The 144,179-nt window shown below is 39.3% G+C and overlaps 1 protein-coding gene across 1 annotated transcript; it reads right to left on the reverse strand.

Annotated features, from left to right (window-relative positions):
* Positions 1-43,221: 43,221 nt before the first annotated feature.
* Positions 43,222-96,996, reverse strand: LOC148023435 (DNA-directed RNA polymerase 2, chloroplastic/mitochondrial-like). The gene is made up of 19 exons (XM_087696403.1): positions 95,837-96,996; positions 85,927-86,118; positions 85,663-85,799; positions 63,353-63,419; positions 57,215-57,273; positions 54,814-54,931; positions 54,522-54,635; positions 53,760-53,891; positions 53,259-53,675; positions 50,984-51,034; positions 50,797-50,867; positions 50,115-50,199; positions 49,783-49,935; positions 48,403-48,477; positions 48,221-48,310; positions 45,115-45,165; positions 44,870-44,984; positions 44,686-44,789; positions 43,222-43,713 (listed from the first exon to the last, which is right to left on the reverse strand). The coding sequence occupies exons 1-19, from the start codon at positions 96,857-96,859 to the stop codon at positions 43,603-43,605; spliced, it is 3,165 nt and encodes a 1,054-aa protein (XP_087552529.1). The 5' UTR covers positions 96,860-96,996; the 3' UTR covers positions 43,222-43,602.
* Between the last annotated feature and the right edge of the window lie 47,183 nt (positions 96,997-144,179).

Consider the following 144,179-nt stretch of genomic DNA (forward strand, 5'->3'; position numbering starts at 1 on the left):
ACTTCAAGTACACTAGTGGTAATACTCCCTAGGAGTAGCTATAAAAGTTCATCCAGTAGTGTAGCTTGTAGGGAGTTCTTGCACAGTTTTATAGTAGCTCAATCTTCATATTCCACCCATTTATTCTTGACAAAGCTACCAAAACTTAGATTAGCACATTCAACCTTAGGCACTTGAAGGTAATTTGGGATTATAATAAGCCATTTATCCTACAATTTTGGCTTCCATTCAAGTCTAAACGTGGTTCTACTACTAATTGGTTGCAATTGTGATTGATAAGCACTGCCTTGATAACTATTGAGGGCTACCTTGTGGATATTGTTGTTGCACTAGTTGTGATGGTAATGGCAATTCTATTTGTATAGTAATGTGTGGGAATCTAGGATAAGCTAGTATTGTGGCTACAAGTAGCTTAGAGGAACTTGATATTGTCGATTAAGCTCATAGCCTAGATTGATATTACCAAGCATTTCACCATCTTCATTTATCCTAATCATAAAAGGCCATGCGAGAAGTTACAACTAGGAACAGTTCAAACTACTAGCACATTCTTTATACACGGGGCATTTCATGGCATGCTCACTCTTATCATAGCAATAGTAGCTAGCAATAATAGCAAATTAAGCAGTAGTAGGGGTAGTGGTAGTTGTAGCTCTAAGAGTTCCATGAGACATCCTTATTTTCATAATCTCAATTTTTAGGACAAAGTTTGTTTGGGAAAGGATGGATTGTAAAAGAAAATTTAGCACATCTTTTTGGATCATCCATTTGTAACTCCAATCTTGGAGTCTGGGGGTTTCCACCCTCCCACCTTGCATGGAGGTGCATATCCATGTCCACCTTTTATGGATATGTGTTTCCATGACCAATTTGGCATGAGGTGAGTATCATGCCTAGAGCAGGCCTCTATAAGAACCACCATCTATTTCCCATTTGATCTATGGCCATGGATTCATCATGCCATGTGTTTCATGCTTTCTTTTGTCTTTTAGCAATGCATTATTAATCAATGGTTTCTTGGCATTATTGCTTGGATTCATGGTTTATTTCCAATTGGACATGGTTTTTGCTAGAGATATTTCCCCCTTTCTTAAAAGGTGGAATTCTCCTCCTCCAAATATGATTTTCTTTCCACCTCCTCTACCAACACTTTTTCTTATGCTAGAGATTATATTTGTATTGCTTTACTTCTTTTTCTTACTTAAGCACTTTTTGTTGATTATGTAATGCTTTCTGAAATTCATTCAAAGAATATCGCGAATGCAATAAAGATTGATGAGCGTTACATAACATTGATTGATGGTATTGATGCATGTGAACACTGTCGCCTAAACATTTGCAATAACCTAATAGATCTTGTTTTCCATTCCCAATTAAGTGAGCAATGAAGAAACAAAATTAAAGGTGGATTTAGGCTAATACTAGGGTCATTCAGATATAAGGAACCATCAACCCCAAGATTTTGATAAGTTTTATATGAATATCTATTCTTCTTTACTTCATTCTTTATTTCACATATTCTATTGCTTTCTCTTTCTCACTACTCTTTCAATCCACCTCATGGATAGCACCAAGAAAACTATGCAAAATTATTCATTACCAGGCCAAGAATTCTCTAACACATCATGAAAAAGCAAGGATATCCCCAATTTCTTCCAGGTCATAGGCTCCAACTACACTTTCCTATTTAGTACTTCTACCTCATCTCATTGATCCAAAGGTCAGAAGACTTCTTCTAGCCCATAGGCTCCAACTCCACTTTCCCATTTAGTACGCCTACCTCCTCTCATTGATCCAAGGTTCAAAATAGTCTCACTCAATTAGCCTTGGAGACTTTGAAAAGAGCTTGCAAATAAGAAGACTCTCTTGAAGATAGACAAAAAAGCTAAGAAGAGTAAAGTGTCAAACAACAACTACGAGCATATGGATGAGAACAACACCTTTACCAATAACAAAGGTGATGATACTAGCGAGGAGGGTACCAATGGTGGTGACAACAATGATGGTGGTGAAGGTGAAGATTTGGAGGAAGGGGACCACCACATTGACATGCTTGAAAGCGAGATAGATAGGTTTGAGATAAGTACAACCATCAGTGAGGAACACTCAATGGGTTAGCAAGGGACCCATGAGCATAATAAGGCCCCACAGTAAGAGCGCCGAGGGAAAGGATAGAGAGGAGAAAGATTTATCATTTGATAGCCCTCGAGGAAAGATGCAAGTACTAGAAGATCACACTGTTTTGATACGAAAAGTACCCTTTGCTTCTATAGTGAAGGAAATTACTTGATCTTATGGCTACCAATTTTGCATGCAAGGATTAGCATTAGAGGCTATACATGCGGGTATAAAAAAGATTTATGAGGGGAAAAGAGGTTATGGAGAGCTTGATAGGAGTTGAGAAAGACTTCAGTATAAAAAATGTCGAGACAACTCATGGGTTTTGTTGGGAAAGGTGTTCTAGGGGCTCTTGGGGCTAAATTCTTTTACATCTCTTCATACTGAAGCCTTTTAGGGAGTCTTAACACATGAATTTGATTAAAGTTTCAACAATTTTGTAAAAGAAGTATCTTCATCAATAATATCATTATTACACTTAAATAAATATTGTTGGGATTTTCAAAAACTTTGATATTATACTCACTTTTCGTATATAAGTATGCAAATTATTTGCAAAAAGTGGAGAGAGATTGCATGAGTTTTTTTCCATAGCACAATACGCTATTACTTATAGAAGTTTTGTTTCATTTTGAAACACTTGAATCCATCATGGGCTTGCTTGTGGCACTTCTTAAACTCAAGTAGTATGGCACTAAGCTCCATGGTATTAGGCTAAAGGCGAATGGTCAATATAGTTTCCCTTGTGTACACACTACACAGTTGTATATAAGTAAAGATAAAAAAACAATAAGGGTATTTTTCATTTTATACCTAGATAACTCTTCTCTCTCTCTCTCTCTCTCTCTCTCTCTCTCTCTCTCTCTCTCTCTCTCAACCTCTTGCACTCCATAGCTTCTACCTCGCATTCCACCATTTCTTCCCTCTCAATTGGTATCAGAGTGGCCATGGGAGCTTTTTCTTGGAGCAAGGATTACAAGGAGTGGAGATTTGTCTCATGAAGGTCAAGGATTCAAGCTTCTTCTTCGACATTGATGCTTTCTTCATGCACTCTAGAGGTGCTATTTTCACTGAGATCTTGATCTAACTCAAACAAGTGGTTGCACCATTAAGGCTCTATTTGGGGTAGTAATAGTCCATTTTGGCATTATTTTGGCCTCAATTAGTGACTGAGATTGAAGCAAAGAAGCTTGGCTTTAGTTGCTCAAGGAGAGATCAATATGGTGCTGATTTATGTAAGCATAAGGTCTGCTTAAGTAGAGGGTGTGTGTTTTTCAAAAATAACGGGTCTAAGCAAGGGACCTACTTGTTGGATCTAGAAAAAAACTTGCTTAAGCACAAGATCTACTTGTTTTAAAGCAAGGAATATGCTAATGTCTATAATAAAGAAAAAGAAAGAGAGAGAGACTTGATGATTTGCTAAGATTGCAATGTCTATGGACCATGCTACTTATTCAATGCTCTTAGAGGTTATTTATGCAAAAAAATCAATTTTGCTTATGCATTTTGGAGAGTTGGGCTTCTCACACCATTTTTCCATTTTTTTCGTGTTTTGGAAGCTACTTGGCATGTATTTTACCTCAAAATCCCTATTCTATAACCGTTGGATTAAAGTCAATTGAGCTAGGATCCGTTTTACACTACTATACAAACTAGATACATGTGTTTTGGAGGTTGTTTACCTTATATTAGTATCTAGGAAATTCCAAAAAGAATTGCAAAAGGATTGGTATGCAAGAAAGACTGCAAGGCTATTGTAATGGTACCTTTGCAATTATGGGTAAATACTTGGTTCCATAATTTTGTTCTTCTAAATGGCTGTATCTTGGTTGCTTGGTGTATATTTATCTTAATTTTAAGCTACTTCAGCTATTTAGCCATTATATGACTTTGTGGAACACTCATATTGTAGAAAGTTGGTCTCTTTTGAGCTTGTACTTGAGCATACCTTGGATATTTGGTATGTAGGTTATATTGTTATCATTATGGCTTTTTCATTGACTTCAAAAAATGAATTGTTCAATATTGAAAAGTGTGATGGAAAACTTCTCACACTAGAAAGAGGAAATCTACAATGTATTTGTTTAGAAGAAGCACACAAAGCTATTCAAATGTAATGCGGGATTAAGCATGTAGACATGGATCTAGATGTGTGAGAGAAATTGGATGAGCTAGTATGCTCCACTATTATGCTGACATTCTCAAAGTCCAACATTGCAAGTTTTTTTAAAATGAGAGAACTCATTGATCTCTACATGGAGGAGGTAGCTTTGATGTCTAATCACCTCAGTGGGTTCAATACTTTTTGTAGTTGATTGACATCTAAGAAGATTATTTGTGATTCAACGAAGGCCATGTTCTTGTTAGTCACCTTGTACAAGAGTTGGGACACTTTCAAAACTCCACACCACCAAGTGATCTTACAAGTTCTAATATTGCAAGAAGGTTGATCACTAAGGAATTGAATAGAAAGAATAATGTAGGGTCAAATGGCTTCAATGCAATTGCGATGGATGGTGAGAGAAAGATTAAATGCAAGGGAGAACTCTCACAAGAGAGGCAAGTTAAGGAGCAATTCCCATAGCAAAAGGATATAGAGTTCTCCATTTGTAACAAGAAGGGATACACAAAAAAGGATCACTACAAGTGGAAGAATTAGGAAAATGGTAAAAGGGCAAATGAGGATAATGAAACAAAGAAAGGTTTATTGTAGTAAGCAAGGAGTAGCTGGTGTGTAAGTTACATAAGAGGTTATATTATTTGAAAGGTTTATTGCAGTAAGCAAGGAGTATTTGGTGTGTAAGTTGCATAAGAGCTTATATGATTTAAAACATGCTCTTAGAAAATGGTATCATAAGTTCAATGCCTTTATGTAGTCTTAAGGCTACACTTGAAGTGAGAATGATTACTACCTATATACTAAGAAGGTTGGGGATGGCCGTAGCCGTATGATCTTGATCCTTTATGTGGATGACATACTTGTTGGGAAGTTTGTTATGGATGTGGATGCTTTAAAGAAAAGGTTGCATGAAACCTTTCACATGAAGAACTTGGAAATGCTGGTCACATTCTTAGTGTGCGCATTATGTGAGATTCAATCAAAAAGATATTATATTTGTCTTAGAAATATATTGAGAATGTATTGGATCATTTCAATATTGAGAGAGGAAAGAGAACAACCCCAAGTTAGATTAGCAAAAGGATGAAATGGCCAAGGTTTCTTATGCATCTATAGTGGGTAACTTGATGTATTCAATGGTTGCTACACATGTAACATTGCCTATGCAATGGAGAGTATTAGTAGGTACATGGGGAACCCTAGCAAGAAGCATTGTGAGGTAGTAACAAGTATCATGCCATACTTAAAAGGCACTACATCTATCTTTATATGCTTTGGAATAAAGAATGCATTTTTTCTTGGATATGTATTTTGGAGGGTGTTTAGACTTTGGGATGTCTACTATAAGTTGTGTCTTTACTTTCATAGGTGGTGGAGTCTCTTATGTCTCTCAGTTGTAGCCATATAGCTTTACTTACCATCGAGGATGATTATGTTGCAGCCATTGAAGCTTGAAAGGAAGCTAGATGGTTTACTCATTTAGTAGGAGACTAGGCATTGCACTAACAGGTGCTTACATTGTAGTGTGATAGTTAGAGTGCCATTTAGTTGGCAAGAAACCCTGTCCTTCATGCAAGGCAAAGCGTATTGAGATGAAGTACTACTTCACCAAGGATTCTTTTGGAATAAAAATTTATGCTTTTTTGAACCATTTGTACTTTTTTTCATGCTAAAATTATGTGAATGAATGTGTTCTAAGATGTATAATGAAGAAAGCTATTTGTATATGCCAAACTACCATGACAGGTAACTGGGAAGTGGGAGGGTGAACCCTCAATGGATTTATTGTATAATACGGTGGTCTCAATTATCTAAAAGGTTTCTCATAGGAGCGTTAGACTAGGAAATTCTAGGAAGAGCTAAATGTTTGATTATCTTAGAATGTCATCCAAGATCCTGATGTAGTATCATTCTATGGGACTGGAGTGAGATTTTACCTATGGGTAGAGGGGTTGATGTGTCTAGCTCCCCATTGATTTGCTTTGATTTGGATGGTCTTCCATAAGCAATTACCCACATTCAATGCTAAAAACTTTGTTTTAGGAGACCGTAGAGTCAATTATGATCCTTTTCCAGGTTGATCATTGTGGGAATGAGATAGAGCTTCCCCTATAAGGGTAAACTCAAGTGATCCTAAGCCATGAAGTTTGGATATTTTATGGAACTTTTGGATGAGTTGCCTAGATACATTCCTTGATGGACTACCAAAAATCGTGCTATCAAGTATTCGTCAAGGTAGGCACATTTGTACCAAAGTGAAAAGAATTGTAGTCATAAACCTTGAAAGAACTATTTGTTAAGCTTGTACAAAGTTATGGTTAAGTTAACAACTTCCTTTTGAATTGTCTCAACCACTAATGAACGTTGGATTTTTCTAGATTGATGAAGCTTGGTAACACTTCTTAGTATTTTGGGCTTTGTTCACCTCAGGAATGCACACTTGGGATTTTAATTGTAGAGATAAATTCATGTTTATTGTAGATTAAATTTATAATCTATCTCCAATGTATCATGAAAGGCATTGGACACGAAAGATGTACTTCATTAAGGTTGATCACCTTATTTATATTTGAACTAATTTGAAGAGAATTCAATGGATGGAAAATGTTAAAGTTGTTAAGCTATTCATCTTTTAAGAATCTAGATTAAAACCTACCCTCCACATATGTGGCCAATGGTTTAGATAGAACTGCTAGATCTATAAGCAATATTTAATTTTAGTCTACTCTTGCCACCATAACTATTTTAATTAAGGTTACCTAGGCCTTCCTTCTAAGTACAAAGCCCTACATATTTGTGTTGAGCCTCTAGTTTACAAAACTATTGATGTATCCAATTTTTGTAGATAAACTTTGTAAAAGAATCATTACTATTATATAACGCCTCTTTGGCTATTGGAAATATAAGTAAAATATATATTTTCCTTTCACTTGTGCAAAGATCAACATTTTTAAAACATTTATGTTGAGAATGAGCAAAGGTTTATATGAAATCTTAATAGCATATATTAAAGTAATTCCATGTGTTGTAATCTAGGGTGTCACACTTGCCATTAGCTCTATCTACAAAAACTCAAGAGAAGAAATTTCTCCTTAATCAAGTCAAGCCACCTAATTTTGATGGCAAGGTTAAAGATATCAAAATTGATGTTGAGCTATGGATTAAAATGATGGAAAGTTACTTCTTCATTATACCAATTGGGACTAGTACTCCAAATCACTTCATAGCCGAGCTAAAACTAATAGGAGAAGGGTGCTATGATGGAAATAGTGGTATGGAGTCAATGGAACCTCAAAATTGGCCACCACTTGGGAACAATTGAAGGAAGCTATGTATGGAAGGTATCTCCCACCATGGCATGAACATGAATGAGTTCTTTGCCTTACACCAGATGGGGATGAGTTTGGAAGCTTATTATCCTAATTTGTATCACTCCAAATGTATGCCTCATCCATGGATACCACCCAATAGGTAGCTAGGCCAAGTGCCAAATCACCATTGTACATCTAATTGAAGGTGATATGACCCTCAAATATTTAAGATGCCTTGCTACAAGCAAAACCCCTTTAGCAAGGTATCCAATCTAAGTCCAAAAGTGAAAGATATTGGAAGCATGTTTCTCCAAACAAAGAACTAGGTGCTTTCATCAAAAGAATCTAAGTCCAACAGTAGGATGCTGTATGAAAGAAGGCTAAGATTAATGAAACTAGAAATTTTATCCCAATCGATAAAAGCAATGACACCCAAAGATGCTAAATTGTAATGAACCAAGGCACTTCAAAAGATAATCCCCAAAGCTAAAGCAACCTCTTCGCCAAGGGTAGTTATATAGGGAAACTAGGATAGTAGTATCAAAAGAAAGAGAAAAGGTTGACGTAGATACATACAAGGTAGAGGAAGAAGGAGAAGAACCCAAATGGAAAAGAGGAAGAGTCGATGCTACTCTCAAAAAGAAGGGGCAAAATCGCCAATCCTTAGTGATTCCAACACTTGCAAACCATCACAGTAAACCCTTCAAAATTCTAATCAATTTTATTTTCCAAAGTGTACAAAGAAATTAGGAGTAGAGATTGCACTCACACCCAAGCTTTTAGTGGAACTAGATAATATAAAATAACTAATATCCTATAGTAGGCTAGAAAATTGGAATTTGATCTAGGTAATGAGTCCATTAGCACAAGGATTCATATCATGAACTTGGATACATGAGTGCCTATTAGGAATGGGTTAGCTAATCCCTAATGATACCCACATCCATTGTGGGAAAGAGTCTCATTCCAAAACTTGAAATGAAATCAAGTGACTACATAAGGTGAAACTAGGAAAGTAAAGATTTAGTTGGCTAAAGCTTCATGCATTGCATAAGGTTTAATGAAAGGATCACCTATCTATTTGATTGAGCTTAAGAAAACTAGTCAAGCTAAATTTTTAGAAGAGGAAGCTTCTTGGATTAAGGATTTTGCAAATGTCTTTCCTCTAGAGCTAACCAAACTTCCACCCAAGAGAGAAGTCAATCTAACTCAACCATGTTGCTAGGAAAAAGAGCCGTAATATGATGTCAATCCCCAATGATATTGAAAGAATAGCTCAAGGAGTTATCAATTCAAGGCTAAATTTGGCCAAGTAACTCACCGTGGAGAACCATGTCTTATGTTAAAAGGACATGGATGAAACCCTCTGCCTTGACATCATATACTGTGAATTGAACCAAGTGACAGTGAAGAATAAATACCCAATTCCAAAGATTGGTGAACTTCTTGATAGACTTCAAGGAGAAAATATATTTTGTAAGATTGTTAGGCTATTATTGCTTGTTCTTCCACCTTTAGCAACCCTTTTTTATGTGTCCCTTATTTTTATAGAAGTAGCAGTCTACATCCTTTTTACTAGACTTGTTTCTTGATTTACATCTCTCACGAGAGTTCTCCCTAGCGTTTGATATTCTTTTCGATCACCTCCTCAATGGAGTAAACTACTTTTCACATTAGCACTCATAAGACCACCTAAGCGGCTGGGTGAGGAGTTACTAATGGTGGTTCTCAAGTTACTAACGGCAGTATTGAAAGTATTCCAACTCTCATGCAAGGTAGCTAACAAGAACATGGCCTATACTGAATCATGAAAGAATATATTTTGAGATATTAGTTGGCTGAAAATAGTATTAAACTCATTGAGGTGACATCAAACCCCCCTTCTCCATGTGGAGATCAGTGAGTTTTTTCAGCCAATAAACATGTGAGACTATACTTTTTTTTCATACATGTCACCAAGTTTTTCCATATACCATATGCATCTACCATGTCTTTCACATTAAAATGCATGGACTTTGAGAGTGTTAACATAGTAGTAGAGTGTGCTAACTCATCTAATTCCTCCCATATATATGTATCCATGTCCTTATGCTTAATCCACTACATTTGATCGTCTTTACTTTCTTTTTTTGGACCAATACATTATATATTTTCTCTTTTCAATATGAAAATTTTACACCATCAAGCTTTTCAATATTGAACAATGTATTCTTTGAACTCAATGAAGAAGCCATAATGACAAAATTATATCTACACACCAAAAGTAACAAGAAATACGAACTATAAGATCAAAATAGACTAAGAGATTGTACACTGAGTACCCCACAAAGCCAAGTTGGCTATCCAACTAGAACAAATCTAATGTAAATATAATATTTTAGCATTTCCAAATACATGAATTTTTTGCAAGCTATCCCAAGTATTTCAACTATCTTTTGAGCATAAAGCAATCACCAAAGACCAAGTATGAAAATCTATATGCAATCCAAAGATGAGATTAATATGCAAGCCTCCCAATGTGAACTAGTCACTTGCTGAGTAATATTTAAACCTTATAGAAAGGTTGTTCTTCCACTCATAATGAAGCCGATTGAGACTACTTTAGTAATTTACATGATAAAATAAATTCCACGTAGCTTTTATATAATAAAAAAACATGGGACCAATCTAATTGAAGAAAAATGCATCCACACAGGTTTTTTTAACATGAATGACCCATGGAGCATCTGGACAATAGCATAGCCCATAGACATCACTATCTCAATAAATCATTAACACACACACACACACTCTCTCTCTCTCTCTCTCTCTCTCTCTCTCTCTCTCTCTCTCTCTCTCTCTCTCTTATAGACACAAGAAAACCCCCCGCTTGAAAACAAGTTGAGCCTTAACCAAATCCCCTATTAGATCTAGGCAAGCCCTTTGCTTAAATCCCTTGCTTCTAAAAAATAAGTTGTTGTTGTGATTGCATGCATCAAAACCATATACAAAGATCTCTACCAAGCATTCAAAGCTAAGTTGTTTTGCTTCAAACCTCAATTTGGGGATACAATAGCCAATTTTGACATTGATTTGGGTAGTCATTAGTAGCTAGGGTTAAAGTAAAATTACTTGGATTTGGATGCTTGGAAGAGATCTTGGTAGAGGGTTTGGATGTATGCAAGCACAGGGCCTACTTAAGTAGGGGGACACTTCATCTCTTGGAAGCAAGGGACTTGCTTGTTGCAAGTAGAGTGCTCAATATAGTGCCTTAAGTAGAGGTTTTGCTTGTGTCTCGGTGCACAGATCGGATGTTGTATGCACACGTAGCGAATGCCGGAAGGTCCCCAAGAACAAAGAACTCTAAAAAACCTTCATAAAAGCAAAAGAGAATTTGCACGATATGAGACAAAAAAGACAAATCGGGTGCAATCGCCCCCCATGCCTTGCGTGAGAGCTTTGCAATGCATGTATTTATAAATTTATTCATCTTTAAGCTCAAAAATAGCCCACTTTACAAGTAGTATGCTTTAATTTTTGCATTTTCTTTTGCCCAATTATAGAGTAAGATGTTTGGGCAGGCTGTGCCCAAATACAAATATCAAATAATGAAATATTTAATCGAGCGCCTATGCGCATACAAGATAATAAATATGTTATCATGTGCTTTAATAAATAAGTGCGCTTAAATAAATATTGGTGCCACGTCTTTAGTGATAAGGCACGCGCCCATCAAAAATAGTAATTCTTCTAGACATTTGGATTCACGTCATCGCTCGATGCTACCCAACGCCACCGCCACCTGCTCTACAATCAACTGAAGCATTCACAATTATTAGAAAATAATTAAATAAAGCCCAACAAAAGTGAATACCTAGCAGTCTTCGGCTACAAAATAATTAAATAGGTTGGAACTTTGTCATGACCTTAATTTAATTCGAGTGTGCACTCTAAAATTGTAAACGTCCATTAATTTAATATGTATTTTACGAAATCACCCACTATGGAATCACCCACGTGCACATTAAATTAATCAGACACCCAAAAAGGATAGATGTCCCCGTCAACTTCTCGCACGAGGAATCCTCCTTGTGTACAAGCCTCGAAAAAAAAAATTTCCTTACGAAATCCACCGTGGAATATGCCTCCTGGCATCACACCCCTGGGATGGGATATCAATCGTCCTCAATTACTATTAGCTTAATGTGGAGCGAGTTGTGAGAGGTAAACACTTAGATCGTGGGTGTGCATCCATTGAGCCTCTTCGATAGAATGGTTCTTAAACTTAACCAAATATCTAGAATATCTACAACCAGTTCTAGTGGTCATAAAGTTCGTGTCTAGAATAGTTTCAGGTTCAAGGATTTCAGTTTCTTCTTCTAATGAAGGAGGATTCTCATAGACAGGGTGGATAGGTAGTTGGCCTCTAAAAGGTCATAACAAAGTGATATGAAAAGTATTATGGATCTTCCAATGTTTGGGTAGTTCTAATTTAAATGCATTGTCATTGATCTTGTGAATTATTTTGAAAGGTCCATAAAACATAAGTGCTAATTTAACAACAGGGTGTTTCTCAACACATTGCAATCTTCTCTTTTCAATACGTAACCAAACATAATCACCAATATTGAAACTCATGGCTTGTCTTTTCTTATTAGCTTGTTTAGTGTATGATTGCTGGGCTTTTGCAATCATGTCTTTAACTTGAGCAAAAATAGTAGCATTCGTATTGACAATATCATCAACAGCTTTAACTTTGTGTGGCAATGATGTGACAGGTGTAGGTAATCTACGTCCATAAATGATTTTTAAATGTGCTTCATGAATAGCTGTGTGTGGTGTATTATTGTATGTAAAATTGAAGTAGATGCAATTGTGTGTCCCATGTTTGTGGTTTTAAAATTGTGTATGTACGCAAAAGATCTAGAATGGTACTATTACTAGCTTCTGTTTGCCCATTGGTTTTTCAATATGGAACGCAGATGAGAAATCAATCTTAGTACCAAAATTAGCAAACAAAGTAGTCCAAAAATTATTACAAAATCTAGAATTACGATCAGATATAATAACTTTTGGCAAATCATAATTAGGAAAAATAGTCTTCAAAAACAATTGTGTAGCTTGAGATGCAGTTAATGTTTTCTTGCATGGTAGAGAATATTCTTGTTTACTAAATCGATCTACTATAGTCCAAATCATATCATGATTAGCTTGTGTATTAGGCAAACCAGTTATAAAATCCATTGAAATATGTTCCCATGGACAGAATTGGTAAAGGCTAATAACAAACCATATTCCTTACCATGATGTCGCTTGACTCTTTAGTAAATTAAACACTCAGAGACAAAGTTAGAAACATTAGATTTCATTTGCGGCCAGTAAAAATCTACAAACAATTTTCTTAAAGTGGAAATAATACCTCTATGACCTTGATATAGAGGACAATGAATTTCGTGCAATACAAATGATCTAAATTGAACATTGACTCACAATCTTTTCTCATAAAATATAAATCTAACAGAATAAGATAAAGAATCAATTGGAATCCAATTATTAGAAACTAATCAGCTTGAAAACTAGGGTTCATGGTCATAGGTATCCTTCATAGGAGTAAGGGAATCAAAAGATAGAACGAAAATATTATGGATACTTGGTCTTCTACTTAATGCATTAACAACCACATTTTCTCTTCCTGACTGATATTGGATAAGTGGATGAAAACTCTGAATGAAAGCAACCCATTTAATATGACAGTCAGAAATTTGTGGCTGACTAAGGAGATGTTTGATACTTTGCCGGTCAGTTTTAATCGTAAATTTGGATCCCATTAGATAGTGTTTCCGTTGACGTAAGGCTTGAACTACAACTAACAATTCTTTATCATAGGTGGAATACTTCAACTTAGAAGGTTTAAGTTTGCAACTAGAATAGGCTACGGGATGTGAATCTTGCATGAGAACAACTCATATTCCTGATCCGCTAGCATCAGTGACTACTAGGAAGAATTGTAGATTAAAATCGGGTAATTGCAAGATAGGTGCATGTGTTAAAGCATGTTTCAACAAATCAAAAGACTTTTGATGGTTGTTAGACCAACAATACACAACACCTTTCTTTAACAATTTCGTCAAAGGCAATGCAAGCAATGAAAATTTTCTCACAATTTCTCTATAAAAGCTGGCAAGGCCTAAAAAAGTACGTAACTCGTGCACATTTTTAGGGATTGGCCAATTCAAAATTGCCTTTATCTTTTTAGGATCAAGGCGAATACCATTAGAAGAAACAATGTGACCTAAGTATTCAATCTGGGTTTGGAAAATTTTACTATTGTCAAGGTTAGCATATAATTGATTCTCTTTCAACAATTTGAAAACCAAAGATAGATGTTCACAATGCTCATTCTCATCCTTACTGAAAACCAAAATATCATCAAAGAAAACAATCACACAATTCTGATACTTCAAAAATATACAATTCATCATACGACTGAATGTAGCTCGTGCATTGGTCAATCCGAAAGGCATAATAAGAAATTCATAATGACCAAACTGAGTTCTAAATGCAGTCTTAAAAATGACAGGTGTATCCAAGCATACTTGATTATATCTAGATTGAGATCTATCTTGCTAAAAACAGTGGCCCCTTGTAGTTTATCCATGAGGTCGTCTACCCTAGGGATCGAATATCTATTCTTAATAGTGATTTTGTTCAGGGCAAGATAGACAATGCACATCCTATAGGTATTATTTTTCTTCTTAACTAATAGGACAAGTGCACCAAAAGGAGAACTACTGGACCTAATGAGTCCTCGGTTCAACAGTTCCTCAACTTGTGCTTGGATTTCTTTTTGTTCAATCTGATTGTGTCTATAAGGTGCTTTACATGGTGGTTGAGAACCTAGGATTAAATCTATTTTATGGTCTTCAGCACGTGTAGGTGTAAACCAGGTCCAAAACAATGTTTAAATTGTGCATGCCTAGGATGCATCTAATTTTCCTTAGCTTCAATTTCATTCACCCATACTAAATATGATTTACTACATTTTCTTAATGCACGTTTAGCCTCCTTGGCTCTCGCCCTCTCTCTCTCTCTCTCTCTCTCTCTCTCTCTCTCTCTCTCTCTCTCTCTCTCTCTCTCTCTCTCTCTCTCTCTCTCTCTCTCTCTCTCTCTCTCTCTCTCTCTCTCTCTCTAGCTATAACATGCCATTCCTAGGCTATTTCCATGCCTTGTGACTCTCCAAGTGATTAAGTAGTTTTATAGGAGAGTCCTAGGAGAGGGGGTTGATGAGTTAGTACACCAAAATCTATGCATGCTTGGAATATAATTGACCCATATTTACATATATACTTATTATACATTTACCATATTGTTTGACTGTATAATATGAACTTGCCAACTCAGCTACAACTCCCCCTCTCCTTCCCAATCCATAAGTTGGTGTAACGACTGGTCCATTGGCCTTTGCTATCTACAATAGTTAGATGTGAAGTGATTTTGTATTGGTTTAATATTAGATCTTTCATCCATACTTGTAATCAAGGGTTGCCCCAAAGTTGACTACAACCATCTCACTACCACTATTGAGCGATCTTGACTACTACCTACCATAGTGATCATCACATCTTAAGCACTAAGCCTCCTCCTTTTTTGGTGCCTTAGCCTTTCTTTGCCCTTGACCATGTGGCCACTCGCTTAAAGAGATCTAATCACTTAAAGGGATCCATGTCCTTTGGATTTTTGCACATGCCCACTTAATGGCTCTTGGCCTATTTGGTTCTATCTTGCGATGCCCACCAAAAAAAGGTTGGTTTCTATTTTGCTTCTAATCATCCACATTGACAATTTTCCATATTTTGTTAAGTTCCCTTCTCCAACAAATTTCCTCTCTCTTCCTTTAATATCTTTTGTTAGCATTTCCCTTTAGGGCATGTGCTTATACAATGGTCCAGCGGCAAGGTAGTGCAGGTTCCAAAAAATTTACCCACTATTAATTGTAGTTCTCTCTCTCTCTCTCTCTCTCTCTCTCTCTCTCTCTCTCTCTCTCTCTCTCTCTCTCTCTCTCTCATCATTAGTTTGAGTGTCTTCCTATGACGGGAGGGGGTATACATCAAGGAACTCACTTCTGTCAAGGCTAAGCAGTGGAAAATTATCAAAAGTATGCAATCTATGTAATGTGATTTGGTTTCCATTAAGATGAATTTTCATGAAATGTGTGGAATAATCTATGTCAGGATTGTATTTGTGACTCCAAGGCATTCCTAAAATAATATCACTAGCTTGCAAAGACACAACCAAGAAATTTCTACACTCAACATCACCGATTTTAATCTCTAAATCATGCACTTCTTGTGTACCATTGTATCTAGTGCCTAAGAATGCAGCCTTTATGCAATAATGAGTTGGAATAGTAGATAAATTAAATTCTTTTACCAACTTTGCAGAAATAAAATCATGTGTGCTTCCATCATTATGCAAAACAATCTTTTCTTGACCATGCACAAAACATTTCATTGTTAATAACGAATGAGGATTTGGCATACTTAGTAAAGTATCTGAAGCGTCGTCGATATCATCATAATCTTTAGTGAAGTTTGGCATATCTTCATGGTCCTCGTCATCAGTTACTTCCAAGTGATTAATTTGAACAGCTTGTTTCTTGGACTGACAATTTGCTGCTAAGTGTACAGGCTAATGACACTCGTATAATGACACTCGTAACAAACCATAAGCTTTGCTTTGGAGACATTGTTGGTAAGGGCTAGAAGTTTGGGTATATTGGGATTTGGTTGGAGGAAATGCTTAGGTTTGAATTTGTATTTGATGGTAAAGCAAGAGATCAAGTCCAGGGTTTACAAAAAAAAGAAGAAACAAAGCAATTTTGATTGAATCTTTAGAAGTTAGAATTGAATTACTTTGTACCAAAGTTACCATTAACTGAAATTTGTTGCAGTCGCTTTTCTCATCCACGATTTTATACTCTACATTATGTATTAAAGAAATCGCATCCTCCAAAGTCTTTGGCTTGAACATATTCACTTCTGCATAGAAGTGACCAAGCAAACTAAACATGTACTTGCTCTTGTGGATTGCCTTGGGAACATCTTCAAGCATTCAAAGTTGAAGTAAGGCACTCTAGAAATGCTCATTGTATTATTGTGGGATGGATTCACGATCTCTTTGTTGTAGGAGATTCCACTATTTGATAGCTTTTTATGGAATTGAGGTGGAAGAAAATTCTGCAAAAATTTCTTTTGAAAGGGTTCCCAAGTAGAGGGACAATCAACACTCTTGCGGACAACAGCCCACCATAACGATGTTCTAACTACTAGATGGTTAGTGACACATTTAAGTTTATCTTTTTCAACATATTGATCTTCATGAAAATAGTCGTTAAACTGACTAATGAAACCAAGAACAATTTTGCTATCACGTTGCCTATTAAAAGTACGGAATTTAAAATTTATTTTACTTATATTGGCCTCTTTTCTAAGAACTTCTGCATTGAGTGTCGCATCAATAGTACGTCGAATATCATCTTCAAGTTGCACTCTGTCTTGATCGACAATGGATTTTTGAACTGTAGCCAATTGTGCCTCTAAGTTTTGATGTGCTCTTCGCTCTTCTTGAAGTTGCATCATGATTAGATCCAATTTATGCTCTATAGTTGACTCTGCCAAATCGCCTTCGCCCATAAAATCGTCCAGATTATGATCCCACATCCCGGATTTGATTGAGGATCTGTCACTCATCTTCTAGTCACGTGTGGAGAAGATCACCACGAACTTGCTTTGTTTATTAGTATGCATTTGCTTTTTACAATCTTGCTTTTTTTTTTGGGGTATGGCAATTGGAAACGGTCTTCTTCCAAGCAAAATAGTCTTTAGCATAGACTGTTGTGACAGCCTACTTGTTGTAAATCCGCTCAGCCAAAGTGTAGGTGGGAACATGGGCTTGCTAGAACTCAAAACCGGTTCCGAAATACCATAGTGTGAATATCCGAGATTGATAATTGAACTTTAAGCCTTAAATTAAGCTTAGTAGCTTAAAGCTTTAAAGAAAAAGCTTAAGCAATTCATTTATTTAGCGTAGAACGACAATGCGTTGTTGATCAAATCGGTGTTAGTGAGTTCATGCGTCCGCCACGATTTGTTGAATTATTGAGGGTTGTGTCTCTTTTAAGCTTATTAAGCTTATAAACTCAAACTTCATAAACTTCTTGTTTGCTTCTCTATCAATAAAAATGACTTGTAAAGGAACTTCATGAGTGGTCCTCCACCTCATGGGAGAGGTCCTTCGCGATCAAAGGATACAGGAGGGGGTTCTTCACCGCCAAGAACATGCTTGTGCTATCAGTTTGTCGCAAGACAGCTTGTACAGCCTATTCGTTCCAAGAGCTTCCCCTTCACGCGAGATGGTAAGTGACTGGAAGCTCTTGATCTCAGCTTCGCTTTGATACCACTGGTGCGCATATCGGATGTTATAGGCGTGCATAGCGAATGTCGGAAGGTCCCCAAGAACAAAGAACTCTACAAAACCTTCATAAAAGCAAAAGAGAATTTGCATGACATGAGACAAAAAATTGGGTGCAATCTCCCCCCATGCCTTGTGTGAGCGCTTCACAAGGCATGTATTTATAAATTTATTTATCTTTAAGCTCAAAAATAACCCACTTTACAACTAGTATGCTTTTGCTTTTGCCTAGTTATAGAGTAAGGCATTTAGCCATCCGGGCTATGCCCAAATACAAATATCAAATAATGAAATATTTAATCGAGCACCTATGCACATACAAGATAATAAATATTTTGTCAAGTACTTTAATAAATAAGTGTTCTTAAATAAATATTGGCACCACGCCTTTAGTGATAAGGCACTCGCCCATCAAAAATAGTAATTATTCTAGACATTTGGATTCACATTATCGCTCGGTGAAACCCAACGCCATCACCACCTGCTCTACACATCAACTGAAGAATTCGCAATTATTAGAAAATAATTAAATAAAGCCTAACAAAAGTGAATACCTAGCAGTCTTCAACTACAAAATAATTAAATAGGTTGGAACTCTGTCTTGATCTTAATTTAATTCGAGTGCGCACTCTAAACTCATAAACGTCCATTAATTTAATATGTATTTTACGGAATCACCTGCTATGGAATCACCCACGTGCATATTAAATTGATCTAACGCCCGAAAAGGACAAGTGTCCCCATCAACTTCCCGCACGAGGAATCTTCCTTATATACAAGCCCCCGCAAATAAATAGTTCATTATGGAATCCATCGTGGAATATGCCTCCTCGCATCATATCTATAATAGAGAAAACGAAAGAGAGAGAGACTTGTTGATTTGCTAAGATTGCGATATCTATGGAGCATGTTGCTGTGATCTGAATGCAAGCATGAAGAGGTTGTTTGTGATTAAACTATATGTATTGATATATTTTGCTTATTTGGGTTACTTATATCATTTTCCTATGTTTTTTTAATTTCTACAAGCTACACGCGATCTATTTTATCATAGAAACCTTTCTATAAGGTTCAAACATTAGTTGATAGTGACTACATTACACTTCCATGCTCTTGGATTAGTCTTTGCTTCAATTGCACATATATCATAAATGGATTTATCAAATTGAAGGATTTTTCATGCTAGTTTATGCTCACTTTGCAAAGATTATTATGCAGGTTAAAATTGATTTCTAAATGCAATCTACATATACTTCACCTCTAATGGTTTCTTTATGTTGAGAATATAGTTAGAGTACTTGGGATAACTTGCAAAAAATTCATATGCCTTTGCAAGTGCTAAATATTGAATTTGCATTAGTTTTATGCTAATGCGATACTTGGATAGCCACACTGCTTGGCTTTGAGGACACTTTGTTTGTAGGTTGTTGGTCTATTTTGAGCTTATAATTGAGTATATCTTATTGTTTTTTGGTGTGCAAACAAATTTTATTATTATGGCTTCTTCATCGAGTCCAGATAATACATTATTTAGTATTGAAAAGTGATAGAATAAACTTTTCATATTGGAAAGAGAAAATATATAATGTAATGGTCTAGAAGAAGTAAGTGAAGTTGATTAAATATAGTGGGATCAAGTTTGAGGACATGGATACAAATGTATGGAAATTTTTGGATGAACTAGCATGCTTCACTATTACATTGATATTCTCAAAGTTTGTGTATTTTAATGTGAAATACATGGTATGTGGATATGGTGTATGGAAAATATCGAGAATCATGTGGTGGGGAGACTTGCTTGAGCTGCTATGCCTAACACGCATCATATACACAAGAGAAAGCTCACTCAAGAACACAAGAAGAGAGATGGAGACAAAAACATTTTCTTGCTAGTTTCATATTCTTCTTCCATGCACAATACAATGTATATAAAGTACATGTAATATACAACACAAAGAAAAGTGGCCTCAATACCACATCTAATCACCTCAATACCAAGAAAGTACCTCAGCTTACCTAAATCCTTCATCTCAAACTTTTTCTTCAAAAAGTCCTTAACTTTAGCAATCCCATTAACATTGTTACATGTAATAATCAAGTCGTCCACATAGATGACTATGATGACCAAGCATGCACTCCCTTTCTCACATAAAGTGAGTGCTCAACATCAAAAACATAAAAGCCAATGTTGACAAGATACTCTCTGATTTTATCAAACCATGCTCTAGTTGTTTGCTTCAGCCCATAGAGTGCTTTCTTTAACCTACACACATATGTGGGATACTCTAAAACCACATAACCTACTAGCTATTCCATATACACCTCTTCTTAAAATTCACCATGCAAGAAGGCATTCTTGACATCCATTTGCTACAAATTCCAACCTTTGGCTGCTACCAAAGCAATCACGCATCTAACAGTTTCCATCCTAGTAACTAGATTGAATGTCTCTTTATAATCTATACCATGAATTTGAGCATAGCCTTTTGCAACAAGCCTAGCCTTATACCTACTAACAACCATCTACATTCTTTATCCCATGAGACCTTAAGAAGTCACTAAACTCATTAGAGAGGTACTCTCTCCCTCCATCTGATCTCAAGCACTTAACTTTTAAGAATATTTCTATTTCAATAGTAGCCTTGAAAGTTTTGAAGTGCTCAAATACATTACTCTTTCCTTCATGAAATATACCCACAACTTTCTTCAGCAATCATCAATAAATGTAACAAAATATTTGTTGCTACCAAGAGATATGTTATGTATAGGTCCCCAAACATCTATTTGCACAAATAAAGGAACCTTTCCAATGTGTAAATTTGGGTGACATGAATCATCACCTGTCTACACATAACCTGGATTTTGTAAATCTTGCATCTCACCAAACCATTTAGCATAATCGATCATATGATTAAACGTACCTAAATCGACATACGATATATCAAAGTGTGTTGCCTTTTTCTGTAATAGCATTCATCATTGCTACATAATAAACAAACACTCAATTTTGTCTTCATTCTGTTGTGAAGATAATGCATAATTTATTTGCTACAATTTACCATTGCGGATATCATCCTTCTTAGCATAAGAATGAGCTGCAATATGACGTGTTTTGCTACAATAATGATAAACAATACCAAAATTGTTGAGATCTCTGTTCTACCATCCATCTCTTCCTCTAGAGCTCCTCCTGCCTCTAAAGTTTCCATGGCCTCCTGAAATCTGCATTTCACGAAACTATTGATTTAATGTATTTTGCTAGTTGTCACCACTACGTTCCATACCATGGTCTCTCAAAGAGGATTCACCACATCCCCTTCCTCCTGAACTTGAATAAAATGCTTAGACCTATTTATCACTTCTTTCAAATGATTCACCCTACATATTGATCATGAGAGAGATCAACTCATTAAATTTGAATCTGGCTTTTGTACATATATAGAATTGGCAAATGATTTTCTAGCCTTCTCACTATGGAGCCCTAAGAGAAACACCAAAAAAATAGGGAATCTATTGCAAGAAAATCTATATAGTCATACCAGGAAGCATGTTTCTCATACTTTAATCAACCAAAAGAAAATGAACACCAGTCTTCACAAATCTTCACACACATCATATAGCAAATCTCCCACAAATTTATCACAACAATTCTTCAACATATTTTTTATATAAACAATCAAAAAACCAAAATAACACAAAAGAAAATTTAACTTTGAATGGAATTCATCTCATAGTATTCATCTTTCATCATCTTCATAGTTTTCATAGTCTTTCTCTTAAGTAGATACAATGTTTCTTACAGAAAATTGGCTACTCTCATACACTATCTCTCTCACACATGCTGTCTCTCAATAGTACATTGGAATAAAAAAGAATTAATCTTAATAATCCTCTCTTAGTTGTGAATACCTCTCCCAAGAAGTATGCATGATATGAAGAGTCACCAAAGCCACTATAGTGTCCCTTGGAAGCTCATCGATGTCACTATCACTTCCATCTTCTTTAGCTGCTTCTTCAAGCTATTTCAAAATTTTATTATTCCTCTTCCAAGATTAGAAAACATTCCTCAAGCTAAACATACATCCATCAAAACACATGTAGAAGCAAACAGAGGCTTACAAACTAAATATAGAAGCTCTACAGAACACTATAGAAGGTCTACAGAAGGCATAAAAACCATACGTCTCAAACCAAAACTACTTCAAACCATCAAAAACCTTCTAATGTACTCTTAATCATTCCTCAAAAGACTCATTCACAATCTCAACCTCACAAATAGAAAGAAAATAGACCCGAAGCCCCGACTTGTCTTCATAGCTGACTACCTGACCGAGTAAGAAGAAGCAAATCCCATTGCACTGCTACTATGAGAGTACATAGACGTATTCACTTAGTCCCTCGACGAGCTGAAAGGAGTAGATCCGAGTGTAGTAACTGATAACATTCTCGTGACACCAAACGCAATGTCAGTCAAGTAGTGACCATACCCTATGAATCCCAAGCATGCTCATGTAGTCAAGGAGGAGATAGACAAGTTGTTAAGAGCAGGATTCATCTATGAAATAGAGTACGCAAATTGGGTTTCGCCCATTGTAATCGTCCTAAAGAAATGGTGTTTGCCATAAAGAAATGGCCAAATTGTCATTGACTAAGAGAGAGGGTCTGGCCATGGTGTTTGCCGTAAAGAAATTTCGACATTATCTTCTAGCTACTCCTTTCACCTTCTTTGTTAACCATCAAGCCTTGCTTTATCTTGTGAATAAACCTTATGCTATATGACACATTGCTAGATGGCTACTTGTACTTTTAGAATTTGACTTCTCTATGGTTGTATGCAAAGGGAAGCAGCACTATATGGCTAATCACATGTCCTGCATACCCACAGGAAAAGCCGCTAGATAGGATATAGTAGACGACTAACCAGATGCGCATCTTCTCAACCTGTTTGGAAAAAATGACTTGTTTAGAGCCAACTTGATGCCATACTTGGTGGATGACATAGTCCTAGTACTAGAGCACGAACTACCCGAAAGACCTAACGAGAAGGCCTAACTTAGGCGACTTATCCTCAAGATACAACCCTCTCAGTTGATAGTCGTTCAACTCTATAGATTAGGACAAGATGGCTTACTACGATGATGTATTTGAGAACATGAGATGCATGGCGTACTTGTAGAGGCACACAGCAAAATTGCAGAAGGACACTTCAGATTGGAGACATGACAGCATCCAAAGTGCTACAGCCTCAACTGTGGTGGCCTATGCTTTTCCATGATGCAGCACGATTCGTAAAGCACTGTGATGAGTGCCAATGGACCAAGGTCCTTATTCGCAAGGACAAGATGGAGCTCACCCCAATCATCGCAAGACAGCCATTCAAAAAATGGGGATTGACTTCATTGGGCCAATTAGTCCTGCAGCACAGAACTCATAGGCCAAGTAGACTACCTCACAAAGTGGGTAGAAGCACGAGCCACTAGGAAAAACAATGCTAGGACCACAGCCAAGCTCCTTTGGAAGCAAGTAATCTCATGATTCGGCTGCCCCATAGAACTAGTCAGTGATTGAAGCACGCACTTGATCAATGAAGTGATTGCCCACCTCCTGTCTATCTTCTTGATCGTCCATAGGAAATCTTCACCCTACTACCCTTAAGCTAATGGCCAAGATGAATCCACAAATAAGATCTTAGTGAATGTCCTAACCAAGGTAGTCTTTGCTTCTCACAACAATAACTAGGACAACAAGCTGATGGCAACTTTATGGGCCTATCGAACAATCTAAAGAATGGCTGTGAGGTAGACTCCCTCTTTAAGGTGACCTACTACAAAACTGAAGCCATTCTACTAGTAGAATTCTTTGTCCCTACCCTAAGAGTGGCCATCCAATAGAGATGGGGTGGAAAGAAGGCATGGACGGAACGCCTAGCTGAGATAGAATGCCTATCAGAGACTTGACTTCTAGCCACCCATGCCTTGATTTGTGAAAATGCACGACATAAGAGCTGGTTTGACAAGCACATCAAGTAGCAAGACTTCGACCAGGATGACCTAGTGTTGTTATACTCAGTGAAAGGCCATAAACAGAAGATGAAATTTAGGGGATTAGAGCATTTCAAAGTCTGCACCATTAGCCGAACCAGCAATGTAGAGCTCAAAAGACTCTAGATAGAGAGGGCATATACTTCTTCAATGGTAGTCGCATAAAGAAGTACTACCCTCCGACTCATCCATCGCATGAGCCTTCGATGCTAGAGTCCCTTGTGAATGTATGAGTTGCCACAATCACAGAGACTAAGGATGAAGATGAGGAAGCAATAGCACCTACTTACCTACGCATAATGGTCACTGCCCAACAAACACATGCCTTCGATGCCTTAATTGACGAGGGAGCTGATTTTAATAACTTAACTCACGATCATTGGAGTATAATTGGTTAACCGCAACTACAACCCATGAACACTATAACTCAACCCATTTGGAGGTCAATCATATGCTTTTTGGGACAGTGCAAAGTCGTAGTCTCTATCAAGTCTGAGAGCATACCCATGGTCTTTTATGTGTTTCCAAACACAAAGGATGCTAGTAAAAGGAATGAAGCAAACACATTGTAATGTTGATTACGAGTCATAGCACATTCACCTTGCCATCGGCAATGTATGCAAAGTAATAGCTTTCAGCAAATGCAACATAGCCATACCAAAGCCCACAAAGCCAGAGGGGGGTCATGACTTGTCAGGACCCACCAAGCCTCAATGCCAGCACACAACCAAGAGTGCAACCAAAGCCAATGAGCCCAAATTCAAATGGGTACCTAAACACCGAGGATCGCCACCTAGAAGTAAGCAAACATGATCTCACAATGCTAGAAACTCGTACTCAAGACCTAGGAGGCAAAAAATGTACTATAGGCATTGACACATGATCAAGCCGCAACGGGTTTCCAAAACCCTATTGTAAGCACAAGGATATTATGAGGTCGATAATATGGGTGCCCAAAGTCAAGACTACCAAGGGCACTACTCAAGCATAACCCTCAAACTTGTCTAAACAGGACATCACAACAATTAAGGAGCTGAAGCCTCAAAAAACTCAAGCTACAAAGCCCATAGAGCCCAAACCCACTAAGCCTACAGAGCCTTAATAAGTCTATCAACTGAACATGTAGCTTGCTACCTCCAAATTGCCTCAACCTGACACTGCTAGCATTCCAAGAGCCTCATGAGCATCTAGCAGCACAACAACAAAATCGCAAATCACATCTATCACACAAGAATCTAAATCGACCCCTTCGAATCCACAGAAGCCACAAACATCAGCTCTGTTGAGCTATCTAGTCCACCTCCTGCAGGCCTTAAACCCTCTTACACGAGGGGCGATCTATCCTTACCTTAGCCTCAGACTTAACTGAGAATACGGGGAATGACTTGATCACTTGCATTCGACACTTAGATGCTACATTTGCCATGCTTGCTAAAAGCTATGCTTGATTAGACTTAGGTCTTTTAAAAGAGCCTTTAGCACAGCTAAAGTGCATATGCTACCTTGCTCCTGGGAGGAATCTGCATTCATATTCGTTAAGGCTTCCACGGTAGCTAAAGAGTCAATCGAGAATAAAATCTCTCACAAGTAAGCATGCAAATGATGACTCGTCACATCTTATGCCATACACACGATCATTGCCACGACCCAAAAATTTGAAGCGTTAAAAGCCCTAATCAACACTGAGTCTACATTCTTGTGTAAATGGTATGCTCTCCAACTCCAATGGGAACAAGAGGGCTATTGCATTATGACCAATGGCGAGCAAAGATGTGCAATCAAAACCTCAAAGGATGATCCAACTTACACGGCTCCTACCTCATTCAAAGTCTTAGCCATCACTCACAATCGGACTTTAGATGATCTCACAAACTCACCCATCCCTACCTAGACCGCATCCTAACTGAGGAGAAACTACATATTGCTAGTCGGATCACCTCTAGTGACTTTCTAACAAATGTCTTGACATACATAACACACGTTGACATTCGACCTTTTGACATGGACTGCCATGCCTACTTGGAATACAACCTGCAATCCTACACTTGGCTTATGCAAACGTAAAGCATCATGAATGTGCACTGACTGCCTTTAGCCCTTCAACCTCTAATTCTAGGAAAGATTCTTCTCATTTCCAGGGGGTAAGGTGGAAAAACATACTTTTAAGGAAATTTGGAAAAACATACTTCAAGGAAAATTTCCATGGATTATGCGGATTGCTTGAAGAAATTTTATCTTTCTGTACTTAAGAATTTTATTTTTCTATAAGCACACAATCATTCTCTACTCATCTTCCTACAATGAATTATCTTAAGAAAACTAATGGTGAGCTATGGTATTATGACAAGGACCCACAATGGTAGGTTAGAGGAAAAGCAACAAACTTTCATTCTTGGAAAGAGGAACACGCAAAGTACGGCCTATCAGTAGAAAGAAGGGCCTTCAACCAGTTCAAGTTTAGGCATGTCATGAACTTGGAAGATGTAGCCATGGAAGAACAAGCCGTGAAATAGATTGTGGAACAATCCAATTTGCAGAAGTATGTGGAGAAAGTCGGGCAAGCAGTGGACTACGACAATTGCACGGAATTCATTTGAACCCTTAATAGGAACCGCAGTAATGTAACTGTGCATCAAGGAGAGAAAATCGGTCACGTGGAGGTTGAGCTGGAGTTGGTAGAGAGAGCATTGGGCCTAGTTAACAAAGTCAAGAGACGACCCAAAAGGGATGTGTATATGCTGGAAATGGACAAGATTTTGGTCCATACCAATGACATCATCAACCTCGTCAATATCCCAAATCTGGAAGTCCACTTGCAAGGGAAGATGGTGCATGCCTTGTTCTCCAGTCAAATCACTAATGAGCAAAATCAATATGCCGATACTAGAAAGCATTGCAGCCAAATCCCTAGACAAAGTGAACTTGAATGGCTTCATGTGAAAAATTGTCAAAACCTTAGCAAAAGTACTAGCCACAAGTGGAAGATTAGTAGGTGGAGAGTCCCAGCCTCCAAGGCAAGAAAGAAGTCATCCTCCAAGGCCTCAACCATAGGATTTGGTGGGGTATTGTCAGCCATCATCCAGGAGGCAGTAGGAAAGGTGCAAGGCGAAGAACAAGTTGGAGGGACACCCAATGAGCACCCAACAGGTCACCTTTCCATGAGCAGGAACAAACTAGCAATTGAATTGTGAGTGAGGAAGGAGAGCAGGAGACACAGTCTAGCTAAGGAGGGCCTAAGAAGCATAAGAAGAAGACTCCCCAAAATAAGGCTGAAGAAGAGAGAAAGAAGAAAGAACAAGCTGACTTGCTGAAGGTGCAAAAAGAGTTGAAGAAGACTGAAGAAAAGGACATGGCTACGGCCATCCGCATGTTGGCAGAGCAACATTCCAAGGAGGAGGAGTTGGCTGCCATGATCTATTTTAGAGAAGAAGGCTCAAGAACTAGTGCCCAAGTGCCAAGCATCATACCACCCCCAGTCAGAAGGCAAGGGCAAGGGCTCGCTTCAACCAATCTCACCCACTCTCGTGCCAACTACACCACCTACCACAACTACCCAAGGTAGATGCCAACAATCTCATGGCTTGGGTACAGTTCCTGGTGGATAGGGCACAGGAGACACCCCAGATGACAAGATCCCAAAGGGAAAAATATAGAGGCCTCTACCACTTCCATCCTCACCATCGTGCTACCTTCCATAGGCTATGATGAATACATCAAAGAGCTTCTCTCATAGCTAGAGAAAGCAAAGGAGGATAAGAATACATCAATAGCCGAGTTTGTGGGAGCTTTCGCTCAACCGCCAAGACCCACAGACCGCTTATTGTTCAAGCGTTCCAAGCCGAGCACTAATGGCTACCTCTCACATAGCCGACGCGCCATCCATATCTACGGCTGTAGTGAGCTTACCTCCATGCCGATTGAGTTACCTCCTCTCTCGCGCACTCCGGTAGCTCCACGATCCAAGTGCAAGCTTCAAGCAAGCTCCATCCCCAAGCTCCACGCTTCAAGCTCCATTGCCGCGAGCAAGACAAGAGAAGAGAAGAGGAGAGGAGAAGAGAGGAGAAGATGGAGAGCTTCTCCTCCCCAGTCCCTCACCCTCACACTCTCACACTCCCTCTCTCAAGCACAAGCTCAAGCAAGCAAGAAGAAGAAGAAGAAGAAGAAGAAGAGGAGAGCTACTTTTGGCCACACACAAGAATGAGCTTCTCATTCACTTTTCCACTTTATATACAAAACCCTAAATCCCTTTTGGGTGGTCATCCCCTTTTCCCCTTTTTTGCATGGCCGGCCATAGCCTAGGCCCTTTTTTCCATTGTCCTTCTATCTTTCTAGCTTCCTTTCCACCGCCCGTCTACATTTACAAATTGCACGGGTGAGAGCCCGGCGCTCTTTTACAAGATTTCAGGGTACACCTTTTTATTTTAAAATGCACCTTTCCCCTTTTGCATTTGCCTTGGACTTTTAAGGTTGCCCTTGCGCTTTTGGCCTTTTCTCCTATTCTTTCTTCAGTCAGGCTATCTTTTTTCCGCCTTTGCCCTGCGTCTTTTTTATTTCCTTTTGCTTTCTTTGTGTTGGGGTTAACAGAGTTGAAGGCTGAGAACGAGACACTAGTAGCCTACCGACTCGAGAGAACTCACCAAGTAGTGGGCTATCAAAAAGAGATAAGTGAGTTGAAGGTAGAGCTTGAGGTGAAAGAAGGAGAAGAAGATAAGTGTTGAGAAAGGCTTGAGAAAGAGCATCAGGAACTGATTGACCTACAAAGACAGTACAAACTCCTCATTGTGCAAAATGAAGAGTTGATGACGGATGGACAGAATCCAAGAAGCCATGGATCAGCTCACAACAGAAGAAGAAGAGAAAGCTCAAGAAGGACAATAACATCAAAGACAAATAGATGAAATGACAAGTAGGCTATTGATGGAGATGGAAGAGCAAGGGAGATTAGAGAGAGAGATCGAATGCTTCGAGAAGAAGAAGGAGAAAATAATTGAAAGTGGAGAGAGTAAGAACCAACAATAGTGGCCTCAGCTCAAAGACAGAATGAAAGCTTAGAGGAAATGAAATAGAGAGCCAAAGAATGGGTGACAAAGAGTGAAAGGAGAATAAAAGACCTAGTGAGCTGCTTAGCCCTTGCAGAAGGGAATAGAGTGTTAGCAAAAAGCAAGGTAGAGGCCGCATAAACAAGATTGGAAGCCCAACAACATGCTTTCCTCTTCAGCACTATCTTGGATGTTACACAATCAAAAGAGGAAAAGGCCGTTGAGACACTTAATAAAAAGCTGGAGATCGCCCGCCGTAGAGCCATAAGGCATGGGTTGTGTGCTCAATCGCAAGGAGAAGGGACTAGCCTAAGCCAACAAGATCAAAGATTTATTTGCTAAGGGCAGGGCTAACGGTCCAAGATATGGACCTGCTAGGCTTCAAGGAAGGAGAACCACAAAATCCCAACAGAGAAGATGAAATGCAGAGGCCACTTCTAGAAGCAAGGCTAGAATTTGAAATGGGATAGCCAAATGAGGAGCTAGTCCTGCAACCTCCCTCTCCACGACTAGAAACATAGCAAGAGGTGGACACCACTACCAAGAGAAAAGCAAAAATCAAGAAGAAGAGAATGAGGATGTTGGAGCAAGAAAGGAGAAGATTAAAATCCCAACCAATAGTAGCCAGGAAAGCGCTCATTCCACCACGAGAAAATTGTTTTCCAATGAATTGGAATGCAAAGCTCATAGTGTGGGAGTAGAAAGAGAATGGCCGCCAACCCTTCAACTTCACTTTCAAATTCCCCTCTGCACTATGCAGAGTACTATCAACCAAAGTGGTGGAGGAGGTGATAAGTGTAGGAGGAAGGCTCAGTGATAGGTGGAACCAAGAGAGGGAGAAGAATCCAATGTACTGGGGAATGGAAGCACCTAATTACTAGGAAAACAAAGTCATGGAGGTGCCCACGACAATGAAAGCCTACGAGTCCCAACCAAAGTGGAGGAGGAGAATCTAGGACATCAACATGGACACATGGATGTCATTTTGCAACACACTACCCTTCGAGAGAAACAACCCCACATACATGCCATATTCGAGAAGGGTAGGAGTGGACTTCAACCCTAACATTCACGATAGATATGATTTCCTGAAAATATACAATGTAAATGCCACCAAGTCAGAGGACGCCTTGATCTTCTTCGAGAATGACTTACGGGACCCGATTGCCCATTTTTTTAATGAGTTCACTTCTTGCCCAGATCCCACCTTTATCACTACTTATAACTATCCTAGATTACTTAGGGTACTACTTAGGATCCTTTACCGCAAGAATACTACCTCCCACCCCTATTTTTTGATTTTAATGTTGCCTTGCATAGAGACAATGTGGCCCATAAGAACTCCTAATGAGACACCAAAAACACATTTGTCAGGGTTGGGAGAAATCCCATACTCTCAGCATCTATCAAACATTGCTTTAGGTGTCCTCGATGCTCACAGATTAGGCTATAGACACAGAAATCATCAAGATACACCTCAATGAAATCATGCAGATGGTTCTAGAAGCCAGTCATCATCACTCGTTGGAAGGTAGCAGGAGCATTATAGAGCCCAAACAACATCACACTGTAAGCATAGGTTCCCCATTCTGTTGGGAAGGTTGTTTTGGATTGATTATCTTTTGCGATTTGGACTTGGTTGTATCCATTGAATCCATCCAAGAGGGAATAGAGCTCATGGCCTACCACTGTGTCCAATAGTTGGTCTATGAAAGGGATAGGGAAATGATCCTTCTTTGTCTTGGAGTTCAACTTTCGAAAGTCCACACGTATTCAACGTTTCCCGTTCTTCTAGGTACGAGCACAATGGGCGAAACCCATTCACTGTTAGCCACGGGATAAATGAACTCAGTTTCAAGGAGCTTCAATAATTCAGCCTTCACTAGAGTAGAATAATTGGGATTCATACGCCTCTGTCTTTGCCTCACAGGTTTGACAGCATGCTCTAGATCAATGTGGTGTTGGTATACTATGGGATCAATCCCCTTTAGATCTTTATACAACCATGCAAACACGTCTAAGTTCTCCTTTAGTAGGTCTCGCAGGACCACTAGTTCTTCTTTTGGAAGATTGAGACCCACTTTAAGATGACATTTAATACCGTCAGCATCATACAGGAACTTCAATTGCCTTTTACCTTCCACTTCACAGATAAGTGTCCCATGGACTACTTCTGGATAAAGATCTGACTCCTTCAAGGGAGTGGCTCATCTTCTAATGATACACTGGAACTACTATTGTCTTTTAATGAAGGTTGAACTTGCTCTTTGGGAGGGTGAAAGGGTATCATTAAGGTTTTGAGTTTGGGTTGGAGATGAGTTACATCTTGATTCGAGAATTTGTCTTCTGAAGATGCATCCAAGAATGTCACATAGCAAGAACTTCATGCATTCCATTTAAGCTATGCAGGACACTAGGGGTTGTTGGCAAGGTGCATCATCATCATCTTCTTTAAGGAAGGGTAACTTTGGACAACAAGAGCCACTGTTGAAGGAAGGCTTATTCTTCTTAATCCATTTCTTATAAAGGCTTTCCGTATGACATGATTCATGGATCAATCTTCAAAGGGTACCGCAATCATTCTATCAAACAAAAAGGGATCTTCTGCTTCTAAGGCTTCAGGAACATCGAGAACTTCCTCATCTTGGACTTCTGTGAGTAGGATAGATCCTTCTAGCTCACTTTCATAATCCTCATCTGCATTATCACTTTCGTCTTTGTAATCGCATCCATAAGCTCATTCTTGATACTTGCCACTGAATTGGATAGATAATCCTTCAAATTTTCACTTCCTAGAGTACTTGTAGTAGGGTTTTGGGAAGCTTCTATAATTACTGCACACACAGGTTGGGTTGATCCAAGAGGTCCTCTATTCTGGTTTTAATTCAGAGCTCCTATTGAGACTTGGGGTTGTTGATTCCAATGGGTAGGATTCCATTGGTGTGAGTTGTCATTGGAGGAACTGTTTGAGACCACTAATGTTGTGGTTGAACCATCATTTGAGACATTGTCATTCTCTCTAGCAACAACAGTAGAACCGAGACTCTTTCTCCTTGGCAATGCCTTTATTACATTCTGTGATATAATGACCTGGCTTTTTACAGTAATGGCACTTGCCCTTCTTGGCTTGTGTGTCCCCTTGCTTCTTGTTGTTTTGTGAAGTTCTAGAACTTCCAGAAATCTGTGAAGCATTCTTGGACCGATTGCCCTTCCCCTTCTATCTTGCCACAAAAGCTTGTTCAAAAGCTACAACATCCACCCCACTGTTCTTCCTTGTTTGTTCTTCTTATAGCAATAAGCTAACCAACTGAAGAAAATTAAGTGGCTGTGTAGAAACCCACATTGTAAGATTCAATGCCATATGAAAGGCCAAATAAGAAGGTGGCAAAAGAGTTCAAAGTCGTAGAAATCATCTAAGCAGAATCAGAATAATATTAATTACGGCACTATTTGCATCTGGGGGGAGGGGTAGGGAACTATCCTTGGAACTGCGTTTGATGGGTATACCATTCCTGGCATGGGAGGAGGTAAAACTCCTCTTCCTGAGGTCATTTATAACCTTGCTTCAACTTCGTCATATAGTCCTACACCTTCTGCTGCAACTTGCAGATTGGTTGGTCTTCTCAATTCCACAAATTTGCAAACTTCTGGTTGTAGGCCTTTGAGAAACACTCCTTTTTGAATGCCTTCATCCAAATGATGATTGGTCTTCTCAATTCCACGAATTCGCAAACTTCTGGTTGTAGGCCTTTGAGGAACACTCCTTTTTGGATGCCTTCATCCAAATGATGATTGGTCCATCTCTTCAGGATGGATTCCATTTGTGAGACATAAGCTTCTACTCTTTCTCCAGAGGACTGACTTAGGTTCATGAACTCCTCTTGCATCCACTCTTCAAAACCTTCACGCCTGAATTTAGTGAGGAATGCCAACTTCAGGTCGTCCCATGTGCCAAAAGTTCATGTTGCTTGTCTCGCATACCATTGAAATGCCGCACCCTTGAAAGTGGCAGGGAATATTGCTAACCAATGCTCGGGGGTTCTGGCATTGTTAGCCACACATGCTACCATAAACTCTGCTACATGAAGATCGGGGTCTTAATTGTACTCTCCCTTAAAAATGGCAATAGGACTACATTTGATGGCTCGTCCTCATCAATATTTCCAGGATGAATCTGACTAGGAAGGGGACCTTGAGTCGCTATGGAGACTTCTTTAAAGAGTGCTTTTAGGGCATCAAAGGAGGCTTCTGTTGCAAGCTCTTTTTCGGCCTTGATTTTTGCCTTCTCTCTTCTCACATACCTCTGGACTCGTTCTAGTGCTTGCCCCTCTTGATTGTATCATTCATCAGAGGGTTAGGTCTAACCAGTTTATCTATACTCAACATAACAGAATCAGAGGGGCTTTAGTCTCTGGAGGACTCTCTGGCCAACATCTCTTCTACTTCCTTCTTCTCTATGTCTCTGAATTCAGCTTTCAAACCACTACAGAGGGGGAGATATTCCATTCTGAAAGTATCAAAACTCATTCTTCTAAGGATCTTTGTTGTGCCATCATCATAATCATGCCAACTTTTGATGGTTTTAACAATGTATGTTGTAAAGAACACTCTGTCTACCAACTTCCAGTGGATTGCCAATTGGAAAAACAGAAGATTGTCAGTACACCAGGCATCCCACGTGTCCTATTGTTGAGCATCCATGAATAAATTCCAACTCTTTTCGTTCTTGTTTTCATGAACCTCCACTGGCCACAACTCCTGAAGCTTCTTAAATATCTCCCACTTGATGATGTCTGGAAACTTCTAAATGAATGTCAAATCTTCCATGTATGGTCATTCTCTATGTTTTTGCACTTCACTTTATTCCCAAACAATTTGCCACCAAGATGCATGTCTCTCTTGCTTCAATTGAAATAGAAAATAGTCCACCACATAGAGCTTGCATCATGATGGTAATATGTTTTCGCCATTGTGGGATAAACTTCTTTTAGAAAGTGGCTTTGGTAATGAAAATATCCAACTCTTCAGTGGAAGAAGGAACATTGCATACATCCATTGAATTCTTCTCTTCTTGGCAATGCCATTTCCTCCATTTTCAGCCTCTTCTGATGCTTGTTGATGGCAATTTTCCCTGACTGCGCACCAAAAACATGAAGCCCCAAGAGAGACACCAAGGAAAAAGGGTTTCTACTGCAAGAAAATACATCTTATAACATCAACAAGATTTTGTTTCATTATTTAGAGAACCACAATAAAAAAAAGAACAAATCTTCATGCAGCATCATAGTAGATATCTCCCACGGATTTGATAGAATCAACCATAATCTTCAACATCTTCATAGAATCCATCAAAACTAATAAGAACACAAAAGAATACACCACTTTTGAATGGAAATAATCACATAGTATTCATCTTCATTGTCTTCATACTTCTTTCTCTCAATCTCTCATAGAAGGATACATTGTTTTGATAGAATTGGCTATCTCTGACTCTCTCTTTCTCTCTCAATCAATAGTACATCATATCCTCACTACAATACTCTATAATCACTCATAATACTCCTTCTTAGGTTGTAGATGTCCCTTCCAAGAGGTGTGTCTGATATGAAAGGTTACCAGAGCCACTACAGTGACTCTTCATAGCTCACTACTGTCACTTCACTGCAATCTTCTCTTAAGTCTTTAGTAGCTACTTCTTTCACTTCTTTGAGCTCTTTTGAACTTACATTCACCTCTTTCCAAAGCTAGAAAACTTTCTCAAAGTCACATATACATTCCACAGAACACTTACAAAAGCATATTGAACAGAACATGAACAGGAACAAAAGCTCTACAGAAGCTCATTAGATGGTTACAGAAGGTCAATAGAAAACATCAAAACCTCATAACTCATACTAAAACCATTCCAAACCATCAAAAACTATTCAATGAGCTTTCAAAATACCTCAACCTTCATTAATCATCAATCCATGCTTCAGACATAAGAAAATCAGAACAAAATAAAAGCTAAACAAAAGATATCAAAACCTCAACAAAACCTATCAGAACATCACAGAACCTCATATTTCTACACTCTCAAACACTTCCAAAACAACTAAACATAACTCAAAATCCATCAAAAATCGACCATTCATGCCTCAAAAACAACAAAGATCAACCAAAAATTTTAGGCATTTCAACATTCAACATATGTAGTAGGTGATATATTACTATGTCCATGTACTAACCATTGACTTTTTAAACACGTCTAATGTTGTTTCAACGACTTGATAGTTATCCCTATTTTATACATGTATGTCATAGAGCTTAAAGGTTATATCTAAAGACTTTAGACATTGGCATTTCATGATCAGGCTTCAATTCCATTATGGATATACTTCCATCTATTGTATTGAATCATTTGAGTGAAGTGTAGTCCTTGACGACAAGAATGATTATCTTAGGCTAGCACAAATAAAAATCATCGTGCTTTCACACCTCCAATGGGAAGCTTCTTAGGCATGTCTTGACCATCTCTAGACCTTTTCTCATTATTTTCCATATTTATATTTCTACCACGTAAGCCAATATTTAACAATGTCTTCTCAAGTGTTGTGATTATCTTGACTTGTGCAAACTTAGGTCATAGATTATGAGCAAAACATATGTACAAGAAAAGTAGTTTCTCAATTATCTACATATGCATTGTGTAGGTATGGACTCTCGACAATGGAATATCTAAATTTGGTCTAAAACCTCTACTAATTTTCTAGAACTCTTCTTCTTCAAGCTTCCTTACAAACTTTGATGGAAGAAAATCAATCCCTCCCTCTTCCCATCTTGCACCAAAGCACCAAGGACTTGCTACAAAAGACCATTCTTAACATCATTTCAAGGTAGTAAAGCACCATATTGTAGAGCTTTTGAGCCATCTCATTCAACTAGGGATAGTATTGTATTTTTTGGCACAAAATGTCCTAAATATTTAGGTAGTATTCATGAGCTTATTCATGATCATCCACACTTAATCATTACTCCAACCTTCGATCTTTATTTGGCATTATTTCCTCAGGGATTGAATACGTATTACTCCATCTTCTTGGCATTATTGTTATCTGGAAAATACTAATCCATAGTAGGGATAGGAGTTAGCCCCTTTTGAGACATCGTACATGCATTTTAAGTTATTGAGGTCACCTACTACTAGCTAGATGTCCCTCTACTTTGTGTTGACCAGAGCCTTCCACCTCCAAGACTCTCCCGTTGTTTTTCTCACTAATGATTTGGAGTATATTTATCTTATGGAATACCCTATGTAAGGTTTCAAAATTCTTGAAAAAACTTGCAATGCACACATATTATAAGCATATAACATCTTCATTAGATGCAATCAAACTATCAGCACAAGCATACTTCCAATATAAACACATTAGTAACCTCAAAAAACCGTAGAGAAAATATATTCTTCATAGAGGGAACACTAAACCATTTTGGATTTTCCTTTGAAATGATTGGACTAAGTCATATATTCATCAAGGCGATCGCGACCTTTTCTAGCTTTCTCTCCTTCACAACATTTAAGGATACCATTGCATTCATCTAGAGCCACTTTAAATAACTGAACAAAGTATAACTGCAATCCCTCCAAGTTATAAAGCATATTATTGTATATGTTATAGACCACCTCTCTTATTTCTCCATGGTATATTTGATATGAAATGAAGCTCCTAAGACAACCTATAAAAATTCTTCCTCCACTTTCACATTATTTATAATGGTGATGGATTTGGCAATATCAATCCACATAGTCTAGATTTGTTCATCTTTGATTAAAGGGATATATCATAAGATGTATATCTTCTATTAGATATATATATCTTATCTAGCAATGCCTACATATGTCATGGGTTGAGTCAATTCTCCATGAAGACTTTAGTCTCCTATTTTGTAAGCTTTTAATACTTTCAATCCATTAGGATTGATTTGATATCTTCCTTATTGAGAAGCATTTTGATGTGTGCAATTGATGCCTTTTGTCTTAAATCCACTTCTTTGTTGGGTTGCATGGCATCTTTATATTCAAAATAAAAATATTCAGTTATCATAAAATGCTTTAAAGAAATACATTTTAGGATAGATAAACAAGTTACAAAGAGCTTAATTTTTTAATAAAATGCTTTAAAGAAATACATTTTGGGATAGAGAAATAAGTTACAAAGAGGTTACTTCACTGTGTGAATCATCTTCATGATGATGCCATTGCTTCATAACTTCATATCTTGAATATTTCAAAGTTTCCTACACTACTTGTATACCCCTAATATTGTTTCTTTGAGCCTTAATCGATCTCTCTATTTCTTGATCTCTAAAATAATCCCCATGTTATGAAATAATTTGTGCATGCATTGCTCTAGTATTAGCCTAAATAGGCATTCTCTCACTCTAACAAATCTATTTCTGACTTATACACATTGCTAATTACATATAAATATTGTGTATATCCTAAGATTTCACATATCCATCTCCAACAAATCTATCCAAGAATATATTAAATGGAGGCATGGAGCTACGTGAATAATCTTCTGGCTATAATTTTTTTCAATCAACAAATATATATTATTCTGTCCTTGTGATCAACACATTTTTGTGAATGTAGAAGATATAAGATGAGGTTTGTTTCTCTTACGTGATGTCTTATGTTCATGATCAAGCTCAACATGGAGGTGATAAGCCTCTCTCCTTTACCTCTTCAAGCACTACCATCTCTATTTGTGATGTTAATTTGACCCCGACATGGTTGATTTGGGCCCAACCATCTCTGTTTGAGAAGTTTCTTTCAAAAAATGAGAATACATCAAATGAAAATATTTCAAAATGTAATGTGAAAAACACAAATTAATCCTTCATGAAATATTTTTTCTCTTAATAAAAAGTAATTGCGCCATTAATCCAAATCAATTTGGATACAAGCTATCCAAATTTTGAGTAATGAGTTGTCTACTATAAGTGCTAACCCCACTAGACTTTTAATTAGGGCTAATTGACAATATAAAAGCTATTGGCTAATTTTTGTAGTTTCAACAAAAGAAGAAAATTTCCAAAATTTTCAAGTTTATGTCAATTTTAATTACTTTAAATTTACCTCTCTCTATGCTAAGGTGGAATTTCTTACATGGCGCAAGCTTAGAGTCAAAGTTTTCCATGATGGATATAAGAGAAAGTACAAAGGGAAATCAAAAATGGAAGAAGGCAAATAAACAAGGTATGACAATCACTATCTTTTCATTAGTTAATGAATCTACATGTAAAAGAAGATTGCATTCCATGCACATTTAGGAGGCCTCCCTGAAGGGTGGCATGAAGAATAAAAGAGGAATTACAGTGATGAAGACTGCCAAGCATGTTGAAAGTCATACATAAAAGAGACTAAAGTAAAATCATTTTTGGAAAAAAATGGTGGGTTTAGTTGGATAGTATCATGGAAAAACACCAAGTAACGATATAACCAAGCAACTTTGGTGTTTGGAGATATACAACACAAGCTTGAATCATAAAAGCAATTAGAAAATATTTCAAAGAAACCAAACCCCAAATCACATATAAACTTACATTAACACAACTCAAAGCATACCCATGTGAAATTGCCAAGGTAAAGGTGATTAGAAAAAATGAAAATCGGTAGCTTGTCAAGGTGGTAAAGTCTGAGCAATAAGTTGTTTTAGGGTCGTAATGCTCCATAACTATTGTAATGTAGCAATTAGGTTTTCTTGTATTCATACAAGAATGGCATGACAAAACACAAGAGGAACTAGCTGATGAACAGCACCAAGGATGTTCAAAGACATACAAGCTGGAGATCAAAATATGGTCAATGTTGGAAGAAAAAGGGTTCAAGTGGATAATAGAATGGAAAATCATCAAGGAAAGAATAAAGAGACTTTACAGGTTGGTAGCTCAAAGATAAAGGTAAAGTATTAAAGCAATCAAAAGAATTCAAAGGAACCAATTTACGAATCACAAGTGAACTTACACCACCACAACTCAAAGCATGACTATGTAAAATTCCCAAGATATAAGGCAATTCAAAATGCCAAATGGGTAGTTAATCGAGGTGGCAAAGTCATCATAAAAGATTTCAGAAAGCCGCACTAAGTCACCTTTGGTCATGATGTATTTAATGATGTTGATAGCTTTAGTAGTTGCTTTTCTTTTTGTGCTAATGGCACCCTAGCTTCTTGCGCTAATGGTACCCCAAAGTGAATTGTACCTAAAAGTTTGATGTGTATCTCATTGTCCTAAGATATATTCATCGATGTAATATTTACACCTCTTACCAAGTTGCATTCAACTTACATAGCACCTTCCTCACCCCTTTAAGGGTAACATTATCTTTTCCCAGTATGCCTAGAATCACTAGTAGTTCAACGTCTACTTTATTCATTTTAAAATTAAGGACACTTATGTTGTCCTTACAACCAAACAAAATTAAATTTCCACAATTTCATATAAAGGTCATGATGATTCCTCTTATGATTTCCCAGATTCTAAAGAGACATCATTTAAATTTGCTCTATCTAGAAGACGGCATGCTTCCATCCAATCTTATGCATTTGAGATTTATCAAGTAGCAAGGCAATCTTCCTCTAGCACTTTTTCACTTCCCTACTAATTCGCATTAAGTTATTCACATATTCCTCTTCCCTTCTACAAAAGATACAGATGGGAGACACATTCGTAAACTTCATCTTGTCTTTAGTTAATAGCTTCCTCGCCATGACTCTCCATAACATCTCATTGAGCTTAAACAATGGGGTGGAATACCAAATCCTCTTCATCCTCCTTTTGCATGTACCAAGGGAGCTTCTCAAGTCCACCTTCTTCTACTCTTCTTTTACATGAATGATCAAAGGTCTGAAAATCAAATGCCGCTTTGGGTCAAAGTGCAAACTTCCCATTTCCCATTGTTAACCACCTCAATGGATTACATATCCTAGCTAGGACAATAGTTGGCCAATCCCTCTTTTTTTTGCTAAAAATTACATTGAGCCACCCTTGCTAAAGCATACCACAAAGCTTGTAATTCTTAACCCAAAGCTACACGATAACATTACATGATTCATTTCCTTTGATCCTTTTCAAAAGCTAGAAACTGAGCCTTGCCTCTTTTTGTTGAACTGCCTCTAGTCCTAATCCACATTTTGCTCTAGGGGTAGCTATGTGGTCTCACAAGTCAACACGCACACCCTCTTTACCACCAAAGACCAATTGTATACTCTAAAGAGTCTCTCAAGTTGTTCTCAATGAGCCTTAGAAAAGGAAAATAAAGATGAATTAAATATTGTCATCAAGGGTTAAAACTAACTTAAGGACAATTAAGCACCCTACAAAACCTAGTGTCAAATCTTCCTTCTTGCTCAATTTTCAGTGAACTTGGACAATAATCAATCAAATCTTAGCCTCATTGATACCCCAACTCCAAGTGGAGCTCGTAAATATTTGCAAACATTTCCCTTCTGAATCACCTTAGAGCCTAACTAAGATACACCACCAAGCTCATCTCCCCAATCTAGCAAGGGCACTTAAGTCTTTTCCTTGATCAATGAAGCAAATAGGCATCCAAACTCACCATAAACAACCATAAGCTCACAAGCAATGCCTTGGCTAGGATAATGTTGATGTTATCATCAACAAACATTTGTGCTATAGACATTCCACCATCAAGTAGAGGCAAGCCTTTCATTGCTCTTCATTGGACCTTGTAGTCAATCTGCATCAATAATGGTCGAGTAATCAATGCAAATAGAAATGGGGTGACAGGGACACCTTATCGTATGGACCTTCCCATTTCAAATAAACCAGAGTGGTATCCATTCATGATAAGAGAAGCATTAGAGAGCAGTGCACACACCATTTTACAAAATGCCCTACCAAATCCAAGCCATTCCAAGACCTTGATAATAAAAGACTAGCTTACCTTGTCATGAGCTTTATCTAGATCCATCTTGATGAACCAATATCTTTCTTTAAGGCTTAATGCATGGTCTATCGTGAACAACAGATTTAGCATTGCACTATGTATCCTTTGTGCATGTGCAAACCTATGTTGACTAGGGTTAGGGTGTAGAACCTTTGGCAAGAGGTGCGTGATGTGAAGAGTCATCACTTTTGACATCACTATATAGGCTATATTGAGCATGATAAGGGGCCTATAATGATTAGGCCTCTTCCTTACCTCCCCTTTTATCTAATGTAATGTGTATACTAAGAAGCCAAGGTAAAATCAATCTCATGGGTTCAATTAAATAACTATTGTTATCTTATTAACTTCCTTTTTTTGTCGCTAATTTACTTGTCTATAATCACTGCCCTAATACCAAGTGAGGTACCTCAAAGGTACCTCCCTATAGGCCTAGAGAGTCCTTTGATAGTCAAAAAATTTCTTAATATCCATGTACAATCTTATCCAATCTGCCTTTGAGGAGTTTCAATTCTAGTTCACCTGAGAATTATGGGACTATCACCCCTAATAGTAATCTATTACCTACCTAACAAGGGTCACTTTCCAACCAATCAAGGCGAACCATGTCTAGTAATCAATTTCATTGATTGTAGCCCCTCTCCCTTGCAAGCCCAACCATATGAAGAAAGACCAACCAAAGCAGGAAGCAAACAACCCATGCATGTAAGGCCACAATTTTTTAAAGCAAGGATCCCCCCCGTAGATCAAGCTTGATTCAACAACTATAGAGATCGTCTCCACTATCCTCCCAAAGTGCTAAGACCAACTTGGGAGAAATACCATCCAACCCTACAGTTTAACCCCAACACCTTTACCACAAATATAAATCCCTCTTCTGTGAACAATCTACCCAACAACAAAGAAACTTCAAACTTTGGATAAAATAGGGCAAAGGAAACAAGTTAACCTCTTCATAACCTTCCAACCAACTTCCTCAATTCCATCAAACATGAGACTACATACATCCCTCTCTTTCCCACTTCCTCATTTTCGTCCAAGATGAGACTACATTACTTCAATATGTACTATCAATTCCAACTCTTTTCTCACTTTTAATGGCTTGAAAACATTTACTTCATTTGTATGAACTAACATAATGTTGAAATTGACATATATTTAATGGCTTCAATTATTTATTTATTTCATACATGACCATATTTCAAGAGTAACATGAAATATCCTACCTTAATACTATACACTTAAAAGCATGAGTAGTAAGTCTCACAAATTTGACATCAAAATGCATTGGAATCTTAGCTGCTATATAAGTTACCTCACAAGAAACAATTTTGCAGTGTGCTACAAATTGCCCCTTAAAATTCCAAATAATAATAGAAAAGGAATGCTAATGATATTTTTCTCATCAATGCCTTAGTAAATACAACTCAAACAAAAACAGTCTCACCACAACTCAATTTCTACACTCACCTATTTTTAAGCCAATTTATATGACATATAGCCACAAGAAGTTTCCATACCTTTCACTATACTACTACTATGAATTCCCTTGAATAGTCCCCCTCGGAAGCATATGAAATTCCTCTTTAAATCCTCCAATCTCACAGATTTGGGAGTATATCTTGGAATATGGACGCGAGCTAGAATAGCAAGTGCAATAAGCAACACACTTATATAATCAATTTGCATTGCTCCAAACATGCAACATGATGATTCTGGCTCAAACTTTGTTGCACACTGCTCCGAACATGCAGCCCTTTTAAGTAATGATCCACATTGATCCAAATATGCAATATGATGATACTGACCGGACATGAACGTCATCTTAGTGAACGGGAGTAAAAAAATGTCTTTCATCTTAGAAAGATAGCTTTGATGTCTTTCATCATATAAGATAAGAAGATTTACTTATCTTAGCCAAAACAAAGAAACATGTGGTGATTCGATGAACCAAGTTTGGAATCCAGCTTCGAATCATGCCATTCAACTCAAGGCCCATAGATTTGGATTGAGAATTCAAAGGCAGATCAGCCTCTCTTTGGGGGCTCCTTGAATGGAACTGTGCCTCAACTTAAACCATGGAAGTGCTTTCAAAATGTCTTACAGACACAGCAGAAGCTGATTGGATGCTCAGTGAACGAGTAACTAAGAGGTGTATGAAAGAGACTAAGTTGAAATACATGAACAATTACAAGAGAAAAATATTAATGCTCGAAGAATTTCTCCTTAGATTGCATTCTCAATTACAAGCATCAGACATATGACAGAAATTACATGTATGACCCAATAGACGAGGGATGTTCGAATGGGCCCCTTTCAAGGGCCCTGCTCCCAAACAATGGGTATGAAGACCTCAATTCTTTTTTTCCTAGGAAGATTGCACAAGCCTGTGCTACATGTCTTGATAACTTGTATGACCCTTCAGGGCATTGACAGGCAAATGATGTCCCTACAGAGGGAGGCTCCATCACAGTTGAATTTGCTAACTGCATATATTCAGTCGGCAATAAGCAATCAATGTCGAAATTGAAGACATATTGGCATCACTGGCAATGTGGATCCAATCGACTCAGTTGAAAAAATAGTCTGCCTTGAGAACCTGCTCCAACTCAAATTCTCCTCTGTTTGGGAGATCTGGGAAACTTATTCTAGGACATCTTTTCTGAAAACTCACCAGAAGCTGCCAGCACAAAGAAAGGCATTTGAAAACTATCAGATTCAAAAAGAGATCCACCACCAAACAACCTACAAATACTCAAAAGACTATACTATCTGGTCCAGCAACGTATATCCTCAACTACGTATATCCTCAACTAAGTCCCTGACTCTTTATTACAGAAACTACATTTTAAAAGAAAACAAGATTGGCAGAGTAAATGCATTTTGAAACCAGTCATATCAGGTGCCCGGAAACTGTTGAAATAATGGGCCATGGTGTCAGAAGGTTCTTTAAAATATTACAGAGGTTCCCATATTGTCTCGGTTTAGAACAGCACATCACTTCATTGACAAACAAATTGGTTCTTCCAGTACATCTACTTTCTCCCAGGTGCCAGTCCTTGGTTCTCATGTTCAACATTGATCATCAGTAAGGGAAAATATGGGCTTTCCAAACACGACATTATCCATAAGAACTAGATTTCCAAACCAACTACATCAGGTGCCAATTCTTGAAGAAATATAATAGAATGACAGAAGATATTTTATAATTCCATCCAAGTGAGACCGAGAAACCAACATATATGTCTAAATTAACATATGGCGTGGCTCATGCTCAGCATCGCCATAAAACATCAACCATAAGGACCTAAGGTGTTCTATTCTCATCTCTACACTAGTCTAGAGCAATGCAGGGTACCAAATCATTATCCCTTTTGTTCACTGCTTTTCAATGGGACAGTGCTTGTATGCACAGAACAAAACAACATGAAACTTGGCTTACATTTTCTAGTATAGGTTGACTGTACAGCTCCACAAACTTTACCCTCAAAATTTGATTCATTCTGTCCACATCGCATGCATGAGTTCTATTCTCATCTCTACACTAGTCTAGAGCAATGCAGGGTACCAAATCATTATCCCTTTTGTTCACTGCTTTTCAATGGGACAGTGCTTGTATGCACAGAACAAAACAACATGAAACTTGGCTTACATTTTCTAGTATAGGTTGACTGTACAGCTCCACAAACTTTACCCTCAAAATTTGATTCATTCTGTCCACATCGCATGCATGAGTCCAAAATGAATCGTGCACCCCTGCAGCCATTACAAAACATTCTGATATTGCTACATAAAAGGCAAGCGAACTGTTTTCCAAGTAACTGCAAGCAAACTACCTGCAAAACAAAGCCCCTCCTTGCCACAGGCAGTGGCTGTCATCATCATATGAGTACTGTCAAGGGAGTGCACAAAATTTGGAGGAAAAGCAGTTTTTTGCCTTTGAACAACCACCTGGCACACAATGCACCAAAATTAAAAACTCATGAATCCTTTTGTAATGAACTCTCTTGAACTTTCGAATCAAATGTCTGCCCACTTGAAGAGTAATCTGGCTATGAAGTTGGCTAACAAAGTACTGTACCGGTTGCTCGTTGTCGTTTCTAAGTCTCAAAGTTTGAAGGGATGTTTTCACCTGCAACAAGAATCTCTCTCTCTCTCTCTCTCTCTCTCTCTCTCTCTCTCTCTCTCTCTCTCTGGCATAATGAGTAATTATATTAATTACAAAAAAAGTACACTAACAAGATTCCAAAGTACAAGGGGGCTCTAGGCCATCATATATGAACCAAATACAATCGATTTAGCATGTGCACACGGACAAGAGTGCAAGAGGCATCCTGGGACTAGAAAAACAGAAAGGATCAAGACTGTTGATAGGATTTGGCCATGTGAGCCTAGGCCTTTGCTACCAAAATCTCTAGTACTCCATCTTCAAAGAAATCTCCTAGCACCGCAAAGGGATTGGGCCGCTCATGTTTGGCCCACGCGGAGGAAGGTCCACCGGCAAGGTGGGAAGTGCAGCCAGGATACTTGCGATCCCAAGGTGTGATGACTCAACCAGCAGCATCAAAAGCCAACTGGGCTGGAGGATCACAAGGACGTTGTGGCTTGCCCAACCACATTTCTTGGGAAACTTCCCCCCCCCCCCCCCCCCCCCAAAAAGACCTGCTGGTGACCGATTAATCAAGTGTACGGCTATCATAACAGCCTCTGCCCAAAAACCATGGAGTAATGTAGCATGAGACGGCATTGTACGGACCTTATCTTGTATGATCCGATTCATACGCTCTACAACTCCATTTTGGGGTGGATTGTGAGGGGCAGTGAGCTCCCTCTTTATCCCTTTGCTGTCACAAAATGCCTAAAAGGCCTCAGACATATATTCCCTACCATTGTCAGAGCGAAGACACTTAAGTGTCTTATCAGTCTGATTTTCAACCAATGCCAAGAATTTTTTAAACTTGTCAAGCACTTCATCCTTGCTACGAATAGGATAAACCCATACCTTTCATGTAGCATCATCCACAAAGGTGACAAAATATTTCTTTCCCCCTAAAGATAATCCTAGCATCTGACATACATTTGAATGTACTAACTCTAGAGGAGAAGATTTGAGCGGAATAGACTTTTTATAAAACGTCTGTGCATGTTTACCATAAACACAATGATCACAATGCTCAAAATCAATATAACGAAGACAAGGCAAGTAACCCAAACGAGAGAGCACTTTCATTCCAGTTTGACTCATGTGTCCCAACCGACCATGCCACAAAGAAACACTTGGTTGCTCGGTCACGGCAACAACATGATCACTCACACTAGATACATGGAGAGGATACAAAGTATCACTTTTACAACCTCTAGCAATCACTCTAGATCCCTTACAGATCTTTCATTTTCCATCGCCAAAGGTGGTATGAAAACCATCATCATCTAGCTGCCCTGTGCTAATCAAACTCTTCTTGAGCTGAGGTACATGCCGTACATACTGAATTGTGAAGACAGAGCCATGCTGCAACTGCAACTGCACACTGCCAATACCTGCAATGTCACATGCATAGTTACCCCAAGATGGACAACACCACGTTGACCCCCTGTATAAGCAGAGAACCACTCGCGATGGGGGATGACATGAAAGGAAGCATTTGAATCGAGAATCCAAATATGCATGTCATCATCTGTATCTGCAAGTAAAGCATGTGCACCAAAGTATGAAGAGACCAAAAGGACGCCATTCCCATTGTCACTATCATGAGTGACTACATTCACCTCTTCAATTTTGACACCGCTCTTCTTGGGTTGACCCTCTTTCTTCTCTTCCTTGCTATCATGTGTCTTCTTGTCCTTTCCTTTCTCTTTCTTCCATTTGTAGCAATCACGTTTAAAGTCACCCTTCTTGCCACAATGATGGCATTCAACATCTTTGCCACGTGATTTACTACGTCCCTTGCTATCAGAACTCATCAGTGGCCAGCTCCAATGCACTTTTCTTTATATCTAATTAGTGCAAAGGAAACAAATTTAATAAATCATTATACAGACAAATTAATGAAAAAGGATACAAATTCTGTTTCTATAGAGTTGTGACAATGGCTTAATCCTTCAGCCAAAATGTAAGGAAGTGTGCATCTACTCAAGATTGCTAAGCTATAGGCAACTACAGATTTCCTCAAACCAGCCTAGAGTTAAGACACAAAGATACACTACAAAGAAGCAATAGGACATCGTATGTTAGATATGCCAAAGGGAGATAAAGATGTAGGAGCACTCACATGTAGATGCCTAGCATGACACAAGAAATGAGGGTTGTACCACAGCTTGTTTGCAAAGGGATCCAGCACCTTCGCACGATTATGGTGCCTCCTCACCTGAGATCTGGTGAGCAAGTCCCGTATTTGCTGAGCTCCAGCCCCAAACATCTTCAGTCTTGGTCATGTGCAACGGTGGGCCTGGAATCATAGGTAAAGCTCTATGGGATCTCTGCTGCCTGCAGCCCTATAGGTCAGCATTGCAACCCAAGGTACCACCCGAAGTCACCATAGAGAGGACCATAGAGATAAACAAAGCCATGTGACCCCATCAATTACACATCAACAGGCACCCTTAAGATTACATGACAAGTCCAAGGGGCACATCTCTCATCATCACAACCTCTATCCAAGGTCCACATCTCTAATTGTTAGTTTTTTTACTAGATATACCATAGATTGATTGTACTCACACTCTGGTCTCATAAGTTCTAGTAGATGCTCCTCTCTCTCCCCACTTCCCTCCCCTGTTTCCTTTACATCAAGCGCATGTTGGGATCCATTATTTCACAGTCCCATGCTGGGAGTTTCAGGGATGATTAGCTTTCATTACCATCAGTTTGTTCTGCTTTGTTTTTCACAAGATATGCTGTGGACAAATTAGGCAGCCAACAGCAGACTGCTCCGACTTTTCAGATATTGTCTCACAGCACGGGCATGCATGTTGGTGGACTAATCGTTCCAGGACTCCCTGAACATCTGGCAACAAACGTCACACAAAAGCTTTTTTCTGTTGACAGCAAGTCCACCAGCAATTTCCATAACTCAGTTCAAATCTCTCAACAATCTCGTCTCAACTTATCAACAGCCATATTACCCTCACAAGAAATAGTATGCAATAGAAATTTTTAGGTTAGAAGTAGCACTGCATTGAAAATGTACCAACTTCCATCCAGGCTTTCGATATGGTTGAACCACAGGAAGCCCCAAAGGAGAGGACCACTTTACTGCCTCATTCTCAGTTGCAATAAGCTGCAACAAATATAGCAACCTTATTTGGATATAGATATACAACAATAATGTGCTCTATTCTTCTCACCAAACATAAGGACCATGGTCAATACCTTTGCACACTCTGCAAGCCAGTTCATTATACCTTTTGCTTCCTTGAACATCTCTCCCAGAGCTTCTAGAGTTACCTGCCAGTAGACATAACAAAGCAAACCTCATACTTATAAGCCACCAAAAGACAAAACCCCCACATAAAATTGAGACATTCATTTAAGCCATTAAGACATTCCTTTCCATGAGTTCATCATTCTAGATGTAAGAATGTCATCTCTTTAACAATAGCACAACTTTCATGAATTCAAACTAGCACATAAAAAGGGTTATCATGCCATACTTCTAGACAATGATCAGCCACTGTGCATCTTGTATTTTCACCTTGGTATCGCATGAAGATACCCTGACTCTATAATGCTCACAAGTCAGACAAAAGCTTTGATCGCGAAGTTAGCACTACATCCACAGAAGTAAACCATCACAATTTTGCATTTTTAAATTATTATCATGGAGGCAGGCAGTTGAATGAAAAAAGGCTTTGAAAATGACCTTTCCCAAGAGGCTCTGAAAGACTGAAATGTCATTTTGTCTAAGTCCCTTTTCTAAAACACAAGATTCTCCAGATGAAGAAATAGAAGTTAATGTTTGAGATGAGCTTTCCAAAAGCTATTTTCAAAGATTGGCAATCCTTTCTGTTAAGGCGAGCAGAGTGCTTCTATTCTCAACCCATGGAAAACATATTAAACAAACCAAGGGTACCCTAGCAAAAGATGGTTGGGACGAGATTTGTCCTTCACCAAAGCAAGCAGACTTCTAGTGCAGATTGTCACTAATTTGTAACTGCTTGATGGAAGCAGCTTTGGAATTGCCCATCAAGGCTCTTGGCACCTGAATGGCACAACCAGAGCAAGAGCTCGCTGTGCTGCCTTGATAAAGTAGCTGGATTCTCTGATGTGCATGTCCTGAGTTAGAGAGAATCATGGGAATCAGCTGGTTCATAATGATGAAAAAGATGGCTAATATGTAGAAAGCCTAACTCTGTTTGAGCCTTTGCGACACGCTATGAGATTTTAAGATGTGTCACATATCACACATCATACCTATTTGGGAGTGTGTTGTGGCCAAATCCTGCATCTGGGTGCCACTCCAGACTTCTACAATCTTGCTGGCATTTAAAGCTAAATAGGCTATGTGGTGGTAAACACAATGGACCACATGTAGGCACCCTAAAATGGAGAACTTTCCCAGGCTCAGTGGTTCCCCTGCCTCTCTCCAACTCCAACAAACTTCAAAACAATGATAAGGGAATCCCTGCATCAGGGCTGTTGAGTTTCTGCATCAAGACCTTTATAGCACCTAATTTCAGAAATAAGTTCAAATGCTATAGACTTCTACATAAGTCAGAGAGATACTACTAAACATGCAACCATGTTAAAAACCTTTGCTGCATATGCAGATGCATAGAACATTTGACTGCTCTCATTGTCTGTGCCTCTTTCTTCCAGCCTATTCAAAATTTGTGCCCTCGCTCCAATAAATGTCACACCATAAACAGAAGTCATAACAGTCTGCTTTACCAGCTTCCGATCAACCTGCAGAACACATTACACATAACTTTCGGTAAGTTTCACCATACTGTAACCAGATTAGCAACCTGAACCCTGATATTTTATGGGAGGTTCAATCAATGCTAAAATCAAGCTTTTCGTTTTTCATTAAACTTCCAAAAAACAAAAATTGGACTAACATACATGACAGTTGGCATACTCACATGGTCAACTAGCATTCGTGCAAATTCTGCCTCCCGAAAGGTTGAAGGGTCTTTAAGGGCATCCCTCTCCATTATCTCCTTAACTCTGCCAAACAGATAAATATTTAACTTTTATAGCATGTTTTCAAAATTGGAACTGGCTTTTCTGGTGGCTAGAGTTTACGTCATCATATTTTATTTAACACCAACCATTGTTGAAGGTAACTCCCCTGCACAAACATAACCCACCACAAAGCAGGTCTCTTCATAGAGGCAATTGAGACCAGTAGAGGCAGTAAAGACCTGATAACTGATTTCCTGATGCAAAGAGCCAAGGCTTAAGATTCAAAACATGAAATCAATTCTGGCATCCCTGCTTGAGATGGTCGAACACTACAAACGACACCTTGGATTACAGCCTAAACACCTGAAGGCACATTGGTAGGCCTACAGAGGTGCATAGGAAAAGGGCAAGGACAAGGACAAGGACAAGGCTCTGGCATAAGCAGTTCACGAAAAGCATCTGAAGCCTACAATGGCCAACCTCAAGTAGGAAGCTATAAGACTCTGTTTACAAAAAGTGATTTGAGCTGCAAGCCTCACCTACATACTTAATCCGAGCAGACAGATACTTTGTAAAGCCTGCAGTTTAAGCTCGGGGCACCATATGTTGAAATGCTGCATAAATTTTATCAGAATTTACCTTTGTGCAATCCCTGAATATACATCAGAAGGCTTTGGGCCCATCGTAAGGTTAACAGATGCAGCCCCAACCTGTAGGTCATCAATAAGACCAGCAAAGCAAATCACACAACAAACAGAGTCACAATGAAAATCTAAATAACATATAGAGGGCAAATATGAGAATACATACAAAGTAATAAACTTACACAGTCCCTGCCCAGAGCAGCATAGTGTTGCAGACCATTGCAGGATCCGTCCTGTTGAGGTTGATATATCAGCACACTGGTACCATCCACAGAATGACTATGCATGAAAAAGGAACATCTAACCAATGCAAAGGAATCAACAGACAATGGAAAGTGTGTCGAGAGTAATAGGCAAGTGCATACAAGTTGCAAGTCCAATGTCTGCATTGGATCCAATTTTGAAATTTGCCCAAATCTCACTCCATTTGGACCGATTATAAAGAACTACCTCATCATATAATTAGGGTTTTGCCATATTTCCCATAATTGGCAACCACTTGGTTGGAAGAAACTCCCATTGACTGCACTCCAGGAAATTGGCCATTTCATGATGGGGGGTTGTGTTGGCTATCCCACACTCCGCAAAGCTGATCACCCATGAGTAGTATTCATTGACTGCATTCCAGGAAAATGGGCATTTCATGATGGGTTGGCTGTCCCACACTCAGCGAAGCTGATCACCCATGAACAGTATTCACGGAGGCCACCTTACAAAGATCTATTTGGATCTCCTGTATTTGTTTTCTAGAGAATTTAGTATGGCTAAGAGTACAAATGCTCAATACTCTAGTTGCAGCAATAAGGAAAACAAAATCATACAAAGGCTTTCTAGTTTTGGGAGAGGGAAGGGGAAAAGAAGAAGAGAGAGGGGTACGCAGGTGGTGTCCTACACATGACAGACTACACAAGAATAGAGACCGGAGGAGGATGCTGCATGCTATGACGAATGTCCACCTCCATGAGAGCCTCACCAGTCCCTGGTCGTGGCGGAATTGACATACCTAGAAGCCCTCCTGAGGGTAGTCAAGGTCAATGACCTCCAACCCTCGCTCTGACCTGTATCTAACTATAGTCTGTCAAGCCACTTTTGATCAAGGGTCCCTGATTCATCTGAGCTTAACCATAGTGAGCCAAGTGGTGTAACTGAGTTGTGAAAGCTGACTAGATGCACCACTAGGAAGCACAATCTCCTGTATCTGAAAAGTAGTCTCCAGAACGGTTCTATAGCAGCCACCCACTAGATGGCTGCAATATCGCAGTGCAGTGCTCTCTCCTGCTCCCAGAGCTGCTGCCTCGCACATGGGACCTCCTCACACTCTATTCAACTCTCCAAGAGTCCATGCCACCTCTGTCAGAAGTGGGTGCAGCAATGGAACCATGAGAATCTGTATAATAGACATGGATGCATAATCAATATTCAAATGATCCTGTGCTAGTACAGTTATTTGGAAAGTCATGCTCACTAAATCTCCAACCTTAGCCTTCAACAAGCCAACTCAGTGCTTCTGCTCAACAGATCTCTGTGCTATAAAACCTGACTCTGACTACCAAATCTGCACATGTCAGTTATATCCACTGATGAATGCTCAAAAGCACAAGAAGACCAATTTTCTCAAACCCTCAATCTTATCAAACTCTCCTCCTGCACAGCAAGGAAAGCCCAAACTAGACAAAAACTTCCATATCATGCACCTAGCACTTACAATCTTTGCATAGGAGTTCACAACCTTGCCTAAATCCTTCAGGAAAGATGAAAAAGAACCCCTTTTCCCAAACGCCCTATAACACAACTAAGAAAAGAACATGTGCCAGAAAAAGCACGCACAGAGGCTCAAATCAGCCACAAGGCCACACAAACACTCCAAGGACAGCTCAACCTGCCCAAGGCATGATCGCCATGTCCAAAAGAGCATCATACAGTATCAAGACAATACCACATAGCAAAATGGTCTAGCAGCTTCAATAGCACAAATGTATGGAGAGGCCAGAAGCTTGAAAATTTCGCCATTCTTGCAGGTACATTACAAAACAGATGTTCAGAGATTCCAGTCAGAAAGAGCCACCTTTCATGACAAAGAATAAACTGACGTTGCTTGAAAGGGGCCCTAATCCAAGGGTAGCAAGTTTGAAACAGCTAAAAAGTCGTCTTCTTTTGCTTATGATTTATTAAAATTATGTTCAGAAGTTGGATCAACTGCAACCTAGAATCCTAAGTATCAGAAATGTCTCCATCCTGAAGTGCTCTACCACATTTCACAAGTTCAACACCTTGCCTTTACAGCAGACTGAAAAACACCTAAACAGCATCCAACAATTCAGCTAGCAATGACAAATAAGACAAGCAATAAATTTGGTGCTTTCATACTAAGATGCACATAGTAGCACAACAAAAACATTTTGAAGTTGAGCTACCAGAATAGAAAATAAATGAGAAGGGGAAATGAAGTTCCCATACCTGCTGCACAGGTAAATGACATACGTAATTGTCAGGATCACCAGACATGAGAGCATCACGCAGACATATACACGTGGCTAAACATTGAAAGGGGTCTTCGCCTTTCAACCACCACCTTTCACCCTCTAAGGGTTTTGAAGCAGAGTCCATAATGGTTTCAATATTTTCATCAACAAATGCAATTCGGCCCTCAAATGAAAGCTTGTCAACACCACCAGCGAAAACATTTGCAAGATGTATCTTTAACCATCGAAGCCCATTCTTTCCCAAGGGACGACCTTCTCCAAACTCCAGTAAACCTCGGCAAAGATCAGAACCCAAGTGATTAAGGTGGGGGTGCATTGGATATGCACGACCACGAAAATCCAGATTATGCGGATAATAGAACTTGGCCTCATCCTTATACTTGCGAGCCACCTGTGCAAGTAAACTTTGTTTATTTAAAACCCACTAACTTCAACAGCATTTGCCATGCGAAGCAGGAAGAAAGAGATATCTTACAGAAAGTTTTAGTTCAACATCACAGCGTTGTGAATGCCTTTCACTGTTCGTGCGCTTTGCTTTAAAACATTTAAATTTCCACTTTTTTAGCTCTTCCTCATCTGTTGTATCAGGCTTTCCAGGTACCTCAACCTGAAAAAACACCAAGAAACAAATGCCTGCCCGAATAAATATTATATCTGGCAACTTGTAACCATCAATTAAAACATTTTGATGGCCAGACTATGCAGCCTTGACTTGCCAACACATTATTTAAAGAGCTTCTAGCCCTGAGACTCACTAACTAGGATACAACCCTGGATGTGAATTTACGCTCCTTGGTAGGTGTTCACTTAAACTAAGTACAATAATATAACTTTCTCTGTAAACATATAAAGCAATGGGGAAAAACAATCAAAGCTTCAATAATAAGACAGACATACCTGTGGTCTACCCCTCAACAACAATAAAACCAACTTGTAGCATCTATACACCTTCCAGAGCTTTGAGAGAAGAATGTGATTACAAAATAGCACATCTAGTGTTGTTGGGCACAAACACCAACTCCTACTGTGGAAAAGCACGTGCACATACACATAAATGTATGTGCATGTATGTCAACGAATTAACCATTGGAGGTTTAGCTTTAGCCATAAATAGCATAAACAGGTATAATAAATGCCAAGAAGTAGAATAATCTTTCTTCTTAACAATATATGTTGAAATGAAACCAAGTATTGTCATCAGAACTATTGCAACAAGTAGAAGTTACAATGTGATTACATTGTCACGATCCACAAGATCTCCTAGTCGGCCTCCACCTGCCCAAATCTTCTCAACCACATCAAGAACTTGCTTGTTTATTCTCCACGAGGTTCGTCCCAGTGTATTCAATGCCTGCAAGATTGCTGTAACATTAACAACACTCAAAACAGTTTCATGTTGTTTGGATATACTAAGATGTAAAAGCATGTGTCTGGATAGATACTTCATTGCTCTTAGCCCCAAGTCATAGCATAGCTGACTTAAAAAATCATATAAGCATAACCATCAACTATCATCTGTAGAAACTTACCTCGAATACAGGCCTCAGTTTAGACTTGGGGTGCCGTGCAATCGCAATTTGCTGACTCTTAGCTCCATGAGTGCGCATTAGGCGACTTCTCAGAATTAAATACCCCCCTTTCTTGTATCTGCTCAGAGAATGTATATGATTATGTTAAGCTTCTAAACCCTGCTTGATAACAGAAACATGTTATCATCAAATACTTTGTAAATTACAGTTCCACTAACCTCCACATAGATGACTGCAGGACATATTAAACAGGCTAAGCTTAAACTGCTGCAATAAAGTTTTATTCCTCCTAGTTTTACAGATCTGACTTAGACATGGGCAATAACTGTCTTTCCTAAGCTGACAGTGGCTCACCACTTGTATGTGTGCAAAGGCTGATCACACTTTTCTGACACTGTATTCACAACGTGCACACATGCAGAGGCTGTCCAATATGGTTTTTAGATCTTATGGTAATATTGGCAAATCTATTTTCCTATCCATGTAGGCTTCAGGTTAAGGGTTGCCTAACAAAGGTGCAGCATCTACTGAGGTCAGAAGTTTGACAACCAGAGAATAGGAACTTTAAAACCTCATTTTTTTATTGTTCCTTTACATTAGCTTGAGGAGTCTATTCACATGCCTCTCTTACCTTCATTGTCTTTCCTGTTTTGTGCATTGCTTGGGAAAACCCGCATAAAGCTGCATGCACAAGATCAAACACCAACCACACCTTTTGAACGATGTTCCTTGCCCCATCTTCATTGACTAGATTTTCTACTCCAAATGGTGTGTCTAGTGTGCTTTTCGCATTTCGATGATCCACACAAACCACCAAGGATATGACACTTATGTTCCCTATCCTGATCCTCCATGGTGCCTATGCCTTTTTCTCACTGCATTGCTTCAAGGCTCTTCAACCAATATCAGTTGTGTCTATTAAAAGTAGATCTTAGTGCGAGCCAGAGGTGTTGCGGTCAGCCAGATGGGCAGTTTCTGATCAGTGGTCCAGGGCTCCAAATTAATGGTGTTAGCTGCATAAAAGCTTTCCAGTTGCTTGGAGCAAGCATAAAAGTTGTTTGCTCAATGTCAGTAGGCATTTTGGCCACTAATCTTATTGTGGTGGATATTAATGGTGGTAATAACAGTTACTCAAGCACTAGGACAATTCTCAAAGGAGGCAACAGTAAGCAATTAGCATGCTGCCTACAATGGACCATGGGCTACATCCTTGTGGCAATCTTTAAGACATTGAATGCATGTTTGTGGTTTTAAACAGGTGCAGCGCAAACTCAAGGAGTATTGAAGAATCGTACAAGAGCAGCACAACTGAATCTAGTGGGAAAGTGTGGTGCACCTATGATGTAGCAGCATGTCCCTAGACCAGCCAAACATGGCTACATAATTAACCAAAGTTCCACACATTAACAGACCATCAGTTTAATTTTCAAAAAGTAGGTTGTGATTATCTGGCCAGCTTTCTTTGGGCTGTTTGAAGCCACTCTTGCCCCACAATTCATTGGTCAATCATCAACAAGAACAAAGAACAAGAGGGTGAGTTTATGAACCAAGGTACTGCAAGCAAAAGTGCATGTACCAAGTCATGACTAAATTGGCGGCCTGTCCTTGAGTGGACAGCAAGCATACTCTATGATACAAAACATTAGAGTGTGCAAATTCACATACAACTATTGTAGCATCGATTGACTATTGGTAGCCTTTATCATTGCATCATGCACACATCATTATTCATGCTATTTATGAATAGGAGGATCATTACCACAACTCGATCCATCTCTAGAGAGAGAGAGACACAAACACACACACACAGAGAGAGAGAGAGAGAGAGAATTTCCAGGATGAAGTCTCTTCCAGACAAAAGCAGATTCCAAGAACAAGGGGCATTCAGACATGGCTAGAAACCATCTGTGGAGATTGGGCATAAGATGACCACATAAAATGATCAGAACATGATAATAACCAGAGATGGCACCACCCTGTACGTTTGCGCATGCATGCAGTCCATGCAATTGAAAATGTACAAAAAGGTCATAAAACTTGAGTGTATAGCAAGGTACGAAAGCAAGTCCTCTCTAAACACTCTGCTAAAGATACACAACTAGTTCATTCAAGCTTCAGGTTTATGTAAGTAAGGTGAAGACGAAAGGTGCAAATGCCACACTCACAGCTTGTTCATTCAAGCTATGTAAGATGAAGATGAAAAGTGCAAATGTCACACTCACAGCATACATCAAAATTTAAAATATCATGTGCACTTACTAATATCACAATACACAGGGCAATTTGAGAAGGTCAGTTTTAGATGAAAAACGCAAAGGTCGTGCTCACAGCAAACATCAAAATTCAACACAAGATGTGTACTTAGTAATATCACAATGCACAGGGCAAGTTCAGAACTCACGATGTCCATTTGACAGGCTCGACCAGCATTGGCATGTAAGGTGTTTGTATATATTTCACCTGTACTCCAAGCAGTACAAAATAGTCAAAAACTTTCTGAGCAACTTATCTCATCATTTAAACACCATGTAATGCAAGGCGTTCCGCCCTCTCACAAAGTCTGTTAAATTGTTCTTCTGCTTCTATTATAAAGCAACACAAAACACCCAAAGACAACCAAATTATCAAACCAGAAGGAGGAAATGCCTTCTTTGTTAAAAACCTTTTTGACCAACCACACTCGTCATGACCACATGAAAATATGAGACATAGTTTTCACCACATTCCCAGATCTATGCTCACAGACATCTATACGACATTATCGAAATCACTACTTCTTACAATGTCATACACTGCTTTCCTATTGTCACAGTACAAGAGCCATGTGTTTCTGTGTATAGTCCTGCAGTCTTTCAACTCAAATGTAGAGCTGCTATCAAAAGACAAGCCTCTACATGACCTAACCTTCAGCCCTGTCACATCAGTGACGATCTCAGGATAGGAAAATGGCCTTCACATAGGCACCCGCTACTGGAATGGACTTAATTCAGTATTTCCGAAGAATGCACTCTTGGTAGCAAACCTCTGTTCTATTCCCATCTAATATCATTAAGCACGGCCAAAGTGGATTGTAATGAAAGTCTTGATGATGTGTCAACATTTTGTCCATACATCTTTGAGCTGTCTATACAAGGAATCAAGAGGTTGAAAACTACAGAATGACACACTACAACAAATGCTCATGCAACAAGAAGTTTAGCGGCCTTCACCCCTGTCATGCCAGTGATGACCCCTGGATAGGAAAATGGCCTTTGCATAGGGTACCTGCTACTGGAATGGACTTGATTCAACATTTCCAAAGAATGCACTGTTGGCAGCAAACCTCTGTTCTATTCCCAATTTCCCATCTAATACCATTAAGCACGGTCAAAGTGGATTGTAATGAGAGTTTTGATGATGTGTCAAGAATTTGCCCATACATATTTGAGCTGTCTATACAAGGAATCAAGAGGCTGAAAACTACAGAATGATACTCTACAACAAATGCTCATGCAACAAGAAGTTTAGCAGCCAAGTTTGAAGCGCAGCATGCTACATTAGACAGTAAGCCTAAGCTAACGAGTCCCAAGAAATGGTGGAGCAAATCACTGGTTGATGAGAAGCTACAAGCCACTAAAGACGAATTTGACACTTCCAAGCAAGGTATAATCAGTGAACCATTTTCAACATCAGAGAAGATGATAAACAAGAAGTCATATCATGCTATCTTTAAGTTAGCAGCTCCCATACACGTACAGAAAAGTACCATACTTCTGCAAATACTTGGAAAAGAGATGATTGTATGGAATAACACACCTGACCAGTTTTATTTTACTAAAATCAAGTTTTAATTGGCATAAGACTTTGACATTAATCATCTCATATGTATTCCATGTGCCTTCCACACTCTTCCTAAAGATTATAGCATGAAAACTTCTCTTAAACCATAGAAACATGAAACGGGGAACGGGAACTGGGACGGGGATGGGGACAGGAACGCCAAACCTAGGGAACGGGGATGTGGGAACGGGAACGGCATTTAAAAAATTAAAATTCATGAAAAAAAATTAATATTTCACTCATAATCCATGTGGACTCTGGAGTGTTAAAACTTAAAACCAAGGTATATAATCCACAAGGACAAATCATTTTAAGTTTTAACTTTAAGATATCATGCATCATTCTAAAACTACTCATTAGAAATTGAATTGCAACTTACAAGGCTCAAGAGGTAAGCTATTCAATTATAAATAATAAAATCCATAATATATATGCCAAAAATGATAAAACAATGAACAATAAACTAACCTTTAAAGTCTAAGCTAAAAGAACATGCCTATGGTCCCATTGCCAAAAAACTTAAAAGATTGCAAATATGAAATTGAAGTCTAATCTTTGAAAGAACATGCTCATTGCCCCAAAAAAGACTACAAATATAAAGTCTAATCTCTAGACTAAAGCAAAATGCGGCATGCCAAAATAGCCCAAAGGGCAACTGCAAGACTGCAAGACTCAAGTACAAATATAATATCGGCATGGCACAACTGTCAACAACCCAAGTGTCACACTGTCATCAATGATTATAATATCATATACAATGTACATGTGTCATGTATCATGAGACTCATGATAAGTAAACTAAATCAAAGATCATGATCATGATCTGAGGCTGCTCTAGCTACTCCCGAAGTGCCAGCCTCACCATCATGTGTACCATGAATTGTTGCATCTCCCTCAACATCGGCATGTGTCTCCTCTTCTTGCTACATCTCCCACTCTATGAATGGATCCGGCTTTGTTGTCATACTGTTACATAACATCCTCAAATTAGCACTAACGAATACTAGATCGTTTGCCCTCTCCACACCAAGACGGTCCCTCTTCTTTGAAGCAATGTGAGCATATGTACTCCACAATTGGTCCAAACAAGAGGAGCTAACTGACTGACTCAAAATACGAATGGCTAGTTGCTGCAACTCAGGACTATCCGAACCATAGTCCTCCCACCACAAAGCTGCCCCAATCTTACAGCGATCATCCTATGCATCCCCATAACCAAAAGAACCCCGAAAGGTCCTATAACATGAAAGCTGATCTCTGATCTTTCGTCTAGTGCCATGATCAGGCACAAGACAAGACAATATAAGTCTCCATACATCCATAACCTCAATGTCATTCTCCTGACCCTTGCCCTGGAACTCAGGATCCACAACAAATGTAGCTACATGCATGGGTGAGCTATAGGAGTTCCACCTCGTCACAACTAAATGGCGTATCTCCTCATACGCCTCATCATTTGGTGCCAACTCTTGCAACTTTTCATTCAGTCTATCCATAGCCTCATATACCTTGTCAATGCAAGGTTGCATAGCATCCATAACCCTCAATAAATGTACAATAGGTGATACCATAGCATCTATCTACTTTACATTATCCCAAAAAATGGAGTTATTTGCTTTCTCCAAGCATAAGATACCTGTAGGAGTATCTGTCAATGTTGATGAGGTAAACTCATCACTAAGAAATAACACCCTCAAGGCACCACTACATTCTCTTAACTTGCCTAGCATCAAGAAGTTAAAGACAAATCTGGTATCAGAGTATTTTAAAAGTGTTTTCTTCGACCGCAAAGAGAAGTAATGGCGAAGAAACTAGTGATTCAAAACAAAGCTAACCATTTGAGCTCCTTGCTCTATGACAGATGCAATCCATGACAGGTTACCAATATCCTTTAGTAGGTTGTTCGAGCAATGAGCCATACAATATGAAACTGTGATATGCGGATAATATCCTTGGATAATAGCACCTACTGCCCTATTTGCGGACTCTCCATCTACAACAAATCCCACAACATGCTCTGGGCCAATAAGCTCAACACCTATAACCCACTTTGCTGCAAGTACATCTGCTGACTTTCCTGTCCCCAATGCATCATGTGAAGATATGAAATACATTTCCCCACAAGAATAAGCAACCATACCATGAATGGATCACTTGCGTATATCACTCCAACCATCAACAATCAAGAAAACTCCATTTTTAGCCCACATGCTCTTTCTAGTCACTATTGATTGCTCAACAAGGCGCTTTTTCTTGTCGAGCAAAGTGATACGTAAGGTCTCTGATGATAGAGGTACATACGAAGGGCCATACTCACCAATCTTCTTGCACATCAATTTAAAATACTCTGACCTGGCTGCCCGAAATTGAATGTGGTCATAATAAAAAAAGTGTGCCACTGATGTATCCACCTCTTCCTTCTTCTTTGGATCCCAACTAACATCAAGTGTGCTCTCTCTACATGCAACATGTGGCGCTGTTGATACCATAGCCGATGCAATGCCGGCACTAGGTGTGGAGGTAGCACTTCCTGATACTGACCCTACTCTAGATACATCTAATGGGGATGGTGTCACAAAAGTTGCAGGGTCAACTGCAACGCGTCGTGGTCTAGATGCAAGATAAGCTTGTTGACCTACTACACGGTCACGAAGCTCCCTTTGCTTCTCCAAGGTCACATTCGGACAAAGTTGTACCTCTGAATTTGGCTCATGTAGGAGATGAGCTCGGACTTGATTATGCATAAATATTAAAATGAAACAAGTGGCAATTGGTATTCCATATTCTAATATTTAAGTAACTTTAAAAAATTAAAATCAATAAAAATTTGAAATGCAAAAGCTCGGCTCAATGGATTACCTTGTTTGCTCCACTAGTTCGCTTGTATGGGCAAAGCTTGCAAGTCCATGGTCGAGATCCTACACCACTCAATGGGCGGTCAGCATTTACTTCTTCCCACCATGACCAATCATTGGACCTTCTTCCTTGACCACCAACCCGACGAGCGGGGCGGAAAGATGAAGCCATTTCAGGCTGAAAATTGAAGGCTCAAGAATCGAGAGAAGGAAAAACTGAAGGCTGAAATTTGAAGGCTCGGGAGAAGGGAGAAGGCTCAAGAGTCAAGACTCACTCAAGAGTCGAGAGAGAAGGGAAAAGGAGAGAAGGGAGAAGAAGAAGAAAAGAGGAGAACTTGGAACTTGGAGAAAAAGGAAGACTCAAGAGAAGAGGAGAAGAAGGAAGAGAAGGGAGAAGGTTCAAGGAAGAAGGAAGAAGAGAAGGGAGAAGTGAAGAGAAGGTAGAAGGAAGAAGAGAAGGAAGAGAAAGAAGAAGAAGGAAGAGAAGAAAGAGAAGAAAGAAGAAGAAGGAAGAGAGAAGGCGGCTGGGATTGGCACAGGCTGCAGCGCAGCACGGAACGGAGGGGCGCAGGCGATTTGGAGCGGGAGCAGGATGTGGTCGCAGATCATCCAGGCGGGATCAGCGGGCGGCCGGCTGCAGGTAAGTGGTGCCACATGGCATTCCCTGTCCCGTTTCAGACAGGGAACGTTGTGTTCCCTGTCTGAAACGTTACAAGGAACGTTCCACCAATTCAAAACGCGGTCCACCACGGATTCGTGCTGGGGACGGCGATTCCATGTGCCGGGGGCCCATTCTGGCCGTTTCCTGTCACACAGTCTTAAACCTTGTGGCTGTATGATGAATGGCTTTGTAACTAATGACTAATGAACGTAATGCAGTGTATTGTGGAGCTATTGAATAGTACACATGTAATTCTGGTATGCTGAAGTAGTTAAGGTCACATATGGTATTGAATAGTACACATGTGATTCTGGTATGCTGAAGTAGTTAGGGTCAGATATGGTTTGGCCAAAGGAAGATAACCATGTTTTTTCCTTACTGCCACACCTGTCTGGATATATATGTGGAAAACGTATTGAAAAAACTATGAGATTCAAGTAGATGTATCAAACACCAAAAGGTCCAAAAGGAGAACTCCTGGCATTATGAAGATGTATTTGAACCTCAAAGGGTAAAAGAGGAAGAAATTTCCAAAATATAACCTAAGCAAAAACAAATCATTCATGTTCTCATCTTTAAAATGCAGTGATGCTAAACAGAGCGGTGGAGATCAAATAGCTGGCCCTAATGCAATGAAAATCAAACTAGCCAAGGTTAGATGCTGCCAAGAATCAAGGAAGTGGACAGTTTCTTGAAAGGGTAGAGCATTCACTGAGGAGTCTCATGAATCATGAGCAATTTATTGGAACTAAAGCTTATACGGCCCCCCACATTGTTGGCCTCCCTTAAAGGTGGGAAACCGAGCGTCAGCATCACGGAAAGTAACGTGTGCAGTAAAATTAAAAAGTTAGTCTCCAATTTTCAGCAAGTACCATATAATGGAGGCCTTAATGGTCTATTGTGCTTTGATTCATACACCTTTGAGGTGTTCCCGGATCGTAAAACCTTTTTCCTCACCCCTTCTCCCCTCCTATGTCAATAACAAGTAAGCCTCACAAGTTTTTTCTTTTTACATCCATAGAACATTAATATGAATATAAGGATTCAAAGCTCAAACATATCAAACATTTGAAAAGCCTAGCCCCATTAGCCCAATTAAAAGAAGAGAAGGTTAGAAATAACCTACATAGAAAATTACCTGGTATGAATATTTTCATAGAAACCTCAGCCAAAACTCAAGAGCTTACAAAAGGTAAGAACATACCGATTTCTCCAATGAGCTCCATACAAGTGGATCACAAGTAATTACACCAACAGTCCGAGCTCCCCTCCTACCATGAAGATCAGAAACAAAGAATGCACTTCGAAGATTTATATACACATGATAGACATATGCATCTGCATAGAATGCAAAATGAAAACCAGATGCTGCAAAGATTCAAAATGCCTATACAAGCAACCATGGTTTCAAAATTTTGTCACTAGAAAGATGTTCAATTGTTGTAGAGCAATCTTCAACACACATATCTACAACCAAGTGTTTAGATATTTCTTATTGAAAGGATAACTTACCACTTAATTCTGATGAATAATGAGGATCACATAGCAGTAAAATGCCTGTAAGGGTAGATCTATATGTACATTTTATGAAGCATAAGTTATTTGTTGATAAGTAAGAGCCCAGGCCACCTTATCTAGGTGTCCATTAATGTGTACATATCTTTTACCATGCTGACATCTATCCCAACATGATGCCAATGCCATATCATTCCACAGTTGAAGGTGTGGCTGTGTGTGTACATTATTACCCATGTAAGTGTACTAGTTACAATAACCAAGTAAACAGCAACAATTGTCTCACATTATACACTCAACTTCTCTAGCTCAGACGTCCAATCAACCAAGTCTATATGTGCTTTATCAACCTACAAATCCTAGCACAATAAGAAGCAGTGTCAAAAATATACGAGCTTACAATGAGCCCTCCGCATGATGGGCATTGCAGTAGTAGTTCTCAACATGGACATGGCCTTGAAAATTGGTAATTTCCAAGAAGTTGAATGTGAAACTTCCAAATAAGGACCAAAAGCGTGGCTTTTGACTTTCATGTAAAGGTTTGGACCAAAACTTGGGCATGGCCACTGAAATTTAAAGTTTGGAGCTGTTGTTTTTTTATGATTATTAAAGCCATTTGCTTGACCAACGTTTCATTTGGCTGCCAAAGCTTAATATGTACATTACCTTGAGATGTTTACACGAAAATGGAACTAGACTTGCTTGGTTAGCCTTTGGTAGGGTCCTCGAAATTAGATAGTTGCTACCATTAAGATGAACAATAACATTGTAATGATGGGGAAAAGTATAGAAGTTCTTGCTTAACTAGCTTGAAAAGGCAAGTACTTGTGACGTAAATGTTTCTTGCTATGTTTATTGGGCATGGCCTTGCTTGCATAGACAAGTATTTGTGATATATCCCCGAATCTGGGACTTAGTAGCACTCTAGGTCACAAACACGTCACAAGGAACGGCGTCCCATACCATCAGCCCACACCATCACGGTATACGAACACATCGGCCAACCAGATGAGAGTCCAAGAGTGGTGATCACAAAAAAATATGCACAATAGAGCCTCGAGTCCTACAAATAGGACTCGGCTGCTCTAAATCATAGTGTCCATAATGTATTCACACTAAGCCACATTGTGACCATTGTGACAAATGCTACTAGCACCCATCCAAATGCCCAATGTTGTAACACTTCCCCTCTTATGAATAATTTACGTCCTAAAAAATATCATTGGAAATGAAGTAGGAAAAACCACTCTTCCACAAACATACCAACTCCTGAGTAGCCTATGCCTTAGGGCAGTTCTTCCACTTCACCAAATACTCGGGATAAACAATCCAACAAAATCGTTTAGTCCTATGGTTGAGAACCAAATCGAGTTTGAGCAAAATGTATCAAGCAATGTCGTGGAGCTGTGAGACTTCCTCAATTGGAACAATCGCTTCACCTTGACTCACTTGTTCTTTTAAACAACTCACATGCAACACAAGGTGAACTCACATCTCTAGAGGTAAGTCAAGCTCGTAGGATATGTTGCTTATCTTCTTGGTATTCTAGAACGGGTGGCAATACAAGATAACATGTAACACTTCCTGGTAGTCAATGAATCAATGTCCTTTAAGGAATTTAAGGTAAATCCATATGCCCTCCTAGAGCTCTCAAGGAATGCAATGTTGGTTGGCATAAAACATGGCATGGTCATAGGCCATTTATAAACTATAGCCAATAGACAAATTCTTAGCACTATTATAAGCAAAGTCAATCCGAGGAACGGTTCGACTATTATAAGCACTATTATAAGCAGTTTAGTGATAACCCAAAAAGTGAGGAACAGTTCGACTTTTCTCCAGACCGTGCCGGTTGCGTTGAAATGAGGCCTGTCGGGCAGGAACATAGAATAAGGAGGGGATTAACCACACCCCCCCAGGTCACGTGTAAACCAACTGTGACCACAACTATATTTTAAACGGGACATCGCCCGACTTGCTCCATACTGCCGTCCACGCCAGATATACGAATTCTGGCAACGGCGCCCACACTGACGTAATCTGTCAGGCGACGATGGCCAACACTGACGTAATTTGTCAAGCGAACAAGCTCTGACGACAGCGCCCACACGGATTCGAATCCAAGCTCGAATTGAAGACTCATAGTGTGTGAGACCAGCGTGCTAACCGACTACACCTAGCAGCCATCACCAACACGAAAGCATTCGCCTCAGGTTAAGACGAGACCCAACGACTCTTCCAAAAGACGGGACCCGACGGCTCTGATACCAGTATAAGATCGCATGTCATAAAGTCTCCGATACCATTCGGTGCCCCCTCTATCCGGTCCTTCGTTTGAACAGCACGAGAGAGATTACTCATTCACCTCCCAACCTCGCCTAGAAGATTGTTGGCTCCTCTCCCTAATTCGACTGCCAGCCGTCCACTTCAGGTGAGTCCTACTATTCTTAGACTCACTTACTCTCTAGGCTTCCCTTGACCCCGTTCAGGTGCCCAAGGCCCCCGAACGGTCATCTCTCGCGCATGTCTCCCATAAGTTACATTTATTAATGTAACAGTGGCTGACCTCTTCCTTCTTTAGCAAGGCACACTGGTATCCATGGCTTCTTTACCAACAGATGACCAAACTACTGGGTGCTCCTACTGTGACATCACCGGCCACACCACCGATGCTTGCCGACTTCGGCCTTTGCTCCCCACCCCCCCCCCCCCCGGAGTACATGCATCTTCCACCAAGCACTCCTTGTGCCACCTCTCCTTTTTGGGCCACAAAGATTGTTCTGCATCGGCTATCAAAGTACTATGCTCAAGGCAATAAGACGCATCCGATGAGCACTAAGTCCTTTAGAGCAAATGGAGGATCGATTGGCGCTACGACCTCTTGGAGATCGTCGCAATGCCAGCGGCAATCTTCTCCCACTTATTTTCAGGTACAGTGGCTTCCACGACCTACGGATCTATAGTTCGCTCCATCGAGAGACAGTGATTGTTTGATACCGTCTCCTCATCAGTCTACACCTTCGAGAGGCAGTGGCTGCTCGACTCCTTCCTCTTCTTCGACTACCCAGTTTGCTCCACTGAGAGACAGCGATTGTTGCCCACCTCTTGCTCATTCTAAGCCCCACCCTTCCCCACCCTCAACTACTTAGGTTCGAAACGCTACCTTTGGGAGCTCTTCGGCACCCCAAATACCTTCTTCGGCACGACTGGCGCCACTTCCTTCGTCATCAGACATTTCGGAGTCCATGATCCATGAGTTTTTGGATTCCCTATCTATTCAAAGGGGGTTTCAGAGGGGGATGTTATTTCTTTGCCCTCATAGGGAGCATCTACTCCTTCGACTCCAACAGTGGCCCCTTCACCTCCCACCTCAGAGGGAGAACCTACTCCACATGTTCCTTGCCCATTCTCTACTTTCTTGGGACGGCTGTCTTCGACCAGTCGTCTCTTCTACTGATACCCAGGATCTTCACATACCACCTAGATTGGGAACTCGGAGATTCAACCGCGACTTGGTGAGGAGGCCTTCGTATTCCTTCCAGCATGGATGCACGGAGCTAGTGGCTTCTCTCCCGAGGTTGAGTTTCGGATTCTCCAATTCACTATGTCTACTGTTCTTTATTGCAGGTTTCCTTTCCGGTGGAAATCTTGGATCTTTGGGATCCTCTACATTTACTTCCTCCTCTTCTTCTTGCATTTGTCCCTTGGTCAGCATGGAGCCACATCCCAAGATCGAGTACAGGCATCTCCTTATGGTTCTCGACACCACACAAAGTCCGACATTCCTCCTATGTATTGCATGTTTTCATCGTCTTTGTACTAGGGCACTTGGGCAAGTGAACAATTTCCCCAGGATGAACACTATCCAAGTGGCACCTACTACATGAGCATTCTTCAGCATGTAGCATTGCATCTCCACCTCACTCCTCTTCTTCCCCTTTTTGGGCCTAAGAGGGGGTGTTGAGAAACCCGTTGATTCATTCAGTCCGTCACCTTTTCTCTCTAGCCTCTCCACTACCCTCACACCCCTTTAAGAGGACATTGCAGTTCGTGGTTCGTGGCTGTCTTCATCATCTTTCTTGTGCTACGGCACCCTTGTTCCCTTGTATCACATTCACTCCATGATTCAAATCTTCATCATTCCATTCATCAGAGTTTCTTCTCTCTTCTCTTCTCTTCTCCATGTTTGCCGAGTTCACTCCATGTTCCTCCCCCCCAACCCTACTGTCTCGCTGGTACGTCATCTTTTGACATATGGTAGAAGACGTTGCCCGATACTCCACCTCAGTCGAAGAGACGACAACCATGGGCTGCTTCTTACTGATCCATGAAATAGCACCAACACCCAAGGTAAAGCAATAACTTGTCATGGACCTCTTATGGTCCACATCTCCAACCCAATCCAAATCACTCCAACCTCTAAGCACAAGATCCGAACCATTTGCACCTGCTGGATAATAGATCCCTAGATCAGGGGTCTCCCTCACGAACCATAAAACCCTCTAACCAGCCCATTAATGCACAATTGTCATAAGGAATGGGTTTAGAACCCTCCAATAATATATGTAGATCAGCCAACAATCCACATAGCCATACACATTCCACTATTGCTGTAAAAGCTGCCCTATAGTCAACCTTTGAGGTGATCAATCATACCGTCACCCTCATCCATATTTGCATTAGCCAACTCTATGCATAGATAAGATATCTTGGCTTTCATTACATACTACAAACATATATTCCAGCACATCCGATGCTCCTTTTGAGATATTACAAAACTGAATATACAGAATAAATACTCTCTTTACTAACAAGGTAATCAAAGATAGGGCATGTGCATCCTTTGAGTCCCACCTCCACTAATCCCCTATAAGAGGAGGAGGGGATGCACCAGCAATAGCACCAACAACCTATCCTCTAGCATTACATTGAGGTATCTAAGGTGCAAGACACCCTAGTCACTGCAGATCACCAATGACGTAATCCCATAAATCCTTTGCCACGAGAAGATTATGCACCATAGAGCTCCATAGAGGGTAGTTGGTGCCATCGATCTTGTCTTCCTGAGTGAGGATACCAACCATGCTATTGTGGTCATTATACCCCTCACATGCCATGTTGCTTGTGATGCACAAAAATCAATAGTAAAAAACTTCATACTAAAGTATAAAATGTACTCTGCTGAGTACCAAAAATCGCCAAACGGGATTGGACTGCATGTACCAAGCTGTCAAACTGTCACAATTCTTGACAAACGTGCCCAAAATTGCACAAATCAGCACTCAGCCTGCAATTTACAGCAATACAATCCTATACTGCATTCACACAAAGATGTGTGCCCAAAATGACAATTTATAGCAATTTAATGCTGAAACTTTCCAATTTTTACTCAAAATTCCCATTGCATAAGCAGCAAGATAATGTTGTTGAACACTAGTTCCCTATCTTAGAATGGGTGCCAAGCAAAAGCCCCAAATTTCTTCTCAAAATATGTAAAGATTTGAAGAAATTTATACCTTACAATCTGAATTTCTATCGAGATGTCGCATTGAGACACGTGCCAATAATTACCAACAGCTGTAATGCACCCTGTGATACGTGCAAGAGCCAAGGTACTCAAAAGCCCTAAATGTTGCACAGATCTCAGAAATAGCACAATGTCGGCACTTTGGGTGTTGAAACGCGTGCAGATGCCAATTCAAGCAAAAGCACCAAATGTTGGATGCCTCGAGATGCGCCAGTAGAGTTTGGGATATAACCAGCCTTCCTTCTCGGATAGGGTAGTAAATAACCTAATTAAGCACTATTTACAGCAATTAACATATTCACAAAACTGAAAAGTACACTTTGCCATATAATCTTAGACATTGGACACCCTGTTGGCCCCAAAACTGACGCCCCTTTCGGTATTTATTTAACTTAATTGAAGAAGAAGTTGATATACAATGGAATTCTCCCAATCCCTTTCGGTATTCCAACTCCCCTTGCTATCCAAAATGACCAGCAAGTATTCAATCTGATTTGCCCCTTGATTCAAGCAATCAATTGGCCTTCACCTGCTTTGATGGAGATGGAAAATGCCCCAAATTCAATGAATAGGCTAAAAAACAGCTTCAGTCTTGTTGAATCCAAGTCTTGGAGCTTAAAATTTCTGGCACACTTCCCGAGGCTGCTGCTAAACCCTAATTTCTGCTACAGATTAGGGTTTATAGCAGAGAAATCTGAAATTTCTCAACCTCTAGTAATCTCAATGCTGTAATCTTCGGAACAAGGTATAGAAAGGCTGGGAGATAAGAGAGAATGTTGAGGAGAGAGAAAATTCAGACTTTCTTCGCGAAGAATTGAAGAAAATTTGTCATTTACTGCTGCTGCCCTATCTCAACAGCTTGTAGATGCAAAGAACTGAAGAAAATCAATCATTTACTTCTGCTGCCCTGTCTCAACAGCCTGTAGATGCTGTCACCTGCTGTTGATTGGTCTTCTCCTGCCCTTAGCTACCTCAGAAGGTCCTCCAATGGCTGCAAATCAAACCAGCAGCATCTCCTCCCTCTCTCTTGCAAGTGAATATACTAAAAATGCCTCTCTCCAAGCTTTAAAGACATTTTTCACCCTTGCATGGGCATTTTTGACAAGTGGCAGCCTTCCCAAAATGGTTATTCCAATGTTATACATAATTAAATACTAATTTTCAGTCTTTACATACCAAAAATTAATCTAATAATTATTTCGGTACCCTGAAAAATAATCTGACTGGACAATAATTAAATTGGCTAGACAACTTTCATTCCCGAGTGTCTTTGTGCCATCTTTGACCATCAGATTGGCATTAGATACCATTGAATGTCACTTCTCTAGTGTCACCAACTGACACTTATGGCCAAATGAATGACCTAGGCCAACAACTAACACCAAATATCACCAAGTATCTATGTCGCATCACTTATAGCAACTTTTGCCTTTGACATCCCGTGATTTCCTTGGGTCCTGGGCTTGTAAATTTACTCTAACCCCAGTTACACCTCACGCGCAACATTTACTTAACCGTGTGATTAAAAATTAATCCACATGTTAAGTGAGGTTTCAAAAATACATGTCCTCATGACATGGCACCTTCGGCCAATCAACTAAGTTGGCCATAGAGTTGACATGGCAGCTTGGACCTGGTGGCAAACCAAACAAGCAACAGTGCAAGTGGCACAACGGCCCTCGAGATGCACCAATAGAGTTTAGGACCTTCAAGCAATCGACTAAGTTCGCTGCAAAGTTAACATGGTAGGTCGGACCTGGCAGTAAACCAAACAAGTAGCATCTACTGCAAGTGGCACAACGGTTGTAACTGCCGACAATGCAAGCAACACTACAAAAAGATACATTGAAACTTGCCTTTGGAAGCCCAAAGTGCAGTAAATCACATTTTAGCAACCACTGAATTAAGCTTAAAAATAAATTCAACAAGGAAAATCCACACACGACTGGAACTGGAGTACTTTTACTATACATTGACACTTGTTGGCCCCAAAGCTTGGTGCCCCTTTTGATATTTCTTTAGATTATCGTAAAACAAGAGGTACTGAAACTAGCCTTTAGAAGCCCAAAGGGTAAACCACATTTTAGCAAATACTGAATTATGCTTGAAATTGATTACAAATGGCTATATTTCAGCAATTTCTCACGACATAACTAATCCACGAGTGCACAATGGCCTTGACACTCACTGTTGATCTCCAACCAGTTGTAGAGTATTCAAAATTGTGAATGAACTATTCAACCAAACCCTAAAAATGACACCAAGCATTTGAACCCAATTTTGCAGAGCATTTGCTGAGATAACTCTCCTACTACATAGTCCTGATGCATTCCCATGCTGTTCCTCTCACAAATAGGGGGGTTTCTCACAATAAAACTATGAGAATGTTACTTTCTTCCAAGACAAAATTGCCCAAATAGTACACTAGGCTTGAGATCTCAAAGAAGATGAAAGGATCTTAGCCCATAATGCTATCATTACTTATTTTTCTAATATTTAGCTCAAAAACAACGGCATGTCTTGTTGTATATGAAGTTACAAGATTGCCCTATGAAGTCCCTATGCCAAGAGGAGTAAAATTGGCTATTATCCACACTCCATCTATACTATAAGCTCATTCATGGCTAAAATTTGCAATTTTCTACAGCAAGAAAAAAAAGACTGACTATCTGCAAACTTGGGTTGCTCCAAATGAGAGAGAAGAAGCCCCAAATACCAAGATAAGCTTTCCAAATGGGTGACCAACTATTCCTTAATCATATTACATTTTTTAAAAAGGGCTAATTAATGACTTAGTCATTAATCATATGCCCTAAGTGAGCTACTTACCAGGCAAAACTTTCAATGTAATCCAATTCTACGGTGCAAACTTTCAAATTAAAGAAAGTTTCACCTTGCACCTTGTTCCTTTAGCCCTAGCCATGTACCACATGACCCACACACTTATCTACCACTTGTCTACTAAATGCCTCAATATCAAATCCTTCACTACCGGTGCAACTATCACCATACGAAGAGCTAGGGGTATCAAAATTAAAGTTTATTTTAATTAAAAACCTTCGTGAAGTTTAATTAACTCATTAAGTTCATTTCTCATTCTAGTGATAGACGCAACAGGATGGCAAGTCTGTAGCAAGGTAACAGCAACAGCAATTCTAGAGCAAAAGGCACAATGGTAGCGTCTAGCAAGCTAGTAGCAACAGCATACAAGCGGTATAAGAAGCAAGGAGAACATATAGACTGCAGAGCAAGAGTCACAGTGACAAGCAACAACACTAAAAGGTGGCAACATTGGTTGACCGGGATAGACGCAAGGCATCCCAGGCAAGAGGTGTACAAGTGGACAACATGCGCAACTGAAGCAACTTCTCTTTTTCACACGAACAAAGCTAATGGTAGTAGGACCTCCAGCGGAGCAGCACGGCTGACAGTGGCTAAGTGGAATCCACGTGCAAAAGCTACTCTAATACCAAATGTGAGAAATGGCACCAACTATGTTGAAGAGAGAAACAAGAGACAATGACGGTGTGTGAGTTTAATCAAGAGTGTGAAGTGTACTTGCTGAACTAAAAGAAAAAGTGAAAGTACAACGAATGTTTAGATCAAGGATTGACCTAATCCGCCTTTCACCAACTGGTTAGAGTTAGGTTTGTTTACTCTAAAGCCTAGTATTACTACTTTAATGTTCTAAGTTATTAGGTCTACACACCCTATATTGACACTTGAATGTGTCCACACCACACGAATTATATTGAGCACTGCCCGAAATCAACAAATTTTCATGAGATACACAATAAAGTCTATAAAGATGCTCAACAAAGAGACCTGTCAACTAGTGGCTTATCGTGGTTATCTTCGTGGTAAAAAATCGAGTCATTTTTATCAATCAAAACCACAACCCAGATTGTATCATGACCTCGATTAGTATAGGATAATCCCACTACAAATCCATAGAAATACTTCTCCACCTTTTTATCAAGAATATTTAAAGAATGTAACATCACCACTTGTTTATGCCATTCAACTCTATTAAGCTTATATAACGTACACTCTTGCACATAAGACTCAAACAATGTCTTCATGTGCGGCCAGTAAAGTAGCCAAGCAGCCAAAGCTAAAGTCATGTTAGGTTGTTCCAACTCGGCGTGTCATCACACTCATAGAAAATTTTCTTGCAAATATCTCGATCATCAAGCATACCCCCTTTGTCTCCTTTGAAAAGTAATCCATTACAAATAGAATACTTTTTCATCATCTTTCTCTCAATAGCCAGCTTTCGAGCGTCTGGATTGCCAAAGCTTCTTGGGCTACCAAATCCATCTTGGACTAATTGCCACATCCTATCAAAGGGAATATCATTTTGACCATGCTCTTTGAGAAAAGATGAAAATCAATCAAAATCTCAAAGCAAGATAAGGCATCACCTTTGAGGATTTAACTAAGGACATAAGCAACCATATGAGTTATGCCCTTTCGATAACAAATATCAAAGTCAAACTCTTACATAAGCTCCATCTATCTCAACTTACGACCATGGAGATCGGGCTAATCCCAAAGGTATTTCAACTAATAGTGATCAATCCAAATAACAAACCCAAGGTTGTACAAATACTGACACCAAATTTTAAGTATATAGATTACTATCAATAATTCTTTCTCGAGAGGTGTAATGTATTTAGGAGTCCGTAAGCTTACAGCTCTCAAACCAAACACGTCAACCACCCTAGTAAAGAATAGCACCCATAATATAATCACTTGCATCCACATTTACGTCAAGAGGTTTATTCAAATTGATTATCTGTAACATTGGTATAGTAGTAACTAATAATTTCAATGTCTAAAAACATTGATCAAGCTCACTAGTCTAAACGATTGGCAAACTCATATGCTTTTTTTTTCTTTAATTATCCTTAAGCAAACATTTAAGGGTTCAATAATATTAACACAGTCCTTAATGAACTTCTTGCCTTATGGTCCTTGAAATATACCAATCAAACACTACTTAAACCTTTTTGAGATCAATATGGGTAGCATTAACAAAGATAGCATGTCCAAGATATAAAAGCTCCTTGTGAAATAATTCACACTTAGATAGTTTTGCAAACAATTGCTCTCGTCTTAAGAGACTAAGACAATACATGAGTGGTTCGCATGCTTCTCCAATGATTTACTATAAATAAGTATATAATTGGAAGAAAAACGAATATCTACTTTCCATGATACCAAAGAAATAAATCATTCATCATCTATTAACAAGTTGTGGGAGCATTAGTTGATCCAAAATATAGAACGAACAATCAATAGTGTCTATACCGCATTTGAAATGCAGTTTTCAAGGAATTTTCCGAAGCTAGCCATATCTGATGGTATTCGGATCCAAGATCGCTCTTACTGAAATAATGTGTACCACAAAGTCGATCCATAAGATCATCCATCCGAGGTAACACATATTTATTCTTGTCAATCACTTTATTGAGACCCTTACAATCTATCTAGAAGCGCATCGTATCATCCTTCTTTTTAACACTTTTTTTGTGACAAGGACAAGCACACCCTACAAAGACTTACTAGATCAATAAAACCCTTAGCTAGGTAATTGTAAAGTTATCTAGGTATCTCATCCTCCTTTTTTGAGCTAAACCGATATGGTTGCCGAAGACATAGCATTTGAGCAACTTCTCAATTCTATGGTCTAATGTACTACAAGACGACAAAAGTCTTATAGATAATTTGAATGGAAATACATCATCATATTCATATAGAATTGAATCTAAATATTTACTCATATCTAAATTGGTAATTGAGTTAGTATCAACATTATTATTATAAGAAATTAAGTTATATTGCAGCACAGTTGATTGAACTTTCTCAATAAAACAAATATGTGTAACAATATGTAGATCATGAATATATCTACTAAATTCTAAAGTCGATATCATATATACATTAGATTCCATGATCTTGGATGGTGAACAACCCTTGATCGCATGAGAGCGACCATCAAGCTCAAAAGAAAATACATGAGTTCTATAAACAATATACAAAGAGAAAAATCGATCAAAGAACCATTGTATGCCAAGAATAATATCAATATGGTCGAAACTCGTTCATCGGAAGTCCAAGGACTCATGGTAGTACTAAATCGAAAGATCAAATCTTGGCATAATCCAATCCTAGGGATCCACAGTCGAGACATCTGTATATGAGACACAATATTCTCGGTCAACAAGTACCATGTGGAGTTGAAATCTCCACACAACCAAGAATTTAAAAAATTGTGAATAGAACTCTTGTTAAACAAAACTATGAATGTTTGGCTATTAATATGACGCATAATATTTAAAAGATCATACAAGTCAAACACAATTTTATTTGTGGAATATCCATTACAACTATTTGCATTAACAAAGCAATCATTTACTAAAAATTTATAAGAAATACTTTGAGCTTCTATAGAAGCTAACAAAGAATTTGAAATCGACTTCGTCTTCTTGTTCTATGGACACATTCTCTCTCCATGAAGTGCCCAGTCTGATGGCAAGCAAAATAGTGACCTTCAGAGTGGTCCTCATTGCAAGTCGCTTTATACTTACCATCATTTTATTTGTACGACTCAAAAGAGATTGATGAGTTATTGTATGCATTGACTAGCCACCCTACTCGCAGTCAAAGTACTATCAAAGCTTTTAGCATACCTATAGACGTCCTCTAGAGAATGTAAACGGTTACGGAGCACCTTATTCTGATAGTCTAGCGGCAACCCCAAGAGAGAGCACAATACACTAACACTTGCAGGTTTTCCAACACCTTCGTTTTATAAAGAAGGTATACACCCAAGGTCTTCTTTTTTGTATTAAGCTAAAATAACTTACAAAAATTTTCAATCCGATCATCGATCACAAACCGAATCTAAAAAACCGATTGAAAATCTACTCATGTCTCCGATGTGAACCAAAGCCCTAGCACCCAAGTATAAGCTTTCCTCTACAACATAATTTGTATCTACTTGATACAATGAGTCTCATCGACCTGATACAAATCAAAATAAGTGATCCAATTGAACAATCATGAGTCAATGTTGGTCTCATTGCATTTCTTCTTCTCTCCTTTAAAGAAATCAAGCCAGAATTGGAGAGACAACATCCTCATGGCTACACGTATAAATGGAAAGTGGAGAGAGTACAACTCGAGCAATTACCTTTGTATGTCTTTAAATTGATCTTATAACCGCCACAAGGGATGAATCAACAAACTTCATGAAAGAAGATCCTTTGAGATAGTGCTTGTGCGTGTGTTCGGGTTTGAAAGACGTTGATCAAGCATCCTACATATCTTGAGGTTTACTAGCAATTGCATCGAGGGAGATACCTTGTGGGACTCCATAGTGTCGATAGAAGAGAGCACTAGAGAGAACAGAAAGGATTAGACATATCATGGATAGAGAATATTTTAGAGATAAGAGTTGAAACATTAGAGACCGAGGTAATAGAAGTATATTATTTGCATTTAAAACTTCTTCTTTTTATTGAATAGAGAAGTGGATAGCTTAAGGCGCTTGCTCAAGGGGTGTGCTTGGAGGACTAAAGTTGAGACACAAAAGTCACATTAATAAAAAGATTAACGTATTTGTTTGATAAAGTCGATACCTCGCACGTCCCAAAACACTCCATGAATTGCAAAGTTATGCCACATAGCTGCTTTGTAGTATCCGGTGCCAGTTGTTGGCCTAGGTCATTCGTTTGGCCATAAGTGTCAATTGGTGACACTAGAAAAGTGGCATTTAAATATACCTAACGCTAATCCGATAGTCAAAGATAACACAAAGACACTCGAAAGTGGAAGCTGCCTAGCCAATTTATTTATTGGAAAATCAGATTATTTTTCTAGCCACCAAAATAATTATTAGATTACTTTTTAATATTTAAAGACTGAAATTTAATATTTAATTATGATTAATGTTGGAAAAACCATTTGGAAAGGCTGCCACTGGTCAAAAATGCCCATCCAAGACTGAAGAATGTCTTTAGAGACTGGAGAGAGACATTTTAGTGCATTCAGCCTGCAAGAGAGAGGGAGCAAATTCTATCAATCTAATTTGCAACCATTGGAGAACCTTCTAAGGTAGCCAAGAGCAGGAAAAAACCAATCAACAGCAGCAGGTGACAGTATCTACAAGTTGTTGAGACAGGACAACAGCAGTAACTGACTAATTTTCTTCAGTTCTTTACATCTATAAGCTGTTGAGATAGGGTAGCAACAGTAAAAAACTGATTTTCTTCAGTTCTTCACGAAGAAAGTCTAAATTTTCTCTCTCCTCAACATTCTCTCTCATCTCCTAACCTTTCTACAGCCTTGATCTAAAGATTACGGCATTGAGATCACAAGCTAAGAAATTTAAGATTTCTCTACTATAAACCCTAATCTGCAAACAGCAGAAATTAGGATTTAGCAATAGCCTCAAGACGTGTGCCAAAAATTGGAAGCTCCAAGACTTGGATTCAACAGGGCTGAAGCTGTTTTCAATCAAATTCAGGTGGAGGAACCAGCAAATCAATGTATTTGGAGCATTTTCCATCTCCATCAAAGCAGGTAACGGCCAATTGACTCCCAAATCAACGGGCAAATCAAATTGAAGACTTGCTAGTCGTTTTGGACAGCAAGAGGAGTTGGAATACCAAAAGAGATTGGGAAATTCCCATTGTACATCAATGTTTGTTTCAATTAACTTAAAGAAATACCGAAAGGGGTACCAGTTTTCAGACCAACTGGGTATCCATTGTCCAAGATTATAAGTTAATTTGCATTTCTTAGTTTTGTAATAAATGTTTCTGTTGTAACTAGGTTGTAAACAAGGAATTACCACCTATCGACAACACAAGGAAGGCTGATCAATTTATTGGCCACTAATGTCAATGTGGTGAGACTAGAGACTAGGCATTAATTAATTAATTAATGACGATCCAAGGACGATCTAAGGACTAGTAACTAGTCGGTAATACTTGGAAGACAATTTGGTCTAGCCAATTTAATTATTGGTTGGTGGAATTATTATTTTGTGCACCAAAATAATTATTAAATTAATTGTCAAAATTAATCTTCTAAAAATTGATTTAATAAGTTAGATAATGCTAGAAAATGGGATTAGAAAGCTACCACTTGGCAAAACTTGCCCATGTAAGTGGAAAAAACGTTTTTGGGGGCTAGTGGAAGTCTATTCCATTGTGAGAGAGAATAAGCCTATTAGAGAGTAAGGCGATGCTACTAGTAGATGTTACCAATGTGATTTGCAACTACCAAGGACCAATCCTACAATAGGTGCCAACAATTTGGGACCCTCCAAGTGCAAGTGACAACAACCTAATATCCTCCTACTATAGATAACAGCATGCAAGAGGAGGCTACATCCTTTCTCGTAATCCTAAGCTATAGGTGACAAGTTCCATGGCTGTTTACAGATGGCAAAAGCAGTTTCTCAGCCTTGCTCGCAATGGAACTCTCAAATTTCTCTCTCTACAATATTCTCTCTCATCCTACGGCCATCTTGCAAGTTATGTCAACAAATTCCAATCATTTGAGTCATCAAAGAAAAAAATATTGAAAAATCTCTCCTGTTAACCCTAATTTACAACAAAATTTAGGGTGACAACCACCTCAAGATGCGTGCTCAAAATTGCAAGCCTACGACTTGAGTCCCAATAGCTAAAATTGAATCATTTCAAGGAGATTCAAGAGGCCAGCCAACCAACATCAAATTTGGGACTAAATTTGTCTTGCAAGAAGCAAGGTTGAAAACAATACCCAAGCGAACCAAGGGGCAAATTGGTTTAAAGACTTGGTCATTAATGACAGCGAGTAGCACTTGGATTAGCAAAGGAGATCAAAGAATCTTGGTTGTACTCCATCCAATTACAACTAAAACTAAAGAAATAACACAAGGGACACTAGCTTTGGGGCCAACAAGCTGTCCATTGTCCAAGATTAAAGTGATAAAGTGTGCATTTTCGATTTATGTGAATTTTATGTTGCTTGTAATTAGTGCTTAATCAAGTATTTACCACCCAATCTAAGAAGAAAGATTGGTTTCATAATGTGCACAATAGGGCCTTGAGTCTTATAAATAGAGCTCAATTGTCCTAAAACTTGAAGTGTCCTTAGTACATTCACACTAAGTCACTTTGTGACCACTACAACCAATACTACTAGCACCCATCTGAATGTCCAAGGATATAACAGTTCACACCAAAGCTATGGATGAACACGATAAGTGTAACAAACCCCCCTCGAGTGAATGATGTGAATGTATAAAGAAAATCGACACATCTATCGCCAAATGGTAATAAGCCTAAAGCCTTGCAAGAGGCCTTAAACTTCTCTTTAAATATCAATAGGAGTGGGTGACTGTTGTCCCACACTAAGGTCAACCAAAATGCATTTGAGCCATACACATTCAAATGTACCTATAATTGATGTCTATATTCAACTTAACAACTAAATATGGCCACTATAGATTGCGCCTTGCTCAATTAAGAGGATACATGAATCACCAAGCATAAAACATTTACCACAAGAAGTGGATAGATGCTTATCAAAACATCTAGCCCAGTAACTATCTGTGAATGTAAGCAAGCAAAGAGAAGTGTATTTGAGTGCCTTTAAGAAGATAGTCAAAGACACGTTTGGCTACTTGTAAATGCATACTATTAAGGGTTTGTATGAAGCGTGCTAACTGAGAGACCCCAAACTGAATATCCAATTGTGTATTAGACAAATGCAATAGACATCATCCAATAGCTTAATGATAGAGAAAGGTCTCAAATAGATCTCCTACATCCTCAAGTGTAAATGTGTGGCTCGTCTCAATTGGAGTAGAGATAGACTTGAAATCTTGCATCTAAAAACACATAAAGAGGTGCCCAACGTACTTACACTGTCGCAAAACAATGCCCTCTTCAACTGAAATAAATTGTATGGCAAGATAGTAGTGCACAAGTAACCAAGGTATATAACATCTAATGCATGACGTAATTGATTCTTTAAGGCTACAATCTATCTCATAAGATCCAATCAACAATATATCATCCACATAAAGAATGAGAATCAAGAGACTATTCCTATCTTTGGAAATATACAACGTGCATTCAATGTGTGAATTACTAAAGTCAATAGCACTCAAATATGCATGTATATTCTCGTACCATGCCCTAGGTCCCTATTCCAAACCATAGAGGGCCTTATGCAACCGGCACACTTTGCTCGTTGAGTCTTTCTGAACAAAGCCAAGAGGTTGAGTGACATAAATCTCCTTGAGAAGATCACCATTCAGAAAAGCAATTTTCACATCCAACCGATGCACATGCCAATCAAAATGGACAACCAAACCAATGACATTGCAAATGGTGGTCATATATGAAGTAGGTGACCACTGTTGGGTATACCCTTTGGCGATAAGACATACCTTGTAAAACAATCAATCCTACCATCATATTTGTGTTTTAGTTTGTTAACCCACTTTATGCCTATGGCACACTTGCCAAGAGTCAAGTTACATAACTCCCATGTGCCATTTTTCTGTATAGAATCTAACTCTGATTACATGGCTATCATCCAATGCTCATTCTAAGAAACATCATAAGAAGAAATGGGCTCTTCATAACATTTTGTAGCAGCAAGAGCCTATGCAACAAGACAAGACTAAGCATGTCTAGTAGCTACCCAAGTTTTGCTAGGAAGAGGAGCATGTTGCTTGTTGACCTGCAAAGTGTCTAATAGCCATCTAGGAACACATTTTGTCTCTCAAATGGTAGCCCTTTCATGATGAACATATTTAGCAATATCCTAATCAATGGGCTGAATTTCAAGCTGCTGATTTTCAGGCAATAATGACTGATTTTGTTGTCATATCCTCTCAATAGCTGGCTGGAAATGACCATTTTCAGACGCAGTATGCTGAAACAAAGACAATAGCTGTCAAACATGTCCATTAGTCCAACAAGTGGCTGATTTTTGCACCCAATAAAGGGCAGACCTGCATTTTCAGCAAATACATCTCTACTCACAAAAACTTTGTTTGTAGAGGTCTGATACAAGAAGTACCCTTGGCTTTCTGCATTGTAACTTATGAAAATGCATTTGATAGCTTTATCCTAAGGCTTGTGTCTCTTTGGTTGTTGCACCAACACATATGCTAGGCAACTAAATATACGTGCATGAGTCACAAATGGCTTATGGCCATGCCAAGCCTTATAAGGTGTACAATCACTCCGAGCTTTTGTGGGCCTGCAATTCAGCACATACACTACATACAAGATAGCATCAAGCCAAAATTATGCAGGTAGCTTAAGCATGCAACATGCCATCTCCATAAGAGTTCTATTTTTTCTTTCAGCCACACTTTTTTGTTGATTTATATAAGGCCTAGTGCATTGATGTATAATGCCTTTTTCAGCCATAAATGTATTAAATTCATGTGACATGTATTCCCTTCCTTAATCTGTATAGAGAGTAACCAACTTGCAACCACTGCAATTTTCAGCCATGGCCAAGAAAGCTTTAAAGCAAGCAAATACCTCTCATTTATGTCTCAATGCATACAGCCAACATGACATGTCATGTTATGGTTGAAAGTCACCAAATACAAGTATCCTTTGATGGAGTTGACACACACAGGTCCACAAACAACACTATGCCCAAGTTGTAATTTCTAATCAGCATGCATGGATCCCTTTTTAGGAAATGAAGCACAATGTAATTTGCCAAGAATGCAACTCTCACATACATTTTGAGTAGATATTTTCAATAGATGAAGATAAAGCACCATATTTTTGTTTTCCAAACAAAGTAAGCTACCATGGTTGATGAAACCAGCCTTTGGATAGGGTGGTAAATAACCTAATTTAACACTAACTAAGTGCATCCTCTCATATATTCCTCTATTATGTATCAAGTTGATAGAGGCCATTGTACAACGTGTTGGTGGCAACGAGGGCATCTTGATCACTGCAATCATATACACTGCATTGATCCATGTGGAATATAACCATAAAACCAACACATGAAAGGCTAAAACTGAAATTAAGTTCTTCTTTATGCCAAGCACATAAGCATGATAATTTTTCCTACTGCAAGTTGCAACAATTGGAATGTCCAAGACCTTGGATTGCATATGAAGCATTATTAGCACATTTAATTGATTCCCCCTTTTGTATATTTTCATAAGATACAAGCAAGTCATGAAAGGATGTTATGTGCTTGGAGGCACCGCTAGCTATTTTGAGCTACTAATAAGCCATGTGCACGTGAAGAAAGATCATAGGAACAAAGCACAACAAAAGCATAAGATTGGCCAATGTCCAAACTTGCTAAATGTGATGTTGCATCCTTCACACTCTCTGAATTTTCTGCAAGTCATGCCTGATTGCTTCGTTTTTTCACTAGCAACCCTGCATTCCTCAATGACATGCCCTTTTTTTTGCAATCAATACACCTCTTTTTCTTAGCATTGGACTTTTGTTGGTCTACTATTTTAAATTTATTACATTTGCAAGTTATAACATTGCTGCCCTTTGGTCTATACCCAAGGCTGATATCTAGAAAGTATCATCGGTCCATATGGATGATTCTAGACTCACACCATTATCTTAATGTACTCAGCCCTAAGGGCAAGCTCACATTAGAGTTTAGAGTTTAGGGTCTATACTTAAGGTCCATGGCTTATGTACGCTCCGTTGTTTAGGATTTACAACTTAGGGTTTCATGTTAAGGGTCTATAGTCTAATGATGTAGGATCTAGGGTTGACAGTTCCTAGCAAGGTTTAGCATTTACTGCCTAAGTTTACGGTTTGGGATTTGGGGTTTGTTATGGGATCTATGTTGTCTCAATGAACTCACATTTCCATCTTGTAGGTCCATGTTATGATCATGGTACAATCTACTCATGGCTTGTAATATTCCTTGTTACTACTACTTGCAACCAATGGTCTAGGCTAGGAACCAATCATAGTGTTGAGTATACCCTATCGCCAAAATAAGAGATGTAAAATTTTAATTAATTCAATTAAATATAAGCTTTAGAATTTATTTACATTGGAACTAATCCAATAAGAATTTGGCAAGGGTGCATATTGCATGTAAGGTTTCACTATACTTCCATCTGTAACACTTTGTAGAACTACATACAATACTACAAATCATGGCTCTAAATTGTGGAGCTTATAATCATGCTATTTGGCTTAATGGACCCTTATTGAGGGCATGTCACCTAGAGTTACTCAACAATTTTATCACTTTCAGCTAGAAGATAAACAAAGGATAGACTTCCATGGAGATTAGCAACTAGGTAATATTAGGAAACTAGTACAACTATGGGTGTGGGCATAGAACCACCAAGGTCATGTTGCATCATCCAAGGGTATCTATGGAAGGTAAGCTAGACACACATTCTTTGCTTCTACCACCCCCATCCCTATAGGTGATGTCTTTGTGATTAAAGCTTAGATCGTGTGTTTAATCCGCTTGGGTGCATCATTTGGCAAGAAACTTATACTCACAGAGTGTGCTTGTGTGTGTCCACGCTCTTTCCACGTCTTTAGTACGAGAAAAACCCAATTATGATCAAGCTTAGTGTTCTTTCAACTTACAAGGTCTCATAGCTCTTGCCTTGCTCATGCACCTACACATTGGAAGGAAGGGGTTCCCCTTGTGAAAATTCAAACAAGCCAGCTAGCCTTAACTCATGCAAAGACAAAGAAACTTTTGGAGAGAGATTTCAAAGAGAGAAGCAAGGTTTGCCACCACCACCAAGTTCCTTTTGACCTTGCCCCCCACACCCAAAAATACACACAGAAAACTAGAGTCTAGGACCCTAGAAATTACATTTTACAATAAAAGGAATCCATGAAGGGATCTTAGGACCTATATGAGATTATTAGCAGCAGGTTTTGCAAAATGAATCTCATTTGTGATGCTAGCAACATAGCTGCCAAGAATGAGGAACAAGGAACAAGAAGAGGAACAGGAAACAACACAAAAACCGGAGGCCAATTTCAAGAACAAGGAGGCCAATTTCAAGAACAAGGAGGATACTAGACATTTAAAAAACCGGAGAGAGAGAGAGATAAAGTGATGCTGCAAGAAAATCAAGCCATTTCCTATTAAGGAGCATAGGCAAAAAATGATCCACTCGATTAAAAAGTCATTTCTTTTGTGTACCTGTCAATGCATTCCCTTCCAACCCATCCCATACAATTGGAATGGGACTGGAACATTCCAACTAGGGAATGGCTGTTGGAAGCAGGGGCTGAAACATTCCCCTATCTTGGAACATGTTCCCCATTTCTCACTGTCAGAGAATCGCATTGCTCCATTCCAAGCCAACATTCCCTCCATTTCATGTCACTATGACTAGCAAGGATGACTGGACTGGATGAATGACTTATTGCTGAGTTGGATTTCCTTATGCATTGCCACCCTAGACTAGTGTGCACAAGACAGCCCTTCACTAAACATATGGCAGGCTATGAAATCTGCTATGTTTTCCCCTTGCTGCTCAAACTTAATGCAATCCTTGATCCTGATGGGGAAAGTCACTGTTCACACCTGCCAAACAGAAGCCCAATCAGTGCCATGCCACAAAAGGTACCTGCAAACTCACAATCATAGGGTTGTTTCCAGGACCCAGCACATTTTGAACCTAACTCTGGACTAACCCCTCACACCAAAAAGGTGCAGCAGGGCGTCGAATGATGTTTGGCTTAGCAAGATGTCGAACAAACATTGTGGCTCTGGAATTTCCCTGAAATGCTTCCACCAACAAGCTTGAAGCCTAACATAAAAATGACAATTGTTATGATCTGAGGCTGGCATTTCTGCTGGATTACCTGTCAAGTGGAAGCCTTGAAGGTCAATACCTAGTCAATAAAAGCTGATGATCAGTAGAATGTTGTCAACATCTGGCAACAGATCAACAGTGCTGTAGAACTCATGCAAGTTGATGTGCTGAGTTGAAACATAAATTTGCAAGCTAAATGCTAAAAAAGCAAGCACATTGCAGAAACTTTCTATGCAGGAAATAGTAGGCAGGTGGGTAATTGGTGAATAGAAAACCAAGTGAGTGAATGACTGGGTACAAGGATAAGGTTTGAAAGGTTGGGTAAATGTGGGTGTGGGTGGAGAGCCACAAGCCACATGAATAGGAAACTTTGAGTTCTTTTTTTTTTTAAAGCCCAAAGACCTTGTTGTAACAGGGTAGTTTTGAGATTTCCTGTATGAACGACTTGGTATGGCTGAACATACAGAACAACATTTAAATTTGTTGAACAACCAAAAACTATTGAAGTGGCAACTATAGCTGAAGTTCTCAAAAGAAAGGTGTGAACTTCAGTTGAGAACACTAACAACAAAATAGCAAACTTGTTGAAATGATGAAGTCTAATAGGTACGGCATATCAAGGGCAAAATATCAGAAGCAGTTGTACCTCTTCTTAGTGTGAACCGTTTTCAGTTCATGCCTCAAAGCTGGACGCACTTCGGGAGGATCAACTGTTGGTGCCTGACTAGCAGGAGGGTGTATATAGGCAACATTCATCAGGATATCAATTAATCTGCTACCAACCTGACACATTGATCAAGTTCAGTGCAGTGATAAAAACACGCAGTATGCTGAGATAGAAGATGGAAGCTCATACTGCAGTCTGCCATTTTATTTTGATACCAGCAAAAAATTTAAGTCTAATAATTACCTTGACCTGTACATCAGATCCCCAAGGCTGAGAAACACGCTCTTTCTTCAGAGTTTTTCCTAGAAGCTTTATTTCCTTCTTCTTAACCATCTTCTGAATGGACTTTTGCAAGGCTGTATTTGTCACCTTTGCAGCATCTGCTCCTCGCTTATCTTTGTTCCTCCCCTTGTTCAATATCCTACATATTTCACTCTGCAAACCAACACAGAAAGCAAAGAAACTATGTCAGAAATGCAAACTTGCTATCACCCATGCACCTCAACGTCATTAGGAGACTGTGATTTGCTCAGTAACAACAATGAATGAGAAACTATCATGCGTCCAAGAAACTTCTGCTGTAAAGAAGACTGCAGAGTCCTGAATCTTTTGAAGCAGCAAAAAGAACTGCATAAATATATCCACAGAAGCATAGGGAAGACAGGATAATTTCTGAAAGATGCTGCTGTATATTATTTCATGCCACTATCACAGCAATCATCAAACAGCAGTACTGCCATCACAGATGTGTCAATCAGATATGAAAGCAACCAGCTACCATGTCACTATGCAAAAATCCAATCCCTTACCACCATACATAATGACTGTGCAGGCCCGTCTGTTTGGTGCATGCCTGGTTTGGGGGCCCACATGGCTACATGACATCACTTCGGAGTTCACTGCCTTGGTGATGGAGCAATTTCTTCTCATTTATTTGATGACGACTTTTGTGATGGGCATGATTGCCACATGATTAGCCATGTGTCTCTGTTCTTTTAGTAACATTTATTGGGGGGAGGAGAAATTAGAATAGCCAGCATACGACTATACCCCTATTGAAAGAGTCCAGTCCAATTGTACCTACTCGCTCCTCCCCATTCAAACCATTAAAAAGAAACTCAAGTTTTACACCCTATTACGGACTGTTTCTCACAACTTTCTGCTACTCCTGCAGTCCGTAATCTCTCACACCTTCTCTCTAAAACACTTTCTGCAAGTAAATTTTTTTCATAAAATAACTTTTCACTTTCTCTACTCTATCAAATGTTCTTCGCTTCCCATACCACTCTCTCTTACTAACACCATGTCTTCTCGCGTACCACTTTTCAATGCATCTACTAAGAAGGAAAACCTCAACACATGGAGTATGCCCCACAAGCTTCTCCTAAACCTGAACACATGCACAAGCACCATCTTGAAGGATCTTCTTCCATGAAATATAATGCAAACTTGTCCCTTGTGGCAGTTCTACAAGCTTAAATTAAAGACATGCAACAACAATTGGCCAAAGCACGCACTCCCCACTTTCCATTTGTGCCTGCAACCATGAGGGCGCTGTCACAGGAACGTGAAATTTTGAGATCCTTTACTCTTACCAATAACATTTAATTAAGATATTAATCAAATGTGCAAGGTTGTTTAGCACATGTGATACATATGGCAGTTATTTCATGGTAACAAGCCAAGGACCTTGAGGATGCAGTGGATGTCAAAGGCAAAAGTTATGATAGGTTATGCCAACTGGGTTTTGGTGGTCAATTGGTGCAAATTTTGACCCTAGGACAATTGTTTGGCCAATAAGTATCAGTGGTGACACTAGGCCCTAGCATTAAAAAGATTAACTAATGCCAATCTAAGGGTCAACAAAGGTTGGGGACCACTACATGTTGCAAATGGCCTAGCCAATTTAATTATGGATAAGCACGTTTACTTTTGGGCAAGGTCAAAAGAACTGAGATTAATTTTCAAGATTATTTAATTCTAAAAATTAATTAAATGGCTGGATAATGCTGAAAAATGGGTTATGAAGGCTACCACTTGGCAAAAATCCCCATGAAAACTGAGAAAACGTTTAAGGGAGACTGGGTCTCAACATTCAATCAATTTACAACCTAGAAGAGAGGCAAAGGAAGCTGTCGGTCCATTTTCTAATCAAAGAACAGCAATTTACTACATGCAGAAGATAGCCACTTGGGGGCCTCAATAGGGAGGGGATAGTAGAGAGACATCTTTCAAGGGTTGGCAACAGCATTGCCGATCAAATGACAGCATTTTGGAGGTGCATGGCAATAGGTGACTACATTAAATGCAAGCTAGAGCAAGCAACATGCAAAATTTAGGGTTTTCTTGCAAAGAATATCAGATTTCTATCTCACCTTGGCTTTTTCTCACCTTCTCCAACCCATTCTCAAGAAATCTCAGCATTTCTTAGCCATTTTGAGCAAATCTCAACCAAATTTGGTGGATAACAAAGAGATCTCTATTGTAAACCCTAAATTTCTGCAAAATTTAGGGATTTAATAGCCACCTCGAGACTTGCGCCAACACAATAAGGCATCATACACTAAAATCAGCACCTGCCATTTGTTGTATTGTCAAGGATTTCAGATGCCCAACCATCCATTGTAAATCTGGACCAACATTTGACCAATTGGGATCAAGTTAGAGCAAGTCCTAGGTGAAAATCAAGGGAAAAATTACCCAATTTATTTGTTGATTGTTGGATCAACAAGGGACTTTCAGATCAACCAAGGAGATCATGGAATCTCAGCTTATAATACATCCCTTGGGTATAATACATCCCTTTGCAATTGATGTTAAGAAAATACCGAAAGGGGTGCCAGTTTTGGGCCAACAAGATTATTAAAGTAAATTATGCATTTAAAGAATTACCAAAAGGGATATCAATTTTGGGGCCAACAGGATTTCTACTATCCAAGATTATGAAGGTAAATTGTGCATTTCAATTTACGTTTATTTGCTGATTATTGTAATTAAGTGCTTGATCAAGGAATCACCACCCTTTCCAAGAAGGAATGCTGGTTTGATGGTTCCATTGCCACCATACCACTCAACCCCTTGATTTGGTGGACCCGAGGCACCTGATTGCAAGCCAAAGCTTTATTCTAGTACTCATTTTTGCTCTTAGCTGAGAAATTACAGCAATATGTCTTCATACAATGAGGTGGAATCAAGTAGTGATGATGCCTCTCAATATAGACACTCCCATGTGGAAGAAGGAAATGCAATGCCTAATCTTGGACAAGGCCAAACCATGCACGGCAAGCTTAAAATGTTATTGTTGGGTAAGATGCAAGGCCTTCAAGGCATAATGAGGTTGATAATCAACAATGCACTTATGTGCGTGATCAACCATATATTTTTCACCACATTTAAAACATAAGACCCTTCTCTTTGAGCTCTCTAAAAGAAACCATAGGTATGAACTTGCCATTATTTGTTGAATTATTTCTCAGCCTATTGTCACGTTGCTTAGGCTCTACTTTATGGTTGATTACTAACTTTAAAACACTTTGTTGTCTTGAAGCATTGAAAGTAGGGTATGTAGGGACTTTGGGATTGCTAAGTAAAGTATAAATGCTAGTCATGCAAATGCTCCGTGTAGTGTTAGTCATGAGAAAAAATGCAACTAGTAATGCTTGCATGAGAAAAAATGCAACTAGTAATGTGTGCAATGTATGGGAAAATGTATCTTGATATGGCTAGTAGTATGCAAATTCCCATGTACGGTCACATTGTAACGGTCCAAAGTATGTAAACAAGAATGTTTCCTAATGCATCTGGTGCGCCTACCATGTCAGGTACACATGACAGGCTAGTCAACTAGATGCAATGTTGCATATTAGTTAAGTTGAAATTGCAATAGTGTGAAAGTATAAAGCATCACAATGCTTAAGGGGAAGACACGCCTACAACCTAGCAGAGGTTTCGAGGCAAAAAAAGTTGCACGTAAAATTTTCAAATACTTCTTGGTGAAGCTTTAGCATTGTTTCACCAACATATGCAAAGTGGATGGAAGAGGATGACTTGGCAGACCATCCTCGATTGTTGCAACTTTACCAAGATGCATTTGAGTTAGAGCCAACTTCAATTTGAGATCAGTGAGGTTCAATAAAGCATGGTTCTGAAGCATTACCTAATGCTCAAGGGGGAGGTAACACTTTCACTTCTCCAGTTGTGGACAGCTCTCATATATAGTGCATCTCGAATGTATTCAGCACGCATCTAAGGTACTGTGCTGACAGTATGTCTACCATGGAGTCACTACTCAATGAACTAGTCACTATGAGATGTATACATATGAGTAAGGTTGTTACCACGGTTCTAAGACTACCTTTGCATCAATTTGGGATTAGTTCATGATCAGTTGGGCATGAGATTTTACTTCAGTTTTGAGATCAAATTCTAATCAGTTTCAGCTCAGATTTGATCAATTTGAGGACTATTTATGGTCGTTTTTGGGATCAATTTTTGCATTAGTTAACGATCAGATTTTGCCATCACTTTGTGATTACTTTGGGGTCACATTTGCAGCAATTTGTGGCAATTCTCAGATTCAGAAAATGATCAATTTATGATCAGATTATGCTCAGTTTTCAATGATTTATATCTGGTTTCATGGACAGCAGCATTGTGGTTGTAAAGTCAGAGTAGTTGAGAAACATGAGTTATGGATGCATCCAATGGGTTTCTAGCAACAGTTCCGGACTATTTTTCAGATTTATCTCTGCCATTTGGGCACCCATCCCCTTTTTTACATGACCGGCCATTTTAGCCAAGGTCTTCTTTCCTCTTTTCATGGTTTTTTTCGACCATGCCTTTCTACGCTTACAATTTGCACAAGAGGGAGCCTTGCGCTCTTTTACAAAAATGAAGTTCATGGGGCCCCGGGCACTTTTTGCTAGAATATTCGGTGCACTCATTATTGTGAACTTCCTGTTGTACCACTGCTTTTTTTGTTTTTTCTGTTTTCTACATTTTTTTGAGCTTGCCTTCTTTTCCGCTTTTCTCACCTGGGGCCATCTTCCATTTCCAACTTGGGCTTCCTTGGTCTTCCTTTTTGGACTATATGGGCTGTAACAGCAAGACCAAGCCAAAGATATCTTGGTTCTTGTGCAAAGCTTGACAGCGGCCAATGTTGTGACTATGATGCATTAAGAAAATCCCCGTGTAGTATGCATTTACTTTGGCACAATATAGTGCAATCGAGAACGATTGCAAGGATTTCAAGGGGAAGGTCTATCATGGGAATGTGAAATTTTGAGATGCTCTAATCTTGTTGATAAGATTTGATTAAGATATTAATTAAATGTGAAAGGTTGTTTAACACATGTGATACACGTGGCAATTTCATGGTATCAAGCCAAGGACCCCAAGGATGCAATGGGTGTCAACGACAAAAGTTGTGATAAGTTATGCAATTGGGTTTTGGTGATCAGTTGGTGTTAGTTTGGACCCTAGGACAATTGTTTGGCGAATAAGTGTCACTAGTGACACTAGGCAATAGCATTAATTAATTCATTAATGCCAATCTAAGGGTCAATAAAGGTTGGGAAACGCTCCAAGTTGCAAGTGGCCTAGTCAATATAATTATGGTTTAATTATGAAAAATAATTAAATGGCTGGATAATGCTGAAATATGAGTTTAGAAGTCTGCCGCTTGGCAAAATTGCCCATGCAAACCAAGAAAACATTTCTGGGGGCTAGCTCTCAGCCATTCAATCAGTTTACAGCCTAAGAGAGAGACAAACAAAGCTGTTGGTCCATTCTCTAATCAAAGAACAGCAATTTGCTGCAAAAGACAGCCATCTAGGAGCCTCCGCAAGCATGGGACAGCAGAGAGACACCTTTCAAGGGCTGGCAATAGCATTGTTGATCAAGTGACAGCATTTTGGAGATGCGGTGGCAGTAGGTGATTGCATTAAATGCAAGCTGGAGCAAGCAGCAAGCAGATTTAAGGGTTTCTCCGCAAAGAAAATTAGATTTCTATCTCATCTTGGCTCTCTCACCTTCTCCAACCCACTCTCAAGAGATCTCAACATTTCTCAACCATTTTGAGTAGATCTCAGTCAAATTTGCTGGACAGCAGAGGGATTTCTACTATAAACCCTAAATTTTTGCAGAGATATAAAATGGTCTAAGCTAAGATGAATGCTAACGTGAATGGTTCCTATACATTTGACTTTGGTATTAAGGTATTGGATTCCAAAAATCAAAGCAAAAGAATTGACATATTTATAGCTCTTGTATTTGAATACTTATATTTAATTGTATTGGATTCCAAAAATCAAAGCAAAAGGATGAACATATTTATAGCTCTCGTATTTGAGTACTTATATTTTAATGGTTTCTCATGATGTCTCTCATTATGTTGCTATCACTCCTTTGTTTGGATTCAAGGTATTAGTATTAGTTTTGAGGCCAAATAGGCTATTTAATAAACTTTTACTAATGAGGATGAGTTTGTTGAGGCTTTTGCTTGACGTGATATCTATTCACTCGGTGATGGCTTTTGGGGTTCCTCAAGTACGGTGCTCATTCACTCCTCAACTCTTATCTATGTTGACTCTCTCAAGTCTCGTACCACTTTCAGTCTAAATGAAGGCACCCTGCTTAGCACCCCACACATGATGCTACAAGCATTGTTCACTTGCTCTCGGTTGGTACTTCACTCTAGTTTTCAACTTCTTATGAATATTTTTGGTAGCTCGCTTTGGGTAACACATATATCAAATTAAAATGCTTATTTGAGCTTTTCCTTATTTGAATTTGCATCAAAAGCTTGGTGTCTTTATTGGGACTTCATTATATGAGATTGCTCCCATGTTAAATAGATTCATTGAAACCAATCTTCCTTCTTGGAAAGGGTGGCAATTCCCTGATTAAGCACTTAATTACATCAATCAGCAAATAAACATCACTTGCAATACACAAATTACCTAAATAATCTTGAACATTGGACACCCTATCGGCCCCAAAATTAGTACCCCTTTCAGTACTTCTTTAACTTAATTACTAATGGAATGAGTACAAGCTAAGATTCACAATCTTCTTTGCTATTCCAAAAGCCCCTTGTTGTAGCAACAATCTGCAACTAATTCGGGCTAGCTACCCCTTGATTTTTCACCCAAGGTTTGTACAAATGGAACCACCAACTAGCCAAACACTACCCCAATTTAGAATGAATGGACTAGCATCTGGATTCCCTGACAATTACAAAAATTTTAGGTGCTGAATTCAATGTACAATATAATAATCTTGGACATTGGACATCCAATTGGCCCCAAAACTAGTGTCCATTTCAATATTTCTTTAACTTGATTGCTAATAAAATGAATACAAACTGAGATTCACAATCTCCTTTGCTGTTCTAAAAGCCCCGTGCTGTAGCAATAATCCACAATCAATTCAGGCCAATTGCCCCTTGATTTTTCACACAAGACTTGCACAAATGAAACCACCAACTAGCCAAATGCTGCCCCAATTTACAATGAATGAACTGGCATCCCAATTCCCTGACATATACAGAAATTTCAAGTGCTGAATTCAATGTACAATGCCTTCATCAATAGGCACAGGTCTCGAGATCCCGAGATGATTGAGCACAAGTTGGAGAAGGTGAGAGGATGGAGAGAGAGAGAGAGAAAGAGAGATTTCTAATTTTCATGCAAGAAAGGCCTGAAATCCGATTGCTGCCTATACCAGACAGCATTTAATGCTGCCAGGAGGCCCCAACTGCTGTCGCCAACTCCTTAAGATCCCAGAATTAATGTTGCCTGCATTATATGGCTTGATTCTTGCTGCTCCAACCTCCAAAAGGTCCTCCATTGCAAGAAAATCAAACCAACAGCCTATTCTCTCTCTTTTCCTCAACCTAAATGAACTAAATTCCTCTCTCCAGCCTCTAAAAACGTTTTTTTGTCTTACGTGGGCATTTTTGTCAAATGGCAATCTTCTAAACCCATTCTCCAACATTATCCAACCATTTAATTAATTTTTAAAAATTTCAGCCCTCTGATGCTGCCCAAAATTAAATATGCCCATCCATAATTAAATTGGCTAGGCCATTTGCAACTTGCAGTGGTCTCCAACCTCTATTGACCCTTAGACCGGTATTAATTAATTAATTAATGCTAGTCCCTAGTGTTACCACTGACATTTATTGGCCAAACAACTATCCTAGGATCAAAATTGACACCAACTGACCCCAAAGCCCAACTGGCATAACTTATCACAACTTTGTGGTGATCAAGTCTGCCACATGGTAGCCCCACCTAGTTCAACCAAAGGTTGGTTAGCAAGCAAATCAAATGATTTTCAAGAAGACTATTGGTTGTAAGGGGCTGCCTATTGCACGAATATCAGCCGGCAACTTGGGTCTCTATTGTCCATTGTGAACTTGAATATAGATTCTAAATTCCCTATTGTTACCTACCCTTATGCAAGTACATTTCTCCATCCCACAAATGCATACTCTCAAGAAAGCAACCTCTACACTACCTTCCACTAAGTTCATTATTGGCTACTGTTTTTGAACTATTGAGAAATATTAAAAGACACTCTAGCACTCCTCTTGAACTACTGTGAGGAAAATGTGAAAAGCCAAAGAACATGTTCAAAAACCACGCAATTTGCCTTCAATGCATTTGCAATGTAGTACCAACAGCATTTGTTAGCAAATAAGTGCAATTCTCTTCCACCCTCGTCTTGCTTCTGCTACAGGTGCAATGATCACAATATGTTAAAGAAGCTAGAGTACCTATTGGCAAAGGAAAGAGTCAGTTGTTACTTCCTCTTGCCTCATCCTTGAAAAAAGGCAACACTTATTATAGGAGTTAAATAAGGTGCACTAGTTCCAATATACATTGAAACTGAGAGTTCCTAATTTGGGGAAAAAACTGTGACTTGATACATCCTCTTACTTATCCCAAGGAAAATGTGGCTCCTTTTATAGTTTCAACCACATGCACTAGTTCCAGCATATCAAACTGAGTGTTGCTAATTGGCAAAAAGAGCCCTCGGCCCCTCCTATACATGTTATATGGCATGTTCCTATGATATATCATACTATTGTTGGGAAACTATAGTAGATAAAGACGAGAGCCGACTCAACTACATGCTCTCCCTTGAATAATAAGTAATTGTAAATTATGTAATGTAAGAGCATACATCTGTAACAATCAAAGCATAATGTTACGTGGATAGGAAAGCATAGAAATAAAACAACCAATGATATGCCTAGATAAACCAGTGGATATAGAGAGAGGATACAAAATAAAAGAAGATACAATGTGAGGACGCATGTAGCAAAACAGACAACTCACAGAACTACGTCACATCTAAAAATGTGCATTAAATACAATGCGACAAAGTATTGACATTACAAACATAGTAGGCAAAGAGATGGCTGCCTTGTTTCACTTATAGGTGCCCAAATGATAGAAACATTTGTTCGTATTGACCGAAAGATTGTACAAATGTGTTCAATTCTCTGTACAATATCGATATGTTGGCCCCTTGTGTGAGAACCACTATGTCCTTTACCCCATCCATAATAGAATTTGGCAAAGAGCACAAGCCATATCCCGGACATACTCTCACATATTTCTATATTGTATCATGATACTTCAAATGAGACAAAGAAGATAAAGAAGAAAATTAAGCTCAATTGCAACGCAACACACCTTCTCGAATAATATAAACATTGCACATGTATGCAAACTTAGGGGCAACAGGCAATACGTACGATAAGACATGCTAGAGGACATATAATTCACTTGTGTGCCGTGCCAAGAGGACATACAATTAAATATAATAACTGTCCCACAAGCTCAGAATGGAAAACTTTTGACCGAAGGAAGTGTGGGATCAAGAAAGCATTCGCGTAGCATTGCATCTAAACCCATTTGAATTATTTGGTAATGGCTGGAGGATTACATCTGCTGATAGGCGATAGTGTATGAAAGGGCAAGTCATAGCTCTCTAACAGCAACACCAAGCATGTGTATGGATGCTCATGAGAATTTCATATCTAACTGACTTAAGAGACACATTTTAGGTTATAAATTCACCAAACATTCCCATTTCCTGATTGCCAACTAACAGAACTGTTCCAGATTATGTGCTTACCCACCTCCTGCTCGACAGCTTCCCCAATTGCTGATGCAGCAGTTACAACACGTACATACCCATGCTGTTGTTCCTTCATCAGGAGGGCCATAAATTTGTGCATGGCGACCACGGCGAGTATGTCAGCTGACAATTGCATCAAATAAGGTCCATATTTTTCGCGATCTATAGAGGCCTCCTTGTTGGCAATGGCTTTCTGTTCGGCAACAATGGCATCCCTGAAAGGCTCAAACCAGCCAAGCAAAAGACCTCTGACAAAGGGGACATTGGGGGCAAGCTTCTTTTGGCACATGCTGCTCACCATATTTTTGTACTCCAAGGCAGCTTCCAAGCAAGCCTCTGTTTCAATTTTCCTCTGCTTGCGTCTAAGATAGTTCTGTTGTCTCCGTGCTGCTCTCTCCTCTTCAATGACCCTCCGGCTCACACAAGGTTTCTCAATTTCAGCAATCTGGGCAGGTTCACGCAGAACAACTTCATCACAATCTCTTTCTAACGTGTCAAGCACTTCCTTAGAACTGTCCAAAGTTCCAGCTGCACGCAGGGGGGCTGGTGCCAATTCAAGGTCCTCCGAATCCATATCTAGGGTTTCTGCAGCTTCTGAGACTGCAACAGCTGAAGCACTGCCAAATGCCTTGCTACCAACGAGCCAACGCCTGCAATCAGCAGCAACGAGATAGGTTCCTGTTGTTCCTTGTCCTGTCCTGGGCACAGCAGCGCTTGAAACAGCAGGGGGCAGCACAGGCGGCGGCACAGAGGAGCCCTGCTTCATGTGGCTGGTGAGCACGGACAAGCTGCAGAGCACGGAGTCGATGGCGGAGACACTGTCCTGATACGGGATGGAGGACATGGTCTTCTGCAGGTTTTCGCCATTGAAGAGGAGGTCGGGGCGGTAGAGCCAGGCTCTCTGGGAGCGGGGCGAGGGCGATGAGACGGCGAGAGAGGAGGTCGACCGGCAGAGAAGAGGGTGGAGGTGGCGGCAGATTGTCTGCTTCTGGTTGCGGGCTGCCCAAGACCTGCCTCTCCACATGGCCTCAAAGAGGCTATGGCTGCGGGAATGGCGAGGGTTCTCTTGCTCTCTGTCTCTGTATTTATTTCTGCTAGTGTTTGCTTCTACTGCCCCAGGGCATGTCAGGTTTTGTGGAGGTTTATTGCTCCTTTTGCTACCATAAGAAAAAACAAGCCTAAGGTTTTACCCTTCTTGCAAAAAAATATCTCCCTCAGATCAAACAATGTTTTGGAAGTTGAAAACTTAAGTATCCATACACATTTTCACCAAATTTTTTGTCTATTCTATATATCCATATACTAACTAGCTGGCCAGCATTATTACAAAACTCGTGCGGCTATACCTTGCTCGCTTTGCAAAATTTGTGAGCAAAAGCTTCCCTTTGCTCATAAAAAAGAAAATAAAAAGCATGTTTCGCATACAACAACGAATGAACGTTTTTTGTCACTCAAAGTTATGACACAAAAAGTTCATGGCCGGTCATTTTTCTAAAACCTTCAAACCATGTATCCTTAGTATTAGACTATTGCCCTCTCATTGTCAATTAAGTTTTATCCACGCAAACAATAGCAAAAATAATGCTTTTCATGCTTTAACACAAAAATTATATATAAAACTTGATGATCATTCACCAACATAGAATACACTATATCGTGTGTGTGTGCGTGTGTGTGTGTGTGTGTGTAATTTGAAAAGATACCACACATGTATGGATGTTGAGATTTGGTAGTATGGGTATTTTTGGTGTGTAGATGTACACGTGTGGACATTTAAGCATGCACAAAATGTATTTGTGTGGGTCTTGATCGTGTGTAAATAGATATATATGAAGGGATGGGCATGCAATCCGAGAGATTTTGGTTTTTCGTGAAATTGTGCATAGGGAATATGCTTGGGATGTGTTTGGGAGTATATTCTAAGATAGAGAATAGATATATGTGTAAAGTATTATGTGATGCCTTGGGAATATAGTCTATTAAGCTAGACCCCATTGTGCACTTGGGTTGCCACATGTGTGTGTGTATATGTTTTTGCACAACTCCATGTGTTTCTTTTTGTTATTGTGATTGTGGGTTTTTGTTATGCATGTGTGTAAATGTACCAATACGCATGCATACATACATGTACACATCAACTACATGTATTTCTTGAGCCTCTCTATCCTCAAAATAAACTTTTTCCCTCTCAATTACTCCTTTCTCATCCAACCCCCCTATTGGGTATATTGAAAACAATCCTATCACATGAAAACATCCCTCCATCCGATTGCATTTTTGGTTTGGGTGTCAACATTGTAGCACTGTGCATACACATGTATAAACATTTGGTTAGACCCATGCATGTGGTATCTCTTATGCATGTTACATGCATTGTAATTGCATTTTGCACGTTGGTGTATAACATATTGGGAGAGGTTATGTGTATGTTCACATACATGGTATACATATTTAGGCATCCTTTCAAAGAACACATGTGACCACTCTTCTTTCATGTGGGCATAGAAAAATGTCATGCAAGTGGTGCATATGTATTTCCTATCAAAATAAATATAGGCACATCTAATGTGGCTTTACATCCATGGATGGCAATAAGGACTTGTAAATGAACCTACAAATACAAAAATATGGCCAATAGAATCATGGCATAGTAGTTCGAGTGTGGATTGAGTCACATGTGTGCATGAATTTAAACCTTGTGTCTCACATCCTTGAGGCACATTAACAAATCTATTTGCATCAAATATGAAAATGGGGATAGTACTTCTTTCACGATGATGTGATTGTGCAATGCTTACACCTTAGTATTTTGGCTTAAATCAACATGTTATACACTCAAACATTTTGTGCGTAGCACAGACATAAACATTGTGCACAATGTCATCCTTAAATTTAGCATACTACCTAGCCAACATAACAAGCTTTATAGGCCTAGTGGACCAATGCAAACTATTTATTTCTAGATTTGAAATATAAACCCTAGTAGAGTTCTAGACTTTGGGTAAGGCATAAGGTCAAAAAGAAATTGCTAAATAAAGAAACGACTATTGAGATACAACAAAAAATAGGGCAATGGGAGAGAGAGAGAGAGAGAGAGAGAGAGAGAGAGAGAGAGAGAGAGAGAGAGAGAGAGAGAGAGAGAGAGAGGAGGGGGCAGAGAGGGAGTTCTAGATCACTTCCATGGGCTTTCCTTTTTTCTTAAGTCCCTTTACTTTACACAACAATTCCCAGTAGGTTCTTCATCCGACTCACCACCATCATTGCAAGCGAATCAGGCTGCTCTTGCTAGCTCATTACAGATTTGTGAAGGTTTTAGGCATTCTCATGGCATGGGTGGTGGCATTGGAGGTGACGGGGGTGCTCCTTAAAGACCGTAAAAAGAGAAAAGTCTAGGTTTCTATTGGTGTATCTCCCACTTGCTTTGTCTCCCCTAGCTTCATTGATTAATCACCTTGGTGAGAGAGAGGCCACTAGGGGCCAATGAGGCAATTGGAGGAGAGGTCTAGGGTTTTGGAGGTTAGTGCAATCAATGAGGTTGGGGTCAATGGAGTCTAGGAGGCTAGAGAAGCTAATCACAATCGAGACTACTCCGTTCCTCTTGCATCCCATGTGATGCAAGAAGAGAAGATGCCATGGAAGAGATTGTCCACGCTGAAAACATACCTTTCTATCCTATATTGATGCCTTAAGGCAACTCTATATTGTTATATTTGTTATATTAGCCAACTCAAGAATCCACCATAGCATCTCTTTTTGGTGTGTGAGTGCATCTATGTGTCTAATGTCTACAGTAGTCCCTTTAAAACCACTCGGCTTTTTATGTTTACAACAGAATCTTTCTCTCTCCCCATCTCTCAAACATCTATGGTTTTATTTTTTATAGTAAAATCTCTCTCGGTGTTTTTACTATCTACACCTCTCTCTCTCTCTCTCTCTCTCTCTCTCTCTCTCTCTCTCTCTCTCTCTCTCTCTCTCTCTCTCTCTCTCTCCTCCCTCCCTCCCTCCCTCCCTCCCTCCCTCCCTCCCTCCCTCCCTCCCTCCCTCCCTCTCTCTCTCTCTCTCTCTCTCTCTCTCTCTCTCTCTCTCTCTCTCTCTCTCTCTCTCTCTCTCTCTCTCTCTCTCTCTCTCTCTCTCTCTACACACACACAAAACAAAAGTGCAAACAATTCAATGTGCACAAAGAACATGAAAAAGATTCAATCAATGTTAGTGAGACCAACTTGAAGCTTTTAAACATTTCAATGGTCCACAATACTAAGGACTCAATATGTAAAATTCGGTGTGTGCAAAGAAAGAAAAGGTAGAGCCTCATGTAGTTTTAATGGTATGTCCTTATAGCTAAAAATATTTGTAGGGTCCCCTCTAAAAGGGTCTTTCTCTACAAGTGGACTTGGGTGCACCTAGGGGGCAAAGAGGTCAGTCTCATGCATAGACTTTGGCACATCATGGGGCTTGAAGAGGTTAGTCTCATGTGCGATTTATGTGCACTTGGCATTAGAAGCATTAGACTATTGTTGGATGACATTGAGGGGGCTATTGATGTAAACCTTCCCTCCCAATTCTGGCATGTCCTACTCACATGCAATAAACTATTGTCCCCACTAGGTTCATATGCCCATTGTTGCCATGCACCTTGGGTTACCCAACTTGTTATACTTGCTACCGTCGTTGTACTTGCTAACCATGCTTGCTTTGGAAAAGAAGAGGACCAAGACGTAGCATGACCAAAGCTTGAGAAGCATGGGTGGAAAATAAGTTGAGTAAGAAAGGAAGCTCTTAGTTCCACTATACTATCTTCTCTTCATCTACCTTGCTTTACAACTCTACATTGTCTTCTTCTTGAGTCATCACTATTTCTTCTATTTTACCTATTCCCATATCCATGCAAATTTAACCATTAAATAGCTAGAGCTTTCTAAGAATTATGGAGAATAAGAAATTAATCTGATTAGACATAATGATTTTCTCAACCTTATTTTGGGCAATGTCCTTCAATCATCCCACTAATGCTCTCCTCTTGGTCTAGGCAGATAGAAGTATGTTGAGCAAGAAGGTTCAACAACTTTGATGAGAGGGCACATAAAGATTAGCGTAGATGATGAGAAGATATAAGAATGCAAAGCAAAGAGGGTTAGGAGACTACATACGAGAGAGAGAGAGAGAGAGAGAGAGAGAGAGAGAGAGAGAGAGAGATTTAAATAGGTAAGCCGCCCAGTTGCTCTGTTGAACCCCGACACGGAATATGCGAGCTCCTTTTTGGTAAGTAGAACTGACAATGCGGGATGAACCAAAAGCTAGGTTACTATGCCGCGAACTGCGTGCTAACCTAGATCCCACAAAGGGTGTTGATTGATTAAGACAGCAGGATGGTGGTCATGGAAGTTGAAATCCACTAAGGAGTGTGTAACAACTCACCTGATGAATCAACTAGCCCTGAAAATGGATGATGATGAAGCGCACGATCTATACCCGACCATTGGGGCAAGTGCGAGGCCCCCATGAGTAGGAGGGCATGGGGGTCATGGCATAGCTTTGGGTGCGATCCCGAGTGAAATGGCCCCTAGTGCAAATCTTGGTGGTAGTAGCAAATATTCAAATGAGAACTTTGAAGACCGAAGTGGAGAAAGGTTCCATGCGAACAACAATTGGACATGGGTTAGTCGATCCTAAGAGATGGGGGTAGTCCTATGTCAACAATGCGTGCCGCTCATCGAAAGTGAATCGGGTCAATATTCCCGAAACAGGACGTGGTGGTGGACGGCAATGTGACTGAATCTGAAGACACCAACAGGGGCCTCGAGAAGAGTTCTCTTTTCTTTTTAACAGCCTACCCACCCTGAAATCGGATCACTCGGAGATAGGGTCTAGTGGCTAGTAAAGCACCTCACATCTTGCGGTGTCCTGTGCACCCCCAGCGACTCATGAAAATTTGGAGGAGTGAATGTCGATCACGCCTAGTCGTACTCATAACCACATCAAGTCTTCAAGGTGAACAGCCTCTGGTCGATAGAACAATGTAGGTAAGAGAAGTTGACAAAATGGATCCGTAACTTCAGGAAAAGGATTGGCTCTGAGGGCTGAGTCTAGGGGTCTACTTCTTGACCTCAGAGGCTATCGAGGGTCTGCCCAAGCTGCCCCAGCAGCGAGGGCGGCATGCCGATCAAGTGATTCATATTCAATTAAATGTGTAAGCGCTTGATTTTGAAATACATGCTGATTCATATTAAATAAAATGTGCAAGTGCTCAATTTTGCCATTTTATGATTAATATTTTGTGCATAATTTGAAAATTGGTCTAGAATGTTAGAATATGATTTCTAGTACTTGAAAAATCTGAAATTTCAGTTTGTTTTTGTTGTTCGCATAATTGAAATAAAAATCAAGAAAACCTGTAATGTGGAAACGTCTTGATACTCTAGTTCCTCTACCAAAGGTCTTGCTCATTCTCAAGGCATGAAATGTATCCAGTGAGAGGTTATTGGGCAAAAGGGCAATTAGTTTCTCCATGTAACATGCTAGAAATTGTATCAAGATTCACTGCAACTGTCCCTATTAATCATTACTCCAGTCTCAAAGACCAACACAATAAGACCAGAGTCCTATCGTGTTATTCCATGCTAATGTATTTAGAGCATAGGCTTGCTTTGAGCACTCTAATTTTTTCAAAGTAACATCGTCGAATCCATGTCCTAGCCAATTAAGTCCAGGAGTGCGTCCCTCACAAAAAGGGCGGGCCAACCAGTGCACATCAAAGAAGGCAAACGCACACCCCACCCCGAGATCCAACTACGAGCTTTTTAACTGCAACAACTTAAATATACGCTATTGGAGCTAGAATTACCACGGCTACTGGCACCAGACTTGCCCTCCAATGGATCCTCGTTAAGGGATTTAGATTGTACTCATTCCAATTACTGGACTTGTAAAATCCCAGTATTGTTATTTATTGTCACTACCTCTCAAGCCTACATGGCACAAAGAAGATAAGTTTGGTGATGGGGAAAGGTTTAATATAACCATATATTATTTAAAGCTTTGGTCCGAGGATTCCAAACCAATGAGAGGGTCTCTAAGCCTACATGGCACAAGGAAGACAAGTTTGGTAAGGATGGAAAGTTTATATGAAATAAAGAAAATAGGTGTTTTGAGTAGAGGTGAATAACTTACAAAATGAATACATTTGTATACTATATATCATGTGCTACTCATGCCATTGTAGTGGGGGTCGAGGACATGTGCAATTTGCATCCCTACTCAAAACGAGAAATTTTGTGGTAGATGAAAGGCAAGGTACCTATGGAGTTACTGCCTCCAAGAGTGCCAGCACCACATATACAACTACCAACCTTAGAGGATGACCATAATGAAGATGATGAAATGCAAGCAAAGAAAATGAAACCCTCCTCTTCAAGCCCACGTAGGGAGGAATAAAAGCTTGTATTATCCGCTCCTTGAGGTCTAGCCTTGCCTCTCCCTAGAGGCCAACCATTGTAAAATCTTCTCATTTGCACATGAATTATTGTAAGCTTCTCATCTCTTTTGTTTCACCCTTTGTAATGAAAGGGTTTTGTTTGAGTTTTGACACATTCTTTTTGCTTCTTTTGCTCTCATTCTATGCCAAAGTACTTTGTAAAACCACTAGAAATCTTCCAGTAGGCCATTTACTTTTTGTGCACCACCGTCCTGTCTTGTATGTTTGAAGTACCTAGACCTTGCTTGATAATGGGACTTCTCCATTCCTTGGGCGGTGGACCAAATCAACAAACTCCTATACTGCCACACAATCTAGGGGCCACAAATATAAACAATATATTATTCATAAGAAATGAAAGATGGGGTTAATTAAGAGCTAAGTTGTAGGTTCAAGGTGTAAAAACCAAATATAATTTTCCTTACTATATAGTACATGAGGCTATCTACTCCCAGGCTGTCTTCATGGAATATCATAAATTGTCAAGGGCCTTCTTGAAGCCCAAGAGATCTTCCTTGGATCAATACATTCTATCACAATACACAAACGCTATGTCTAATGCCTCCTAAACTTTGGATTTTTTGCTCCTTGCTCTTCTATCATCTCCATGGTCTTTGACTATGTTGTGTAGTGCTTTTCATTGGTTGTAATGAATGCAAGAAGAACCCATCCACAAAGTTCCTTTTCCCACGCTTGCCATGAAAGCCCAAAAACCTTATGGCCTTAACTCCACCTATTGAGGGTTTCCTAGGAATATTCTTTTGTTAACCCTTTAGGAGTCAAGTTGACATACATTGGCTATTGTAAAAAGAATGTATTTGTTGTATTTACATCATGACCAAGCCCAAATGAAGCATTTGTATGACCAATGCTCATTCCTTGAGCCCCATAAGCATTTTGGGGTGCAAATGCATTGCCAAACATGCTACTTTGTGTCTCGTGCATCAAACCAATGTTGCCATACATAGCATCACACACATTTCTAGCCATACTTGAATACATTGGGCTTCCCTTGCTTGTTGTACCCATGTTGATGGTGCTCTTCCTTGCATAAGAGCCCGGACCATCACTACAATGCATTTCCCTTTAAGAAAATGGTAGCCTTTCGAATCTTACAAGATTCAATGAATTTTTTCTTTGAATAGGCTACATCAAATTATTGAATGAAAGCCAAAGCTTTCAGCCTATCTTATGCACCACTGAAGGACTCAAACTTCACTCCTTTTCCACCCTCATCATAGTCTTTTGTTGCTCCTTTGGGAGTCAAGTTGTCATACATTGGCTATTGTAAAAAGAGTGCATTTGTTGTATTTACAACACAACTATGCCCAAACGAAGCATTTGCATGACCAACACTCATTTCTTGAGCCCCATAAGCATTCGGGGGTGCAGATGCATTGCCAAACATGCCACTTTGTGTCTCACGCATCAAACCAATGTTGCCATACATAGTATCATGCATATTTCCAGTCATACTCAAATACATTAGGCCTTACACACCATGCATTGGTTGATGCATACCATAGGGAGTTGTGCTATGCATTCCCATATGTAGTCCTTGTCCAACCATTGCATGAAAAATCATGCTACCACCAAAGTATCTTGGTTGCCCCATCATTACATGCATGCCTAGTTGTCCAAAAGCCATTGGATTGGCACTCAACCACTATTGGCTTAACATGAAGAGTGACATGCTTAAGTATGTCATGTAGTGTTGTTTAAGTTGCCAAAGAGTTAAAGTTGAAAGAGTTAAGTTACTAGAGAAGGCAAAATCTCTTGATATCCTTCAAGTAAAATATTTTTCAAGCAATCAAACCCCAACATTGTTTAAGTACAACATATGCCCCAAAATTAATGGGCAAATGAAAAGTGTAAATTACGTGATTGAACACATACTAAGAGCTTATTGTAGTAGGATGGCCTTGCATTTTCACACTTCTTCTTCTTACTCTTAATTTCCTTTGTAAGAGCATTCAAAAATTGAACAAATCGAGGATCCTTTGCCAATTTAGCAAAGAGATTTGCTACTGTCCTCATCTGATTATTGAACTACTCTTCAAATTCCTCTTTCTCTTGCTAGTGATCAACCTCATTTTGCCTTGATTCAACTTGTTGTGCATCATGTGTGCCTTGTGCAAGATTAGGCATTGCATTTCCTTTTCCCCCATGTGAATGTCCATACTAAGAGGCATCATCACTACTTGATTCCATCTCACTATATGAAGGCATCTTGCTATAATTTCTCAGCTAAGCACAAAAATCAATGCTAGCACAAAGCTTTGACTTGCAATCAGGTCCCTCTAGCCCACCAAATTAAAGGATTGAGTGGTATCCCAATAATGGAACCATGTAATCAGCCTTCCTCCCTAGAAAGGCTAGTAATACCTGATCAAGCACTTAATTACAACAATTAAAAAAAGAGCATAAACTAAAATGCACACTTTACCTTAACAATCTTGGATAATAGACAACCTGTTGGCCTCAAACCTAGTACCCCTTATGGTATTTCTTTTAGTTATAGTGCAATTGTATGGAATACAACTAAGATTTCACAATCTTCTCCACTAATCGAAAAGCCCCTTGCTATCCAAACTAATCAACAAGTCTTTCAAGTAATTTTCCCCTTGAATTTCACCCAAAACTTGCACAAATTCGACCCACAATTGTCTGAATGTTACTCCAATACACAATGGATGAGCTAGCATTTGAAATCCCTAACAATTTCTTGAATTTCAAGTGTTGCTTTTAGTATACAATGCATTTGACTTATGACATGAATCCCAAGTGATTGTTAAAACCCTAATTGTACTATAAATTAGGCTTTACATAAAAATTTCTCGAAGAGGCAAAAAATGTTGTTGCTTGTCTCTAAATGCTTTCACTAGTAAACTGATGGCCTCATAAATGTTGTCACTTGCTTTCTTTGGCCCCCAGGTTGCTATCCTTTGCCTCTAATAGCTAAAATCAAGGCTGAAAATTGACTAATAGCTCCATCTCTCTCCCTCTCTAGCCTTGTCCCCCATTGCACGGTATTTTTGCCAAGTGGTAGTCTTCTAATCCCATTTTCTAGAAATTTCTAGCCATTAAATTATTTTAAAAAATTAATTAAATCTAAAATTTAATTTTAGTCCTTTTGACATTCCTAAAAATTAAACATGCCCATCCATAATTAGCATGCTAGGCCATCTGCAACCTTGAGTGGCCCCTAGCCTCGCTTGATCCTTAGACTAGCATTAATTAATTAACTAATGCTAGTCCATAGGGTTACCACTGACACTTGATGGCCAAATAATTGTCATCTTCATGCAATCAATCTATAGAGGCATGGTGTACAGAATCTTTGTAGAATCTAGCTTTCTGCTTTAAAATAATCCATGTTCATAAACACACTTGTCCATAACACTCGTTATTCCAATCAAGTCTATATTATTTTCTACTAACTTTATCCTATGCAACTGAACACCTCTTTTCAATGTATGTCCTTGAAGTGGAAGTTCACACTTGACCGCCAAGACCCATGGACCGCTTATTGTTTCAAGCATTTCAATTGAGCTCTAATGTCTATCTCTCACCTAGCCAATGCTGTTCCGATCCTACGAGTGCATTGAACTTAGCTTGATGCCCGAATGAGTAACCTCCTCCCTCTTGGTCTTCCAAACCCATTTTGTACCAATTACATTCCTATATTTTAATCAATCAATCAAGTTCCAAGTTCAATTTTTGATAATACTACCATACTTTGATTGCATGGTACTCTAAGTAAAAACTTTGTATTGTCAAGAAGGAAACCGCAAGAAGGGAACCGAGAGAGATGAAAGAGAAGAGCAAAGATTGTAGAAAAAAAGAGAACAAGAGAGAGAAGACTATAGAAAAAAGTGAGCAGGGGAGAGAAAATCTGGAGAAAGAGAGAGAAAGAAAGGAAAAGGAGATAGAAAGCAGCCATGGAAGCCATCAGAGCTATGTATGAGGAGTTGAAGATGAAATAAGAGACTTGTATCATTATTAAATGGTGAAAACAAGTCTCTTAGATGTCTTTTACCAAGCCAATGTAGATTATATTTCAAACTAAAATACTAATTTTTACTTGTCTTTCCACTCTTTAAATTCTATCACTATCCAAAGTCTTTTTCCCTAAAAAACGAAGAACGACTTATTATAGTCGCTTGAATTGTGGGAATGTCAAAGTATTATTGTGTTTTTGCATTGTAAGAGATAAAGAATCTTAGGGAACCTAAAAGAATTTGATTGGAATCAAATGTAAAGGGTAAGCTTCTTATATATACAATGTCTAAAATCTCCAAATTGAAGTATTGGCCACCAAATCTTTTTGGAAAGAATTCATGCAAAGTAGTGGGCAACATGTTGTCTAGTATAAACCTTACTGAAGAAAATTTGGAATAACTTCTTGCAAGCTGCTCCAAACAAAGTGCACTATACACCAAAATGAGACTCTTTTCATGTACTCTCAATTTATATAAGTTACACTTTTCTTACGTTAATGGAAAGTAAAATATGTTCTAAAACATAGTGCTATCTAGGGGCTATGTACATCAAAACAAGACCAACTTTAGTTGATTTTTAGCCAAAAAAGCATTTGAAGGATGGAAAAGCTCTTCCAAAATGAATGCTAGCCTCTCCAAGAAGCTTCATCAAGAGGTAGTCCCTATCATTTGATCAAGTATTCAAAGACGAACTAGGATCTAAGCTTCTTCTCACATTGACCTATGACTATCTCAAGAATATACTAAATATTGCAATCTTCATCTAGTGCTTAGTGGTTGCTCTTCCAAATAATCCACTTGAGTTCTTAAAAAAATGTTGAGGCAACTCACATGGAAAACATTGTGAATCTTCATGGTGGAAGGGAGTTTTAGGCGATGACCCAAGTCACCCATACTCTTAATAATTATGTATGGCGGCCTGTAAAACCTATGTGCCAATTTATTGCTTAAGCCATCATTGATAATAGAATATTGTGACCTAGGAACCTTCAAAAGTACTAAATCTCCTTCGTGAAACTCCATAGGTCAACTTTTCTCTCATTAGCATAAAGCTTTACTTGGTCCTTGCTTTTCTTATGAATCACAATACACTACTGAAGTAGGGCCTACATGCAATATAACTCTTCTTTTCCTTCAAGATTTATTTTCTCATAGAACATGACTATAGAAAGTGGCACCTTACATCCATACAAAGCCATCAAGTAAGAAACTCCTATGCTAGAATGAGTAGAGTTATTGTAGGCAAACTTAGTCAAATGGAGCAATGAATCCCATACATGTTGACATCATGTTAGAAATGTTTGAGATAGTTCTCAAGCCACTTATTGAACCTTTCTATCTAGCCATCAATTTGGGGATGATATGCTATAGATGGATCTAACATTGTCTCCACTGAGATAAAAATCACCTATCAAAACTTTCTCATAAACTTTGTATCCATATTATGAGCTATGACCTATGATAGCCCATGCAACTTAAATACATGCTCCATAAATTGATTTGCTACTTGATATGATGTAAAATGAGTCTTAGTGGGAATAAAATGGACTACTTTGATGAGCCTATCCACCAACACATATATACTTTTCTTGGTTGGTTATAGGTAAGCTAGTAATAAAATCCATGGTTATATGCCTCTATTTTCCTTCAAGGATAGGTAATGGTTGCAACAAACCTCTTGGCTTAAGAGTGTTATACTTATTCTATTGACATGCCATACATCTAGAAACAATGTCCTTTACATCCTTCCATAAGACTTTTTAGTGAAAACTCTTAGACATTTTGACATAGGTTCTAAGGATACCTAGATGACTAGTTGTAGGTAAAGAATGCATCTCCTCCATTATCTTCTGCTTGAAGTGAGAAGTATAGGGGATTACAATCTACCCATGAAATTAAATAAGACTATTTTAAAGCTAAAATTGAGAGTTTTCCTCTATTAACCCTTGCCCACATTCTAGAGAGAGAATTAGCACTATGTTATCTCTACCCTTGGTATGTGTGATGACAAAATCATAGTTTTGTAATGTAGCCCTCCATCCACATTGCTTTAAGAGTGAGGTTAGACTGTGAGAGAAAATACTTGAGAACTCTATGATCACTTTTGTCTCCAAACCAGTTGACATGTAGGTAGTGGTGTAGTTTTGGGATTGCGTGAAGAATAGCCTCATTTCTTGGTCATAGATATACATTTCCATCTCCTTTTTTATGAGTTTGCAAAACTTTTAAATGTAATGACTCCATGCTCTTGAAGCAAAATTGTACCTATGACCTATCTACTTACATCACACTAAATAGTGAGCTCTTTAGAAAAGTCAGAGAAAACCAAAATAGGAGCTAAATTAAGTAATTCCTTTAACAAATTAAAGTTTGGATCAAGTATGACATCCTATAAAAAAGATTCTTTCTTGATCCTATATGTTAAAGGTGCTACAATAGTCATATAGTGTCCAATAAATCTTTCATAGAAAGAAGGTAAACCAAGGAACCCATTAAGAAAAGTGGCATTTGAAGGTGTTGGCCATTCTATAATACATTGCAGTTTCTTAGGATCTACCTTAATTCTCACAGACAATGTGTCCTAAGTACTCCACTAATTTGCGTAAAAATAAACAATTAGTCTCCTTAGCAAATAGCATGTGGTATCTCAAAACGTCAAATATATTTCTCATATGCATTAGATGATTCACCAATGATTTGTTGTAGATAAGGATATCATTGAAGAATATCAAAACAAATTTAAAGAGGAGGCTGCAATATTTTGTTCATGAGGCTCTAGAAGATGGTTGGAGTGTTAGTTAAACCAAATGGTATAATTAGGAAATGATAGAACCCTCAATCAGTCCTAAATATTGTCTTTATTTTATCACCTTCTTTTATGTGAATTTGATGGTAATCTAATCTCAAATATACATTTCTAAATTATTTTTCTCCCCATAACCTTATCAAGTAAATCACCAACTCTAGCGATGGGATACTTATTCTTGATAGTGATCTTGTTAAGTTACGTGTAATCAATACACATCCTAAAGAAACCATCCTTCTTCTTGGCCAACAAGATGCATAAGGTGAAGGACTAGGCTTAACAAATTCCATCTATAACAAATCTTTGATCTACTTAGCAACTTGTAAGAAGCTGGGAATACTTAGAATGCTATTAATATGCCATGTCACATTGACACTGGTATATAAGGAGAGAAGTTGTAATTTTTCACATCTTTTGACATATCAATACATTTACAATATTTCTCTCCCTTCTTGCTCCAAGCTTCCATGGCTTCTTCATCTTTCCTGTCTTTCTCTCTCCAATTCTAGTCTTTCTCTCTCCTCGTCACTCTATTTCTCTCCCTTGCAGTCTTTCTCTCTCCTCTATAGTCTTTCTCTCTCCTCTTTCTCTTTCCCTAGTTCTCTCTCTGACAAGTGGTATCAGAGCTTCAGTCTTTGATCCATTATTTTCTTCCATTTTCACTCCCATTTTCCTATTTCAAAACCAATTTCAGACAAAAATGGTACAAGACAATGACTAGTGGAGTGCTGCAGGACAACTACAGATAGTAATGACTACATCTGGAGATATTCAAGGTCAGATATGGCGGGTAAAGGCTTAAATGGCTGGACGTCATCAAATTTTATGCAAAAAATGGAGGTAACTAGGGTAAAGGATGGTTAACCGGGCTTAGTTTGAGAACAAACTGTGGTTACTTTGAAAAGAGGGGTTTCTCTTTCCCCTTTCCTGGAGTTTCCTACAGGTTTCATGGAAGTTCAGCCCTGAAGATCAGCCCATATCTCTCTTATCCCTGAGTTTCTTGGTCAAGTACCACATGGAAATGATTCCTCAGTTCAAGACCTTTAGAATGAGCATAGGATTGCTCAAGCTTTACACTGCCATGGAGCCAAAAGCAGCCCCGAAAATTGCGGTGCAATTTTCAGGCTGATTCCAGCCCTGCCCTTGCTCAGCCTGCCTCACCTCCAGCTCTTGACACTCTCCTTGGTCCTTGGCAAGAGAAATCTTTAGCAAACAAGGGAGGATTCAGCTCCATTCATGATTCTTCAGCATCTCTTGAACCCTAGGTGAACAGTCCATGGGCAGCCATGAAAGCTTCAGCCCAAGCTTCCATTTCTTGACAATTTCTTGAAGATTCTTCATCCTTTTGGCCCGTGGAATCATTTCAGCAAGGATTCTTCAACAAATTGCAAGGACTAAGCACGGGATGGCTTAAGATTGAAGATCAAGAGCTTCTATGGAGCAAAAATTTGGGGGAAACGGGTTTAATGCTTCAAGCATTTGAAGCTTCAAGATTGGTCTCAACCATCAGATAAGCAAGCCTTATGGATTATTTTGCTAACATTGGACAACCGGGAGCCCTATCAAGCATTTGGCAAGTTATTTCCAGCCATGTCAAGGTATTTCTCTTCAATTTTTAATCTCTCTCATTAATCCAATTGCTGAGCTTAAGCCATTTGACTGAGAGATTAAAGAATTGAACATTTTCATCACATTCTCAGCCAACCTTTGCTTGAATTCATCTATTCAAGAATGCAATGCTTGCCTAATGCATATTAGCTTCAATCAGTGAATGAAAGGCCTCAATCTGAGATTTCAGCATAACATTTGAATCTTATTGACTGAATACATTGATTGATTCCTTTGTTTACTCTAATCCAATTGATTGGTTGATTCTCTTTTGCCTAAATTGGAAAATTGTAAAAGGGTAAGTACTAGCAATCAGTAAGTCACTGAATTGCATAGGTAAAACCCTTCTCCCATCTCAAGTTTCCTTATCTCAATCAATTGCATCTCATGAAAGGCTGAATGGATATTTTTCAATTGCATATCATGCTGATTGCTTAGCACACTAGCCTCTGCCATGTTGATATTCCCACCGAGGAAAAAGGTGGATGCCGGGGGAGATAGTGGGACAAAAGAGAGGTGACCCTCCCTCACTATCAAAGATCCCGAAGGGGTGCAACCAACCGACCCGGGGGGAACTTTGCCCACCTCCCGGTGATTCGGAGCCCGTGTAGGGAGCCTGTCCTGCCGTTTTATCCCTCACACAGGTACAACGAGTGGAGAATTGAATATTGAAGACTTTCCAACGACTCAAGTACCTACTGGAGTAAAACAGGGTAAAACATGGCATTTTCAGGTTACCCACAGGGTATTTACAGGTGGATACAGGTACACCCTTTGATACTGAAGCACAGGTGCAGGTACTACAGGGTACCCACAGATCCTATATACCCCTTTGCAGGGTTTGGTAGCCATTTGAGGTTAGTTTCTTGCATTACAGGGTCAAAACAGGGCACTTACAGGTCTAAACAGGGTACAGGACTGGACAGTTTAGACTCTAAAATTCAGTTACAGAATTTTCTGTCCTAAACCTGTTATAGCGTGCTATAGCTCATCTCGAAGAGGGCATTGTAAGCTTCGATTGGCACAAAAAATTTTTGCAATCAGAGTTTTCTAGCCAAAGTTATAGCCGTTTTACTGACAGGAGGTACTGCAGGACTGCACTAGTATGGCAGGACATAAAGGCAAAAATAAGGTCCAGGAGGACTATGCACAGCAAATCAGGGATTCCATGATGGAAAGCACACTTCAAGAGAACCCTGAAGAGCCTCAACAAGGAGAGATTAGTATACTCAATGATGCTTTGTGTGCCCATGAACTAAGACATAAGGAACGTCATGAGACTATTTTGTCAGCAATGGAGCATATGATTTTATCATTTGATCAAATGAAGTCTACTGTTGAGAAGATGATGGAATCAACTAACCAAACCAATGCTTCCATTGATAAGTTGGTAGAATCTAATGCTCAACTTATGGCACAATTTTCTCAACTCATGCAGTCACAAAAGGGATCAAAAGAAGCAAATGAGAAGGCTTGTTCAAACAGTGACCCCTTAGTCCCACTTCAGCCATCCAACCAAAATGGTTATGGAGATGGGATCATAGGAAGAAGAGGCATACCAAATAGTCAATATGAAGTGGGGGAAGCTTCACAAATGCATGATGACTATTTGGGCAGTTTGAATGGAGCCAATACTCAAACTTTTGGACTGCATACTCAGAATTCTAGGGGTGCTTTACCAACAGGAAGATTACATGGTAATTCTCAGCCACCTGTTGGAAGATTTCAGTCTCATTTTGGGGGTTCTGTACTTAGAAATCCCGATCAGCCAATTTTGGGACAGCAACCCTTCCATGATAGAGAATTCAAGGACAAAATTGTTTTATCCAAATTCAATGGCCAATCATCTTCACCATCAGAATTAGAGGAATGGACCTCTAAGATGGAGTCTTATTTTAATTCCCTAAAACTGATGATATGAAGATACACTTTGCCTCCTTGCACTTAGAAGGATTTGCTCACACTTGGTGGAGGTATATCAAGAAAGAAAATGTACTTATTGAGAATTGGGAAGCTTTCAAGGCACTTATGGCTGAAGTCTTTGTTTCACCTCTTGAAAAAGAGAAGTTAGAACGAAGATGGTATGGCTTGGAACAAAGGAGCCGAAGTGTAAGAGAATATACAAACCAATTCCTCAACTTGACCATGTATGTGGAAAACATCAGTGATGAGGCCAAGTTACACAAGTTCATGTATGGTTTAGAACCATCCTTGTCAGCTGATGTTATGGCGCAGAATCCTACTTCACTTTTCAAGGCTATTGAGCTTGCAGAGCGCTTTGGAAGGAAGTATAGGAAGGAGTCTTCATTTCAGCCAAGTTATGGACAGCCAAGGACTGTTTTAAAGCAAGGGCAAGTTGGTAACAATTATGGCAGCAATCATATGCCTAGTGGGAGCTTATGGATACCAACTTATCCTCCATTTAATGCTTCTAGGCTTCAAAGCAATTTCAGGACATCAAACAGTCCAAAGGTTGAATTTAAGCAAGGTGACAATAAGCCTAAGTCTACTTCAGCCAATACAAATTCCAGAAATATTCCCATGGATCTTTACAAGGAAAGAAAGGACAAAGGCTTATGCTTCAAGTGTGGAGAAAAGTATACTCCTGACCATGCTTCAAAGTGTGTATACAAAAATGCCAAGCCAAAAATTCAGAGTATGCTAGTTCTTGAGGACCTTGAAAATGACATAGATGAAGTTAATGCAGTCACAATCAATGCTGAAAATGAAGATTTCGAGGATGATGGTGGACAGGAGTACTTCTATGATCCATCTGACTCTTTTCCTTTTGATCCAGGCGGTGATATCCCATTTGATCCTAGTGGATTTTGTAATGAGTTGCCTGCTGCCACTAATTGTTCTATCTCTATGGATGCTTGGACGGGATCTAGGAACCCTAATACACTTCGTATGAAGGGAAGCATATGTGGAAAGCCAGTGTTCATCCTGATAGATAGTGGCAGTACCCACAGTTTTGTCAATAAATCCATTATGTACAAGTTGAATTGTGTTCCCACCGACTTACAGCAGCCCATTAGAGTACAAGTGGCTAATGGTGAAGATTTGAAGTCAAAGTAAACCTGATCACTTTGGAAATGGGGCCTATAGATATTGTACTTAGTTGTGATTAGTTGATGACCTTAGGCAGGATTACTATGGATTTCTCACAGTTATATATGGAGTTTTTCTCCAATGGACAGCTCATCCATTTACAGGGAATCCCTAGTAGATCTGATTTTCAGCTTATCACCATTCAACAACTCAAGAAAGAGTACAAGAAGCGCTCACAGATATTTGTATTGCATTTGAACAAAGAAACACAGGATCAGTCCCATAATTCAGCAAACCATCCAGCCTTGACAGCTCTTCTTGAGGAGTATAGAGATTTATTTGAAGTACCTACTTCATTGCCTCCTAAGAGAGCGCTGGATCACCCCATTGATTTGGAACCCAACTCAAAGACAATCAATAAGCCACCTTACAAACTATCAAAATGTGAACGAGAGGAAGTAGCCAAGCAAATCAAAGAGCTTCTTGAAATGGGATTTATTGAACCCAGTTCTTCACCGTATGCATCCCCAGTCCTGTTAGTAAAAAAGAAAGATGGATCTTTCAGAATGTGCATTGACTACACGGATCTTAATAAGATAACAGTGAAGAACAGGTATCCTATACCTAGGATAGATGATTTGCTTGATAAGCTTAAGGGGGCTCGATTCTTCACGAAGATTGATTTGAGATCAGGGTATCATCAGATTCGCATGAGAGAGGGTGATGAGGTCAAGACTGCTTTTAGGACTGATCGTGGGCTCTACCATTTCTTGGTGATGCCATTCGGCCTTACAAACGCTCCAACTACCTTTCAAAGCCTGATGAATAAGATTCTACAACCTTTCCTCTTTCAGTTTGTCTTAGTGTTTTTCGACGATATTTTGATCTACAGCAAGACTTTTCAGGATCATTTGTCGCATATGAGGAAGGTTTTTGATGTGTTGAGACATCATAGGCTTTTTGCTAAGGAGAAGAAGTGTTCTTTCATGCAGACTGAAGTGGAATACTTGGGACATATAGTCAGTGAAAAAGGAATACAGGCTGATCCCAAGAAGGTGCAATGCATAAAAGATTGGCCAAAGCCTACTACTACTACCTCTCTTAGAGGATTCCTTGGTCTATCTTCATTCTATCGTAGATTTATAAAGCATTATGTGGCAATTGCAGCCCCTTTAACTGACAGGTTGAAGAAAGAGGCTTTCTTTTGGGATGCTCTTGCAGATAGCAGCTTCAACCAGTTAAAGGAATTACTTACCACTGCTCCTATTCTTGTATGCCCGGATTTCTCTAAAGAGTTTACTATATAGTGTGATGCTAGTGGCCGTGGCATTGGGGCTGTTTTGCTTCAGGAGCATGGAGTAATTGCATTTGAAAGCCGTAAGCTTACTGATAAGGAGATGGCCATGAATGTTTATGATCAGGAAATGTTGGCTATTCTGCATGCAATTAAGAAATGGCACCATTACTTATATGGCAGCCGATTCAGAGTACATAGTGATCATCGCGTACTCAAGTATTTCCTTACTCAGTCAAATCTTACTCCAAAGCAACGACGATGGGTAGCAACATTACAAAATTATGACTTTGACATCACTCATACAAGGGGCAAAGATAACATAGTGGCTGATTCTCTCTCTCGTATGTGGGCCTGCAAAGTATCAGCCATGACGGAATTACATAGTGATTGGATTGAAGAGCTACAAGAGGCATATCTCTTAGATGAGGAATTCAGCCAAATCTTTCAGAAATTACAGTAAGGTCTTATGGAAGAAAACTCACATTACCAGCTTAAAAATGGTCTTATTTGGTGGAAGGGCAAGATTGTTATTCCCTCTACTTCTTCTTTCAAGCGAAAAATTATGGAGGAGTTGCATTCTTCGCCTTTAGCTGGACGCTTGGGAGTTTTCAAGACTTATGACAGGATCAGCAAGAGCTTTTATTGGAAAGGACTGTGGAAAAATGTCAAGGACTTCGTTATGAAGTGTATGCCTTGTCAGCAAAATAAGGATAGCACCCATAAGCCAGGAGGTTTGTTGCAGCCATTGCCTATTCCTACGGGTAAATGGACTCATATTACTATGGACATTATCACTGGCTTACCTACTACCAAGAAGGGGTGGAATAGTATTTATGTGGTGGTTGACAGACTCACCAAAGCAGCTCATTTTATCCCAACAAAAATTCAGTTTACTGCTTCTCAGGTGGCCAACCAGTTTATGGAGCATATTTTCAGATTACATGGATTACCGCAGGTGATTGTCCATGATAGGGACTCAAAGTTTATGAGTAACTTTTGGCAAGCGGTATTTACATCTATGGGTACCAAGTTGGCTCCATCTATGGCTTATCATCCCCAAACTGATGGACAGACAGAGAGAGTTAATAAATGGTTGGAGACTTATCTTCGCCATTTTTGCTATGATGTCCAAACTTCATGGGATTCTTGGTTACACCTGGCTGAGTTTGCTTATAATAATTCCACTCATGCGAGCATAGGAGTTTCACCCTTTGAGGCTTTGTATGGTTACAAGGTGCCCCTACCCACAGTCATTTTTAACGAAAAGATCAACCCTCATGGGAAGGAAGAGTTGGAAAGAATGCAGACCCTTCTTCAGCAATGCAAGGTGAATCTAAGGAAGGCTCAAGATCAGATGAAGATGTATGCTGATGAGAAGAGGAGGCCTTTAGAGTTCCAGGAAAGAGAGCTGGTTTTGTTGAAGGTGCCCAAATCCAAGTACTCTACATTGAAAGATGGATCCAGTAATAAGCTTGCCCACAGATTCTATGGCCCTTACAGGATCCTTAAGCGGATTGGAGATTTGGCATACAGACTAGAGCTTCCCTCTTCTACAAAGATTCATAACGTCTTCCATGTTAGTCAGCTCAAGCCCTATTATGGTGATCCAGTGGATTTAGTTGATGAGCTGCCACCTATTGATGAAGATGGTATCGTTCAGTACATCCCAGAGGCTGTTATAGGTCAGCGTGAAAAGAAGCTTCGATCACGTTCTACTGTAGAATATTTGATTAAATGGAGAGGTTTACCCTCTGAAGAGGCTTCTTGGAGACCTGATTCAATATTGGATGAGTATCCATACTTGAAGGATACATTGGTGGGGCTGAAGCCTATTGCTTATGGAGCTAGTATTGGTGCAGACTGGTTCAGGACAGCACGCTGTTTTAGAACAGTTTTTGTCGTACTTCATTTTCAGAATTGAGCTATCTACATGAGCTTAAAGTACTCTTCAAGAGCTTCGTTTTGATATGTGGTACAGCTCATTTGGACACTTCTATCAAAAGTTATGGCAGATTTGGTCCAGCAGGGACTGTTATTTCAGCAAGCTGTCTACTTTCTTCTGGAATTATTTGTTGAAGATTCTATGGCTCCAATGGCTTCTAAAATTCTTCAAATCATGTATATAGTGGGGTCCTCTTTCCGTTCTGCAAATTCAGCCCTTGTAATGATAATTCTTCACTCATTCCCCATTTGTAAAGCTGTAAAACAGAGTAGTACTCTGTTCTATCCATCTCTTCTTTAGTTCTTTCTAGGCTTGTTTTTTAGGACAAAAACTTTTGGGAAGGGATGGATTGTAAGAAGCTGGGAATACTTAGAATGCTATTAATATGCCATGTCACATTGACACTGGTATATAAGGAGAGAAGTTGTAATTTTTCACATCTTTTGACATATCAATACATTTACAATCTTTCTCTCCCTTCTTGCTCCAAGCTTCCATGGCTTCTTCATCTTTCCTGTCTTTCTCTCTCCAATTCTAGTCTTTCTCTCTCCTCATCACTCTATTTCTCTCCCTTCCTGCAGTCTTTCTCTCTCCTCTGTAGTCTTTCTCTCTCCTCTTTCTCTTTCCCTAGTTCTCTCTCTGACACAACTTCTTTACATTCACATTTGGAAACTCTGTAAGATGGCTTACTTACTACCTTTAAGTGAGGCTCCAAATCTATGGGTTGATCTATTACTCTCTTGGGAGGTAGGAATGTAGATACCTATAACAAATCTATGTATTCCTGTAGAAGAGCTTTCAATGTTGAATTATTTTCTAATTCCTTGGATTGATCTATAACCTCTTTATTAGGGTATAAAATAAATATATGTGAGCACTTTTTAAACTCCTATAGAAGGGATTTCAATGTTGAGTTATTTGCTAATTCCTTATATTGATATCTAACCTCTTTATTAAGGTGTAAAATAAATATCTATGAGCCCTTCTTTAACTCCTTTTTGAGCTACTTGGCTATAATGAGTTGAAATTTGATTTGTCATGGATTTCCTCTAGATAAATGAGTTGTCCCTCATTGAAAAACTCCATATATAGCCTTAAAAAATCCATAGTAATCCCTTTTGAATTGTATCAGCCAATCAAAATCCAATACCACATCAATAATGTAATGAAAGCAATCAACCATGGAATGAAATCTAACTGAAATTGAAAATTAACTAAGCTACAACAAAGAATTAACAAATCTATTGCACCAAGACATCCTCATCATGTATTAATGGTTGGGGATTCAAGAATACATGACGGCCATGGCTGAGTGCTTCATAGGCTAGAAAGAAGCTAACTCCAAGAAAATGGTAAAGCCAAGATTATTGAATGATCAAAAGATGTCTTGCCTTTGGCCTCTAGTCCCTTTTATTCTAACCCTCTTCCAAACTTAAGGGCTGTTCACACATGTACACATAGGCTAAAGCTAAATTTACAAAGGCTGGAATTAATCCAAGGTGCAAATATTAATGTTGTATTTTTCCTTCATGACAAACCATCCCTTCCTGAAGATGGTTTTGTCCTCAAAACCAAGAAGTAATGGCCTATATCCAAGTCAAGAATGATAGTAATCATGCCCATTCATCTTCCAAATGATAAGAAAGCACTGTCCATGAAAAGAAGACCTTTTGCATGCCAAACTGTGAGAAAACTGGTTGCTGTCCAAACAGGGCTGATTCACTAAAACTGCCATAACTTTTGATATATTGGTCCAAATAAGGCGTACGAGGTGTGGAAACGAAGTATACACTCCCAAGCATCACCCCATAACATCAGAATCAAATTTTGATGAAGTCAGGACAGTTTTATTGTCTGCAAAAATTTCATACAGCAAGCTGTCTCTGCACAGTCACTGCATACTGCATCATATATCATCCTGTAATAGCCAAGGAAAGTTACTGACATAAGTGGATGGTTGCCAAGAAGACTCTTCAATGGGCAAATTCTTCCACTTAATAAGATACTCAATGAGAGTACGATTTCTGAGAACTTTCTCTCTCTTTCCAATAATGCTTTCAGGTTCATATATGATCAGTCCTGCCTCATCCAATGGTGGTAACTCTTCCAATACTTGTACATCGGGCCCAACATACTTCTTCAGCTGTGAAATATGGAATACATCATGTATTCTAGTGGAGGATGGTAGCTGAAGTTTATAAGCAAGCTCTCCAATTTTGTCCAGAATCAAATATGGTCCATAAAACCTATGAGCAAGCTTGTTATTCCCACCCTTTAGTGAAGCATAATGCGTCTTGGGCACTTTGAGAAATACCCAATCTCCAACCTTGAAGTCTAAATGTTTTCTTTTCTCATCAGCATAGACCTTCATTACGTCTTGTGCTTTCCTTATGCTATCCTTGCATTGTCTCATGAGCAACTCCATTCTTTCCAACTCTTCCTTTGCTTGTGGGTTGATGTCTTCATGGAATAAAACTGATGGAAGTTGGACTTTATACCCATAAAGAGCTTCAAACGGAGACATCCCAATGCTCATGTGATGCGTGTTATTATAGCAAAATTCAGCAAGGTGGATCCAACGATCCCATGAAGCTTGTGTGTCATGACAATAATGCCTAAGGTACACTTCCACCCAATGATTGACTCTCTCCGTTTGCCCATCAGTCTGAGGGTGATAGGCCGTGCTAGGAGTGAGGAAAGTACCCATAGAGGAGAATAGACTTTTCCAAAAGTTGCCCATAAACTTCGAATCACGGTTTGATACTATTCTCATAGGCATACCATGTAGTTTGAACACACCTTCCATAAATTGCTCGGCAACTTGCCTTGCTGAATATTGGACTTTAGTTGGGATAAAGTGGGCTGATTTGGTCAATCTATCAACTACCACATAGATACTATTCCATCCATGACTGGTACTAGGCAATCCCGTTATGAAATCCATGGAAATATCTGTCCATTTGCCCGTAGGTATAGGTAAAGGCTGAAGTAAGCCAGCTGGTAATAGAGTGGAATCCTTATTTTGCTGACACTCCAAGCACTGAGATACATACTCTTTAACATCTTTCCATAGACCTTTCCAATAAAAACTTTGATGAACTCTATCAAACATCTTGAAAAGGCCCAAGTGACCAGCCATTGGCGATGAATGTATCTCTTGAAGCACCTTCAGCTTGAATTTACTGCTGGGAATCAAGTACACTTTACCCTTAAACCATAAGAGGCCATTATGCACTTTAAAATTAGGAAATTCAGCATCACACCCTTGCTGTAATTTCTGTAAAATATGGGCAGCATGCTCATCAAGCACATATTCCTCTTGAATGTCTTCAATCCACTCCTTATAGATGGTGGACACAGTAGATAGACTGCATGCCCACATTCTTGATAACGCATCAGCCACCACATTATCCTTGCCAGCCATGTATGATATTTCAAAATCATATGATTGCAAAGTAGCCAACCATCTCTTTTGCTTGGGAGAAAGATTGGGCTGCGAGAGAAAATATCTCAAGACCCTATGATCGCTTTTGACTTTGAAGTGTGTCCCATAGAGGTAGTGGTGCCATTTCTTGATTGCATGTAAAATAGCAAGCATCTCCTGCTCATAAACATGCATCTCTCTCTCTTTGTCATCAAATTTTCTGCTCTCAAATGCAATGACACCATGCTCCTGTACCAAAACTGCTCCCAAACCTCTACCACTGGCATCTGCATAAATGGTAAAAGTCTTGGAGAAGTCAGGGCAAACTAGTATGGGTGCTGAAACAAGCAATTGCTTCAGCTTATTAAAGCTCTTGTCAGCGATCTCATCCCAAAAGAAGGCTTCTTTTTTAAGCCGATCGGTAAGAGGAGCTGCAACATGAGCATAGTTCTTCATAAACCGTCGGTAAAAAGATGACAAACCAAGGAAACCTCTTAATGAAGTGGCATTGGTTGGTGTAGGCCATTCTTTAACGCACTGAACCTTCTTAGGATCCACTTTGATTCCATCTTCTCCCACTATATGACCCAAGTATTCAACTTCTTTTGTCATAAAAGAGCATTTAGTGGCCTTGGCAAACAATTTGTGTATCCTCAATATGTCAAAGACCTCTTTTACATGCTGTAAATGGTCTTCTTTATTCTTGCTATAGATCAAAATGTCATCAAAGAATACCAAAACTGTTTTAAAGAGCAATGGCTGAAGTATCTTATTCATGAGAGACTGGAATGTGGCTGGAGCATTTGATAACCCAAAAGGCATAACCATAAACTGATAAAGACCCCTCTCCGTCCTGAAGGCTGTTTTGAATTCATCCCCTTCCTTCATGCGTATTTGATGATATCCCGATCTCAAGTCAATTCTTGAAAACACCTTGGCATCCTTCAATTCATCTAAGAGATCATCTATTCTAGGTATGGGATACCTATTCTTGATAGTGACCTTGTTGAGATCACGGTAATCAATGCACATTCGAAAGGAGCCATCTTTCTTCTTCACAAGAAGGACTGGAGAAGCAAAAGGTGATTGGCTTGCCTTAATGAGACCCATTTCCAAAAGCTCTTTGACTTGGCATTCTACCTCTTCTCTTTCCACTTTGGAGAGGCGATATGGTGGTTTGTTGATGGGCTTTGTATTGGGCAACAAGTCAATGGGATGATCCACTTCTCTTTTGGGAGGAAGAGAGGTAGGTGGCTGAAAAATATCATCATATTCTTTCAGCAATTTACAAAGACATGGGTCCATATTGTTGGTAGGAGAAGAGGGCTGATCCTCTTCAATCTTGGAAAGAAGAATGGTGAACATACATGCCTTTGCATTTATCTCTTTCTTAACCTTCTTGGGACTGATCATCTCCATTCTTTTCTTTTCAGCTCCATGTAGTGTTACTTGTTGTCCACACCATTTAAACTCCATTTCCATGTTGTTGAGATCCATGGTAAATCTGCCCAAAGATTTCAGCCAGTTGCAGCCAAGTATTATATCAATGGGACCCATTTCTAATGCAATTAGGCTCACTGATGTAGTGCACAATGGGGAAAGGGTGATAGGTACATTTGGACAGCATTGATTGCTCATCTCAAAATTTCCATTTGCCACTTGGATTTTGAGTGATGTAGGCATTTCATGCGTATTCAGTTTCAGCCCATTTAGTGACTTAGCATTAATGAAGCTATGTGTACTTCCCGTATCTATGAGTATATGAGCGGTCCTTCCCTTGATTTGACCTTTAAGGCGTAGGGTATTATCCCCTCTTGAACCACTCCATGCATCACTTGATATGGCACATAGCGATGGATGTAAATCAGTCCATGAATCATCCAAATAATGACCACCCGGGTCGAAAGGAAACCCATCCATCGGATCATAGAACTCATCATGGCCATTCTCTTCATTTTCATGCGCCTCTTCTTGAGTTGTTGTGACATCAAGCTGAGCCAAGCTTCCTTCAATAGATTCAACATCGGAATCATCCTCGATGATCATGCTAATCTTCATATTTTTGGCCTTGCATTTGGACTTATGATCGGGTGACCATTTCTCTCCACATTTGTAGCATAGACCTTTAGCATACATATCTTTGAGCTTGTCATTCGATACATGTTTGCCTTGAGTAGGGGCCGAAGTTTTGGCATTTATATCAGTCCTCTTTGCATCAAATCTATTTTTAGCATTAGGTCTGAAATTACTGCTTTGTTTTGACCCAAACACAGTAGGAAAAGTGGGTATCTTGCTGTAGGTATTGCTGAAAGTATTTGATGGCTTCCCAATATGCTGAAAATCAGTTTTAGCATGCCCATAATGGCCTGATGTCCTTGGGAACTACGTAGGCTGAAAAGAATGCCCTGTTTTTGGCTGAAAACCCTTGTATTTCTGCCCATAACGTTCAGCCAATTGAATGGCAACTTGTAGGGATGTAGGATTCATGGCTCCAACTTCAGAAGAAAGAATAGGTTCCAAACCAAATATGTATTTATTCAACTTGGCACTATCGGAAACCCCATGAACATACATCGAGAGGTTCAAAAACTGATTTGAGTACTCTCTAACCGAGAGACCACGTTGCTCAAGTGCATACCACTTTTTCTCTAACCGCTCTTTTTCAATAGGAGAAACAAAGACTTCAATCATAGCATTTTTCAATGCATCCCAAGACAAGAAGTCATGTCCCATCCTCGCCATATATCTCCACCAAGTGTGAGCATAGCCTTCTAGATGAAGAGCTGCAAATTTTACTTTGGCATTCTCGAGCCTTGGGTAAAGGGAAAAATACATCTCTAACTTGTCAAACCACTCCTCCAACTCCGTGGGTGAAGGGTTCTCTCCCTTGAAGTTTGAAATAATTATTTTCTCCTTGTACTCTCTCTCGTATTGAGGAGGTTGTCCATTAGGGTGCTGCTGCCCACTATGGTGTTGTGACCCAAAAGAATTGCCAAAAGGTCCTTGCCTAGGATATTCATTATTTCCAGGCCCTTGTGCATAAGGAGTTTGCTGTCCATAATGCATACCATGACTTTGTGGCTGGAAACAATGTCCTTGAGGCTGAAAGTATGTGTTGCTCACATTGGGAGGTTGTCCATGCATCGGTGAGTTGAAAGGTGGTTGCTGCCCATTATTTTGCTGATTCCAACCATGATTTAACACGGGACTTGGCCTATTGGGCTGCACTTGAGTAGAGAAATTTTGTTGTGGCTGTCCAAAAGCATTTGGGGCTGAATTCACATGTCCATGTGGCTGCCCATAAGAGTTTGGGGCTGAATTAACATGCCCTTGCTCATAGCCACCAACATTTGCTTGAGGGTAAAATTGCTTGTAGAAAGAGTTGCACCCATGGATGTCTTCATCATGCTTTGAGTTTGTTTGCACTCTTTCTTGAAGATCCTGCCCATGTGGCTGAAAGTGACCCTTTTGTTGATGGAATTGTGGCTGAAGTGAAGTGGGATGAACAAAATCCTTAGCTTTAGATGACTCTCCAACTTCAAATTGACCTACCACCTTAGGAGTAGGTGGTTTAGGTGGTTCTTCAGCCCTATGAGGATGTGGGATATTAAGACCAGCTGTAGGCAACATTTTCTCACCAAGAAGTGCTACAAGCTTGTCAATACCCAACCTCATACCTTCGAAACCTGATTTCATATCCTTTATGTCATTTGACAATTGTTGAAAACTGTTTGAATTCATTGAAATATGAGACGTCTCTATGGGTTGATTGGTAGGGGAGTGGGTGGAACTTGCATCGACCTCATCGTTCTCATAATGCATTCGGTAAATGGCATCTTGAGAAGTGTCATGTTCACCCCTTTCCTGTTGATGTTCATTCCTTTCCTGTTGATATTCCTTCAATTCTTCATTGATAGTATCCAAAACAGGGTCTCTCTTCTTATTTCTAGCCATGGGTTGATTTTTGTCCTGAATTTCCTGTAGTAGAAAAACTTGATTATCTTTACTTCTAGAGCTCCAAATTACGAGGTCTCTGGCTCTGTTCAAAGCTTGAAGAGCCCTCTATCCAATGATCTATCAAGTGCAGAAAATGGATGAGTACAGAAATTTCTGTAAGGGATTTTCTGTTGCTGTCTGAAAATTCCTGCAGGCAGTGAATACCCTGTTCTAGTCAATTAATGGCTTGTACCATCAATACCAAGCATGTACCAACTTCATAACCCTGTAGGAGAGTCTCATACGTCTGCCCATACTGAAAATGACATCTGTGACCAGTAAAATGGCTGTCTAACTCAATGTAGACTGCAATCTTTAATGAGGGTATGTATACATACTCTGTTCCAAACTTTAATGCTGAACCATAGTGTCTTTATCATAGGATGCATACATTTTACTGTAGCCATATGTCTTCATACATTTGCCAATATCTCAAGAACTCACTGCCCATAATTCATGCTGTAGGCTGATTTCAAGTGCCTTTGAGATTTGTACCTGCACCTAAACTTGAAAATACGTGGGATCCGAGACCCGAGGGGTTTGCAAAGTTCCCTCTCGGGCCGGGTTGCGCTCCCCTTCAGGGTCCTCGTCGGTAGGGGAGGGTCACCTCTCTTTTGTCCTACCGACTCGCCCGGCATCCACTTTTCCTCGTGGGCAAGTACATGGCAAGTGAATTCTAGCTCTAAAAATCAGTATGATATGCATGGAATACGAAGGAAATACAATTGCCTTTCATTTGCCCTTTTCATGATATGCAAGATTGGAATTGAAAAGGCTGAAATGTAAATGAGAAATGGAGAGGTATTTACCTCAGCAGTGACTCACTGCTTACAAAGCTTTTCTCACTTACCAATTGGGTAATGATTTTCTTATGATCAAGAGGCAAAATAGGCAATCAATTTCATGTCAGGGTTAGGCAATAAAGATTGAGTAATGAAACTCAAGAAATTACTGATTTCAGTGAATGAAAGTAGATGGGTAATGCTCATTCATTATGGAAGAGTTTGAGACATTTAGAGATGGCCATTTCAGTAAATTGAAGAGGTTTAGTAAAGACAATGACTGAGATAACCTATAGGCTTCATGTAATGCATTAGGCTATGAATGAAAGCTTTATTTAATCCTCTTATTTCTCTTCAGCAATTGGAAATAAGATCAGCAATTGGATGTAAAGAGAAATTAAGAGTGATTAGAGTACCTCATTTAATTGATTGGAGAAGAGCATTGTTGATGGAAAGGCCTTCAATCCATAATGCTTGACATAGGTGAGTTGAGCTTGATAATCCTTCTAAAATCAGTCCAAGAGATCTTCAATATTCAAGAATAATCCCTTCCTTGATAAGCTTCAGCTTCATGAATTCCATGAAAGCTCCATGACTCCATGAATGCTCCAAATGAGGGTTGATGTAGACCGATTACCTTCTCTACTTGAAGTAGGTTGCAATAAGTAGTAGAGAGGGCTTCAATGTGTCCAAGAGATCCCGAAATTTGAGAGGGAATGCCAAAATTTAATGGCATAAAAGCTTCATGCTGTCCATTGAACACCTAGACCTCCATTGGCTTCAATCTCTTCAATGTCGGTCCAATGTTGATGGATTCTTGAGGGGAAATGATTGAGGAAGCTTCAGAGATGCTTTGCCCACAAAAGCCCCATGAATTGCTTAAAAAATTTCAGGAATCTTTAATGCTGTCCCAAACTGTTATACATAGAGTTTGCAATCTCCATATCCAAGCTCCATCAAAGCTTCAAGCTTCAAGATCAATCAATGTTGGTACTAGGATGTATGTAGAAGCCTCAGGGAGTATAATAGAGCAAAAACCCTTTGATCTTGACGAAGAAATCTGAGAAATTTGAGTGCTGTCCAAAACTGTCATAAAACTCCATACCCAGGGTTTGAGAAAGCTCCCATCTTCCAAAAGGAGTGAAAGATCAAGTAGAAGATGATGTAGACTCATAGTTGCACTCCATTTGATCCTCTCATGAAGAGTACAAGCTCAGATTAGTTCACGTTTGCTGATCACGAAGGGGAAGGGGCTGTAAAAACAACGCAAACTGTTGTTGTACATACTCTTGCATCACGTGATGAAAACGTGGTAGACATAAGGCATGTATGTAATCCATAGGTAGCTTAAGACCCATACTACACTCTTGCATAAGCCATTTGAGGATTAGAGGTCATGGGAAGAAGATCTGAGAAGAAATGTCCATGGCAGTTTGTATGGCAGCTTGAAGGAATGAGGAAAGGGAAGAAGAAACCCTTCCTTCTCAAAAGTAACCACAGTTAAAGTGTCCTGTAACCATTAGTTTGTACACTTACCCCAATTTTTGGCTCAAATCTTGATCACGTCCTGCTATTTTGGCTGGAGCCCTCCATTTCTTCCATTATTAATGCCAAGAATCACCATCTTCATCTCTGTTTGTAGCAGACTTTCACATGTAACTCCGGTTTGAATCCTCCATGTCCTGTCAAGTCCTGTCACTCAAATTTTTAACTATGGTTTGCTCTCTCTAGCCTAGGAAACTGAATCTAGTACTTGAAAATGACTTCTGCAAGGATCTAAGCTATGGCTCTGATACCAATGTAATGAAAGCAATCAACCATGGAATGAAATCTAACTGAAATTGAAAATTAACTAAGCTACAACAAAGAATTAACAAATCTATTGCACTAAGACATCCTCATCATGTATTAATGGTTGGGGATTCAAGAATACATGACGGCCATGGCTGAGTGCTTCATAGGCTAGAAAGAAGCTAACTCCAAGAAAATGGTAAAGCCAAGATTATTGAATGATCAAAAGATGTCTTGCCTTTGGCCTCTAGTCCCTTTTATTCTAACCCTCTTCCAAACTTAAGGGCTGTTCACACATGTACACATAGGCTAAAGCTAAATTTACAAAGGCTGGAATTAATCCAAGGTGCAAATATTAATGTTATATTTTTCCTTCATGACAAATAAGGCCCATCTCTAAAGCAATCAAGTCCACTCATGTTTCATAATTTTTAGCCAAGTGTAGGATGACTTTAGAGAAAAATTGTTGGGTTTTGATCTCCTCATCACAATTGGCTACCTAAACCTTAATGGGCTATTGTAATTCAATGGGAAGACAATACAGTCATTTCATTGCTTTTTTATTCACAAAATTGTGTACTACCACTATCCACCAAAATATACACAATCTTTTCATGGATGTTTCCTTGATTTTTATTTTTATTTTTGTGGGCTCTTAGAACCTATCCATGCATCCATCTTACTACTATATTATTTTTGCTACAGGTTCGGAAATCCCTGAACCTCCAAAGGGCTACCCGAACTTACCCCATTTTCCAAACCTCCCTTTTTCAATTAAAACCCCCTCCCCTCCCTCTCCTTTTTCTCACATGCAATCTCTCATTTTCTCTTTCCCCTCCCTTTATTCATTAAAAGCACCCCCCTTCCCCCCCCCCCCCGCCTCCCTTTTTAAATTAAAACCCCCTCCCTCTCTCTCACTTATAATCTTTCTCTTTCTTTTCCCCCTCCCCCTCCCCTCTCTCTCTCTCTCTCAGGTGTAGGGCCTAGGCTCTCTCTCTCTCTCTCTCTCTCTCTCTCTCTCTCTCTCTCTCTCTCTCTCTCTCTCTCTCTCTCAATTAAATCAAATTTCTTTTCACATCAAAACTCTCTCTCTCTCATTAAAATTTTTAATTAAATATTTTTAAATTTTTAAATTTAATTTTTTAAACATATTTTTTCACTCACTTTGAGAGAGAGAAAAGAAGAAGAATGATAAAAAGAAGAAGACAGAGAAAGGAGGAGGGGAAAGAGGAAAGAGAATAGTCTTTTTTAAATTCAATATTTTTCTTCTCCCCCTCCCTCCTTCTCTCGCATGTGTAGGGCCTAGGTTTTCTCTGTGTGTCTCTCTCTCTCTCTCTCTCTTAGATTAAACTTTTAATTTAAAATTTTTAAGTTAAATATTTTTACAAGTTTTTTTAATTTAAAGTCTTTTGGACACGGCCCCCCACATACCTCGAGAGGGAGATAGAAGAGGAAGAAGAAGAAGATGGATAAAAAGAATAAGAAGAAAGAGAAAAAAATAGAGAGGGGGGAAAGAGAAAATAGAATAATCTTTTTTTAATTAAACCTTGTTTTATATAGTTTTTGACTTAGAGAGAGAGACATAGAGGAAATATATAATTTGAAAGAGAGAGAAAATAGGGGAGAGAAAGGGAAAGAGAAAAAGAGAGAGAATAAAAAATATATAGAGAGAAAAGAGAGCGAGAGAAAAAAACTTGAAAGAGAAAGAGAGAGGAAAATAAAAATAAGGAGAGAGAGAGACAGAGAGAGAGAAACTCAGAGAAATATATAAAGAGCAAAAAAGACAAAAGAGGAGAGGGAGGGAGAGAGAGGGGGAATAGAGAGAAAGAGAATTATAGAGAGAGGAAATATAAAATTTGAGAGAGAGAGAGAGAGAGAGAGAGAGGAAAATAGAGGATTGAGGAGGGAGAGGAAAAGAAGAGAGAGAAAAGAAGAAGAAGAAGAAGAAGAGAGAATTTGAACATAGAGAGAGAATTATAGAGAGAGGAAAGAAAATTTAAAAGAAAGAGAAAAGAAAAAATTAAAGAGAGAAGAAGAAAAAAAGGAAAAAAGAGGAGAGAGAAGGAAAAGAGAGGAGAGGGGGAGAGAGGAAAAGTGAGGAGAGAGAGAGAGAGAGAGAGAAAGAGAAAGAGAGAGAGAGAAGAAGAAAGAGGAAAAGAGGAAGAGATATGGAAAAGAGAGAAAATAGAAAAGTCTTTTTTAAATTTAAATATTTTGAGAGAGAGAGAGAGAGAGAGAGAGAGAGAGAGAGAGAGAGAGAGAGAGAGAATATAAACATAAAGAAAGAGAATTATACATAGGGAAAATATATAAATTTACATACTTTAAGAGCGACTAAGGGGGGAGAGAGAGAGAGAGAGGGAACATATAGAGAGAATTATAGAGAGAGAAAAGATAAGTTTTAAAGAGAGAGAGAGAGAGAGAGAGAGAAGAAAAAATTTAAAGAGAGAATGAAGAGAGAGAGAAGAAGAAGGAAAAAAAGGAAAAAAGAGGAGAGGGAGAGAGAAGGAAAAGTGAGGGGAGAGGGGGGAGAATAAAAGGAGAGACATGAAGAACCAGGAGAGGAGAAAAAATAAACTAAAATAGAAGGCAGAGAGAGAGAGAGAGAGAGAGAGAGAGAGAAAATTAGACATAGGGAATTTGGGGGGGGAGAGATAGAGAGAATTAAAAAAAGTAGAAACAGAGAGGGAAAAGAGGAGAGAGAAAAATGAGAAATGGATTGTTGAGCGAAGCGCACGCGGAACGCTAGTAGATATCAAATAGGCTAAAGTGGCCATAGACAATGGTGGCTTACTATTCTCTGATCCAGCTACACCAAAAGGTATCTGGTCACTTGGATCAAAAGAAAATCCTAAAAATAGTAATAATTATACCGTTTCATTTCTATTGGAACTAATCATTTTTGTTTTATAATTCACATTGATAAGAAAATATCCAAAATTAATCCAACATTGATAGCGAAAATGGATCTAATGCAGGTCTTCAATACAAAGAAAAAAGTTAGTAGGAATGAGTTAAGGGGAGGTGTCAATAATGATGATGATGATGACAATAATGATAATTATGAAATCAATTGATTGTGTAGTGGAATGTCACAAAGGAAGGGGTAGGCCCATGCTAAGTAGCCCATTGAGTAGAGTGAGGGGGACCATTGCTTGGCTAGAGAGAGAGAGAGAGAGAGAGAGAGAGAGAGAGAGAGAGAGAGAGAGAGAGAGAGAGAGAGAGAGAGAGAGAGAGAGATGGCTCTACACACACACACACACATAGAAACGTACATGTGTGCATGTGTGTGTGAGGGTGCATGACCCCCCCACACACACAGAATTTGCTTTTCATTTATGTTAGAAAAAGTAAACAAAACACTTATTGAAATATCTAAAACATTGGCACAAAGAAATGATTTTTATTTTTTAAAATACAACAATAGTCTCTCTTCTTGTAATTCATCTCTAAGTTAAGGGATGTGCTACACTATCACTATATAGGTAAGTATCTCAATCAATGCATTATAAATCCCAAAATGACCAAACATACATGCATGTGTGTGTGTGGCACTTGCACACACACACACCACATTAGATAGAAACCACAAAGGTAATAAAAAAAGTTTATGTAGAAACCACAAAGGTTATCCCCCAGAAACCACAAAGGTTATCCCCCATAAAAAAAGTTTATGTAGAAACCACAAAGGTTATCCCCCATAAATAAAGTCACTACCCTTCATAATAAAGCTTAGTTGCTACACCCTGCATGTCTTTCTCCTACTTTCTCATGATTCTTTGACTAATTTGTGGGGGGAACTTTCCTTCCATAGCTCTACCCTCCCCAATTATCTCCACATATTCATGCCTCAATCTCATCCATCGTGTATATGTAGGGCTTATAAATACTTTGGATTGGAGAAGCATGGCTATAGGACTACAACATATTTTCAATACTCAAGCTTTTCCTGACTGTTCATGACCTTCAGCAATCTACTTGATATGCCAGTGGTGCCATCCTGATCAGGCTCCCAAGTTTGACTATGTACATGGCTGCCAACAATAATCAATTCTAAAAATTATACAACATCTCTTGTTTCCATATATGTATAGATTTATGGTGGCTGATGGATCATGCACATTCATGAATTATGGCTTGGGCATGGCAAAATGAATGGTTTAATTACATGTGTAATTGGTTTTTGATACAATAAAAATTTCTTTTAAAAAATTATGCTATCAACAATAATCAATTCTAAAGATTGTTTAGAATCTCTAGTTTCCATATGTGTATCAATTTATGGTATATGGCTTGGGCATGGGAAAGGAAATTATTTAATTTCATGCATAATTGTTTTCTAATACAATCAAGGATGCACTGTTGAAATATAATGTAGGCATTAACTACACCCCTATGCTCCTACTTAGTTCTACTGATCAATGATGAACCACTTAATTAATTGGTTGGAGTAGGGTATGATCTATGGTAAACTTGAGGCTAATAAGAAAAGACCCTTCCCCTAACAATCCTTTTTGAGATATAAATGGTCTAGTTCAAGATAATAACTAGTCTGGTACATGATAGCAATCTATGTGTTTTCATTTAGCAACCAATATTATACTCTAAGTTATTTGAACTTGTACAAGACAATGGGCATTGAGCACCTAAGATGCTACAATAGTAAAACAATACCTAGTACATTACTTTATTCTATCCATTTTGATTGTTCCTTTATTAGGGGTGCAATGATAACCATGCCTACTAAGGATTAGCAAAGTATGCATAAGAGAGCCAGTTTCTCATGACCAAGAAATACAAAATATACTCAAGGAAATATGAAAGCCAGGATCACGATTACCATAGCCAATGATTTGATTATTATATTGAAACATTACATCAAGAGAAAATAAGAATGGTAGCAAGAAAATCACCCCTTGTAATGGTGGAGCAAGGTGCTCACCTCTTAGCTATGATGGAAGGTCCACATAAGGAAGCCTTAAGAACAAGATTTGTTAATTGGCAAAAAGATAATTAACATGTTTCCTACTCAACTTTATAGGCCCTCTCTACATCTATGCCCTTTGCTTCATTATAAAGCTTCATCAACTTACTAAGCAAGTGCATTCCCCCAAGAATCCCTTCATTTATACTATTCAACTCCTTTGACAGTTGTTGTTGGTAACCACTAGAGCCTTGAGACACATGAAATTCTACATTCCTTGTACGACTATGCTCCTTTATGCCACTTGGCCCTTAGTCCCTATTGTTTCTATGCAGCTTATGGTGCCTTTGATAGTTCCTCACTATCCTCTCATAGTTGGATTAGAGGCTTGGCTTACCCATCCATGACTAGAGTTTCAGGAGTGATCTGCTCAAGGCCTCTACGTTTCCTTTTCCCTTTGGTGGCTTTCTATTTAATCGGATTTTTCTATGAAGAAGGCGTCTCACTCCTTGGATTGCTTTCTTCATTGAAAACTTGTTTGATATAGGATAATAACTAGTTTGGTACAAGACAATAGTTGTTAATTTTCATTTAGCAACCAATATCGTAGTCTAACTTATCCATTCTCATAGAGTACAATGCACATTGAGCATTTAAGATGTTATGACATTAAAAAAGTAATCGATATATTGCTTTATTCAATACATATTAATTGATCTTTTATTGTGAGTGCAATGTTGACCCTACCTACTAAGGATTAATATCTATGTATAATGCACAACATGAATTAGTGCACTCACATCTATGCAACTAATTAAGAATGGTGATCTATTGGCGCCCTTAGTAGGTGAAACATTGTCATATTTTGGATCTAAATCAAAGTAAAAACTGAGTACTTAGTTGTATGATTGTATGGTAACACATGAATAACCAGCTGCAATGATCCTCTGGGTAGATACAGATTTGCCAAAAACGGCTCATCCTTCTTATTACCAAGTCTTACTAATAGGTATATCCACTTGTATATGCAATTTGGACTCTAGATTTGTAGGGTATTTATCATGCATATGGAACATGACATGAATCATCTCACTAACATCCATATAGTAGTAAGAATAATGATCCTCTCAATAGGTGAAACAATATTGTGCTTTGGAATTGGAACGAATTTACAAACTATACCAAGACACGTTTTCATTAAAAAGGATTGCAGGAACCTTATAGCATGAATAACTAGATGTAATGATGCTCTGGGCAATTGCAAATTTTCCATAAATAGTTCACCCAAGTCTAACTGATAGGTATCTAGCTATATACGCAATTTGGACTAAGAATTTGCCATGAATGGTTCATCCAAGTCTAGTCGATAGGTATACCAACTATATATGCAATTTGGGTTCAGGCATTAAAAAGGATTGTAGGAACCTTATAGCATGAAAAATTGGATGTAATGATGCTCTAGGCAATTATAGATTTGCCACAAGTGGTTCATCCAAGTCTAACCGATAAGTATGCACATTTATATGCAATTTGGACGGTATCTAGCCTAGTTGAAATTAATTAATATTTTTATATTAAATTGTACCTTTGAAACTAATATGCTTGTATACAACAAACATGGATAACAAGTTTGAATGATTTGTATTTGATTAATAAAATTTGATGTACTTTCACATGATAATGTTTGCTACATCATATCCTAACAAGTATGATACACAAATGGATGGGGTCTTCTTAGGACTGTTAACCCCAATGCAGGACAAGAAAAAATAAAAGCAAAAATAAATTCAAGAAATTTTTGAAATACGGACCCAATGAAGTCAACAAGAAGGAGAAAAGGCAAAAGGTGCAAAGGCAACCTTAGAAAAATGCAAAAGATGGAAGGCATATTTTTAAATGAAAGATGCCCCTAAAATTTTGTAAAAGAGTGCCAAGCTCCCTCCTATGCAAATTGTAAAATCTAGACAGGCATAGGTGAAGGGATAAGGTAAATAGAAGGGAATAGGAAAAGAGGACCTTGGAAAGATGCCTGGTCATGTAAAAAAGGAGATGGGTACCCAAAGGATTTAGGGCTTGTATATAAACTCAAAAAGTGAATGAGAAGCTCATTCTTGGTGTGTGGCAAAAGTAGCTATTTTCTTCTCTTCCTCTTTCTTGTGCTTGTGAGACGGAGTGTAAAAGTGTGAGGGAGTGAGTGTGTGAGGGTGAGGGACCGTGGTGGAGAAGCTCTCCATCTTCTCCTCTCTTCTTCTCTTCTCTTGTCTCGTGCGCACGAGTATGGTGGTTGGAGCTTGAAGGTAGAGGGTTGAGCTTGCTTGAGCTCGCATCACAGATCGTGGAGCTACTGGAGTGCTTGAGGGAGGAGGCTACTCATTTGGGCATCAAGGTAAGCTCACTACACTTGTAGGATTGGAAGTGCGTCGGCTAGGTGAGAGATAGCCATTAGAGCTTGCTTGAAACACTTGAAACAATAAGCGATCTGTGGGTCTTGGTGGTCGAGCATGAGCTCCCACTTCATTTTGGTTATGTTGCCGAGACTAACGGATTCAATCTTGAGCACTTGTGTGCTTCAAATCGAGCATCGAAGTAGGGTTTCATCCCCAAATTAGTGTTTGATATAGATAGGAGATTTTGGAGTTTAATCTTTGAAGAAAGTAAGTATTTTGAGTTTTTAATGATTAGGAAAGTAGGATGAATCATTTCAGTATTTGAGCTTTTATTTTTATTGCATTTAGAGTAGGATATGACCAAGAAATCAAAGCAAATCGCTTTAGGGTTACTGCTATAATCAAGCCCAAAATAACAATGGAAAAAGGGGTTGAAATCCATTGACAAGGCAAGAGCACGAACGGGGCAACACTCGAGCACTAGAACAAGGGTTTGAAACCCAAGCAAGAGAGGGTGAAGGATTAGTTTCAGTCTCAATAGTGTGAGTGAGTGAGAGAGAGCTTGAGAGAGAAAAGTCCTAGGGCAATCGTCGCATATGGATGTTTTCCAACCACGTCAAGTATATATGAACCTTGCCTCTTGTCTATTCTTCAATTCTGGAAGTTTGAGTAGCCTTGCATGCCCAAAATCATTGCCATCGATTCAATTTTCATCTTGTCTAGAACCATGATCGTCGAAATTGGACGCGCTTGATAGAGTCCAATTCCCAGAATTAGACTCAAATATCTGATTCCCAGCTTGAACATCTGATTCTAAACAATTGGACACTCCGATTTTAGAAATTGAATCACTCAGACACCATCCGACCCATCCGATTGGACATCTGACTTGTCTAATCGAACAATCAACCATCAAACGATTGAGAATCGGACAGTTAGGCTGACCCACATTTGAACACTCGAGTAATCAGATTCAAACCTTCATAATCAGACACATCAAGATCAAATCACCCATAATTGGACCACTCAAACTCTAAGTGGGCCGATCAAACCAACCAAAATCGGACACCTGCAAATCGGACTAGAAGCTGACAGGAAAATTTTGCCAAATCTAGCATATCCTGGGCTAGGTAGAGCACCTCTCATAGTAGGGAAACCTTCTGACAGCCTTCTAAATGCATCAGATAGCTCGTAGAGACTCCTAATGGTGAAAAGTGCGACTTGACAACCTAAGAGCGATGACCCACACACTCAATTACACCCTAACTAAGCTAAGAGATGCAGTAGAGGCCATAGTGCACCCATAATAGTGGCTAGCGATTGTGCTTAGAGCCATATTGGCCAAAAACGGAACAAGGGGAGAGCGAGAACTGCATTCATCATCCTGCATTTGCACCCCACGTTGTTTGTCATGTGAAGTGCACTTGAAAGCTAAAAGCTTGATTTCGCACCGTGCATGAAAAGATCACTACGCACACATTGAGTGAATGTAAGTTGAGGGTTGTTTGTAATAAGAAGGAACACACTTAGACATAACAAGCAGAACAAACCCACTAATAGGAGATGACTGTTAGACTTAGATAGATGATCAAGAACCCCAGCTCAGTAGGACCAAGAGAGAGCCAACATAGAATGCTAGAGGCATCGAAGGGCTGACACCATTGGAAGCACAACACTGCCCAACCTAATCAGCATCCTCGATAACCTAGTGGAGCAAGAAGCCTCAGATATGTTAGGATCTAGCTCCAACCTCGAGAATGATGTTGAGAAACATAGATCTAGAGCTATGCTAGCTATGGTGGATAGAGGTTATACACATAAAACATAACTAAGATAAAGGATTGTAACTCAAGTGAATTAGGTTCCAAGATAGATTAACTTGGACTCATAAATACAATCTTGAGTGTCACAAAATGATGGTACCTTTTCTTGAAAATAGAGCCAAGTACATGCTTATATAGCTTTTGGATGGTTCCACTCTTCCTCACTATGCTTATGGGATTTTGGACATCTCTTCCTAGAGCATACATCATTGTCTAGCTCTCATACAAAGCCACTTATGGGCAAGTCTCTCTCCAGCCTCTATGGGCATACATTCATTTGATTTCTCAACAAGTGACGAGCTTGACTTAGAAGATTTCCTAGTTGACATCTAATAGATGGTGAATAAACACGACTTACAAACCATGATAGACCACCATGGTAGGCCATCTAAAGACATCATAGCAGACATCAAGGAGGAGAGGAGACTAGCACATCAAGGAGGAGAGGAGAGGAGACTAGCACAGCAAGCACTACAGAAGATAGTAGCTTACAACCACACGTAGTGAACTAGGAAGTTGCAACAAGACATTGAGATGCGGGAAGTCCAATGCATTTTAGCTTAGCCAATAGGAATCATACAGGGGACAGAACATGGAAAAAGAGAGAGTGCCAGAGAGCTAGACTTTATGCTAAGCCAGCTTCTCACAAAGTGGCTTATAAACAATACGTCTGTAGAGAAAAGTGTAGCAGCCCTAGCAACCTCATTGCTCGTAGGGTTAGGAGTCACCCAAGGCTCCAAGAGCCAGTCAAAAATCCCCGCAGTCATGAAGCAACTAGACAAATACCAGTCGAGAAACAACCGATATAGTTTCATAGAGCAATTCGGGCAAGTCTGCGAGGCTAATGGCCTCATGGATCTTTCCCAACACTCACAAGCCTAAGCCTTTGCCTAGGTGACAAGGGTAGGACATGGTACACCAGCTTAGATGTGGCATAGCGCAACAAATTCAACAACCTCAAGAATCTCTTCATCAAGAGGTTCTCTGAGGCTGGGCTGGGTATTCCGACAATCTCATAGTTAGGCTGAGAACGTCAAGTAGAAGGACAAGGAGGACATTAAGGATTATGTTATCCACATGCACAATCTCTTTAAGAGAATCCCGACTAACAAATGACCCACTAAGAAAGCAGTCTCCACAGTCTTTCTAAATGGAATTCACATAAGCGAGGAACTGTACAAGGCCTTGGAAGGCAACTCAAGCTTGTCAAGAGACATACTAGCTAGGGTCTTATGAGTGGATGACTAGCTCAAAAAGAGAAGCTCTAGGAACTCAAACCAAGATGATGCTAACTCCAGATCCTCAGAGAGAGCCGTGACATCTAGCAAACGGTCAATGTCCCAAGTATCCAAGATAAAGGGAAAAGTATTGACCAAAGCCAAGAGCTAGCAGAGATGAAGATGGAGCTAGCAAGATTGCAAGAGATAGTGAGGAAACCTATGCACCCACATGTCTAGTATATGAATTACGATGAAAAACACCTTCCAGTAGAATGTCAGGACCTTAGGTCCCGATCTTGCACCAATTGCGGTAGGTTCAACCATGATGCCATGCATTGTAGACTACCAAGGAGGCTTCTATACTCGCAGCCATATAATCAGCAATACCTAGGGAATAGGCCACCAAAATTCTTCGGAAGGGGAGCCCCATTGGCTATTCTAGCACCTAACGATGTGAAATTGGCCATCCCTAGAATGGAGATTAATCCCACATGAATCCCTAGGCCACTTGAACCTTTTGTAACCCACCTATCAAGCAGTGCTCCAGTCCATTGCGTGGAGAAACCAAATGATGAGGAGGCATATGTAAACCCTTACGTCTCGTATGATGAAGTGGGAAATCCCATTCTCATGGACTATCGACCAGTGCCGGTGATGGCATTAGGCAGAAGTAGAGGTAGAGGCCTGGGAGGGCAGAACCAAGAGCCAACTTGCAATCACCCAAGGCACATTTCTTCGCACTGCCCCGAGAGGGAGCAAGCCAATAGAGAGAAGGCTGGCCTTAAATGCCTAGAGTGCGGAATCACCCATTTGTTTGCCGATTGCCCTAGAAGGAAACCATCCTCTAGTTTGAAAATCATGCCATTAGTGCCATTGGGTCTATTCGGAGTTGAAACACTCAACAGAGAGGCTACTCCCATCCCATTGCATGTTATGAACCAAGCAAAGATAAAGTGAGCCGGGATATCACTGCCAGGGCAGCTAGTAACCTAGATGCAGCCTCAATAGGAAAAAAGAGCCGTAGGTGAAGGAAGAAGAGAACCGAGGCAAAGTTCACACTTAAGACGAAGAGTGCCACGATACTACCCACAAGGAAAAGAGTCATAGATGCAGAGGCAGAAACATCCACTCCAAAGACTACAAAAAAAGGGAGTGCTAAGGTTGGGGAGTACCCTAACCCAAAGCACCAGCTTGAAGCCATAGTAAGGTCAAGGAGTGGGTGAGAGAAGCCCAAGAGCACTTAAAGTATGTAGAGCCCATCTTAGAGTATGAAATCAATGAGCTCTCTAGTGTGAGCACACCTGTCTCACCGACTCAACTAAATTCAAGAGACGCATCTGCACTACGAGCAATACCGCATAAACAAAGCTTAAGCACCATGGGCTAACAAACTAGCTAAGAACATTGGGCCAAGAAGCATGGAATTAGGAGGGAAGTAGGTAGCTAGCAATCTTCTTACGATGCTAGTGTCAACCCCTATGACTTTGCACTTAGGAGACTTGCTTAGGAAACACCCAATGTTATGGCAAGAGTTCAAGAAATGGGTAGAAGAAATGCATGTGATCTTGCCCATCCTAGTGCTAGGAGATATTACAAGGAAAGGAATCATAGACACGGGGGTACGAGTCAGTATACTTAGCTACACAGGTATCTAAGCTTGGGATAATCCTCCTATTGAGAATGCTAGGCTCAATGTCACACTGGCCAATGGGTTGAAAGTTAAGCCACCATTCAAGGTGTTGAAGAATTGGCCATTGAAGATCACATGAGTCCAATTTTTAGTGGATTTCATCGTCATGAAGGGGGTAGACTACAATATCTTACTAGGCCAACCTTGGATGTGGAATGCACAAGTCATAGGAGACTAGGGCAACGGACTGATCTTCTTAGGCAATTGAACAAAAGCAGTAAGGGTAGAGATGGATACCTAGAAAACCATGCCAGTCAACCTGGATACCATCTCCACTATGCTGAAGGGTGATGCTCAAGTTAGGAAATCTTACGGGCCACTAATGAAGTATATCCATTGCCCTGAGGATGAGTGGAATTGGATGCACGTGCTAGCCACAATCGATCTGCTATTCTCAGACAATGAGGAGGAATATGAGCAAGTCGCTAAGGTAGCCGATAGGCCCACAAATAAGCCCTTAGTAGCTTTATGTATGATGGCTAGAAGCTCTTGTAGCCGGCCCACCCCTATCACGTTCCATATCCTAAATAATAAGCGAGAGCTTCACGAGATCTTAGAATACTTAACAAACAAGCTAAGCCACTAATCTTAAACCCCTCAAGGATCTCATGGATGAACCCAAGTGTAAATGGATCGAGGTATATGATCTAAACATGATGTACAATTGAGCCTTGGTCACGTATGAGAAGAAAGGGGAGTGTAGAAACCTAGGAGATGACTAACAAGGATAGTTCGGATGACAAGTATGAGGACTGATGTTCCTTCAGTGAAGATAGTAAAGAAGAGATTGACATGATAGAGTATGACACTGATGGGCATGAGATTTAGCAAATATGAGTAGATTCCAAGCCACGAAAAGAGAGCACCTTTAGAATCGAAAGAGGAATCATGCAAACCGAGTGCGATCGCACATGGTTGGAGCACATAGAAGCGATTAACTATAACGAGTAGGGCTCACCCAACCAAGTACCGCATTGCTACTTAGGACACCTTTAGAGCTATGACCACCAAGAGAGACTCCCTCTTCCAAGCAAAGACGGAGAGTTTGACTTTGAGTCAGAAGTAAGCTCAGATAGCGACCCTCAAATATCCCAACCGCCTAAGACCAAACACACCAAGGGGGACTTGCTAGTCCACCTAAGGTGTAGATGGTTAAAGGAGGAAAGAAAGAGGAAACCTAGGGAGTTAAATGCTAAGGAGCAAAAAAAACCACAAGAGTTACCAAAAACAACAAAAATAAGTCCAAAAAAACAAGTCAATTTAGCCCTCAACATATCCCTACACTTACTCACAAACTGTCCTCACGACCTTGAAAAAAGGAAGAATAAGCCCAAAAGGTAGCTCAATACTTATTTCTTGAACATCGATCAATCAATATCCATGAACCAATCTTGACCCCATCAATCGCCAAAATAACCTGGATCTATCAAAAAGATTGACAAAAGGAAAATATCTTGAAACATAAAACCAATTCTTAGCTTTTAAAATATAACCAAACAAATCAATAAAGGATATAAGAGGTTCTTTCATTCCTTCACAAGTCTTTAAAACTTTAGCCATATCAATAAATTAGCATCTTCAAATCTGTTTAGCTTTCTCAAACCATATCTCTAGATGAACATGCCCACACACTAACACATACCATACAAAAATGTTAATGACAACCCAATAAGGAAGAATGAAAAGAGATTCCATTAAAGTTCAATCACCAATTACATCCAGAAAGAAACCATCAATGAAGATGTTCTCTATTAAAGACTTGATGATTTTGAAACCTATCCATAGAAAATGATTCGTCCACAAATATCTTGGCAGGATTTTGAAAGAATTGAATATAACACATCCTCTCCACAAGGATAAGATATCTGCTCGAAAGAAAAGAGCATAACATCATATTAGAGAATTTGAAAAAATTTTAAGTTATAATTTTAAATAAGTGATAAATATTTCACCATGTGGCTAAATCTTGCCCCATATTTGAAAGTGAGATTTGGAAAGGTAGCTTATAGCATGAAAGGTGAGAATGATCCAAGCATTCACGAGAGAGCTATGGTGGGAGAGCAAGAGCAAGAGAGAGAGAGACTCACAATGTGGGAATGCCAACAGTCACAATATGTAACTAGGCCTTCCTTTATTCAAATTGTCTCTACAAGAATAAAGAATAAAGTGACAGTAATGGGCACTCGCCACATGTAATATGCAGTGGCAAGTACTATCAGTGTAGTAATACATGGGAGGCTAGGCAAAGGCGCCTTTATCCCCCGACAACCTCCCACTTAAAGGTGAATCTGCCCTAATGAGGAGCGAAAAATAAAAAGAAAAGGCAATACAATGTACACATGTACAATAGGATGAGGAAAAACGTCATCTCATCCAACACCCATCAATCTCCTGAGGAAGGCAAAGCGCTCAGTAGTGAGGCTTTTTGTGAGTAGATCGGTAGGATTTTTGTCAGTGGAGATCTTGACAAGGTCAATAGACTTGTCCTCCATGATTTCACATATGAAATGATACCTCATCTCACAATGTGTTTCGTCTTAGCATGGAAGTCCGAATTCTTGGCTAGCTGAATAGCACTCATGGAATTCAAATGCAGCATAGGTATAGAATCAATCCCAAGGTCATGAACTAAATGGCCCAACCATATGGCCTCCTGGAAAGCCTCAATGGCTGCAACATACTCGTCCTCAGTGGTAGAGAGAGCCAGACACTTATGAACCCTAAACATCCAAGAGACAACACCTCCAGCATAGGTGAATACATAGCTAGAAGTGGACTTTCTACTATTTGCATGTCCTACATAATCGGAGTTTGTGTATCCCACAACTCTTGTATCTTGGTTACCATAGCAAATACACATATCTGATGTGCCCTTCACGTATCTCATGATACCCTTCACGGTATCCCAACATTTCTTGCCAGGTGTAGCTATATAGCGTGCCACAACACAAACTGAAAGGCAATATCTAGACAAGTGGCTATCATGGCATACATCAAACTACCCATAGCTGATGCATAAGGAATCTTGGCCATCTCGACCCTCTGCTCATCTGCTGTCTGTGGACAATCGGCCTATGAAACCTTCACATAAGAAGGTAATGGACATCCAATAGGCTTAACGTCCTGCATGGGGAAACACTCAAGGACTTTATGAATGTACTTCCGCTGTGAGAGATAGAGTTGTCCCTAATGCCTGTCACGCTTAATGCGCATACCAAGAATGTGAGAGGCCTATCCCAAATCCTTCATCTCAAAGCTCTTATTCAGCTGAGATTTAAGAGCATCTAGCTCATCATGACCTTTCCCTGCTATCAGCATATCATCCACATAAAGTACCAAAATAAGAAATGAACCATCACGAGCTTTCTTCGTGTAAAGACATGGATCCATAGCACTCCTACTATAGCCTTGTGACTGCATAAAGGTATCAAACTTATGATACCACTCCCTAGGTGCCTACTTCAAGACATAAAAATTTTTCTTTAACTTGCACACTAGGTGCTCCTTGTCAGGTTCTACAAAGACCTTAAGCTACTCCATGTAAATCACATCATGCAAATCCCCATGCAAGAATGCAATCTTGACATCCATCTGATACATGTCCAAGTCAAGCTATGCAAGTAAGGCTAAAACTAAGCGTAGGGTGGTCATCTTGACCATGTCAGGAGAAAAAACTTCATCAAAGTCAAATCCATGCTCCGGCTTAAAACCCTTAACAACAAGTCTTTCCTTATAAGATGGCTTGGGGTGCTCAGGGGTACTTTTTAGCTTGTACACCCATTTGCATGGCAAAGCCTTCTTGCCGTTAGGCAATGCAACCAAATCCCAAGTCATATTCTTATGCAAGGAGTCCATCTCAAACTGCATAGCCCTCTCCTAGGAGTGACTGTCACCCTTGCACATAGCCTCAGCATAGGTGAGAGGCTCTCATGCATCTGTAACCAAGACATAATGCATCGAGGGCTCAAATCTATGAGGTGGATGTCTAGCTCTAGTAGACTGTCTTACGGTAGCAGGCTTTGCTGCCTATTCAGCTACCTATCCAACACCCTGGCCATGTGTACCAACTGTTATTGCAGGCTGACCATCTAGCTGTGCAGGCTGTACTAGAGCACGTGGCTCCTCCTATAA

This window comes from Lygodium microphyllum, chromosome 16 (genome assembly GCF_053477565.2).
Source record: "Lygodium microphyllum isolate KBCC chromosome 16, Lygodium_microphyllum_v1.1.10, whole genome shotgun sequence".
Lineage (NCBI taxonomy): Eukaryota > Viridiplantae > Streptophyta > Polypodiopsida > Schizaeales > Lygodiaceae > Lygodium > Lygodium microphyllum.

Coding starts and splice junctions, on each gene's coding strand:
- LOC148023435 (XM_087696403.1), bottom strand. CDS start 96,859: ATGTGGAGAGGCAGGTCTTGGGCAGCCCGCAACCAGAAGCAGACAATC. Junction 53,892..54,521: donor ATCTTGTGGATCGTGACAAT/GTAATCACATTG, acceptor GTGTTTTTTCAG/GTTGAGGTACCTGGAAAGCC. Junction 44,985..45,114: donor GAAACGACAACGAGCAACCG/GTACAGTACTTT, acceptor ATTGTGTGCCAG/GTGGTTGTTCAAAGGCAAAA.